Source organism: Cololabis saira, chromosome 17 (assembly GCF_033807715.1).
Source record: "Cololabis saira isolate AMF1-May2022 chromosome 17, fColSai1.1, whole genome shotgun sequence".
NCBI lineage: Eukaryota > Metazoa > Chordata > Actinopteri > Beloniformes > Belonidae > Cololabis > Cololabis saira.
Genome location: NC_084603.1, coordinates 2370547 through 2514725, shown reverse-complemented (window position 1 = coordinate 2514725; position 144179 = coordinate 2370547). Strand labels below are relative to the sequence as shown.

Genomic DNA, 144179 nt, shown 5'->3' with positions numbered 1-144179 from the left:
CATTCGGATTGGGTTTTTTACCATGGTGGGAAAAAAACCTATACGTTAACGTAGCCTGAACCGGAACGTGCACCCATGCATGGCATATATCGTTGGATGCGTCTCCATCGTGCCTAGATGGGCATAACTTTTCTCAGTCAAAAGCGTTACCGTGGTGGGGACGCTAGACGGCAAAAAGCGCGCCCCATTAATAGCTATGGGAGCACAGGAATGAATGCAATGCAACCGTAAACACCTCAAACAGACATAGAAACACCCCGAACACAACCACTACAGCCCCAAACCAAAGCAGTGAGAGGGGACGAATGGGCGGTAGGGCATGCCCATATCAAAATTTCCAGAAATTTTCTAGTTAAATATATAATGCAATATGGTCGACGAATAAAAACCTCCGACTAACTCCGGGCTCATTCATGAGATCATAGGATGGTGTTTACGATGAAGCGGCTGCGAGGAAGAGTAACGATGTCCCTTCATGAGTGACTTTATTTGTCTGCTGAATACAATGAAAACAAACTCTCAGCAAAGCAGAACCAGAACCAGAACCTGGTGACGTAGCAAATAAAGTTGCTTTTGTCAACGAAAATGCCTACACTGTCCTACACTTTCCTACAAAGACGTGGAAAAGAAAACCCAATGCGTCGTGGAAAAAGAAAAAGATGGGAAGAAATGCGGAAAAATAAATATGTTGTAAACTCAAATTAGAATTCTGTTTTTGGAATGAATGTATTCTTGAATGTAACAATAATATAATAATAAGATGAATTGTAAAATGGGTTTGGCTAAATACAATCTTTGACTAAAACGAGACTAAAATGGTCAATTCTGACTAAAATAAGACTAAAATGCTCAGACTTTTAGTCGACTGAAACTTGAAACGACTAAAAGGAAAATGAACGCGTTTAATAAAAACTAAAATGATAGCTTGACCCAAAGACTAGACTAAAACTAAAAAATGGAAACACGTTGACAACAACACTAGTCCCGAGTCGTCCAGACGGCCTGGAGCCGTCTGGCAGCGGTTCTGGTTAAAAATTTAAAAAAAATAAAAACAGAATCAGACACGCATCAATAAGCATCTCCCTAAACGGTTGTTTGGGGGTTCATCGGCAGAGCACCTCATTATTTTAATGAGGTGGAGGATGAACCGTGACGGCGGTCGACCAAAACAAACAAACAAGAGTGGGATCAGGTTTATTTATAACAACCCTGGATGAAGGAGAGAGGATGGACAGTTGGACGTGATCCGACGAGCTGGTCGAACCCTAACCCTAGCTGCTGCTAAACCAGACGTTTTTATGAAATAAAGCCACAGCTGAGCTGGTCGGGTTAGGGTTAGGGTTAGGGTTAGGGTTAGGGTTAGGGTTAGGGCTGGTCTAACCCTAACCCTAACCCTAACCAAAGACAGGTCGTTTAGTCGGTCAGGTTCCCTGGATGGCCTTACCTTGTCCTTAAATTTAGCCATTAGACAAATCAATATAACCACTTTTTCACCTCTGCAATCATTTCAAAATAAGGAACATCTTCCATCCATCATCCACCCATCCGGTTGTACTAACCATCCATTCATCCATCCATCCATATATCATTCATCCATCCATCATCCATCATCCATCCATCCATCCATCCATCCATCCATCATCCATCCATCCATCCATCCATCCATCAATTCATTCATCCATCCATCATCCATCATCCATCCATCCATCCATCCATCCATCCATCCATCCATCCATCAATTCATTCATCCATCCATCATCCATCCATCCATCCATATATCCATCCATTCGTATATATATCCATCCATCCATCCATCCATCCTTCCATTCATCCATCCATCCATCCATCCATCCATCCATCCATCCATCATCCATCCATCCATCCATCCATCCATCCATCCATCCATCCATCCATCCATCCATCCATCCATCCATCCACGACACCAACAGGACCAAACTCACCTGTATGGAAGGACCTGGTACCCCAAACTCCTGCAGGATCCCCAACAGGATCCCCTAAGGAACACACGCCCATAAAGCCCTGGTGGACCGGTTGGGTTGACTCCCATGTTCCCTCCATGACCCTGCGAGGGAACCGAGCCGGTCCAGTGTCCCACTGCCGGGACGCAACCAGCACCGGTCCTCTTGAATCTGAGGCTCAGCCATTGACTGGACCTGGACCTTTCCAGGGATGCTGAGGAGCGGGATTCTTCTGGAACCGGAAACCCACTATGGTCTACCAACTAACATCGTCCTGGCACTTTTCCACCAGCAACTACTCGGCTCTCCTCCACTCGGTTTGGTTCTTTTCCACTAGGGGTCTAACATGCCGAGTAGATACTTTTCTGTAACTACTCTGTAGTGATGTCATCACACTACAGGCCACCGATTGGTTGGTCCAACCTCCTACTTCTGCTCCAGGTGCTGGATTGTAGTGGAAAAGAAACCAGGCCCAGTTGATATGAGTAGAGCCGAGTAGGTGCTGGTGGAAAAGTGCCATAGGTGTCCTTCCAATCCTCTCACAACCGACCAGTGGAGACGGATGGCTGAGTTTTCCCTCTCCTCCGTCGCCTTGCACCTCAAATGGAAACTGAAACATGATGGAAACAGGCCAAACTGGACCATAAATGGACAATAACTGGACTTTACTTTATTAAATGGGTTTACTTAGTGCAGTGTTTCTCAATCCTGGTTGGGGGAAATAAAACTCTCCATCATTGATGGATCAGCTCTGTGAGAGACGGGTCGGTGGTTGAGGTTTCAGGTGTTGGTGTTTGTCGGCACGCTGAAGTCCCAGCTGGGGGAAACAGAGATGGCAACCCGAGTCCGGAGAGGCGGAGGAGGATGTGGGGAGGGAGGAGGAAGGAGCGGGACATGCAGCCGTACAGCAGATAATTACTGGCTTCGTCAGACAACATCTGTTAAGTCAGCATTCCAGCCGTCAGGCTGGAGGAGGACGAGCTGCGAGCTGCCTGGAGCTGCGGGTCGCCGGGACAACGGAGGCCGACGGGTCAACCAGACGGGAAGGGACAGGAAGTGGACGGACGGCCTCGGAGGGTCACAAGTTCAAACCCCTTGTCCTTGACCAGCCCCGCCCCCCCCCCGAGGGCCGACCGTGACCCGGAGACCTTTTCCTGGTCGGATCCAGGAACTTTGTTGTTGTTTTACAAACCAAACGGTCCATGGAGCGTTTAAATGTGCTTTGTAATTTAGCCGCCGCTGGCTCCCTCCGCAGATAACAGAGGTGTCTGAGGTATGAGGAAGCTGCGCTGCTCAGGGCGAAACTGGATTACTGGCAGCCTGAACGCCGAGCAGAGTCAACAACAACACTCACCCCCCCCCCCTCGCAGCCGAGTCATTCACAAAACACACAACAGGTCGCATGGAGGCGACTCGCTAAGTCTGCAGAATATACATTTAATTTTAACTAAAGACCAAGGACCAAAAGGTAGACTGAAGCCTAAGCTTATGACGCCTAACCTTTTTACAAAAAAATACATGAATAAATCCATATGAGAAGTTGCCCGAGTATAAACAAAATAACAAAATAACTGCACACAAACATACAGCATATTCCACACGTCATTACTAAATATCATTCCATACAGTATATATATATATATATATATATATATATATATATATATATATATATATATATATATATATATATATATATATATATATACACACACACAGGACTAATTTGAATATAGTGATAAAGTTCTTTATTTTCTGTAATACAGTTAAAAAAACTAAAATGTCATACATTCTGGATTCATTACAAATCAACTGAAATATTGCAAGCCTTTTATTATTTTAATATTGCTGATTATGGCTTACATTTTAAGATTAAGATTCCCAGAATATTCAAATTTTTTGAGATAGGATATTTGAGTTTTCTTAAGCTGTAAACCATGATCAGCAATATTAAAATAATAAAAGGCTTGCAATATATATATATGTATATATATATATATATATATATATATATGTATATATATATATATATATATATATATATATATATATATATATATATATATATATATAGCACATACCTACACATATACATACATACATACATACATACCTACACATATACATACATACATACATACATACATACATACATACATACATACATACATACATACATACATACATACATACATACATACATACATACATACATACATACATACATACACACACACACACACACACACACACACACACACACACACACACACACACACACACACACACACACACACACACACACACACACACACACACACACACACATACATACATACATACATACATACATGCATACTGTATATACATATATATACAGTATGCGCCCGGCGGCCCCGGCGGCCCCGGCGGCCCCGGCGGCCCCGGCGGCCCCGGCGGCCCCGGCGGCCCCGGCGGCCCCGGCGGCCCCGGCGGCCCCGGCGGCCCCGGCGGCCCCGGCGGCCCCGCCTCGGAGCTCCACCGCGGTTCCTTGAAGTTGTTTGTGGAGCTGGAGGAGCAGCCGCCTGACGGGGCTCCGCTTCCAGGTGGCGGCAGCCGGAGAGGTGATGACAGGTATGAGTTCAGGCCTCCGGCATCATGCCGAGGCGGCGGGGGCCCGAGGTGGCGGCCCGCGGGACGGGGGGGTCCAGGACGCGCTGAGGAATGTCCTCAGACGGGAAGCAGGGATAAAGGAGAATACTTTCTTAGAAAGTTACGTTTGTTTTCAAAGGAAACAGATTCTAAAACACTTTTAAAAGTTTTTATTTTGCTTCTCTGGAGTTAAACTCTCAGATACCCAGCTGATTGAGCAGCGAATAGAGGGTATGCATTGACGTCACTGGACCACGCCGCCGTACTGCACTAGTGGAGAAGACGGGATAACAGCCCATTATGGGCTTAAATTAAAGGCAGTTGGACTTGATAGTGACCCGTACAGTTACCAAGAACCAGTGGTCCATGGACATTAATATTTGGTACAGTTACCAAGAACCAGTGGTCCATAGACATTAATATTTGGTACAGTTACCAAGAACCAGTGGTCCATGGATATTAATATTTGGTACAGTTACCAAGAACCAGTGGTCCATGGACATTAATATTTGGTACAGTTACCAAGAACCAGTGGTCCATGGACATTAATATTTGGTACAGTTACCAAGAACCAGTGGTCCATGGACATTAATATTTGGTACAGTTACCAAGAACCAGTGGTCCATGGACATTAATATTTGGTACAGTTACCAAGAACCAGTGGTCCATGGACATTAATATTTGGTACAGTTACCAAGAACCAGTGGTCCATGGACATTAATATTTGGTACAGTTACCAAGAACCAGTGGTTCATGGACATTAATATCTGGTACAGTTACCAAGAACCAGTGGTCCATGGACATTAATATTTGGCCACAAATCCAGTTTCCTGATATTTATATGTACTTAATTTCTACTCCGGGGAAATACATGAAGCAAAGCTTAAAGGCATACAAAAGTCTTGACGCTTGGTCCTACTTCAAGGCAGGATTTGTTGTAGAAATTAAAGTGATGAGGACACCGAACTTTATGATTTGACCGTTTAACGTTAGCTACCCAAAAATCCAACATTACCTGATACAAAATGGGAACCGCAAATCCACGTTTCGGTGCCTGGAATCCAGTTCTTGTGAATTGCAGCGATCCATTTGTCTCTCTTAAGATTATTTTTCGGCAGTCTGTAAAACGATAACTGATTTCTTGCTAAATCTATGAGTGCGGTCGATCGCACAACAGCTCTTTCCCATTTTAGATGTTTTCCAGTTGCTCAAACTGAAAGTCTAAGCTGCCACTCAGTCTTTTTGCCACTCAGTCTTTCTGACACTCAGTGGGTGTAACCCGCTGTGAAGTGGCATCTGTGACGTCATGCGCATCCCCTCTATAAAAAGTCGTACCAAGAACAAATTTTCTTAAGCGACCCACCCGGCCCGTGACCATATCCTCACCCGGGGTCAAGCCCCACCTCCCCCGATCCAGCTCAGACCGGAAACATCCTCCCTGCTGTAACGGCAGCATGGTGAGCGGTGAGGGGGAAGAGCGATCCGAACACGGTGCTCACTGCAGCCCACATGATCAGGAGATCTCAAACTGGGAAACACGTGAAATTGAAGACCTAAACTGTGTCCGAAATTTCATACTTCCATTCTAATGAGTAGCAAAAACAGTGAGATTTTTTAGTGCGTCCGAAAAATTAGTACGTACACAATAGTATGCACTATGCATACTCATTCTAGAGAGATTTATTAGTATGGATTGATGGACACTAGCTAAGCAGAAACTTCCCACAATGCAATGCAGTGGTGTTTGGTTGCTCTGAGTAGTAGTACGTCAATTAATGCAGACTACAGATATTTATTCAAAAGTGTACCGAACTTAAGTATAATTTTAGAGTATATACTTTTTAGTATGGAATTTCGGACGCACCGCTTGATTTTGTGGGGGCGGAGTCAGTATCTTAACTTCTCCCCCTTTTCTGCAGTGTGTGCCACATTTTTAGACATTTTACACAAAAAACATGACGAACAGAGTCAAGTGGGCGGGGTTAATGATCTTGTTCAGACCTAGCATTAACCTAGCAATATGGATCTTGTAGTCTGAAATAAAGAAAGATTGATTGCAAGGACGGTTCTGATCCAATCTCTCCGGTACACGAGTGCGACCCACATTTTTAGACATATTACACGTAGAGTCAAGTGGGCGGGGTTAATGATCTCGTTCAGACCTAGCATTAACTTAAACACGTTAATTCAAGTTTATTTATGAAGTACTTTAAAAAGCTTTAAAAATTTAATAATGTAAGCATTATTAATAAAGGTTCAGACCTTTATTAATGCCAGGTCTGAACACATTGCAACGGTGGTTCTAGTCCAATCGCATGTGTGACTCCTCCCCTTGTTCGTGATTGGCTGAGGCTTTGTGTTTTTTTTAAAATCTTTTATAATTTTTTTATAAACTTTGTTTATTGATTTTGAATACACAAATTGACAATGATTAAGTGCATGTAAATGACAAAAAACAAAAAAAAACAGACAGTCGGCTTGGCCATATTTCACATATTACAGTGACAATAACCTCACTTTTCAAGTAAAAATAGAAATAAATAAATGAATGACAAAAGGTAAATAAAAATAAAGTGGAATCTTATTCAGGTGTAACTGGGAAGGTGACTTTTATAATGGAACTGTTTATTTATAATGTTTATGTTTATTTATAATGTTTTCTCAAGTTGGGCCTCTGGCAGGTGAGGAGATACTGTTGGTTCGGTGTTGCACAGAACTGCTTACCCTGCCTTTAAAAAGGCTGAGCCATGTGCGAGGTCGTCTGAAATCGACCCTCCGAGCTCTGAAAGCTGCAGGAGGAGGACGGAGGTAACTTCCCGTGGCGGATGTGTCCGACTGGTTCCGCTTCATACCTGTCCTGTTTACAACGCCGGTGCAAGTGCAAGTTTTACGACCCCGATGAGAACTTACGAGCCGAGACACGTCGCTGGAATATTAAAGTTGTTCTACACAATACGACCAGGCCTCCTTCCAGCCTCCGTGCGCCGTGGAAACGGGCCGATGCCAGAAGCCCCGGGGCCAGAGGTGTTTTGCCAGATGTTCCAGCTCATCTCCAGCTTGTGTCCTCCCACCATCCTTCCTCGCCGTTAACACGCCACACCGAGCCGTTCCAGGGGCTCGCTCTGATCAAGCAGGTTCTGAGTCTGAGCCGACCCGGCGCTGGTTGGACCTGTGATCTTTTACTGCCTCCGAGTCACTCTGGGCTCATTCATGAGCTCTTAAGCTGGTGTTTACAATCGAGCTGCTCCAATCGAGGAAGAGTAACCATGTCCCTGACTTTGTTGATCTGCCGAATACAACGAAAACAACCTGTTGACGTAGCAAATAAAGTTGCTTTAGTCAACGAAAATTATGACTAAATATCAACGAACCTTTATCACCAGAGGAAAATGAGACGCCACAGAAATGCTGGTCATGTGACGATAAAGATAATTAAATATATAATGCAATATCGTAGAGGAATAAAAACCAGACTAAAATGTAGATTACAAAATAAAAAAAGGATCCTAATCATGAGAGTTCAACGTAGATCTGGGAATCATCTGCATAAGCTGTGACAAGAGACCCCAGAACTGGTCCCTGTGGGACTACGGTTGTCCTGGAGCCCCAGAACTGGTCCCTGAGGGACTACGGTTGTCCTGGAGCCCCAGAACTGGTCCCTGTGGGACTACGGTTGTCCTGGAGCCCCAGAACTGGTCCCTGAGGGACTACGGTTGTCCTGGAGCCCCAGAACTGGTCCCTGTGGGACTACGGTTGTCCTGGAGCCCCAGAACTGGTCCCTGTGGGACTACGGTTGTCCTGGAGCCCCAGAACTGGTCCCTGAGGGACTACGGTTGTCCTGGAGCCCCAGAACTGGTCCCTGTGGGACTACGGTTGTCCTGGAGCCCCAGAACTTGTCCCTGAGGGACTACGGTTGTCCTGGAGCCCCAGAACTGGTCCCTGTGGGACTACGGTTGTCCTGGAGTCCCAGAACTGGTCCCTGAGGGACTACAGTTGTCCTGGAGCCCCAGAACTGGTCCCTGAGGGACTACGGTTGTCCTGGAGCCCCAGAACTGGTCCCTGTGGGACTACGGTTGTCCTGGAGCCCCAGAACTTGTCCCTGTGGGACTACGGTTGTCCTGGAGCCCCAGAACTGGTCCCTGTGGGACTACGGTTGTCCTGGAGCCCCAGAACTTGTCCCTGTGGGACTACGGTTGTCCTGGAGCCCCAGAACTGGTCCCTGTGGGACTATGGTTGTCTTGGTGTTTCTTAAAGATTCATATTAAAAACTGTTACCACGTAACAGACTCATTAGGATTAAAGTTGCTTTGGTCAACGAACCTTTATCACCTGAGGAAAACAAGACGAGACGCAACGAAAATGCTGGTCATGTGACGATAACGATAATTAAATATATAACGCAATATCGTAGAGGAATAAAAACGAAACTAAAATGTAGATTACAAAATAAAAACTCTGCTAAAGTGTGTCTTCATTTTCGTTGCCCAAAACGAGACGAAATGTTCTAACAAAGACCCTTAATGTGCAGAAGATCCACTTTCCTACATAGACGTGGAAAAGAAAACCCAATGTGTCGTGGAAAAGAAAAAGACGGGGAGAAATGCGGAAAAATAAATATGTTGTAAACTCAAATGAGTCTTCTGTATCTGGAATGAATGTATTGTTGAGTCTATAAGGTAACAATATTATAATAATAAGATAACCTTGTTTGAAATGTAAAATGGGTTCTGCTTAATACAATCTTTGATTAAAACTAGACAAAAATGGACAATTCTGACTAAAATAAGACTAAAATGCTCAGACTTTTAGTCGACTGAAACTTGACACGACTAAAAGGAGAATGAACATGATTAAAACTAATAAAAACTAAAATGATAGCTGACCCAAAGACTAGACTAAAACTAGAATTGAAACAGGCTGATGAAAACAACACTAGTAGCAAATACTGACAAAAGTAGAAAAAGTCTTCCAAAAGCGAAGAATACAAGACTTTCCCCAAGAGGATGAGGCGGAAATGGAGAAAGACGAGGGAACGCCGCTGCCTTTTGCAGCAAAGCTGATCCGGTGGTGATAAAGCGGGTCCTGTATCAGAACTCCATGACCCGTTTGTGTTCGGCCTCATCTGAAACAACCTCCACGGCCGCGACACAGGAAACGCCATCAACGGGGAGGAAAACAGCCAGGAAGACAGAGCTGAGGGACACACGGGGGAACAATCACGTGCAATGGCAACAAGGGAGGTCAAACAAGACAGCCCTTCAAAGTAAAACAGGAAGTGAAGTCAGAGGACAGAACAAGTCAAAAAGCTCCGGATTTTCCTCCTCTGTACAAAGGAAGCCTGATGGTTCGTCGGTAAACATTTAGACGATTCCAGTCCACTTTTATTTTCTTTCATTTCCTCCTCAGTAAAGTTGCTTTCGTCAACGAAAATTATGACTAAATATCGTCGTCAACGAACCTTTATCACCTGAGGAAAACGAGCCCAGGGACCTCTTGGATGAGAGAAAAACAGAGCAGGGACCCCTTTTTTTTAATGTGTCAAGTTTTAAGCCTGGTTTCTAATAACTTTTGAATGTGTTTTATTCTGCTTATATCCCCTTATTAACCAGTTCCTGACTGGGTTATTAGCTACATGTGTTTATGGTTGATGAAACTTTGTCCTCGTCAGACGTGGAAGGAGTAACGTTAGGCCGAGCTGGAACGTTACAATCTCCAGCTTTAGGCTTCGTTATCGTCACTAATTTATCCTTCAGGTCTAACTAGTTAAATATGAAATAGACAAGTCAATTTAGCTACAAATTTTCTTTTCTTAAACAGCTAGCTAGCTTGTTTTTCCGCTCGAAAGTTGACATTAGTCACATGACTCACGTCAGGGGAATCCTTTATGTAGAGTTGGAGACTAAATAGTTATTGTCAAAAGTAGATTATTATCACCTGTTAATGGAGTTTTCTCATTTATATATATTAACTCTCACAAATTATTTTGGTTAAAATTGCCTTTGTTTTTCTTTAAGTCGGAGGACCCCCTGCAGTACCTCTGCGGCCCCCCTAGGGGTCGGGGACCCCCGGTTGAAGACCCCTGTCGTAGACGAATAAAAACCAGACTAAAATGTAGATTACAAAATAAAAACCTCCGAGCCCCGAGTCAGAAACTCCCCAGAGACGTCTCGGGTTCGGAGACGCTGGTCGACGGAGCGAAGACGTCAGATTCACGAATCCGACCTTAAAATGTTGTTGCGCCGGCGTGGAAGAGATGCACTAATGAGGGATTTGTGCATGTGGGACGGCACACCTGTCACGTTACTGGTCGGACCTGGTCCTGGTCCCGGTCCTGAACCGGTTCCAGCACCAGGACCCGGTCCAGGAGCTTGTTCTGGCGTTGCTCCGCTCACGCCACATCCTCCGGAGTCACGGTGAGTTCAACCGTGGCGCTGCCGCGCTAACCCCGGCGGCGTTGCCGTGGAAACGGGCCAACCAGAACCGGCTCGACGGGCGGAATCGAGGGTTTTTCAGATTTGTCTTTTTGTCCATCAATCCATTCACAAGCTACTTCCAACCTGTTTTCATTCTTTATTTCAATTAAATTCCCAAATTCATCACTTGAATACTAGGTCTGCAAACAATCTCCATCCCACCTTTTTCAGGTCTACTTTTTCCCAATTTTCAATTAGTTTCAGAGGTTCCTCTTTATTGGAACACCTTACCACCATATTAGAGAACGCTCGAGTACAAATACTTTCAAAAAACAAATCACAACATTTTTACGAGCCCAAGTTAGCAAAGCTTAACCATTCATTTCCAGTTCTTCTCCGGAACATCCTCAATAGATTCCTGTTTTTGTTTTCTAGTAATTTAGTTTATTTTCCTTCGTTGTCCTATGTTTTACATATTTCCGTAGATATTGTTTGTTTCATTATAGGAGGAACCATCGACAAGCCCTTATGGGTTTTTTTGTTCCTCCCGCACATTTTCTCATATATTGTATTTCTTTTTTATTTCCTTTTTTTCTACATACTTTTCGTCCGTACTTTTTAAAACGGTTGTATATTTGTATGTGCAAATAAACAAAAAAATAAAATAGAGTGTAACCTGCACTCGTTCATGACTTCTCCTGCCGCTCGTCTGGCTGCCTGTCGGCCGCCGCATACCAGAGCGCGGTTCAAGAGTTCAGCTAATTCATGAACTCGTTGGCGGCGCCACACCCAGCCGGCGGCGAGCGCCTGACTGCATCACTCCTCTCACCGTTGGTGTGGAAGCGTTCAGCTGTCTGGACTTGAATGTGAGCTGAAGCTCCTGCACGGTCGCTGCACGCAGGTGTTCCCACTTATTCTGCCTGATCGGACCTTCACCGCGGGCCTGGGCCCGACCGGGGCCGGACCAGGGACCCGGGGGCCCGGCCGACACCCCGGTGCCCGGGGGGGGGGGGGGGGGGCTGGGCTGTAGTACCCGCTCCGGCAACACCGGGGTCACGCTGAGGTTCCCATGAACCCTGGAAGAACCAACGAGGAACCGTTCTTGCAGAGTCATGCTAATTGATTTTTAGAAATAGAAAAACAAAACAACATGAAACAAAACTACACTACATTCATGCTAGCACAGTATTGTCATTGTACAGTTCAGAGTTGGATATACACAGATCCCAATAGGAAAAAATAAAGAAATGAATAACAGTAGTAAATAAATTATAGTAATCCCAACCCATCCCTATCCCAAACATTACACATACATACATACATACATACATACATACATACATACATACATACATACATACATACATACATACATACATACATACATACATACATACATACATACATACATACATACATACACATACACATACACATACACATCCACTCACAATGTATTTAATTACTTGTCAGGTTCCTCATCGATGCTGAGTGAGTGAATGTGGCGAGGCCGGTTTTAGGGGGGGGCAGCCCACCCAAACGTGCGTCCTGCCTACCCAATCAAAGTTATAGGGATCCTTTATTTTTTATAATTTTATTTTTTTATATAGCCTATATAAAAAATTATTTTTTAAATAATTTTATATATATAAAAAATATAACAGAATATCTGTACCGTTTCTGATTGGGTGGGCACTGCGCATCATTTTTAGACAACAATGAACGCATACCGCAAAAGTTGTGTCTCGGCGGAGGGACCGACGTCCCAGCAAAATGAGACAACAGAGAAGAGAAGTGTTCAGAACAGCACACAGAGCACACACTGAAGGCTGATTTATGGTTCTGCGTTACACCAACGCAGAATGGTGCGCGTCGCCGCGTACCCTACGCCGTACCCTACGGCGTAGCCGTGGCAACAGAGCCTGCACGGCAACGCAGCACCGCCACCCGCACCGGCACTCTGCGCCCTCGCCGGGATGGAGACGCCGTGCAGGCTCTGGAGCCACCAGCCTGCCGCGGGACCTTTTAAATCAACGCAGAGCCTACGCCGTAGGCTACGATTGATTGATTAAAAAAAAGCAAACAAAAAAAAGCAAAAAAAAAAAGCAAAAAACATAAAATAAATGCAGCCTCAACACGGCACAAGCCAGTGTCCTATTTGTGCCGGTGTACTGCCATTTTTTGCTGCTTTGCCAAAAATGCTACCCGATGGTTTTCTACCTTTGCAGAGCTACAATTTTTGTGTTTTGTTTTTTCTGTGTTTTACTCCCTAGCCCACTTACTTGTCTCTTGCCAGGCCGTTATTGTAAATAAGAATGTTCTTAATGACCTGCCTGGTTAATAAAGGCCAATGAATGAATGAATATCAAATAAAGCCATAGAATTGTTTTTTTTTTCTCTTTATCGTATAATGTTCACAAAGTGTAATGTAATTCATGTCATGGTTTGTGTATTTTGAGGGATCAAATACTCAACATCCCATATTATCCATTTTACATCGTGCAAGAAACAATTGGCTTGGCAATCAAACTTTGAAAATTGACTGTGCGAATGCGCAGAACCACAAAGTAGCATTTCTCGGCAGGTAGCAAGGATTGGCAGAACACCGGTCCCAAGCCCGGGTAAATGCAGAGGGCAGTGTCAGGAAGGGCAATTGGGTTAGTAACTGTGGAGAAAATAGATAAACTGATATGATGATAGCATAGTTTTCTGTGCATTTCGGGGGTTTGACCCTCCCAAAATTTTTTCAGCAACGCCCAGCCTATATTTCAGTCTGCCCACCTTAGTGGGCCTTGCTAAATCCGAGAGACAAATGGATCGCTGCAATTCGCAGAAACAACTGGATTCCAGGTACCAAAACGTGGATTTGTGGTTCCCGTTTTGTATCAGGTAATGTTAGATTTTTGGGTAGCTAACGTTAAACGGTCAAATCATAAAGTTCGGTGTCCTCATCACTTTAATTTCACCAACAAATCCTGCCTTGAAGTCGGACCAAGCGTCAAGACTTTTGTACTTTGCTTCATGTATTTCCCCGGCATAGAAATTAAGTACATAAATATCAGGAAACTGGATTCGTGGACAAATATTAATGTCCATGGACCATTGGTCCTTGGGGTAACTGTCAAGTCCAATTGCCTTTAATTTAAGCAGATAATCGGCTTCTCCACTAGATGCAGCCATTTGTGCTGATATTTTATCACTCAGTGCGAGTAAGGAGGTGTAAGTGGGGAAGTGATGTCAATGCAGACCCTCTATAGCTCCAACCAAAACAAAGACAGTTTAGGACAGGACCAGAACATATGTATGTAGTCTTCTGGTGATTGTCGGTTAAGATTTTAAAACCACCTGAACAGACACATCCATAATAAATCCAGAGTACCGTCTCGCCTGCGATGATTCATAGTTTGACCTCTAGACTCACAACGATCCCTGAGTCGGTGGTGGTGAACCAGCAGTTTGAGTTACAGCTGCACTTCCTGATTGGGTCCCGGAGCCCGACGGGTCGCCGGGTTTCCTGTTGCACCGCGACCAGGTTTTAACTCAAACTGCCAGGTTTACTGCCTGTTTCTCACCTCACCGCCATAGAAACGCTGTGCCACGACCTCATTAGGGCCAGGCATCCTGAAAGGTGTGAACCTCAGTAGTTCTGAGGAAGAATAATGACCCTGGAACGTCTGCAGCTCGGACCCAGATCCAGAGACAGTGGACCGAAGTCCCTGCTACACAAGGTTCAACCAGCCCTCAACAGCAAGGTAGATTTGTAGTCAAGACCACCAAAACCAAGACCAGAGAATATCAAGAACAAAAACAAACCTAGTAATATCCTGATCCTGCGTGATTGTAGGACATCAGCACCATCCTGGTTCAGCTAGTTTCCATATGAGGTTGTTTTCAACTGCAGCACAACAACACAGAGAAGTGGATGTTTTCATCCATCAGCTGAGATCAGATATGTGTGGTGACTGCACTACCGCTATTTCTACACTATTGGAGGATTGACTCCAGTGCTTTTAAGGATTGAGACGTCCCAAAATTGTATTTCAACATTCTCAACATTTCGACTTTTTTTCTCAAGTGCACAATAAAAAACAATCTTACCCTCTGAAATATTTTTTCTCCTGCATGGCACTAATACTCCTCCGTAGAATTTCAGTTTATTCCTTTTGTTTGCATTTTTTTGTCTTTAATTTCATCAGAAGAGGTTTTTTTTTCATAAACACAACACTTTTATTTTTAATAAAAAATGTATGTAAAGGTACAATTTCATTTTATTTAAAAAAAAAATCAATTAGCCAAGTGTCCTTATCTTTTAGTGTCTAGAGTTTTTACTGTTTTAATTGTTTTTATTGCTTGCTTTGAGCCAGTTGCAACAAAATGTCGTTCCACTTGTACTTGGATTTTGGAATGACAATAAAGTGAAACTTGAACCTTGAACTTGAAGCTTGAGATAACATGGACGACTGGACAGTCGTACGGTACGGAGAAAGCCGGATCTTCCGGAACCAGAGAAACTTACAGGGCTGGGCGCCCATTGAGATGGACCTGTCCCTTTGAGGGGGCAACCTAAACCCTGGTCCCCCAACCCTAACCCCAACCCTAACCTTAACCCTAACCCTTAACCCTTAACCCTACCCCCTACCCTGACCTTAACCCCTAACCCCTACCCTGACCTTAACCCTTAACCCTAACCCTTAACCCTAACCCCTAACCCTTAACCCTAACCCTTAACCCTACCCCGACCTTAACCCCTAACCCCTACCCTGACCTTAACCCTAACACTAACCCTAACCCTTAACCCTTAACCCTTAACCCTACCCCGACCTTAACCCCTAACCCCTACCCTGACCTTAACCCTAACACTAACCCTAACCCTTAACCCTTAACCCTTAACCCTACCCCCTACCCTGACCTTAACCCCTAACCCCTACCCTGACCTTAACCCTAACCCTAACACTAACCATAACCCTTAACCCTTAACCCTACCCCCCACCCTGACCTTAACCCTAACCCCAACCCTAACCTTAACCCTACCCCCTACCCTGACCTTAACCCTTAACCCTAACCCTTAACCCTACCCCCTACCCTGACCTTAACCCTTAACCCTAACCCTTAACCCTCAACCCTTAACCCTTAACCCTTAACCCTACCCCTAACCCGTAACCCTACCCCCTACCCTGACCTTAACCCTTAACCCTTAACCCTAACCCTTAACCCTCAACCCTTAACCCTTAACCCTACCCCTAACCCGTAACCCTATCCCCTACCCTGACCTTAACCCCTAACCCCTACCCTGACCTTAACCCTAACACTAACCTTAACCCTTAACCCTTAACCCTTAACCCTACCCCCTACCCTGACCTTAACCCCTACCCCCTACCCTGACCTTAACCCCTAACCCCTACCCTGACCTTAACCCTAACCCTTAACCCTAATCCTTAACCCAAACCCCTACCCTGACCTCAACCCTTAATCCTAACCCCTTAACCCTTAAACCTTATTCCTTAACCCTACCCCCTACCCTGACCTTAACCCCAAACCCCTACCCTGACCTTAACCCTAACCCTAACACTAACCCTAACCATAACCCTTAACCCTAACCCTTAACCCAAACCCCTACCCTGACCTTAACTCTACCCCAACCCCAGAGGTGTATAATCCAGGTGCCTTGAAGTAAAAATCCAGTCCAGCAGTTGTTCCAACCAATCACTAAACCAGCTCCTCTGCAGGTAGATGTTAGGTTGTTGGTGAAAACCCCTGTTCTGAATGTGCAGGGTGATCGGAAAACATGGCAGCGTTTTTACTTTATGGCACCTGGATTTTACACCTCTGCCCAACCCTACCCCCGACCCTGACCTTAATCCTGACCACTTCGTTCACCTATATCAAGGACCTACTAGACCTTCATCATACCGAGGTTCTGGAACGATCTCCCGCCGTCTTTACGTTCTCTGGACACTCTAACATCGGACGGTTGTTTTATGACCATCATGTTGATTTGATGTACTTTTATTCTAGGAGCTTTGATCCAGGGTCAGTTCCCGGGTCGCAGTCCCAGCGTTCCAGGGTCAGTTCCCGGGTCGTTCCAAGGTCGCGGCCCTGGGCCGAGCCAAACAGCTGCATTCCTGCGCGGTGGCTTGTGTTGATTGGCGCGTTGCGGCGCTGCACGGCCGTCTGGACTCCCGGCCTGTGAATCCAAACACGGAGGTCAGGACCTCGCCGTGTTTGTCTAACAGATAGGTGTCACGGCGGAGGGGCGGCGGCGCGGCAGCGCCAGGCATAACTGGCTACGGAATGACAACAAATACAGCCGGATTGTTGTTCCGGCTAATTTGCTGCTCTTTCCTCAAAGCCGGGGCTTAGCCTGCGACTCAGGCCGTTTAACTCGATCAGCGTTCCGCTTTCTTAGCCGTTCTGTTTTTCACATCACATGCGGCTGTTGCCCTCGCGGTCCCTCGACCCAGAACTGTGCCCCGGTTCTGTTTTATTAGCCGCTCGTCGGCTTTAAAGTGTTGTGATTGCCTCTGAAATGCTAGCGGCCCGTTGAGGAAACACAGACCCGGCATGAAAATGAAAAAACGGGGGACATGAACTGAAAAGTTCACGGACTCCAGTGGAAAGTTTCACCGTGACCTTTGTGGTTCTGCCAGACTTAGGCTCCGTTTACACGTAGCTAAAATGGTGGTGTTTTCATGCGTTTTGGCCGTTGGTTTACACGAAAACAAAGCTCAAAGTCACCAAAAACGATCATTTCTGAAAACTCCGGCCAAAGTGGAGATCTCCTCTTCACGTTTGCTTGTAAACAGAGAGAAACTGACATTTAGCCTTCAGAACATCACATTATGCAACAGAAACGTCACTAGCGTTGTTTGTGACCTGTTTTCACAATTTGTTTGACCACCGTCAATATTTTCTTGTATTTTACCTGTTTTATATTCTAACGTCACACTTAAAAGTAACTCCACTTCTCTGTCACTCCAAACCAAAGACTCTGGTTCATCTTGGAAGTAACTGGAAGTTACTCGTGTCATTTGTTGATGTTTTTTTCCAGGATTCTGATTGGCTAGCATGACTTTATCTTCTCGTTACACTGCCCCCTGTTGGTTTGGCTGCTCATTACACCTTAACAGATATTTATGCGGGTTCGTGTAAATTATAGTTTTTTTCAAAACGTAGAGGGGGAAATATCCGGCTATGTGGAAACGTGGCCTTAAAGAAGGATCATCATGCTGGGATGTCTTCTGATTGCTCGACGATATCAACTGAGGAGTCATGTGAGATCTTCTGTTGCCCCGGGGCATGATCGGAGTCATTTGGCTCTTATTTGATCCTCCTCACCTCCTGGGACGAGGCATCAACTGAAGGATTTAGTCCAAGTCTTTAAATAAAAACCTCAGTCACATCCTTCTCTATGTGGACACTACTACTAGCCCCTAGTGGTCGGTGGAGGAACTGCAGGTCTGGATCCATACCCTGGTGGTCAGTAGAGGAACTGCACGTTTTTGCAGGTCATAAATGGTCAAATACAATTCAATTCAATCCACACTTTATTAGAGACACAAATCGAGAAGAGGTCCATAGTACCATAAAATTATACATACAACATACACGATATAAAAGACCACAACACAATACATATATGTGACTTCTGTCATTACCAGATTTTTTGTTAAACAATAACATGGTGGATAGATAGATAGATAGATAGATGGATAGATAGATAGATAGATAGATAGATAGATAGATAGATAGATAGATAGATAGATAGATAGATAGATAGATAGATAGATAGATAGATAGATAGATAGATAGATAGATAGATAGATAGATAGATAGATAGATAGATAGATAGATAGATAGATAGATAGATAGATAGATAATAATAAACGCAGCGTTTATTAGCATGTTTATCTTTGAAGCTCTTCCGTCTGGATCTTCCAGGAACACGGCAGGAGAACGGATAGGTTGCTGGTTCCACTTCCTCCACCTCCATTCAAACCAGTCTGATGTGTTTTCACTGCTGCTGTTTACAACCAGAACCGACTGAATGACTCACTTTTTATGAGTGAGAAGGAATCTGCAGTCATTAATAATAATACCTTTATTTATAAAGCGCTTTTCAAAACAAGTCACAAAGTGCTTTACATGCAATTAAAAACATTAGAACAGGGAGTGGACGTCTTCCAAGATGGAAGCTTTTATGTACGAGTTTTATTAACGACGAGGAAAAGACCGCCTGGGATGGACGGATGAGATATGAGACGACATCGTTGTTTATTTAATAAAAACTAAATGCAGAATAGCTAACTTTGACTGCTTCACGTTGGGACTGCACTGATTGATAATCAATAAGTGCGATCAGCTCAATACAAGCAGCTGGTTCTTCAGCTGGTTTGGAGCCTCCAGATGTTGACTCAGTGCCAGAGAGGAAAGACATCAGCAACAACCTGGGGAGGGTTAATTCAATTCAATTCAATTTTCAATTCAATTCAAATCAATTTTATTTGTATAGCATCTAATACAACAGATGTTGTCTCTAGACCAGGGGTCGGCAACCCAAAAGGTTGAAAGAGCCATATTGGACCAAAAACACAAAAAACAAATATGTTTGGAGCTGCAAAAAATGAAAATTCTTGTATCAGCCTTAGAATGAAGACAACACATGCTGCATGTTTCTATATTAGTTAGAACTGGGGGAAACTTCGAGAGAAAGGTCGAAATGTCGAAATGTCGAGAAAAAAGTCAAAATTTCGAGAAAAAAGTCGAAATTTTGAGAAAAAAGTCGAATTGTTGAGAAAAAATTTGAAATGTCGACAAAAAAGTCGAAATGTCGAGATTAAAAAGGAAAGGAAAAAGGAAGAAAAAAAGAGAAAATAAAGGAAAAAAGAAGAAAAAAAGGAAAAAAAGAAAAAAAGGAAAAAAGAGATTAAGAGAAAAAGAAAAAAAAGAGAAGAAGAAAAAAAAAGAAAAAAAAGGAAAAAAAAAGGGTCAAACATTTTTGAAAAAGCTCCAGGAGCCACTAGGGCGGCGCTAAAGAGCCGCGGGTTGCCGACCCCTGCTCTAGATGCTAGATTTTTTTATCTTTTTTTTGTCTTGTCTTGTCTTGTCAGGTTTTTGTTTTGTTTTGTTTGTCAGGTTTTGTCATGCCTTGTCTTGTGTTGTCAGGTTTTGTTTTTGTCTTGTCTTGTCTTGTCTTGTTTTGTTTTTGTTTTGTTTTGCTTTGTCAGGTTTTACAGGCTTCACGTAACACTTTTAAACATCTCATGGCGGTAACCAGAAGAATGGAAGAGTCTGGCTCGGCCGGAGCAGTTACCAGGAGAAAACCTCTCCTCTCTAAAAATAAACGGAAAAGCAGCAGTTGGTTTGCAAAGTTGCATTTGAAGAAACCACAGGACTCCTGGAACAATGTCTCGTGTTCCTCGTTCAGTATTTGGTGGAAACCAAACGGAGCATGTCAGCGCAAACATGTCCTCCCAACCGCCAGGCACGGCGGTGGGAGAGTGATGGTTTGGGCTCGTTCTGCAGCCGCAGGACCAGAACACTCGGTTCTGGATCAGACCATCGTGGATTCCTCCGTAGACCAAAATACTCCGGAGTTAAACGGGAGGCCTTTCTTTCTTTTCTTTTTTCTTTTATTCTTTATTTCATTCAGAAAAAGAAAAACAAAACAGTTCAATATAATTACAACAAATCTCTTTCCTTGAATGAAAGGGAACAGAAAGAAGACTAGACTTATTTTATCTGTCCCTTTTTCCTAAGAAATCAAATTTCAATTAATGACAAATTACGCCATTTAAAAAGACACTTTCAAATAAACGTAATTTAAAAAAAAGAACAAACAAAAAACACAAAAAACAAACAAAAATAACACAAAATAGCTGTTGTCAAACACAGATAGTCCTACTCTTTTTTGATTCAAAGAAAAGAAATATGACAATGGTGCTAAAAAGAGAGAGAGAAAAAAAAGAAAACCCACCTAACTTAACAATTATCATGATATTTCTTCATCAAACTGGCTTTTATTATTCTTTTAAATGTAATGTTTGATTTGCATTCTTTGGCTTCTTTATCCAGATTGTTCCATAAACTGATACCTTTTACAGAAACACAACGTTCCATTAATTTTGTTCTGAATTTTGTGTTTTTAAAGATCTCTATTCCTTTTAAGTTATACCTATTTTCTCTTTTTTCAATTTTTTTCTGTATATTGATTGATTGGCAAAATTTTCTTATGAGCTAATTTCCACATAATTTGCAGAATTTTGTGGTCCACTAATTCAAGACATTTCAACCGTTTTCACTGAAGGAATAATGGATTTGAAGTGAAGGAATAATGGATTCCAATGCAACACACACTTTGTGTGTATGTCACAACTTGGATTCTCTCAGTACCATAATATTACCATCGCTGGTATTTCATTAATGTTATATGCATTTTTTGCTCAAGTCACTTTAGACTCAAGTCACTTTAAGATACAATCCATACTGCTTTTAAATGCTGCTAAATATATTTTGCTACTATGTATGTTTTATGTTTGTTCCCTTGTTTGATTGTGTTGTTTGACTGAATAGTTTTTAGGTTTTCTGTGGGGACTGTGGGTGGAAACTAGCATTTCTGCTAAAATCCGGTGTATTTAGATTACACTGCTTAATGTAGTGTCCATTAATATGCATTGTCCCGTCTAAATAAACTTAAACTTAAACTTAAACTTAAACTTAAACTTCACAAAGCGCAGCAGCACATCTGCAGCAGGAGGTTCTGCAAGGCTCCAGTCCAGGTCCGGACTTCAGGCCCGAAGTGATCCGTGTGCAGAATAAAGTCTCCACCACCAAGCGCAGCCGAGCAGCTGACTGGCAGCGAGTCATGCGTGTCGCTGGGCTCGTCGCCGCGGTTACAGGTGGTTTACCTTCGGGCAGCTGCTTCCCACGTCGCCGACGGGCCGGAGCAGCAATCGTGCAGGATTCTTGAGAGTTTTCAGATTAAACTCCGTTTTGCTGTGAACGACGTCTCTGAGCGGAGCTTGGAAAACACCTCTGACCTGCCGGTGACCCGCCGCCGACACAAACACAAGCTTGCATGACCGGTTCGGACTGACATCTTTTACAGTGTATCCGTCTGTCCCTGCTGTAAAAGCAGAGTCTGTGTGTCTTTGTGTCAGTGTTGTTGCAGAGTGCAGTGACCTGGGGTTACACTCTCTCTGTTCCCGTTAGGGCAAATATCCCTCTATTAGCAACAAGTGGTTCTGAAAGCTCTGATCTTCTCAGAGCTGCTGGAAGCTTTTAGAGAGACGGACAATGGAGGAGAGGCGGCTCTGCACGCCGCTCTCATCTTATCATCTGGTCAACAAGCAAAGGCAGCAGCTTTCTTCACGTGTCAGAGCGACCCGTGAAAGCTCAGATTAACTCGTCACCATTTTCTTTCAGTTATTTGTGCAACTTCACCCTCCAGTTGTTCAATAATGATCTCATGTCAAGATGTTAAATGGTGTGAAAAACGAAGGGCAAGATCCGGTTCGACAGGTTGAAAATGAGAAAATGAGAAATGGTTTTGGTCTCTAGAACTGTAAGCAGGGTGTTTTGTTTGTTTGGTTTTTTAATGTACCATATCAGGAAAAAGTGTATAAATCCACAAGCTTCTGCATTGCACTTTAAAGATTGTTTGGCTCGTGTTGTTAAGTTCACTAAAAGACTCTTACCAAAGCAGCTTTCTTCACTCCCGCTTGACCAGATTTGTGACCAATTGACCTGACCCGACCAATTTTCAATTTTATTCAATTACATTTTATTTATATAGAGGGAATGCGCATGACGTCACAGATGCGACTTCACAGAGGGTTACGCTCACTGAGTGTCAGAAAGACTGAGTGACAGAAAGACTGAGTGACAGAAAGACTGAGTGTCAGAAAGACTGAGTGTCAGAAAGACTGAGTGGCAGCGCAAACTTTCAGTTTGAGCAACTGGAAAACATTTAAAATGGGAAAGAGCTGTTGTGTGATCGACTGTACTCATAGATTTAGCAAGAAATCAGAGTTATCGTTTTACAAACTGCCCAAAAATAAGCTTAAGTGAGACATCCTGCCTTGAAGTCGGACCAAGCGTCAAGACTTTTGTAAACCTTCAAGCTTTGCTCCGTGTATTTCCCCGATGTAGAAATTAAGTACATATAAATATCAGGAAACTGGATTCGTGGCCAAATATTAATGTCCATGGACCACTGGTTCTTGGTAACTGTACCAAATATTAATGTCCATGGACCACTGGTTCTTGGTAACTGTACCAAATATTAATGTCCATGGACCACTGGTTCTTGGTAACTGTACCAAATATTAATGTCCATGGACCACTGGTTCTTGGTAACTGTACCAAATATTAATGTCCATGGACCACTGGTTCTTGGGGTAACTGTACCAAATATGAATGTCCATGGACCACTGGTTCTTGGTAACTGTACCAAATATTAATGTCCATGGACCACTGGTTCTTGGGGTAACTGTACCAAATATTAATGTCCATGGACAACTGGGTCTTGGTAACTGTACGGGTCACTGTCAAGTCCAACTGCCTTTAAATTTCAGCCCATAATCGGCTGTTATCCCGTCAGGATTTGTTGTAGAAATTAAAGTGATGAGGACACTGAACTTTATGATTTGACCGTTTAACGTTAGCTACCCAAAAATCCAACATTACCAGATACAAAATGGGAACCGCAAATCCACGTTTCGGTGCCTGGAATCCAGTTGTTTCTGAGAATTGCAGCGATCCATTTGTCTCTCTTAAGCTTATTTTTCGTCAGTCTGTAAAACGATAACTCTGATTTCTTGCTAAATCTATGAGTACAGTCGATCGCACAACAGCTCTTTCCCATTTTAGATGTTTTCCAGTTGCTCAAACTGAAAGTTTACGCTGCCACTCAGTCTTTCTGCCACTCAGTCTTTCTGCCACTCAGTCTTTCTGTCACTCAGTCTTTCTGCCACTCAGTCTTTATTCACTCAGTCTTTCTGACACTCAGTCTTTCTGACACTCAGTCTTTCTGCCACTCAGTGGGCGTAACCTGCTGTGAAGTCGCATCTGTGACGTAAAGCGCATTCCCTCTATAGACTAAGATGGTTTAGCCACAAAGAGGAGGGATGGTGAACACACTGGTGGTGGAAGTGGAGCTTCTAGGGAGGAGAAAATTACCAAAGAGGAGATTTATGGATTCGGTGAAAGAAGATATGCAGGTGGTTGGCGAAGCAGACGAGGACGCAGCTTTTAGGCCAAAGATGGAAACGGGGCGCTACTGTGGCGAGCAGGAAGAAGACGAGGAAGACGCCAGAATGTCGCCCACCTTCTACCCAGGTAACAACACTTCTAAATCTAAGTCTAAATTAGATGTACAGCGGGATATCATCAGCATAGAAGCGATGTCGGACAGTCAAACAAGTGGAACTTATTTGACTGTAACTGCCTTTTACAAATATCTTGGCTTTTCATGTTTTCAGATCAAAGTCTCTGTTCAAAACAAACAAAATAAAAGTCTCTGAAAGCATAAACAGGCAAAGGAAATTATTTCATCTAAAAGCTCTTTCATACTTAAGTCGACATATTTTTATAATTTTTGACAGGTTTGAACGTAGGGGTGGGTTCAGAGGTCAATTCTACAGTGTTTAAGTCGTCTCAGGGACATTAAGATCTTACAGTATTATGGAAACAATCCTAAACCCTGATTTTTGGGGGGCGGGGGGGTCAGGATGTACATGCATGAACAGAATTATGAGGATCTGTTAAACTACTTTGGTGGCATCGAAATTCACTCGAGGTTCAAAAGGGAAACTCTAAAAATATCTCCACAGTCCACAAGTGTTTTGGGAGCCGAGCGCCAACACGGACGATAAAAACTATTAGCTCCAAAACCCATGAACCCCGAAGCCGAGGATAAGATCTAAAGCAAGCATAGCTGCGGCGATAAGACGCTCGCGCACACTTGCTCTCCAGGGTCATTACTCCTGCCAGGTTCAGCTACCAGTCAGCTAATGTTGTTGTTTTTTCTTCTTCCTCTGCACTGCTTCTCTCAGGTCTTTCCCCTTTTTCTTTCCTCTATTTGGCAGCGATGTTGAGAGTAAAACCCCTGCAAATAAACTAAACCTTCAGCCTTAGATTTACAAAATAAGGGATGAGATTCCAGAAGGTCTGCAGGTTTGTGTCTCTGAGGACGAATATATTGGTCTGACTGATCCAGCAAATGAGAGACAGATGGAATGAAATGGAAGATGTCAATAAATGAATGTATTTCATACATTTGCTCAACAAAGAAACAAAAGTCAATTGGACTTTCGCTGGTCTTTCATAGATGTCTTTACTACTTCTGGTTTCTGATGTGTCTTGATTTTATTCCTTTTTTTAATTTTGTTTATTGGTTTCTGTAGCACTTTGAGATTGTTTTATGAAAAGTGCTTTACAAATAAAATGTATTATTATTATTATTAGTTATTTCATCCTCAACTTCAAATTTTGCATTTCTGGCTTCCAAGAAAAAAGAAAAAGACAAAACAAACAAATAAACCTATAAAGGGTCAACAGTACCATTAAAGAGACCTTAAAGTCGAACTAAAACTCTTCATCTCTCGATGTCCCCGGAGGTGAGAGAAGGACCGGTGTTCTGCCAATCCTTGCTACCTGCCGAGAAATGCTACTTTGTGTTTCTGCGCACGCGCACAGTCGATTTTCAAAGTTTGATTGCCACGCCAATCATTTCTTGCACGATGTAAAATTGATAATATGGGATGTTGAGTTTTTGATCCTTCAAAATACACTACCCATGACATTAATTACATTACACTTTGTGAACATTATACGACAAAGAGAGAAAAAAAAAACTATTCTATCGCTTTATTTGATATTCATTCAGTCATTGGCCTTTATTTAGCCAGGCAGGTCATTAAGAACATTCTTATTTACTATAACGACCTGGCAAGCGACAAGGACCACTTGGGGGGAAAGGAAGTGGTTTAGGGAGTAAAACACAGTAAAATTGTAGCTCTGCAAAGGTAGAAAACCATTAGGGAGCATTTTTTGGCAAAGCGGCAGAAATTGGCAGAACACCGGCACCAATATGACCCGTTAAATGCTTTTATCTCGGGTTCAAACTAATTCAGCAACATTTCTTCACTGGATTCAATGAAAGATGTTAATAAATGAATGTATTTCCTGCATTTAATAGAGGTCAGTTTTGTCATGTTTTTCTTCTTGTCGTCCTCATTTCATTCTTTAGTGAACATCAAGTTTTGCATTTCTGGCTTCCAAGAAAAAAATAAAAAGACAAAACAAACAAAAAAAACATGTAAAGAAAGAACAGTTGATGATGTTTTACTGTATATTGGAATGTTTCATGTATGTTTTTTTTTATTGCTTTAAGATAACGATTTACATGTACGGTAAAGTGTAATGTAGGTTTTTTGTGTTATTTCATTTGCTTTCTTTATGTCTTGTTTATATTGTTTTTTAATGTGGACCCCAGTAAGACTAGCTACTGTATGTTTAAGGGCATAGCTAATGGGGATCCTTACAAATAAACAAACAAATAAACAAAACAGTACCATTAAAGAGACCTTAAAGACGAACTAAGGCCACGTTTACACATAGCCGGGTATTTACAAAAACGGATATTTTCCCCTCTATGTTTTCAAAAATATCCTCGTTTACACAAACCAGCATGAAAACGCTGTTAAGGTGCTATGAGCAGCCAAACCTACAGGGGGCAGTGTAACGAGAGAAATAAAGTCATGCTAGCCAATCGGAATCCTGGAAAAAAACATCAACAAATGACACGTGTGGAGCCTGAATAATATGATTCTGCGTTAAATCGACGGCATAGCCTACTGTACGTACGGTGCGCGTCGCCACCTAGCCTACGCCGTAGCTCTGCGTTGGTGTAACGCGGAACCATAAATCAGCCTTGACTGCCAGTTACTTCCAAGACGGAACGAGAGTCTTTGGTTTGAAGTGACAGAGAAGTGGAGTTACTTTTAAGTGTGACTTTAGAATTTAAAACAGGTAAAATAAAAGAAAATATTGACGGTGGCCAAACAAATTGTAAACACAGGTCGCACAAATGATGCTGGTGACGTTTCTGTTGCATAATGTGACGTTCTGAGCCTAAATCTCCATTTTCCTCCGTTTACCTCCGTTTTCCTCTGTTTTCCTCCGTTTAGACGCAAACGTGAAAACGGAGTTTTTGAAAATCTCCACTTTGGCCGGAGTTTTCAGAAAAGATCGTTTTTGGGGGCTTTGAGCTCCGTTTTCGTGTAAACGAACGGCCAAATCGCATGAAAACACCACTGTTTTTGCTCCGTGTAAACGGGGCCTAAGACTCTTCATCTCTCGATGTCCTCGGTGCCGGAGGTGAGAGAAGGACCGGCACCAATGTGGCGTGTTAGATGCTTTTATCTTCGGTTCAAACAAATTCAGCAACATTTCTTCACAGGATTCAAAACCCCCCATCGTCCTCGTGTCATCGGTGATGTGAGTCTCTTTAGGTAAATCAGTTTCCAAAAAATGTAGTTTACACAAACTGTGAATCGGATTTCTCTCCAGCTCCTTCTTAATTACCCAGACATCCTCGCAGGTGAGCCCCGCCCTGCTAGCGGCAGCGCTTTGTTTATGTTAGCGAGACTCCCGCCACAGGCGGAGGCGCTAGTCCTCAGATGAAGCCGCGGCGGCGGGTTCATGCAAGTTCATCTGCAGCACACACACACACGCATGCACACACACACACACTCATACACACACACACATGCACGGGATTTAAGAGCTCATTGATGTCGCTACATGCTAGAACGCGGCGTGCAGCACTCACTCAGCATGAAGGAAAACTACACGTATGAACACAAACAAGCGTCCTCGATTTACAAATACCTACAGGTCAGACATTATATATCTATACAAAAATGAATACTGACTTTCATTTACTGGAAAAGACACTCTTAGATCGTCTTAAACAAGCTGCAACACTTGACTACAGGCAGACTGTCATTCTTACGGAAATCATGGGAGGCTCAGTTGAAAACAACAATAGACAGTGATACATGGAAGGAAATGTTACTCTTACCTTCGAAAATATCCATATGCAACACTCAGAGAAATGCAATATAATATTCTACAAAATGTCTATAGGCTATATCTCCATATATATGTATAGTAAATATATAGCAGGGGCCTCTCCAAACTGTCAAAAATGTAAGACTAGTTTAGGAACAAGATTGCACTGTCTTTGGGAATGTGAACAGATTCAACGTTTCTGGCTAACTGTATGTGATGAGGTTTGTGTGATAATCAAACAACAATTACAGACAAACCCCCTAATATGTTTATTGGGATGTATTCCTGAATCACTAAGACGGCATAAAAACACTACAGTTTTTGCTTATGTTGGGACGAAAGGCTATTATGACTAAATGGGTGGAAGAAGAACCTCAACACATTTGTGGAAGTCATTGATAGCGGACTATATTTCTCTGGAATTAGTGGTCAGAGGAGCCTTTTTACAGCAAAATTTGGCAAAGTGTTTGATTACATGCGAAATGCCTGAAATGTTGTATTCACTAAGGACCTTAGGAATCATTGCTGTGTATGTTTTCTGTATCTGCTACATATTTCTAATTATTTGTATATACTGCACTGGACAAGTATATTTGAAAATGCATAATAAAAAGAATGTTAAAAAAAAAACAAGCCTCCTTGTGCACACACACAAACACACACACACTCACACACAAACACACACACACACACACGCACCAGGTAGCTGTCTCCGCCCCTCAACAGTTGAACCAAAACAGTGATTAGAGTTTCAACTCTTCCCCTCGACGTCAAACCGCCGCCAGACCTGCCAGCAGGCGTAATTACAGGTGAGGAGACGGGCGGCGGTCCAGCGCAGCTAGCTTCCTGCGTCAGAGATGACTCCGCGCTAACCTCGCCGCGCCGCGCGCGCCAACACACACCAACACACAGCGGCGCCTGTGCACCGGCGAGCACGCGCACAAAAACAAAGTGTAAATTAGCAACGGCTGAGGATTAGAGGTGTAAAAACAGCAGCAGGGTTCATGCAGGTGCAGGTATGCGGTCGGTTTTATTGCCTCTCATTGCTCTACTTTTCTCTTCACCCCGACTGGAGCAGGAAGCCAACCGCCCTCCGAAAACCTGCTCCTGCTTCCCACCATCGCCAAGTGCTGCCCGACAGGAATTTATGTGTTTGTCTCCGACGCGCAGGAAGATGTTGATTAGTTTACAGGGACCCAAATCATTAAAAACTAAATCTAAACAACTGAAGTGGATGAAAAGAGGAATGTAAACAGATAACTTATAGTTCCGGTTATTAAGAGTAAAGAGTAAAATCAATAATATATAAACACTATATCCTCATCCCTCCACCTCCGTGCTTTACACTCTGTACAGGGACTTTCTGTTAACGGATGGATGGATGGATGGATGGATGGATGGATGGATGGATGGATGGATGGATGGATGGATGATGGATGATGGATGGATGGACGGACGGACGGACGGACGGACGGACGGACGGACGGACGGACGGACGGACGGACGGACGGATGGACGGATGGATGGATGGACGGACGGATGGACGGGTGGATGGATGGATGGATGGATGGATGGATGGATGGATGGATGGATGGATGGATGGATGGATGGATGGACGGACGGATGGACGGGTGGATGGATGGATGGATGGATGGACGGACGGATGGATGGATGGATGGACGGGTGGACGGATGGATGGACGGACGGATGGATGGATGGATGGACGGACGGATGGATGGATGGATGGATGGACGGATGGACGGGTGGACGGACGGATGGATGGATGGATGGATGGATGGATGGATGGATGGATGGATGGACGGACGGACGGATGGATGGATGGATGGATGGACGGATGGACGGGTGGACGGATGGGTACATGGATGGATGGATGGATGGATGGATGGATGGATGGATGGATGGATGGATGGATGGATGGATGGATGGATGGATGGACGGACGGATGGACGGATGGACGGGTGGACGGATGGATGGATGGATGGATGGACGGATGGATGAATGGATGGATGGATGGGTACATGGATGGATGGTGTCAGGATTTGACATTTTCCTGTTTTATTTTGAAAGCCCATGTCTTTGTGTTTCAGTTCTGTCTTGATGTTCCTGTTTCCCATCTGCCCTGATTGTCTGCACCTGTGTCTCGTTTACCTTTGTGTATATCTAGTCTTGTCTTTCCCCTGCTCCTTGCTGGTCCGTACTGTTTGCTCCTCCTTGTTTTCCATGTCATGTTTTTGATTCTTGTTTCAAGTCCTGGAATCCGTTTCACAAAGCAGGTTTAGTGAAAACTCTGAGTCTGTTAACCCTGAAATGAGGGAAAATCTGAGTTTTCCGTTTCACAAAGGGAGGTAACTCAAACCAGAGAGAGAGGGGTAACTCTAGCCTGTTTCACAAAGAGAGGTAACTTAAGCTCTCGGTCAGTTACCGTAGTAACAGGCTCTCTGAACCTAACCTGGTCAGTTACCGTAGTAACAGACTCTCTGAACCTAACCTGGTCAGTTACCGTAGTAACAGGCTCTCTGAACCTAACCTGTTCGCTAGCAGGTTTTCTTCAATAAACCCTGAGTTTCTCTCCGTCTCCTCCCTCAGTGGCGTCAATTCAGCCAATGGGCCTTTACGCAATACACATCTGTTTTCTGCACCACGGACAGCAAGCGGCAGAGTTAGAGAACAGAAAAGGCGTATCTGACAAACGCAATTTAACTCATTCAGTTCACATTCAGGGGGGCACAGAGTAATTCCATAAATGTATTAAAAAAAACATTTACATTTTCCCCTGAAGCCGAGGTGTGGCAGCTGCCGTACCCAATTGACGGCCCTGATCTAAATGACAATAAAATTTCATTCAATACCATTCCACCTGTAATATTATAAGACAGTGTGCTTAAATGTTAAATGAATGCTGCATTCAAACTTACACATTGACTGCAGCAACCTTCTCCCAAGCCAATTGTCTTTCCTTTGCTGCTGCAGCTGTGTTTTTTTTTCCGAAATATGCTCTCATACTCGCCATACGCACGTATTAACACTTCTAACTCCAGTGGCGTGAATTATGTGGATCTTCAGATGCAAACTAATGTTTCCTCAAAGGGATTTTGTAAATTGAAATGTTAAATAAAGTTTTTAAAAAAAAAGTAGGGGGGCACGGTGGCGCAGCTGGTAGTGCAGCCGTCTCACAGCAAGAAGGTCCTGGGTTCGATTCCCGCCGGGGACGCTGTGGGTGCTGAAGTGCGTGTTAGTTCCCCCATGACTTCAGTGCCCACACCCTGGGTGGGGTTGGCGAAAGGATCTTTCTGTGTGGAGTTTGCATGTTCTCCCCGCGTTCCCCTGGGTAGCTAATGGGAGCTACCCTCACAAAAACATGCAACAGTCCTGGGCTACGCATGCCCCCTCTGGCCAACCGGGGCGCCAGATGGGATGGGGTGGGGAGGATCCGGCCGGAATAACGTGATCCTTCCACGCGCTACGTTCGGCCGGAGAAGCCCCACCCTGTCTGGTGAAAAGAAGCGGTCCATCTCTCCTCAGGTTAAGGAGGAGACCTGAGCCCAGTGTAGGGCCCTCCCTGGGTTGGCAGAGGAGAGCAATGCCCAGGACTGTCTAGGTATGAGCACTGGGTGATGAAAAAAAAAAAAAAAAAAAAAAAAAAAAAAAAAGTATGTGGATCTTTTGTTGTCGCCGGTTGCCATGGTGAATCGTTGAATCGGGGCTCAATTGATGATGACTTTTTATAGTTGTGGTGCACGCGCTTAACTCCAGGTGAAACTACTTAGAGTTGAGTAAATTAACTCTAAACTGCTGTTCTGGAACCGAAGATTTCTGGAACCGAAATCTCTGAGTTTCTGATCTCAGAGTAGATCCACTGAGAGTTCAGGATTAGACTCAGAGTTTGTTGAACCTGCTTTGTGAAACGGACCCCTGGTTTTGTATCCTGCTTAGCAGTGTTTTTGGTTAAGGTTTTGTGAATAAATCCGTTTTTTGGGAACTCCTGCATCTGGGTCCTCACTAAAACCTTCCTGACGGATGGATGGATGATGGGTGGATGGATGGATGTTTTAATGTAGATGGATGTATGGTTTAATGGATGGAAGGATTGGTGGTGGATGGATGCATGGTTTAATGGATGGAAGGATGGATGGTTTAATGGATGGATGGATGGATGGATGGATGGATGGATGGATGGATGGATGGATGGATGGATGGATGGATGGCCATCAGTGATGTCACAGTCTCCTAACACTCACCAGCATCAACATCAGCCGCAATGCTATTGATCTTAAGGAGACGTTGAACCTGTTTAAAATTTTAAACCTGTGATTTTAAGTCCAGTTTCTACAAGAAAAGAGACGCCACCGAAAAGGCTGAAAACATTGCTGAAAAGTCAGCTGAAGCCGCGAGCAGCTATGAAGTGACAGAGCTCCTGGTAGTTCTCTAGTTCCTGGTCGTTCCTTATCTCCGTCTAGATCCCTTTTTAATTCTCTCCTCAGCCACCAGGTTTATGAACATCTGACCCTCAGAGTTGGATCACCAAACAGACTTCTGCTGCCGTTGCTGGTGGAATAAAATGAGTCTTTCTTTCTCTGATGTCACATCCTGACTCAGACGTCTGATTCCAACCCCCGACCAATCGGTGGCCTGTAGTGTGATGATGTCAGATACAGCCGACTCAGCCGCTTAGAAATTCGGCACAATAGTTACAGAACAGTATCTACTCGGCACGTTAGACCCCTAGTGGGAAAGAACCAAACCGAGTGGAGGAGCCATAAGTTAGTTAACTTAGTTATGTTTAAAGTCCCTGGATCCCCTGAAGAAGACATGCCTTCCTGCAGACACACTCGTCTGGATCAGAACTTTATCAGAGCTCTGATTAAAGCGAAGCGTGAAGTAACTGGAGAGGTCACTCATGTCTATGCCGGACGGGTTCCCCGCTGAGGCGGCTGCCACAAAACAATCTAATACCAACGAGCACGGAAGGATGAGAAAAGGCACTGACTCTGCTCAGTTGTCACTTTCTCCACCTGAGGATGTTTGTATTTCCTCCCTGTAAACGTTCCTGACCTCCGGATTCACAGGAAGTCAACCAGCATCCATCAGTCAGAACTGAAGCCTGGAACCCGGTCCTCTGCCGCCATCTGGTGGACAGTACTGCACACTGCACCATGTTTTATAAAGAAATAATGAGTTGGAACTGATACTGAAGTTGGCAAAACATTTCATTAAAACTTATTTTTTTATTTTCATGAATATGACCTGATATGTTCAAGCTTGGAACTAAAAGAAAAATTGCAACTAGCAACTATTTAAGTAGTTTGCGTCGTTATTTGAGCTGATAATGTTAATAATAAATAAATAATAATAATAATAATAATAATAACACTAGGAATAATACTAATAATACCAATAGAAATAATAATGAAATAATAACAATTATAAAAAATAAATACTGATAATAATAATAATAATAATAAGAAGAAGAAGAAGAAGAAGAAGAAGAAGAAGATAATAATAATAATAATAATAATAATAATAATAATAATAATAATAATAATAATAATAATAATAACAATAATCATGACCATAATAAAAGTAATAATAACACTAGGAATAATACTAATAATAACATTGAAATAAAATAAAATAATAACAATTAATAAATAACTAATAATAATAATAATAATAATAATAATAATAATAATAATAATAATAATAATAATAATAATAATAAGAAAAATAAACAAGAAAAGAAGATTCTTTTTTTTATTTTTACAAACACACTATTCACATTTTTACAGGATACAGTTCACATCATATACCATAAAGTGCTAAAGTGCCTAAACAAAAACAAAACAAAACCCCAATAAATAAATAAATGACTACATCAGCATGACATTCACTCTCGAAGAAAAAGTTCAGTTTGCAGTTCATCATTAACAACATTACAAAGGACATCATTGTAACACCAGAGATTCTTAAAACAATCCACACATTCATCATTTTATAAAAACTGAATTCTAGTCTCATACATCTGGTGTTGCAGCACCACACTGAGGCCGCCTCCTGAACTGCTCGGTCCTCCATTCTGTTCTTTCTGGTAACGTAAATTGCCATCTTAGCTTCACCAGAAATAAAATTCAGGAGCTGCCACTTTCTTTGATTTCTTCTTCTGTATCCTGCACCATAAATAAACTTTGCATTGCAAAAGGTTTCATGCATTTCAATGCATTAATTTATGTGTCCACTAGTGGCCAAATAAATGCATTAAATGTGGTAATTTGTGTGTCCACTAGAGGGCACATAAATGCATTAAATGCGATAATTTATGTGTCCACTAGAGGGCAAATAAGTAATTTCAATGCAGTAACGTATATGTCCACTAGAGGGCAAATAAGTCATTTCAATGCTATAACTTATATGTCCACTAGAGGGCAAATAAATGCATTTGATGCGGTAATTTTATGTGTCCACTAGGGGGCAAATAAGTAATTTTAATGCAGTAACTTAAATGTCCACTAGAGGGCAAATAAGTAATTTCAATGCAGTAACTTATATGTCCACTAGAGGGCAAATAAATGCATTAGATGCGGTCATTTATGTGTCCACTAGAGGGCAAATAAGTAATTTCAATGCAGTAACTTATATGTCCACTAAGGGGCAAATAAATGCACTAGATGCGGTAATTTATGTGTCCACTAGAAGGCAAATAAGTAATTTCAATGAAGTAACTTATATGTCCACTAGAGGGCACATAAATGCATTAAATGCGGTAATTTATCTGTCCACTAGAAGGCAAATAAATGCATTAGATGTGGTAATTTATGTGTCCACTAGAGGGCAAATAAGTAATTTCAATGCAGTAACTTATATGTCCACTAGAGGGCAAATAAGTAATTTCAATGCAATAACTTATATGTCCACTAGAGGGCAAATAAATTAATTTGATGCGGTAATTTATGTGTCCACTAGAGGGCAAATAAGTTATTTTAATGCAGTAACTTAAATGTCCACTAGAGGACAAATAAGTAATTTTAATGCAGTAACTTATATGTCCACTAGAGGGCAAATAAATGCATTAGATGCGGTCATTTATGTGTCCACTAGAGGGCAAATAAGTAATTTCAATGCTATAACTTATATGTCCACTAGAGGGCAAATAAATGCATTTGATGCGGTCATTTATGTGTCCACTAGAGGGCAAATAAGTAATTTTAATGCAGTAACTTAAATGTCCACTAGAGGGCAAATAAGTAATTTTAATTCAGTAACTTAAATGTCCACTAGAGGACAAATAAGTAATTTTAATGCAGTAACTTATATGTCCACTAGAGGGCAAATAAATGCATTAGATGCGGTCATTTATGTGTCCACTAGAGGGCAAATAAGTAATTTCAATGCTATAACTTATATGTCCACTAGAGGGCAAATAAATGCATTTGATGCGGTCATTTATGTGTCCACTAGAGGGCAAATAAGTAATTTTAATGCAGTAACTTAAATGTCCACTAGAGGGCAAGTAAGTAATTTTAATGCCAATTGTGGTACCAGTAGTACCAGTTGTAGTAGGGTCCTGATGGAGCTAGTACTACTACTACAGCCCGGGACAGAGCTGGTACTACTACTACAGTACAGGACAGAGGTAGTACTACTACTATAGTACAAGACATAGCTAGTACTACTACTACAGTACAGAACAGAGCTAGTACTACTACTACAATACAGGACAGAGCTAGTACTACTACTACAGTACAGGACAGAGCTAGTACTACTACAAGACAGAACAGAGCTAGTACTACTACTACAGTACGGTTCAGAGCTAGTACTACTACTACAGTACAGGACAGAGCTAGTACTACTACTACAGTACAGGACAGAGCTAGTACTACTACTACAGTACAGGACAGAGCTAGTACTACTACTACAGTACAGGACAGAGCTAGTACTACTACTACAGTACGGTTCAGAGCTAGTACTACTACTACAGTACGGTTCAGAGCTTGTACTACTACTACAGCCCAGGACAGAGCTAGTACTACTACTACAGTACAGAACAGAGCTAGTAGTACTACTACAGCCCAGGACAGAGCTACTACTACTACAGTACAGGAGAAAGCTAGTACTACTACTACACTACAGGACAGAGCTAGTACCAGTAGTACCAGTTATAGTACCAGTTATAGTACCAGTCGTACCAGTTATAGTACCAGTAATACCACTTGTAGTACCAGTTACAGAGCTAGTACCAGTAGTACCAGTTATAGTACCAGTTATAGTACCAGTCGTACCAGTTATAGTACCAATAGTACCAGTTGTAGTACCAGTAGAACCAGTTACAGTACCAGTAGTACCAGTTATAGTACCAGTTATAGTACCAGTAGTACCAGTTGTAGTACCAGTAGTACCAGTTGTAGTAGGTAGGATGTGTGTGAGGTAGACAGACATATATTGCACATATGGTTATTGCACATGTTGTTATTGCACATGAGCAAGTATTACTACTGCAGCCCAGGACAGAGCTACTACTACTACTACAGTACAGGACAGAGCTAGTACTAATATTACAGCCCAGGACAGAGCTAGTACTACTACTGCTACAGTACAGGACAGAGCTAGTACAGTAGTACCAGTTGTAGTACCAGTTATAGTACCAGTTATAGTACCAGATGTAGTACCAGTTATAGTACCAGTTATAGCACCAGTTGTAGTACCAGTTATAGTACCAGATGTAGTACCAGTTATAGTACCAGTTATAGCACCAGTTGTAGTACCAGTAGTACCAGTTGTAGTACCAGTTATAGTTTCAGTAGTACCAGTTATAGTACCAGTCATAGTACCAGTTATAGTATCAGTAGTACCAGTTGTAGTACCAGTATTACTAGTTATTGTACCAGTTATAGTATATATATATATATATATATATATATATATATATATATATATATATATATATATATATATATATATATATATATATATATATTGTTCAGGTACTTGTAAGAGTCCGCCACCTCTATGTCCGTTCCCTGAATGTTCACCAGAGAGAAGGGACTTTGCAACGGCGGAAATCCGCTAGCAGCTCCTTCGTTTTCCCGCATTAATCTGGAGGCGGTTCCGCTGGCACCGGTTCACAAATCTGTGGTTCACTTCTCGGTTCTCCCTCTCCTCTCCGTTGTTGATGAGACCGACGATGGCGGAGTCATCCGAGAACGTCTGCACTGAAAAAAATAAATCTAAGTGCATGTAAATATAACATATTTATTGTGCATTGTGCATTTCCTTATCAAGCAGTATTTATGTAAGATCAAGTAAGACTAGTCTTTGTATAAGCTACTTAATTTTTTGTATGTACATGTAAATTCTTTTGCAAGTAAAGTCAACTTAATTTTTTTTTTTTTTTAAACTTTGTTTTTTATTGATTTTTCACATTTTGCACAATACAAAAACCAAACAGCCACACAAGAAAACAAAAAAAACAAAAAACAAATTAAAGTCCTGTTGGGAGTAGCAATCCTACATGGTCATTTGTCGGTTCCCTGTTTCGTCCTCTGTATCTGGTGATCCTTCAACAGTCTGTGTCGCTGTACCAGGTCTTGAAAGATGTCCACTTCAGCCATTTGTCCTCCAGCTGCGTTTCTTGCAGTCTTAAACGATGTGTCAGTTTTTCCATAACATAGATTTCCTCTATTATCTCCATCCATTGTTCCTGATTTGGAGAGTCCACTCTACCCCATTTCCTTGTGATAGCTTTTTTACCCGCTATTAACAATATTTTTACTAGGTACCTATCCCCTGCATGCACACTTTCGTCTGTAAAATGACACAAATAGAGTACCTTACTGCACATAGGGATCTCATACCTTAACACCTCTTGCAGAGTTTTATGTACCATCTTCCAAAACAGTTGTACCTTATCACATTTCCAAAATACATGAGCATGATCTGGACTTACTGCTCCACATTTTCTCCAGCAGGGAAGAGTCGCATTTAAATATTTACCCTTGACCTTGGGTGTTATGAAGTATCTGATCAAGTTTTTCCAAGAAAACTCCCTCCATATCCGCGAATTGGTGGATGTTTGATGTATTTTCCACATATTTAGCCAATCTTGGTTGGAAATGTTTATATTAAGCTCTGACTCCCACTTTTCTTTTACATAGTCAGTGGTATTCTTGTTCATTGTCAGTTTTTGGTACATTGTTGATATTATTCTACATTTGGTGTCCTTGTAAATATTAATCACTGCTTGTATCACACCATTCACTTCCATAGAGGGATCCATCTTGATTTCCTTCCTGTAGTAATCTCTTAGCTGTAAGTATCTGTAGAATTCGTGTACCTCTAGATCATATTTGATTCTCATGTTCTGAAAACTCTCCAGCTCCCCATCTTTCTCTAGAGTGCACCAAGCTGTAATTCCCTTAATTTCCCACTGTTTGAATCCCCTGTCATACATGGCAGGCTTGAAATTACTGTCAGATGCAACCCACTTTAACAGATGAATATCCTTGTTTATGCCATACCGTTTAATTATTCTGTACCATAATTCCAGAGTGAAAAGTGTAATTGAGTCAATTTTATTTTTAATTTTATGATATGTTTCCTTATCTCCTATCACATTCTGAATTGGGTATCCTCCGAATTCTTTTTCCATTTCTTTCCACTTTGCTGTGTAGTCTGGTTTACACCAACATAGTAAATATCTCAGCTGGGCTGCAAAGTAGTATTCCTTCAGCCTTGGTAGACCCATTCCCCCTCTTTCTTTTGGCAGCTGGAGAGTTTCAAATCTAATTCTAGGTGTTTTACCTACCCAAATAAACCTTGATATTGTTCTGTTCCAGGTCACAAACTGGGTTTGAGGGACCTCTATAGGTAGAGAATGGAATAAATAGAGGAGTGTAGGCAGCACGTTCATTTTGATTATTTCAATCCTCGAGTTAAAATCCAGTGGTAAAGTGGCCCATCTTCCAATATCTTTTTGTATCTCCTGGCTTATTTTGTCATAATTTTCCTCATATAATTTAGACAATCCTTTGGGGATGCTGACCCCCAGATATTTTATTTTCTTAAGGTCCCAATTAAGTTGATATGTATCCCGGATTTCTTTTGATGGAGTGTAATTAAGTGACAATATCTGAGTTTTAGAAATATTTATTTTATATCCTGAGAGGTGCCTATAAGTTTCCAAAAGTGTCATCAATACTGGGAGTGATCTATCCGGCTGCCCTAAGAAGGCTATGAAATCATCAGCAAAAAGTCCTATTTTATGTTCTGTACCGTTCACCATTACACCCTCCAGTTCTTCGTTCTGACGAACTGCTTGTGCCAACGGTTCCACAAAAAGCGCGAACAGAGTGGGTGACAGGCAACAGCCTTGTCTAGTAGATCTCTGCAACTTAATTTTATCAGTCAGACTTCCATTTATTTTAATTCTGGCATTGGGTTGTTGATATAGAGTCTTTATGCATTGTACTGATGCACTGTTAAATCCAAATCGTTCTAGAACTTGATATAAAAATCTCCAATTTACGCAATCAAACGCTTTCTCCGCATCAATAGCTACTAATATAGTGCTTTGTTTTTTCTGTTGTGCTTCGTCTACTATATGCAAAGTTCTTCTGATATTATCCTGCGTTTGCCGTCCACTTATAAATCCAGTCTGATCTTCTTCTATGATTTCTGTTATAAAAGTATTCAACCGTTTTGAAATAATTGTTGTGTATATTTTATAATCCACATTTAGTAATGAGATTGGTCGGTAATTTGTACAGAGCTCTTTATCTCTCCCTTGTTTGTGGATGACTGTAATAATTGCTTCAGCCCAGGATGGTGGTATTTTGTTATTTTTAAGTGTCCAATTAAAAGAAGCCAGGAGCAGTGGTGTGAGCTCATCCTTAAACATTTTGTACCACTCTGCAGGGTAACCATCACTGCCCGGTGATTTATTATTTTTTAACGCTCGTATTGCATCAATTACTTCTTCCTTGGTGATATCTGCCGTTATTCTATCGTTTTGAGTCTTACCGATCGATGGCATATCCAATGAATCTAGAAACACTCTCATTTCCTCTTCATCCGCAGAGTCGGGCTGTATATATAGTTCCTCATAATATCTGTGAAAGATCTTCTCTATCTCCTCTGGGTTGTGGGTTAACTCATTTGTATATGGATCTCTAATTTTACATATGTTGCTCAGCGCTTGTTGTTTTCGTATTCGTTTGGCTAATAATTTAGTGGCCTTCGAGCCTGCTTCATAATACTTCTGCTTCAGAAACTTATTATTTTTTTCAACTTCCTCCAATAGCAAGTCATTTATCTTTGTTTTCAGTGTCTTGATCTGTTGATACGTCTTCACATCATTTGTATTCTGGTATTCCTGTTCCAATTCCCTCAGACTATCTGTATATTTCTTGTATGCCTCTAATTTAACCCTTTTTACGTGTGCTGTTTCAGCTATAAGTTGCCCCCTAATGACAGCCTTCATAGCATCCCACAATATCGTCGGATCCACCTCACCATTGTTATTTTCCTCAATGTATCTTTTCAATTCTGTTTTTACTTTCTCTTTTCTTTGTTCGTTATTCAATATTCCTACATTGAGTCTCCACACTGTGTGTCTTTTCCTGTTGTTTATGTTGATTTTCAAGTAGAGAGGGTTATGGTCTGATACATCTGCCCCCCCGATCTCACATTCTTTCACTCTGTATTGGTCACTCTGATTCACCAGGAAGTAATCTATCCGTGAGTGAACTTTATGTGCAGCTGAATAATGTGTAAAATCCTTATCCAGAGGATGGAGACTTCTCCATACATCTACCATCCCCATCTCTTCCATTGATATGTTTATAAATCTTGTTAACTGCCCTTTATTCCTTTTTAGACTTGTCGTGTCCATATTATGATCCATTACAACATTCAAATCTCCTCCACATATTAAGATTCCCTCTGCTTCAACAGCTATGACATCAAACAAGGATTTGAAGAATTTTTTATCGCTCTCTGGAGGAGCATATATATTTATCAGTGTTATTGGTATGTTTTCTACTCTACCCTTTACTATAATATACCTTCCCTCCCCATCTTTCAGCTCCTTCTCAAAATCAAATTGAACCATGTTTGATATTAAAGTTACAACCCCTCTTCTGCATCCCCCTTTGTATGAACTGTAATATAGATTCCTGTATCCATATCTTTTTAGTTTATCATGTTCTGACCGTGTTAAATGGGTCTCCTGTAAAAATATGATTTGAGCTTTTTCCTTCTTCAGTTTTGTCATAACCCTCTCTTTTTTATTTGGATTGTTCAGACCATTTACGTTCAGCGACATTATTTTGACATTGTTAGACATTATATTTTGCTACTATCAGAAAATGCACTCCCAAACAGTTATAAACTACACAAACAAGAACAATTAACATAACGGTAATAGAAATCCGGAAAAACAACTTAAAACAGTGGGGATATCGCTCCTCCATCCCCAAGCCCCCGTTGGTGGGTGAAGGGGAAATTCAATTCAATTTCAATTCAATTCAATTTTATTTATATAGCGTCTAATACAACAGATGTTGTCTCTAGACGCTTTCCAGAGATCCAGAACATGAACATAAACATAAACATAAACATAAACATAAACATAAACCCCCGAGCAATTATTATATAAACAATGGCAGGTAAAAACTCCCCTAGTGGGAGAAAAGCCTTAAGCCAAACAGTGGCAAGGAAAAACTCCCCTTTAGGAGGGAAGAAACCTTGAGCAGGACCAGGCTCATAAGGGGGGACCCTCCTGCCGAAGGCCAGACTGGGGGAGTCAGGGACGTCGACAGCACACAGCAGGCAGGTGGAAGCAGCAGCGGGATGACCAGAGGTGGGGGGGGGGAGGGGGCGTCAGCAGCACACAACAGTCATGTGGAAGCAGCAGCGGGATGACCAGAGGGGGGGGGGGGCATCAGCAGCACACAACAGTCATGTGGAAGCAGCAGCGGGATGACCAGAGGGGGGGGGGTGCAGGCAGGCGGAAGCAGCAACAGCAGACATCCACGTAGGCAGGTGGAAGAAGCAATGGGATGACCAGAGGGGGGGGGAGGGCCGGGAACACAGGCCAGAACGCAGCTCCTGAGGCTCCGGCCTGCAAACATACACAAAAGAGAAAAAAGGGGGGCCGGCACAAGAAACTACAGGAACAATGGACAAAAATGATAGCTATGAGATATTTATAATAAATAAAAATGGTAATGGAGAAGAGAGGCAGGGAAAAGGAGAGGAGAAGAAGGGTGAGAGGCACCGCCCAGCGGATCATGTCGGTGCCCCCCTGCAGCATAAGCCTATAGCAGCATATCTACCGCGAAGCTATATTTGAGACTAACTATTATAGTTTTGTTCTATAGCTGCGACAATGACTACTGACTCTAACACACTAAAGTTTACACTACCTAGAGATTTACCAACACCATCTAGAGGTTTACTTAACACTAACTATAAGCTTTACTAAACAGAAAGGTTTTAAGTTTAGTTTTAAAGGTGGAGGTGGTGTCAGCCTCCTTAACCCAGATTGGAAGTTGGTTCCAAAGTAATGGTGCCTGATAGCAGAACGCCCGCCCTCCAAATCTACATTTAGATACTCTAGGAACTACGAGTAAACCTGCACCCTGGGAGCGGAGAGCTCGGCCAGGAACATAAGGTACTATCAAATCTTGTAAATACTGCGGAGCTAAGCCGTTTTGGGCTTTATATGCAAGTAATAAAATTTTAAATTGAATTCTGAATTTTACAGGTAGCCAATGGAGCGACGCTAACACTGGAGAGACGTGGTCTCTCCTGCGAATTCCTGTCAGTACTCGTGCTGCTGCATTTTGGATCAGCTGGAGCCTATTCAGCAAATTACTTGGACATCCTGCTAACAACACATTACAGTAATCCAGTCTAGAAGATACAAACGCATGAACTAGTTTTTCTGCATCCCTCTGCGAGAGGATTTTCCTAATTTTTGCAATATTACGGAGATGGAAAAACGCTATTTTACAAACCTGATTAACATATGGTTTAAACGACAAATCCTGATCGAAAACAACACCAAGGTTTCTCACAGTTGCACTGGAAGCCATCGCAACACCATCTAATCCCTTCCTAAGATGCTCTGGACCAAGAATGATAACCTCTGTTTTATCTGAATTTAGAAGCAAGAAATTTCTGGACATCCAGTCCTTGATGTCCCTAAGACATGCCTGAAGTTTAACTAACGGTTCTGTTTCATCCGGCTTCATAGACAAGTAGAGCTGCGTATCATCAGCATAACAATGAAAGTGTATGCCGTGATTCTGGATTATACTTCCCAACGGCTGCATGTATAAACTGAACAAGACTGGCCCTAGCACTGAACCCTGCGGAACACCATAACAGACCCTCGACTGTTCTGAAGAAACCTCATGTACATGAACAAACTGGAACCTGTCAGATAGATATGATTTAAACCAACGCAGAGCTGTCCCTTTAATCCCAACAACATGCTCTAACCTGTGCAGTAAAATGCCATGATCTATAGTGAAATCCTCATCCCTGAGTGAGGGCCCCTTCCTAGACTTAAAACTGAACCCGGCACACGGTGTTCCTTATTGTCTAGATAAGTCCAACTCAAAATTACCTGACCACTCCCAGTCGGTTCTTAATAACTTTAAATAAAATGAAATAAAGAGGGCTGATCCCTCTGTTGATCCATTTTTCTGAGTCAACCATTTAAATCCAAGCATAGACAGAGTCCCATTCAATGATCAACAATACTGTTTACTGGATTAAAGTCCTTCATCATCTTTTTCCCTCTGTCTAATCACGTTGTTTGTTATTGTCCATACCTGTAATGTTTCAAGCCCTCAATGTTGCGCTTTCCCTCCAATAAAGCCTCTTTAATATTTCCTCTGGAAATCTTGCAGCTTTTCTCTCGCCCGCTGCTGCGCTGCATCCCGGCTCCGCCTCCGCCCCGTCACTCACTGCCACTCCGTCTCTCCTCGCATCCTCCCGCCCGCCGCGGGCCCCGCGTCCTCGCCTGGCACATCCACGGTGAAGCCTCTTTCCTCCATGTCTCGTGCGGCTTCTCTGGCGCTCCCATACGTTCTCACCCCGTTGTTCCAGTGAATCCGGATTTTTGTGAGTGGTGTTTGGAAACGGATTCCTTTTTCTTTTAAGACTTTCTTAATCCCCGCATATGTCTTCCGTTTCTGGACAATTTCAGTGGGGTAATCATGATCAAAGAAAACTTGTTTTCCGCCCACCTGTATCTTCTTTTGCCACGCTGTCTTCAAAACCATTTCTTTAACTTCAAATTGTAAAAAGTTGGCCACGATTGACCGGGGAGCAGCGTCGGGTCCCGGTTTAGGAGTGAGAGCCCTATGCGCTCTTTGAATCTGGAGAGCGGTGTCATCAGGCAGCTGGAGTTCAGTCTTTAGCAAGTGTCCCAGGTATTTGGCAACCCCGGAGCTCCCTTCAGCACCCTCCGGTATGCCGAAAACCCGAATATTGTTTCTTCGTGATCTCCCTTCGAGATCTGTCACTTTCTCCCTCAACCGCTCCGTCTGCTCCCACATCCCCGCCAGTACGTCTTTCGCGTCCGCCTTCCAGTCTTCCAGCTCCGATATGCGCGTCTGGGCTTCGGCGATGTCCGTCTTCTGTGTCTGTAAGTCACTGCTAATCTCATTTAGCTTACGGTCAACGTCCTGGCGGAAGCTACTGAATTCTTCCTTCACCTCTTGTTTTAGTTCGACTCCAAGTGCAGTTAGCTCCTGTCTTAGCTCTTGTTTAAGCTCTCGTATTATTTCTTTACTGATTGTGGCGAGTCCCGCCCGGAGCGTGTCTGTCTGGCCTTGTCCGTCGTTTTTTTCCCCCGCACCTGCCTCGTGTTCACTAACAGCGCACTCGGAGATTTCTTCCATTTCGGCTTGTTTTCCAGTTTTGTTTGGCTTTTCAGTGATTCTCTGGTTTCTTCGTATGCTTGCTCTTCTCATGTCTTGCTTTCGTCTCTCGAGTTACATTTATTTGCGAATTTCTTAACCGACCTGGGAGAGCTCGTTAACTATGCGACTACACTCTCCGCCATGTTTCCGGAAGCCTCAAGTCAACTTAATTTTTGCAAGTTAATTTTGATAAATAAATAAACTTAACACAATTCAATTGACTGTACTTGCAAAGTGTATTATTTACATACAAAAAATTAAGTAGTTTAAGCAAAGACTAGTCTTTCTTGATCTACATAATAATCTCATGCCAAAAGTTGACTTATTTTTTTTAAGTAGATCAAGCACAATATTTGTATCAGTGTGGAGGTGGCAGTTTGTTGTGTGGTGGGTGAAGTCGGCCGTGTACACGGTGAAGAGGAGGGGGGCCAGGACGGTCCCCTGTGGCGCTCCATGTTAGCATGTGTCCATGTTAAAATGTTGTGTCCATGTTAGCATGTTGGTGGTGGAGGACTAGCCTCTCCAGGTGGTGGAGGACCAGCCTCTCCAGGTGGTGGAGGACCAGCCTCTCCAGGTGGTGGAGGACCAGCCTCTCCAGGTGGTGGAGGACCGGCCTCTCCAGGTGGTGGAAGACCGGCCTCTCCAGGTGGTGGAGGATCGGCCTCTCCAGGTGGTGGAGGACCAGCCTCTCCAGGTGGTGGGGGACCAGCCTCTCCAGGTGGTGGAGGACCAGCCTTTCCAGGGTCTTTCCCAGGTGGGATGTCAGGGCCACCGGCCGGCAGTGGTTGAAGTCGCTGTGTGGAGGTGACTTGGGCACCGGTACCACACAGGACGTCTTCCACAGCTGTGGTACCTTGTGCAACCTCAGGCTCAGGTTGCTCCACAATCATGCACAGTTTCCTGGAGCAGGTGATGTATAAAAAAGGCATAAAAAAGGTCCAGTGTTTTATTTCCTCTGGTGCTGCAGGTGACATTCTGGCTAGAGATTGGCAGTGTGGATGAAGGAGAGGCATGATTGAAGTCCCCGGTAATTAGGAGGACGGCATGTGGATGCTGTGTTTGCAGCCTGATTACGCTGGAGTGTAGTACATCGCGGGCTCCGTCAGCATTAGCAGAAGGAGGGACGTACGCAGCTATCGCGATAACATGCGAGAGTTCCCTCACCAGGTAATATGGCTTCATGCTAACAGCTAGCAACTCAATGTCCCCACTGCAGAGTTCCTCTTTGATAGTGATGTGCCCAGGGTTACACCACCTATCGTTCACAAACACAGCAAGTTCCCCTCCTTTTTTCTTAATGCTCTCTTGTCCTGTCTGCCCTTATCAAGTAAAATCCGTCCAGGGTGATGTTGGAATCCGGTTTTTGCTCCTTTATCCAGGTTTCACATCATGCTACATTCCCGGTATTCCCTTTGGTGCCGTGCTAGCGGCATTAGCTCTTCCATCTTATCACCAATGGATCTCACATTCCCAGTGATGATGGTGGCGAGTGTCGGCATGAAGCGCTTCTTCTTATTCCGGCACATAACACCCGAGCGACGTCCTCTTTTCCTCCTCTTCAGTTTGGGGGGGAACGTCGGGCTTGTAGTTGGTTAGCTTCCCTTGTTTACAACCATGAACAGCTGTTCATGGTTGTAAACAATGGAGCGCTTGCTTCCTGTTGCTTCGGTGGTTGCTGGGATGATGAACCAGGTGAAAAATAGCAGAAATAATAGGGCCAGGCTCACAGATTTAGCAAACATGATGCCACCCGGTAAACAAAAAACACTTCCACAGAAAACAGGACCAAAAAATAATCCACAGCAAAATGGAATGACAAAAGGAAATAAGTCAGTCAAAAGAGTACCCTACATCCTACTTGCCTCACACGAGATAACAGCTAAGCTGAGCGGTGCAACTGTGTTTTCTTCCCTTGATGCTGCCAGCGGATTTTGGCAGATCCCTCTGCTTTCAGACCGCTGCAAGCTGACAACTTTCATTACACCGTTTACCAGATACCGTTTCAAAAGATGACCTTTTGGCATAACAAGTGCACCGGAGATCTTCCAGCGGGAGATACTGGAGACTCTGGAAGGACTGGAAGGCTTGGCAGTCCTCATGGATGACATCTTCATCTACGGGAGCTGGATGGAGCAACATGAAGGCCGACTGGAGAAGGTGCTGCAGCGTGTTGAGTTGGCAGGGTTGAAACTAGAGGAGAAATGCTCCCTCAGACGTCTCATCAACCAGTCAGGGCTCAGACGGGACCCTGACCAAGTGGAGACCATTTTCAGCTGCCACTGCCTGAAAACTTTCAGGAGCTAAAAAGACTTCTCAGCATGTAGAATTACATGGGCAGGTTCGTCCCAGCCCTTGCAACAATGGGACAGCCGTTGATGAGCTGCTACAGAGCAAGAACTTCTGGAACTGGGGACTCGGAGCAGTCAGCTTTTGAGGACATTAAAATAATTTAATTATTTCCTTTTATGACGTCACGAGGCCCACAGCTGTATCTGCAGATGCCAGTAGTTATGGACAGGGAGCTGCACTGCTCCAGCTCCACAGAGAAGAGTGGAAGCCAGTAGGCTACTGCTCCAGATGTATCTCTGAAGCTGAAAAATGCTATGAAAAATGTGTCTGGCTGGCGTTTGGGCTTGTGAAAGGTTTGATAAGTATCTGTGTGGCTTAGATGAATTCAGGCTCAAGCCGTTACTGTCACTCATCGACAGCCAGAGCCTCGGTAAAGTTCCTTTAAGACGTCAACGTCTCTTAATGTGACTTATGCGGTACACTCCAGTGGCTGTTTATATGTCAGGAAAAACCCTCGTCATTGCTGATGCTTTGCCCCGAAGCCCACAGACTTACATGAAGAGACTGAGACACACAGTGGGGTGGAGTGTCTTGTAGCTTCGGGGGTATAAGGCATCCCAGCATCTCCAAACAGGATGGTAAGCATCAAAATGGCCTCTGCAGCTGACAACAAGCTGCAGTCTGTCATCAAATTCATGACAAGCGATTGGCCAGAATACATGAAGGTGAAAAATGAGCTATCAGAGGCTGATGGTTTGCTCATACGTGGAAGCAGGATCAAGGAGCAGCGTTGAGGCGGAACCGCCACCATCTCCAGGCAGATCTTTCTGCAAAACCTGCCCAAGACTTCCTACTTTCATCAGCTGGGAGGACAAGAGGGATTTTCCAGCCAGCAATAGTCATCACTCTAGAGACTGTGTTTTCTAGTCAGAAGGAAGTCACAAGCCTCACACGTGCACATCAGGACAGGTAGTTTCTTCTCATTGGTATGTGTTTGTGCCACTTTAGGCAGAAAAGATGACATTTTCATCTTTGTTGTTACAGAAATGAAACTTTTTCTGTTCAGATTTTTTTATTCAGACCTTTGACAGCAGACCAATACCCAGTAGTATACATGTTACATTCTGATATTTGCCAAGTACTTGCAACATAAAAGGTCATTTACAATTATTTAGACATGTTTTGCACAGAAATATACACATATTTTTTTCTCCTATTGGTACGACAATACTGGACACGATCAACTTATCCCTAAACTTAGGATACGTACCTCATGTTTTTAAAGTTGCAGTAAATAAACCTTTCTTTAAAAAAAACTGATTATAGACGGACTGTGCAGCCCCGCCGTGCTTCTTCTTTTCATTTATGTGGCAAAAGAACACGGTGTTGTCAGTAAAACCAAATCTAAGCACTGACGATTTTGCCGACATTTTGTGCCCTCATCCGTGGATCCGTGAAAGGGATTGAAGGGGGGACTGAGGGCGGGAGAGGACGAGCGCCGACGCCGTCTGTGTCACAAAATTAATGTGATTGATTGGTACCACTCGAAGGGGGCGTATAATGAGATTTAAATAAAAACAAAACTGTGCCTGCCTGGATTTTATACCAGTGGCGTAGTCTACGTGATACGCAGGTAAACGCTGCATACCCAATAGAAAATGTCAGTGATTTGCGTAAACCCAGTGGTCCGTGACACTATTCTAAGAATCTAAACGTGAAGTCAAACATAAAAACATTTAGAGACAGAATCAAGAATAAAACAAGAATAATGAGATACAAATCTAATTATGATCAATCATCAACAATACAGTAAATGATTTAATGTTTAAATGTGACAAAGATCCAATAAAAACACAACAAACCAAAAAACTAAAGAAAAATGGTGATCAACTTCTTCATCATCATCATCATCATCATCATCATCATCATCATCATCGAAACACTGAGGAACCAGAGCCAGAGTCCAAGTCCAGGATCCAACAGAGACAGTTTCTCTGACAGGACTCTTGAGACTAAACTGGACACAGAGACACTGAGCCACCAGACAAGGACCCTAACCAGGAGGAGAGTCCAAATCCAGGACAGAGAGGTTCAGTGAAGGCGGTGTTGAAGGTGTGGAGGTGGACCAGTCTGTCAGAGACGACTTCATAAAAGGACAGAGTTCCAGCAGGAACGTCCATGTACACTGCTAATCTATCAGAGACTGGAGATGAAGATGAGGAGTTGATGGATGTGCATCTGTTATTGTGCCAGACACGGTACTGACCACCTGGATAACAGTTCAGATTCCAGGAATGATCGTTTCCTCCAAACCTATAGTCATCAGAGTTTCCTCTTCTCCTGATTCTTCTGTAACTCACTGATACAGAAACAGGTCCGCTCCACTGGACCTCCCAGTAACAGCGACCCGTCAGAACTTCTCTACACAGCAACTGAGGAGGAATATCAAACCTGTCTGGATGATCAGGATATGACCTATCCACCCCCACACGTGTCATCTTCCTGTTGTCATCAGACAGTTTGATGCGTTTGTTGACTGTGTTTGTGTCGATGGTGAGTTGACAGGAATCTGATGGAAAGAACAAACAAGCAGCTGCAGTTATTATTGATCAGTTATTGATCACTGATGGACTCATGAACGAGTGAAGATGATTGAATAAAAACACACTTACACTTCCTCAGACCTGGTGTCAACCATCGTTGTCCAGCAGGCTCCACCCTGAAAGGAGGAGGAGGGTCACACCAGCTTAGTCTCTTTCAGAGGAAGCAGAGATGAGCCTACCCCCCTCCCCCATCCCCATTACCTGTTGGGCACTCCCGTATCTGCTAAATGACATCCCATCACACCCCTGAGCAATCACCTGAGCTGCAGGAAAAACCCCACACCTGTGCCATCATAACCACCCCAATATAACCCCCCACCCAGCAGTGTGTCCTACCTGAGAGTGTCCAGTCTCCCGGTTGGATCCTCCAGTCCAGCAGACAGTAGCTGCCCTGCGGACTCCCCTGGATGGTTGTAGCTCAGGTCCAGCTCTCTCAGGTGGGAGGGGTTGGATGTCAGAGCTGAGACCAGAGAAGCACTCCCTTCCTCTGAGATCAGACAGCCTGACAGCCTGCAGACACACAACACAGGTCCGCTGCATGTTCTCTGCTCAAGTGTCCTGCTGCAGACATGTTTAGCAGCATGTTCACTGGAACTGGAAAAGACTTGAATGAATCCTGACCTGAGAGACTCCAGTTTACAGTGTGGACTCTCCAGTCCAGGACACAGCTTCTTCAGTCCAGAATCCTGCAGGTCGTTGTTGCTCAGGTCCAGTTCTTTCAGACTGGAGGACTGAGAGCTGAGAACTGAGGACAGAACTGGACAGGTGTCCTCTGAGAGATTACAGCCACTCAGTCTGCAGATGGAGGAAAAGAACAACAACCAGGTTATTTCACTGTTTTGGAAGAAAATGTAGTTGTGTCTGCAACTGTTCTGCTGGTCTTCAGTAAAGTTTGTGTTAAATCACATTTCAGCAACAAACAATTCAAGCTGCTTTACATGATAAAAACACGAAAAGTAAAGGAGTCAAAGATAAAAATCATGATGTTTAGCAGTGCAGGTGGCAGAATAAATACAAGTTAGACTTAAACTAGAGTTACAATTAAGTACTAATATTATCATTGTTTAAAGTTAAAGGAGTTGTATGTAAGAGCAATAATAAAACTAATCATAAAATGACCCCGATATGTCAATAGACATTTAAAAATCATGTTCATTTCAAATACTTATCTCACTGAAAACAGCCCTCAAGCCAGGATATTCCAGTTTAAAAAGAGGAGTTGCAGCCCTCAACTGATGTTTATGTTGTCATTTTTTGTTTTGGCCTGAAGCTCCACCCTCCACCTATCTCCCATTCACAAAGTCAGTATTGTTTCGGCATCCGGGTTGCCAGCTCGGTTCTAATTATCGCAGCCATGGCAGCCTACGTTCCTGCTGCATTCTGCAGCCTACCTGGCAACCTCTGGTCGGGGGGAGGAGGGGGAGGGTACACGCCGCTCAACAATATTTTGAAAGTGACTGCAGTACCAGTTTTGGCCATTTCTTACAGACGGCTCCTTTAAATTCAGAAGAATTTCAATAAACTATCAAAGGCTGTAAACTAACGAGTTTTAACTTGATTCAAAGGAGCTGGGGGTTTCAGTTCCTGCAGGTTTGGAGATTTGTTCCAGATCTGTGGAGCATAGAAGCTGAATGCTGCTTCTCCATGTTTGGTTCTGGGGACACAGAGCAGACCTGAACCAGGACACCAGAGAATCTGGGTGGTTGCTATGGTAACAAGTCTTTGATGTATTTTGTTCCTGAACCATTCAGTGATTTATAAACTACCAGAAGTAGTTTAAAGTCTATTCTCTAAGGGGCAGGGAGCCCGTGTAAAGACCTCAGAACTGGACTGATGTGTCCACCTTCTTGGTTCTGGTGAGAACCAGCAGCGTTCTGGATCAGTTGTCTGATTGACAGCTAGTCAGACCTGTGAAGACGCCGTTGCAGTAATCAAGTCCACTAAAGATAAACATGGATGAGTTCTTCAAGGTCCTGCAGAGACATCAGTCCTTGATCCTGGAGATGATCTTCAGGTGATAGGACAACTTTGTACGTGTTTTAATGTCTCTAAAGGTCCAGGTCTGAGTCCTGACTACACCCAGATTTCAGGGGCCTTATGTACTAAGAGTGCGGCGCACAAAAAACGTGCGTACGCCACTTTCAACGCTCACGGTCGGATGTACAAAGAATGACGTGAACGTAGAAAGCTGCGGTCCTTCACGCACACACCAAGGCTGGTTCACGCACCTTTCTGAGGTTTTGTCCGTTGGCGACACTCACTGGTGATGCAGTGAAGTGCAGAATATGAGGAAACGTGACGTCAACAATAAGTTCACGACCACGTGAAGGACACGACTTCAAGTGGCGGATCAGGAGCGAGTCTTCAGGGGCCAGACTGATCTGCTGGTCCAGGACTAAGACTGGACCATCAGCTGGTTTAGTCTGGACCTGCTGGTCCAGGACTAAGACTGAACCATCAGCTGGTTTAGTCTGGACCTGCTGGTCCAGGACTAAGACTGGACCATCAGCTGGTTCAGGTACCAAGAGGATCTTCTGGATCTCTGTCCTGAACTGGACCAGCTGCTCCGGTTCAGACCAACATGATGCTTCAGCTGGAGCTGCAGGTCGGACATCTGTCTGTCGTCATGACGACCGTATGGGAGGACTACTGGAGATAAAAGCCAGACCCTAAACATCCCATAACTGTGTCTGGACAGAAATACATTAAAATTAATTTTGCAGCAAAAACCGGTGTTGTGCCAAAAAGTGATTTCCTGCCAGAATGTGATTTCTTCTGATTTGTGGCCGCGGGAGCGCGCACAGCAGCCCGCTGAGCGAGAGCGCTAAACCGTCAGATTTCAGATTATGAAGCTAAAGAATGAGATCAAGTCAGATTTAGGCAGAAACAACTTTTCATTAACTGTATTTGGCCTTCAATCAATTTTTGGCACGACACCTGTCTCTCCTCCTGCGGATGCAACACTCCGAGTTACAGCAACTTTGCTCTTTATTTCTCACGTTTGCACCTCGATAATCCCGTCGGCACAAATTGTCTTTATTTCTGCAGCAGAGGAATCAGATCGTGATGCTTCATGTTTTAAATATAAATGTATTTTGTTCACATTGTTATCCTTATGAGAGAGGTGATCGCGGACATCCATGTAAGACTCAATAAACGTGTACATTGGTCTTAATCCGTTATTATAATATGCATGACAATAAAGCAGAACGAGGAGCCGTTTTTCATCCACCAAAAATTCTGGTGTCGGTTGTTAAAACACAAACAAGAAAAGCAGAGTGTAATGATGCACTAACGCTGCCCATAAACATTCACAAACCCATACGATCATAATAAAACCACAACTCTTCACGGAACGCAACGCAAAGCAAAGAACACCATAATGTAGGTGTCAAACTGAATCCCAGAAGGGCCGGTGTCCTGCATGTTTTAGATGTTTCACTGCTTTAACACACCTGATTCTAATTAATCATCGTCACCAACTTGTCATCAAAGTCTGGATAGTTCTGTTGATGACACAGTCACTTGTATCATGGTGCAATGAAGCAGGGAAACATCTAAAACCTGCAGGGACACCGGCCCTCGAGGACTGGAGTCCGACACCCCTAAATGCCCCAAAATGAATTATTTATTCCAGCTCAGAGCATTTTCTTGTTAGGATGAGCGGTTTTTAATGGATAATTATCTTAATATCATATTCAAACATATATTTGAGGGAGGAGACAAGGCGGAGTGTTGTGCTCCCGCATGTGCGCTCAAATCCACGCTGATTGGGATGTACAGAGAAACCTGCGTGGATTTGGGCGCACGCACAGCTTTGTACATATGAATTGTTGCGGTTTTGTTAATTCCATGCACGGATTCACGTTGAAATCCACGCACTCTTAGTACATGAGGCCCCTGGTCTCTGGTTTGTAGCTTTAATAGCTGAAGCTGTGTGCCGACTCTTAAACGCTCTTCTTCTGGTCCAAAAACAACTAGTTCAGTTTTGTTTGTGTTCACCTGAAGAACATTATCCCACATCCACTTATTGATCTGTTCTCTGCATCTACTCAACACTTGTATAGGCTCATTATCTCCTGGTCACATTGAAATGTACAGCTGTGTGTCATCTAACTTATCTTGTTATGTATTATTATCTGAGCTACTGGAAGTATGTAGAACCTTTCCAGCCTTTTCATTCTTGTTGATTCTGATGTAAAGTTACATGTTGACACTAAGTAGTCTCTGTCCTTTAAGTGAGACTCAAACCAGTCAAGTATTTGTCCAGAAAGTCCGTCCCAGTTCCCCAGTCGCTGTAGTAAAATACTATAACAATGGTAGCAGATGCTTTGCTGAGGTCCAATAGTACCGGCACTGTGGTTCTTCCACAGTCTGCATTTATGTGGATGTCATTGAACACCTTGACAAGGACGGTCTCAGTACTGTGGTGAGCACGAAAACCGGACTGGAAGACGTCGGCTCATCCTGGTCCAAAAAGGAAATGTTCACCTGGATGGACGGATATGCAGACACACAGCTGTACAGATGGAGGTTCCCACCTCCAAGGTGTGTGGATGTGGGATGAAGAACCCCTGGTTCCTACTCCAGCGTCTCTGGATGATTCTTCACGTTCTTCTTTTGACCAGAGGATAAAAACTGAAGGTCACGTTGATGCAGTTGACAAATACCACGTCCTCATGACGCTGCAGGGGCGTTCTGCATCACTTCCTGTTGCGTTCTGTGTGTTGTAGCGTGTCTTTCCTGTCTGCATCACTGATTAGCACGCTATTTCTGGGTTTGGCCACGTTTACCGCCGTGAACTCGGGGTACGCATCTGGCCACTAAAAAAATTAAGTTAGTGTGGTACCGCTGTGTAAATCTACCAAAACAATGTGGTACTCGAGAGTTTCTCTGTACCTCAAATCTGACCAGTGACATGTTTGACGTCATGTCGTCCTTCACCGCTGGCTGTCCAGGTGGAGATCAAGCGCCGACCATCTCACTTCTGGGTCTCATGAGGAACTCTGACTCGCTGCAGTTCCTCGACTGGCCGCTAGAGGCTGCAAAAACCAGCTCATGGTTGATTTCACATCCACGACAACTCTGAGGACGGTGAATGTGTCTGTACCACGTCAGGAGAGTTTGAATAAAACATTACATCTAATTGTAACATGACTGTTGGACAGTCGACTCAGCTGATGGTCATCCAGCACCACTCCCTCATCCCTCATCGTCATGGTAACAGTCATCAGTGGGTTGTAGTGACCCAGCATCGCTAAAAGCAGTAATCCTGGATTTCTCCGGTGAACCAAAATGTGGAAGGAGATATTCTGCTGGAATCCTGAATCCTGCTGCTGCACAGCTGGATGATGTTGTTGACAGAAGTAGTAGTAGTAGTAGTAGTAAACCTTTATTTTACCAGGCAAGAATTGCTAAGAATACATTCTTATTTAAGGCAATGGCCTGGTAGGAGGTGAAAGATCTCCTAAGGGGAAGGGAGAAGGGGAGTAACATTAAGATATACAGTAGACAATAAAAGCACATACAACAACAGTGACACAACAGAAAAGGAATAAATGAGACTGTAACAAAACAACAGCAGTTAGTCAGGTTAGTCAGGTGACAGGATCAGAGAGAGCTTTGGCTGGGACAGCTGCAGGTATACTTTATGGATTTAGTTATGACATGTTTGAAGGAGTTGACAGAGGTAAGAGTTTGTAACTGTAAGGATTTTTGGAGTTGATTCCAGCTGTCGGCAGCAGCAACCTGGAAGGAGGAACGGCCCAGGGAAGAGTGCGACCGTGGGGCATTTAACAGGATGAGAGGGGCAGAACGGGTGTTGTGTATAGGGGGAGGGCGCAGATGCAGAAGCTGTGTTAGGTAGGGAGGAGACCTAGGAGGGTTTTGAATACCAGCATCAGCCAGTGCATGTTGCACCTGGTTTCCAGGGGGGGCCAGTTTACCAGGGTGTAGAGGTCACAGTGATGGGTCCTGTATGGGGCGTTGGTAGCAAATCGAATGGCGGAGTGGTAGAGAACGTTGAGCCGTTCAAGTGCTCCTTTGCAGGCAGATTTATATATGACGTCACCGCAATCAAAAAGTGGAAGCACAGTGAGCTGGACCAAGGAGCGTTTGGCAGTGGCAGTGAACGAGGAGCGGTTACGGTAAAGAAAGCTGAGCCTGGCCTTCACTTTTGACTGCAGAGAGGATAAGTGCTCAGTGAATGACAGGCTGCTATCTATCCAGACTCCCAGATATTTATAAGAGGATACCAGGTCAAGTTTATGGTCGTCAGCAGCCAGAATGGTACCATCTTGGACAGCGTGCTTACGACCAAACCACATGACCTTGGTTTTGCTGGAGTTTATGGATAGGCAGAGGGCAGAGAAACCAGACTGTACGGCTTGGAAGCTCTGTTGGAGTGTTTCCAGGGCGATTGCATGGGACAGAACTACAGCTTCAATGTCAACAACGTTGGACGGTGTCGTTCCTCAGGATCAGAAGGTCACAGGTCAGAATGGGTCGGCCCCGTGGTTTAATTCACAACTGCAGGTTTTAAAGCAGACCTCCAGAAAGATGGAGAGAAAGTGTCGTTCCCATAACTTTAATCAAGATTACATAAATCAAGAAATCAATAATATCGTACTGATTAAAACCGCATTGAGGTTTAAAGGGGACCTATTATGAAAAACAGGTTTTTTCTTGCTTTAACATATATAAAGTGGTCCTTAGCCTGCCAACTCAGAGAAGGAGGAAAGCAACCAAATTCAGCAGGGTCTGTACAGCGCCCCGGATGATCCTTCCAGTGTCATGTGACTTTTACGAGCCGTTCAGATTCTGCTCCCGTCGTTACGTAACGACGGGAGCGGTTTCCATAGGTCGGCCTCCGCTGCTGAAACCACGCCCACAACTAACTCCGCCGGGACAAAGCTCCGCCATTGTTTCGTAGCGGTGTATCGTGTGGCTGTTCCAACAAAGAGGGACAGTATTAATTAGGTTTTGCATCGACACTTACCCTCATAAAAGGATCAGTACCAACAGTACGGACCCGGCAACTGCACACGAGTCAGTGGTAAGTGACGTTAATTTTTTATGTTGTTTATATTTGTTTACAAGTATGATCTTTGCATGGGCTAAGTATTTAGCTTAGCTCTATTAGTAATACATTTTTTTCTGTCTGGTTTCAGATCTTCCAAGCAATGCACCTGAAGCTGTTCAACGACACCTTCAGAAGATGCACGGTCCTTCCTTGAGCCAGCAATAGTGCATACATGTTATTTATATAGAACTTGGTGTATATAAACAGTGTATGGTGTATATAAGTAGTGTATTTGGTGTATATAATGTGTACAAATGTGATTTTATTTTTTTTTAACAATAAAGATGCCATTTGTGAACATTCAGTGTTGTGATTTCTTTACAGTTAACATGATTCATTCGTCTTGTAACATAAGAAATTAAATGATGAGGAATCGGAGTAAAGAACTGTGGTGTACCTGTTTAGAATTCAATTAAATCTTCCTTTGTGAATTAGTGTGAAGACGAGGTGACCCGTTCCCCCCTTCTGGTAACTAAAGGCTGATTTATGGTTCCGCGTTACACCAACGCAGAGCCTACGGCGTAGGGTACGTGTCGATTTAACACAGAACCGTAATTCAGTCTTTAAGATCCCAGGCAGTCGTTTACACCGTGTCATAACTGCATGCCGACTATCCGACTATCGCATCGAGCTGCGTGACATCGGACGCTCTCTGTCCACACTGAAAATCGTGGCCAATTAGGACAGTCCAACAGAAAATAAAGCAATGGAATTGATTTTGTCGCTGAAGCTCGCTCGCATCGCATGGGACACGCTTTAATACACTGTTAAAATTTACCAGCATTTCACAATAATTAATAGTATTATTTCACAGTAACTTGTTGTAATTAGGTTTCCCTGTAATATCCCAATGAATACCTGTAAAAAGTACAGTATCCTTGGATTTTACAGTATTTAACTCTTGTTTTACAGTAAAATCCTGCAATCTAAAACCTGCTGTTATATCACAACAAGGTCTGTAATATCACAGCAACACAGTAAAAAATGCAAGGATTTCACAGCATTAAACAGTATTATTACAGTGAAATATTGTGTTGAAATGCACCCTGGGAAGTCACATGACCTAACCGAACTACTATTTTGAACTGAAGGCGCCATATCCCACATTTCTCTTCTGGGCTGAATGGAGAAGGTAAGCAGCATGCATGTTTGCAGCACTTACACCCATGCCATGTTATTTTAATATGATAATAATATTTACTTTCAAATGAACGTTTATTGCATGACACAGTTCATATTTTGTTACCAAGGGCCCGAAATTGTTTAAAGTTCTTTTACAGCATTTGCTAATAGTAGTAAGGTTAGTAATGACGAGAGTTTCGGTATAATTTTTCATGTCCCTATCACCGTTTAGACAAATGTAGTGTTTGTAAAGTTTATAAAACCAATGATGGGACAAAAATTACTAGTTATGTGTGCACATTTTTGTAATTAGTCAAGGTTATCATAGATTAGCCGGGCTAACAGTTAGCTGTTTAACTTTAATGACTTAGTGATTCAAACGGTCCATGAAAAAATATTTTTCCAGCGGATATCTTAGTTACAACGTTGTACGTTGTACTAACGTTGTACTAACGTTGTTAGTTACCCTGTGATGCACACTTCTCGGTGTGTCAGGTGGGGCCCAGCAGATTTGCCAGAGGGGGAGACCGAGGCAACGTTGGAGAATATGAAGAGGGATATGCTGAACATCTACTCAGGCATGCCATCTACTGTCTTTTTGGGTCATTTTGTTTAGACTTTAGTAATTGGTCAAGATCTGAACATTGTGTGTGTTGGGTGGCTACAAGACCAAATTGTTACTTGGGTACTAACAATGCATTCGTATGTCTGTAAACACAGAGGAAGGAATGAATGGGGCAGAGAGAGCAGAACCAATGATGGAAAAGACATACATCATCCTGTGGAAATACCTTAACAAAGAGCCTGCTGCAGCAATGTCTGAGATCAAACAGGAGTGGCCATTTCTCTTCTCTCAGAAATGCCTATTCTCACACTTTGGCCTCCTGACGGACGTCGATGTCCTTCAGAAGCTACAGGAGAAAATTAGTCGACGAGGACAGACCATCCTGGATTACTGTGCAACACTGGACAACCCCAAGATCCATGATGTCCTGGCCTGCTATGATCCAGACTCTGACAAGGCTGCCTGCATTCTGCTGCTCCTAATGTTGTACTTCAAAGAACCGAAAGAGAGTTTGATGCTTGAAGTTGATGTAAGATATTGTATTCAAATATTTAAAATGCAAAATGAGTGATTACATTATCAACATTTACCTTGTATGATATGCTACCTCTGACCAATGAACAATATTTATCCTTTATCCTAAATCCATGCCATTGTGTGTTACTATGTTACAGCCATGTGCCACTTCTGTGGACGTCAATACTTCAGAGCTCCCCAGCATACCCCCTGCTTGATCATTCAAGGTAATGTTAATTTCATGTAGTATCGACATTTCTAACAAATTATTTTGTTTTCATTCTAGAAATCTACCCGATCACAATAAATAATAATTATTATAAGAATTACATTTGTATAGCCCTTTTTATCTGAAGCAGATCGCAAAGTGCTCATAACACATAATGTTGTATCTGTTCATTTCAGGTGACACGATGAAGCCCTCTGGATGGCTTATATCCATCGAGGGACATGTCGTGATGGGCCCACACCCTTTCTTTTTGCACGGAGTAGCTGCTTTCTTCAGCAGCTATTACGTCTTCAACCTTGAGTATCCTGCCACTGGATCATCGACACTGGAGTTCATTCAAAGGTATTTTATAAAGATCACATTTAATCTTCTAATTCACATTATAGTACAGGCTTCCAACTTAATGATTGTCTTGAGGTCTAAAATGCTGACAAACGAGGTACCTGAGGCTAGCCTGGTGAGACTATCCTGATCTCGCAAACTCATATTCAGTTTCGCTCTGCAGATCAGTATGGGTATCTACACGTTATGCTGACAAATACCTGCTGGTCCAATCACAGCTGTTTATTCTGTTTTGGGGCAGGCTATGTGATTTCGAAACGTCTATTGCAAAATGTGAATGTATTGAATGAAGTAGAGGAAATTTTCTTTAAAAGCAGAACAAAATCCTCTCAGACCCTTAATTGACAAGGATGTATTTGTCATACTTTGAACAGGGTTTAGTTTAATTTACTAACTGGTCAATTGCGTGAAGACGCATTTCAGTGGCGGCGCACGTTGATATGGCCTCTCATCAACCACTTGGCTACAACAAATTATGGTGACAGGAAGGTCTAACAAGTTTGGATTATAAATCTACCAGGGTTTGATGTGGGAAAAGGCACAGGTGAACACCTTGATAAATGTTGCCTGCAATACATATTGTAAGTCTGTTTTAAAACTGAAACTATCTTTGCTTATTAACAGGTGGTTCCCGGGCATCAATCCTGAAAGAGGCTCAAAGACCAAGAAGCGGACAACAATGAACCCTCATGTGAGCACCCTTTGGAGGAAACTTGTTGACTTTGAGTGGGCATCATAGTATTTTTTGCAGCAGTAGTTGTCAGGCTCAGTTTTGAGTAGCCTCGTTCTTTATGTAATTTTTTTTAAAGACAACTTTGTACTACAAGATTTTTACACAATGCTGTTGCGTGTGGACTCATTATAATGTTTGAGACTGAGAAGAGCGCCTGACTCCTTTACGACATCCCTTCATCGCTCTCCCTTCCTCTCTTATCTTGCCATGAAGGCCTCATGCCCATCCTGTCCATTACTGTTTTTGTGACACAGCTAGTTAAATAGTTGAGTTGTGAGACAGGTAGTTGAATTGCAAGTTTGCACAATTTCTCTGCATTTTCTGCATTTTAAGGTGGCTTTTATGACTAGAAATTCAACTTTCTAGTCATAAAAGCCATCTTAAAATGCAGAAAATAAAGTTCTTGGCATCTGCTGTATTCATATTGTACATATTGTTCTGTAGTGCTGTACAATATTATTAAATATGCCATTGGGCTAACATTGACTTTACCTCAGAGTTGTTTGTTTACAATGTTTGTAAATTCACAGTAAATGGAAGCTTCTGCATTACTTTTACAGTAAATTACTGAACAATTTTAGCATGACTTCCACAGTATACATTGTAAATTCACAGTAAATTATTGTCAACTTGTACATTACTTTCACAGTACACAATGTAAAAGTACAGGGCCTTGTTGTAATGATGTACAGCAAAAGGTTGTAATTCTCCAGTAATGTACTGTAATATCACAGTAATTGCTTTGTCATTGAAGCTGTAAAGTTACAGTATTCAGTTGTGTTATTACAACAATGCATTGTAATCTCACAGATATAAATTACAGTAAATTTCTGTGATATATTTCACAGTATATTGCTGTAATGCTTACTGTGAAAGTAATGCAAAATTTATCCAATTATTTACTGTAAGTTCACAACAAAAAAAATTACAGTGTAGTGTACGCAGCCGCTGCTCTTCTGCCCGGAGCGAGGCTTTGTTCCCTCCCCTGCTACATGTCATTCAGGCAGCCAATCAGCGCAGAGCCTCATTATCATAGCCCCGCCCACTCAGAATTCCTCATAGAGAATAAGGTTAGAAACGGTAAAAATAAAGACATGGCCCAGAGGCTGAATCTCTGATTTGTGTCGAAAAAAACAATCAAAAGCTTGTTTTTAAGACATTCAAGGCCTGTTTAAAATATACATTAAATGCCATAATACAGGGGTGGCCAACCCTGGTCCTCGAGAGCCACACTCCTGCATGTTTTAGATGTTACCCTGCTTCAACACACCATGATACAAGTACCTGTGTCGTCAACAGAATTGTGCAGACCTTGATGACAACCTAATTAGGACCATTAATTAGAATCAGGTGTGCTGAAGCAGGGTAACATCTAAAACATGTAGGAGGGTGGCTCTCAAGGACCAGGGTTGGCCACCCCTGCCATAATAGGTCCCCTTCAAACCTTTGATTTCTGTGTGGAGTGTTGAGGTGAGTTTGTAGTGAAGTGGGTTCTACCAGTAAAACTGGTCTGAAGTGAATTATCTGCTGCAAGAGATTCAGCAGGAAAAGACTTGAATGAATCCTGACCTGAGAGACTCCAGTTTACAGTGTGGACTCTCCAGTCCAGGACACAGCTGCTCCAGTCCAGAATTCTGCAGGTCATTGTTGCTCAGGTCCAGTTCTGTCAGACTGGAGGACTGAGAACTGACAACTGAGGACAGAAGTGGACAGATGTCCTCTGAGAGGTTACAGCGACTCAGTCTGCAGACGGAAGAAAAGAACAACAACCAGGTTATTTCACTGTTATAGAAGAAAATGTAGTTGCGTCTCCAAATGTTCTGCTGGTCTTTAGTAAAGTTTGTGTTAAATCACATTTCAGCAACAAACAATTCAAGCTGCTTTACATGATAAAAAACATGAACAGTAAAGAGGAAACAATAAAAATCATGACTTTTAGCAGTGCAGTTGGCAGAATAAATAAAAGTTAGACTTAAACCAGAGTTACAATTAAGTACTAATATTATCATTGTTTAAAGTTAAATTCAAAAGAATTTCAATAATCCATCAAAGGCTGTAAACTAACGAGTTTTAACTTGATTCAAAGGAACTGAGGGTTTCAGTTCCTGCAGGTTTGGAGATTTGTTCCAGATCTGTGGAGCATAGGAGCTGAATGCTGCTTCTCCATTTTTGGTTCTGGTTCTGGGGACACAGAGCAGACCTGAACCAGGACACCTGAGAGTCCTGGTGGTTGCTATGGTAACAAGTCTGATGTATTTTGGTGCTGCTCTCCATGTTTGGTTCTGGGGACAGAGAGCAGACCTGAACCAGGACACCTGAGAGTCTTGGTATTCTCTGAAGTGCAGGGAGCCCGTGTAAAGATCTCAGTACTGGACTGATGTGGTCCACTTTCTTGGTTCTGGTGAGAACCAGCTCTGGATCATCTGTGTGATTGACAGCTAGTCAGTTCTGTGAAGATGCCGTTGCAGTAATCAAGTCCACTGAAGATAAACATGGATGAGTTCTTCAAGGTCCTGCAGAGACATCAGTCCTTGATCCTGGAGATGTTCTTCAGGTGATAGAAGGGCGACTTTGTACGTGTTTTAATGTCTCTAAAGGTCCAGGTCTGAGTCCTGACTACACCCAGATTTCAGGTCTCTGGTTTGTAGCTTTAATAGCTGAAGCTGTGTGCCGACTCTTAAACGCTCTTCTTCTGGTCCAAAAACAACTAGTTCAGTTTTGTTTGTGTTCACCAGAAGAACATTATCCCACATCCACTTATTGATCTGTTCTCTGCATCTACTCAACACTTGTATAGGCTCATTGTCTCCTGGTGACATTTGAATGTAAAGCTGTGTGTCATCTGCGTAGTGTTGCAGAGCTTTTTATTAACCATGCGTGCGCACACATCAACAGGGTACGCAATAAAAAAAACAGGAAGCACTGTAAACTTTTCTTTCTTCTCTAAAACAGTCACTAACGCAGTCAGTAGAGGCAGTATCAATAAAATAGTCAAACGGTGCCATCTAGTGGAGAAAACTATTGAAAACTACTGCATCACAACACTCCCACTTAGTTTTTCAATAACATTATCAATAACATTAAGTTACTTTAAATAAAATTACAGAGCCTTGCTCTCATTCACAAAATAATGTCAAACAACAAAAAACATTTCTCTCACATTGTGTTCACTGAAACTATTTGGTTTGTTTACAATGTTTTATCTGGAACTCTTTTTCACAATGTTTTTACTGGAACTCTTTTTACTTTTCTTTTTTAGATTTTTCATTGATCATGCAGCGTTCGGCGTACACCTGTCAAGCACACATATGCACTCAAAAGTTAAACAGGGAAAAGTCCAATCTCTCCCCTGAGGTATTCAAACTTCTGTTTAGGCAGTGGTTTGGTAAAGATATCCGCTTTCATGTCATTTGTTGGACAATACTGCAGTTCTATTTGTCCATTCTGTACACATTCACGGATGTAGTGGTAGCGAATGTCTATGTGTTTGGTCCTGGAGTGGTTCACAGGATTCTTTGCGATTGCGATTGCTCCTTGGTTGTCTTCCAGGATCAATGTGGACATAGCTTCCACCCCGAGATCACTCAGTAATCTTTTCAGCCAGATTCCTTCTTGTGCTGCTTGACTGAGTGCGATGTACTCCGCTTCTGCAGTTGAAAGTGCAACTGTTGCTTGCTTCTTGCTGAGCCAGCTCACTGCTCCTCCACTCAGTAGAAAGACGTTGCCTGTTGTTGAGCGGCGGTCATCCTGATCTCCAGCCCAGTCAGCATCTGAGAATCCAATCAGTGCTCCAGTGTCAGATTTGTCATACTTGAGAGCAAAGTTCACTGTCCCTTTCAAGTATCTAAGTATCCTCTTCACAGCGGTTAGATGTGCAGCATCTGGATTCGCGTTGAACTTTGACACAGCACTCACTGCTTGAGCTATGTCTGGTCGAGTGGCCATTGCAGCATACAGCAGACTTCCCACCATTGACTGATAGGTATGCTGGTCCACTGGCTTGCTGACACCATCACTTTTCTTCAGCTTGACATTGCCATCAGCAGGAGTTGCCACAGGATTTGCATTATCCATTCCAAATTTCTTCAGTATGGCTTCGATGTAATGTTTCTGATGAAGAATGACACGGTTCTTCTCTTTGTCTTGGATTACAGAGATGCCCAGGATATAGGACAACTCTCCCATGTCTTTCATCTTGTAGCGCTCCTTGAGAGCTACTTTGAGCTCGTTCATGCTTTCAGTTGACTCTGTTATCAGGATTAAATCATCAACGTAGACTGCGAGTATTTCAAGCTCTTTTCTTGATCTCACAAACACGCAGGGGTCTGATGTACTTTGCTTGAATCCGATTTCCATCATGAACTCTGTGAAAGCCTTGCTCCAACAGCGAGGAGACTGTTTCAGTCCATAGATTGATTTTTTCAATTTGCATACCAGGTGTTCCTGCCCTGGTTTAATGTAGCCCTCCGGCTGTTCCATGTAGATTTCCTCTTCCAGGTGTCCGTTAAGGAATGCAGTTACAACATCCATCTGGTGTACATGTAGATTGTTTTGAATGGCGAAGGACAGTAATGTACGAATCGAGCTGAAACGTACTACTGGTGAAAACGTTTCATCATAGTCAGCACCATACAACTGTGAGTAGCCCTTGGCAACGAGCCTGCACTTGTATCGCTCCACTCTTCCATCACTGTGATGCTTGACTCTGAACACCCATCTCGATCCTACTGCCTTTCTTTCTCTTGGTAAGTCCACTAAGTCCCACGTTTCATTTTCCAGCAGTGACTCATACTCCAAGTCAGCCGCCTCCTGCCATTCTTTTGCATTAGGACTCATCAGCGCTTCTTTCAGTGTAACCGGCTCTGTCACACGACACATATTTGCATGATGATCAACAGTCACTGTATCAGCAAACTCATCATATCCAAATCTTCTTGGAGCGTTTCTGATTCTGCCACTTGTTCTCACAGTACTGTCAGCTGTGACCTCATCATGTCGCGTTTCACTCTCATCTTCTTTTATGATTATCTCGTTCTCTGTGCAGGGTACTTTCACTTCCTGCGTCCAGTTGAAGTTTGATTCATCGAAGATGACATCACGGCGGATTAGAATCCTCCTTTTCTCTTCATCATACAGACGATATCCCTTGGCATTGTTTGCATATCCAACGAAACGAAGCTTCACAGCTTTCTTGTCAAGTTTCTTTCTTTGTTCATCTGGGATATGAGCATAAGCAATACAGCCAAATACCTTCATGTGACTCATGTCAGGTTTCTTTCCACACCATCTCTCATAGGGTGTCTCTTCCTTCAGAACAGCTGTGGGGAGCCTGTTCTGTATGTAAGCTGCGGTGGCTACAGCCTCTGCCCAGTACATTTTTGGCAACTTCGCATGTGACAGCATGCTCCTGGCTGCTTCAACTAATGTCCTGTTTTTGCGTTCTGACACGCCATTCTGCTGTGGCGTATGAGGTACAGTCATTTCATGGTGGATGCCTTGAGACTTCAAATATTCTTGAAACTCCTTCGATGTGTACTCACCACCACCATCTGTCCTCAGCTTTGTGACGCTCAGTCCAGACTCATTTGAGAATGTTCTCTCAAATTCCTTGAATTTGCTTAGCACCTCATTCTTCCGTTTCATGAAGTATACTTTGCAGCATCTTGTGTAGTCATCAATGAAAGTCACAAAATATTTTGATCCACTTATAGATTCAGTCTGCATGGGACCACAGACATCACTGTGAATCAGCTGCATCTTTCGTTTAGAACGGATTCCTCCAATCGACTTGAATGGCTTTTTAGCCAATTTGCCTTCCACACATCCTTCACAGAAGGGAATCTCCTTTTCTGCAGATAAGTTCACTCCGTTCACCCGATCTTTGAGTTCCTTCAGCTTAGTAGTGTGACCTAGGCGCTGGTGCCACAGACTGGCCGCTACTGATGCACTGTGACATGCAGTGTCACTTCCTTCAATGTCCAACTGATATAGTCCATCAGCTCTTTGTGTTCCCATGCCTTGAAGTGTTCCATTTCTTCCACGTATGTAGCAACGCGACTTTTTGAACTGCACTGAATTCCCATTCTTGGTAGCAGCTCCCACTGAGAATAAATTCCCAGACAGCTTTGGAACATACAGCACGTCATACATTGTGACATTTTTTACATCACTTGATTTGAAAGTCATTTTCATGTTGACACGTCCAATTCCTAGGGCGTCGACCACCCTTCCGTCACCCAGTTTCACTGACTGATTTTTTGTGAATGGCTGGTAGTCGTGAAGAATGTCCTCATTACATGTCATGTGTTTTGATGCTCCAGAATCAATTAACCATTCAACTTGCTGTGGTTTCTCACCGTTTGCCTCTCTGATCACAAAGGCACTCTCAGAGGAGTCTTCATCATCCTCACATGTCACGTGTTTCGCTTTGTGAATTTTCTTTTTCGTTTTATTTTTCCAGCTCGGGCAGTCACGTTTTAAGTGGCCTTCTTTTCCACATTTGTAACATCTCCACGTGCTTCTGTCTACCGCTCCCACTGTCTTAGAGCTATCCTGCACATTTCCTCGAAATTGTGATGACATGGCTGATGCACCTCCTGACGTAGCACCACTTGAATCATTAGCATTCACTCGCTTTTGTTCTTCATTTATTAAAGCTTGCTGAACAAACTTCAGTGTCAGGTTGTCAATCTTAGTTTCCAGTGCAGTGACAATTGTAGCATAACTTGGTGGCAAACTACCCAGCAGTGTTACGATTTGATCTTCCTCCTCAATTACAGATCCAATTGCTGTGAGCTGATCAGTCAATTCCTTCATTTGTTTTAAATGATCAGTTAAAGCACCTCCTTCCTTCATTTCACATCTGAAATATCTTTTCTTCAGGAACAGTTTATTTGCCAAAGTGTCTCTCTCAAAATGGGCTTTCAGCGTATCCCACGCCTCTTTGGGAGTTGTACAGCTTGTTATCAGGTACAGCTGGGGTGTACTTACATTCAGCACTAACATGGAGAATGACTTCTCTCTCCGTCGAGTGAATTCAGCCTGTGCTGCTGCATTAGCACCTGCAGCTAGCGTCTCCGTCTCCATTAGCATGCCCCATAGTCCTTTAGCCTTTAGCAGGTGCTCCATCTGAAACTTCCATGTTGCCCAATTCTCCGGTCCGCTCAGCCTGTCAAGAAACAGCTTATCCTCCATTGTGAAATCCCACAATACTGTTTATATCTTCACACAAAGTCCGTGTACAACAGCTTTTTTAGCGACGATCTGGGCCCATAACCTGTTGCAGAGCTTTTTATTAACCATGCGTGCGCACACATCAACAGGGTACGCAATAAAAAAAACAGGAAGCACTGTAAACTTTTCTTTCTTCTCTAAAACAGTCACTAACGCAGTCAGTAGAGGCAGTATCAATAAAATAGTCAAACGGTGCCATCTAGTGGAGAAAACTATTGAAAACTACTGCATCACAACACGTAGTTATAGTAACTTATCTTGTTGTGTGTCATTACCTGAGCTACTGGAAGCATGTAGATGTTAAATACGAGGGTCCTAGATGGAACCTTTCCACGCTTTTCATTATTGTTGATTCTGATGTAAAGTTACATGTTGACGCAAAGTAGTCCCAGTCCTTTAAGTGAGACTCAAACCAGTCAAGTATTGGTCCAGAAGTCCGTCCCAGTTCTGCAGTGGCTCTCTAGTAAAATACTATAACAACGGTAGCAGATGCTGTGCTGAGGTCCAATAGCACCGGCAACTCCGCCCGGCTACTTTAATCATCACATTCCTAGAAGCACGGGCCGAGGCGGAGGAGTCGCAGTCATTTATAACTCCAGTCTCCAAACAAAAACTGAACCTAAGTGCAATTATAATACATTTGAAAGCCTCACGCTTAGTCTGAAATTTCGGAGCTGGAAATCAAAGAAGCCAGTTTTGTTAGTGGTAGTGTATCGGCCCCCTGCTGGTGCTTATCGAGAGTTTCTGCCTGAATTTTCAGATTTCCTATCTGGATTATTGATTAGTACATATAAATTTATCATAGTGGGTGACTTTATTATTAATATGGATGTTGAAAGCGATAATCTTAAATTAGCTTTCAATTCTCTTCTAGAATCAATGGGTATCTCCAACCCAGTCTCACATAAAAACGTACCCTGCCTACGTTGGTCCAAAGTGCAAAAACGTAGAGGGGTTACAATATTAGCCCTTGAAATGTAAAACTGGTCAGAAACTGCGGCGTAGGGTACGCGGCGATGCATGCCGTACGGTGTGCGTCGCCGCGTACCCTACACCGTAGGCTCTGCGTTGGTGTAACGCGGAACCATAAATCAGCCTTAACTGGGAGTTACACGTGTCATTTGTTGATGTTTTTTCCAGGATTCTGATTGGCTGCCATGATCCTCTCAGCGGCTTAGCTGAAACTAAAGGTTGATGTCTTTAGACACCGATTTAATTATCAATCACTTTTAATTAACACTTGCTCACATTCACATTCTGTTTAATTTTGGAATAAATAGTTAAAACGATTTTGTCAAGCAAAGCCGACTGGCGTCGTCTCTATTGCAACAGTAGCTGAGGATTATGGGTAGTGTATTGCCTACAGTGATAAAACAACTCTTTCTTTATCAGAATCGAAGGGAAAAACATGAAAATTGATGTGCAGGAAATTAACCCACTAATGTTGTGTAATTAACAAGGATACAGTGGTGTTTCTGCCTTAAGAAATGTTGCAGATATCATTGTGAAAATCGCCGTTAACGTCAAAACGGACAGTAATTAGAATACTTCCGTGTGTCCGATCCTCCGTTATCCAATGGGACTGATGCTCTCAGCGGCTTGAAATGACGCGGCCGGTCCTCACTTATCCAATGGGACTGATGCTCTCAGCGGCTTAAAACGACGCTGCCGGGTTACATTAGAATCTGTTGAGAGCCCGCTGCGTCGGCGCTTGACGCTGAGGGCGACCTTGTGCTTCAGAAACTGACCAAAAATCCCGAGAAAAAATGCGACAAAAGATTACACAAGATCTGACATTGCTGATGGGATGGTGGACAGCAGCATCTCCCCGGCTGAGGAGAGCTCCCATGTTTTCTATTAAACTGATATCGAGAAAGAATTAAAAAAATATAAATTTTGTTTATTTATTTTTATTTGGCACATTTAAAAACAATATTAGGAGAAAATATTTCTGTAAATGCAGTGGTTCAGTTCATGTTCAAAATAGGCCTACCGCTTACGTTATGTAGCTTAAGTGTAAGGTTTACGCAAGAAACAAGTTTTCATATAGCCTATACTGTTGGACCGCTGTTGTGTGGTAATTTTTCTGAAAAAAAATGTTTCCCAAAATTATCCCCCCCTCTGGTTTTTTCACAAATCGCACCTTGTATATATGTATTGCTAGAAATGCAATCAAAACACATTTCTATGCAGAAACTAACTCGAAATATTGATTTTTTTTCACAGCACTGTCAAGCAACCAAAAATGTAACGATTTCACGTTATTAAAACGTTCCCGTTTAACATTATTCTGACGAGATCTGAAAAAAATGTTGCAACCACGAGCAAGCAAGAGATTATGTACATTTACTGAGTGAATATTATGAAAGTAAAATATGTATTGCTATAAATGTAATCAAAACGCATTTCTATGCAGAAACTAACTCAAAATATTGATTTTTTTCACAGCCCTGTCCAGCAACCAAAAATGTAACGATTTCACGTTATTAAAACGTTCCAGTTTTACATAATTCTGACGAGATCTGAAAAAACGTTGCAACCACGAGCAAGCAAGAGATTATGTACATTTACTGAGTGAATATTATGAAAGTAAAATATGTATTGCTATAAATGTAATCAAAACGCATTTCTATGCAGAAACTAACTCAAAATATTGTTTTTTTTTCACAGCACTGTCCAGCAACCAAAAATGTAATGATTTCACGTTATTAAAACGTTCCAGTTTTACATTATTCTGACGAGATCTGAAAAAACGTTGCAACCACGAGCAAGCAAGAGATTATGTACATTTACTGAGTGAATATTATGAAAGTAAAATATGTATTGCTAGAAATGTAATCAAAACGCATTTCTATGCACAAACTAACTCAAAATATGGATTTTTCTTCACAGCACTGTCCAGCAACCAAAAATGTAACGATTTCACGTTATTAAAACGTTCCAGTTTTACATTATTCTGACGAGATCTGAAAAAACGTTGCAACCACGAGCAAGCAAGAGATTATGTACATTTACTGAGTGAATATTATGAAAGTAAAATATGTATTGCTAGAAATTTAATCAAAACGCATTTCTATGCACAAACTAACTCAAAATATAGATTTTTTTCACTCAAAAATGAAAAATGTCCACCGTGTTTGTTGGTATCACGGCCAGAATCTTAAAAGTCACGTGACTTGGACGCAAAACGAATAGGCAGAAAAATGTAACAGTTATACATTTCAAGGGCTAATATTGTAACCCCTCTACGTTTTTGCACTTTGGACCAACGTAGGCAGGGTACGTTTTTATGTGAGACTGGGTTGGCTGCTGACGTCCCCGACTCCCCCAGTCTGGCCTTCGGCAGGAGGGTCCCCCCTTATGAGCCTGGTCCTGCTCAAGGTTTCTTCCCTCCTAAAGGGTAGTTTTTCTTGCCACTGTTTGTCTTAAGGCTTTTTTCCCACTATGGGAGTTTTTACCTGCCATTGTTTATGTAATAATTGCTCGGGGGTTTATGTTTATGTTTATGTTCATGTTCTGGATCTCTGGAAAGCGTCTAGAGACAACATCTGTTGTATTAGACGCTATATAAATAAAATTGAATTGAATTGAATTGAAAATCCCAATATTTTAATTTTCTGAGACAGTCCTGTATGTTATATGTTTTTGTTTTACAGTCTATGGTATTTTACAGCTCTAATAAAAAGTGGAAGTGAAAGTTTCATGTCCACGACAACTCTGAGGACGGTGAATGTGTATGTACCACGTCAGAAGAGTTTATAGAAAACATTACATCTATTTGTAACATGACTGTTGGACAGTCGGCTCAGCTGATGGTCATCCAGCACCACTTCCTCATCCCTCATCGTCATGGTAACAGTCATCTGTGGGTTGTAGTGACCCAGCGTCACTAAAAGCAATCCTGGATTTCTCCGGTGAACAAACATGTGGAAGGAGATCTTCTGCTGGAATCCTGAATCCTGCTGCAGCACAGCTGGATGATGTTGTTGACAGAACTACAGCTTCAATGTCAACAACGTTGGACGGTGTCGTCCCTCAGGAACAGAAGGTCAAAGGTCAGAACAGGTTGGCCCCGTGGTTTAATTCACAACTGCAGGTTTTAAACCAGACCTCCAGAAAGATGGAGAGAAAGTGTCGTTCGCACAACTTAATCAAGATTAATCAAAAATCAATAATATCGTACTGATTAGACCGCACTGAGGTTTAAACCTTTGATTTCTGTGTGGAATGTTGAGGTGAGTTTGTAGTGAAGTGGGTTCTACCAGTAAAACTGGACTGAATGGAATTATCTGCTGCAAGGGAGTCAGCAGGAAAAGACTTGAATGAATCCTGACCTGAGAGACTCCAGTTTACAGTGTGGACTCTCCAGTCCAGGACACAGCTGCTCCAGTCCAGAATCCTGCAGGTCGTTGTTACTCAGGTCCAGTTCTGACAGACTGGAGGACTGAGAGCTGAGAACTGAGGACAGAAGTTCACAGATGTCCTCTGAGAGGTTACAGCCACTCAGTCTGCAGACGGAAGAAAAGAACCACAACCAGGTTATTTCACTGTTATGGAAGAAAATGTAGCTGTGTCTCCAACTGTTCTGCTGGTCTTTAGTAAAGTTTATGTTAAATCACATTTCAGAAACAAACAATTCAAACTGCTTTACATGATAAAAACATGAAAAGTGAAGAGGAAAAAATAAAAATCATGAGTTTTAGTGCAGTTGGCAGAATAAATAAAAGGTGGACGTTTCTACTCAACTTTATTCCTGAAATTAACAGTTTAAATCTGAATCCAAATGGTTTCAATAATCCATTAAAGGCAGCTGTAAATAGAGGTGTAATCTGGATTTAAAGGAACTGAGGGTTGAACCTCCAGAGTTACAGCAGGTTTCTGGAACTTTGTCACAGATCTGTGGAGAATAGAAGCTGAGTGCTGCCAAACACACCTCCACACGCATACACACCCACAACTCCCCCCATCGACCGAGTGACAGATGTGTAAATAAAAAAACTCCTTGCTCCCACATCACTCATGTGAGGTTGTGCTAAGAAAAAGGCCCCAAACAAGTGAAGAAAAAATGAAATCTAAAACTACCCTGCACTCCAGAGGTCCAACATGTGTCTGTTGGTACTTACAGAACTTTCTTGGAGGCTTGGACCACCGGCAGCAGCCTCCGTAGAGCCTTCTCTGAAGCTGAGAACTTCTTCAGGTCAAACACCTCCAGATCTCCTGATGACAGTAAGATGAAGGCCAGAGCCGACCACTGAGCAGGAGACAGTTTATCTGTGGAGAGACGTCCAGACCTCAGGTACAGTTGGACCTCCTCCACCAGAGACCGATCGTTCAGTTCATTCAGACAGTGGAACAGGTTGATGCTTCTCTCTGCAGACATGTCCCCACTGATTTTCTTCTTGATGTATTTGATGGTTTTCTGATTGTTCTGTGAACTTCTTTGGTTTGATGTCGTCAGACCTCGTAGGAGAGTCTGATTAGTCTCCACTGAAAGACCCAGGAGGAAACGCAGGAACAAGTCCAGGTGTCCGTTTGGACTCTGTAAGGTCTTGTCCACAGCTGTCTGATAGAAACCGGTTGAAGAACGGTGACCATGGCGAGTCTCTTCATCTTCATCATCACCATCATCCTCATCCTCATCCTCATCCTCAATTTCATCTTCATCATCTTCATCTTCATCCTCCTCCTGAACTTCTTCTCGTGTTTCAGATGTGAGAGAGGTTGTCTGATCTTCGAGCAGGTTGACTCCAGAGTTGATGAAGGTCTGATGGACATGAAGAGCAGCCAGAAACTCCTGGACACTCAGATGGATGAAGCAGAAGACCTGGTTCTGGTACAGGCTGCCCTCCTCTCTAGCGATCTGGGTGAACACTCCTGAGAACACTGGAGCCTCTCTGATATTGATGCCACACTTTCTCAGGTCTGGTTCATAGAAGATCAGGTTTCCTTTCTGCAGCTGCTCAAAAGCCAGTTTTCCCAGAGACTCCATCATCTTCCTGCTCTCTGGACTCCAGTGTGGATCCGTCTCAGCTCCTCCGTCATACTTGACCTTCTTCAGTTTGGCCTGGAACACAAGGAAGTGGATGTACATCTCAGTCAGGGTCTTGGGCAGCCTCCCTCCCTCTATGGTTTCCAGGACGTTCTCCAGGACATTCTCCAGGACCGTAGCAGTGATCCAGCAGAAGACTGGGATGTGGCACATGATGTGGAGGGTCCGTGATTTCTTGATGTGGGAGATGATCCTGCTGGTCTTTTTCTTATCTCTGAACCTCTTCCTGAAGTATTCCTCCTTCTGTGGGTCAGTGAACCCTCTGACTTCTGTCACCATGTCAACACAGTAAGGAGGGATCTGATTGGCTGTTGCAGGTCGTGTGGTGATCCAGAGACGAGCAGAAGGAAGCAGGTTCCCCCTGATGAGGTTTGTCAGCAGCACATCCACTGAGGTGGACCTTCTGGGGTCACTGACGATTGTAGAGTTGTGGAAGTCCAGAGGAAGTCGACACTCATCCAGACCGTCAAAGATGAACGCGACCTGGAACTCGTCAAAGCTGCAGATTCCTTTGGTTTCAGAGAAGAATCGATGAACTAGTTCCACCAAGCTGAACTTCTTCTCTCTCAGCACATTCAGCTCTCTGAAGGTGAATGGAAGCAGGAACTGGATGTCCTGGTTGGTTCTGCCTTCAGCCCAGTCCAGACTGAACTTCTGTGTTAACACTGTTTTCCCGATGCCGGCCACTCCCTTCGTCATCACCTTTCTGATTGGTCCTCCTCTTCCAGGTGGGGGTTTAAAGATGTCTTCCTGTCTGATGGCTGTTTCTGCTCCGTCTGGTTTCTTGGAAGCTGCTTCAATCTGTCTGACTTCATGTTCATCGTTGACCTCTCCAGTCCCTCCCTCTGTGATGTAGAGCTCCGTGTAGATGTGCTCCAGAAGGGTTGTCTTTCCTGCTTTAGTGATCCCCTCAGACACATGCTGGTGCTTCTTCTGCAGCTGACGTCTGAGTTTGGATTGACAAACGGCAGCGACGGTATCTAAATAAAGAAAACCACTTAGTGATTAAAACCAGCCCACGACAAGTTCTACTTATTCTACAGAATCAACATTTCAACATTCACTGATCAGCAGTTCAATGAGGAGTATTGAAGCGTTTTCCTCCCAAAAAACCCTCCGATCAATCAGAGGAACAAGAACAGTGTTTCCTCTACGATTCACTTCAGACAAAAAAGTTTTCTTTGTTGTGTTTGCTGGAACTGAATATTGAATCCACACGGTTCAACACTTTAGAATAAAACTTTTATTTACTGGGATGTTAATGACCCTATTAATGAGATGTTCCTAACAGAAGATTAGCTGAGTTCCTCCACCTTCCAGTGAGTTTAATGTTGTGTCTGATCTGTGAATGTTGGTCATCTACTGAGACATTCTGTGTCGTTCATCCAGCAGCTCAGATGTTCAGAGAAACGTCTTACTGCTCTGCAGGAGGTCAGCCAGCTTCTCCTGCTTCCTCCTCCTCAAGAACTTCACTGTGATCTGCATGAATGTCTCTCTGATGCTCTTCTGCTCTTCATCTCTATCCTCCTCCAGACTCTCTGAGGATTCTTGGCAATCTGGACTCAGAACCTTCTGGATCTTCTTCAGCTCGTCCTTCACAAACATGACGATGTCGTCCTCCAGCAGCTGGAACAGAAGACAACATGAAGGACACAACCAGACTGAAATCATGGGGACAAACATCAGGTCCATGATGGACAGACTGACAGTCCACTGGTCTCCAGAGACCAGCATGGAGACAAACATCAGGTCCATGATGGACAGACTGACAGTCCACTAGTTTACAAAGACCAGCATGGAGACAAACATCAGGTCCATGATGGACAGACTGACAGTCCACTGGTCTACAAAGACCAGCATGGAGACAAACATCAGGTCCATGATGGACAGACTGACAGTCCACTAGTTTACAAAGACCAGCACGGAGACAAACATCAGGTCCATGATGGACAGACTGACAGTCCACTAGTCTACAAAGACCAGCATGGAGACAAATATCAGGTCCATGATGGACAGACTGACAGTCCCCTGGTCTACAAAGACCAGCATGGAGATGGACATCAGGACAACAGATGGAGAAGCAGTTGTTGTTCATGTACAGACCTGAAAGATGGAGTCCAGCTGGGTCTGATGCTGCTGGACAGACGGACCACTGGGGGACTCTGAGATCTTCTGGTCCACTCTGTGGAGGAATCACGAAGAACTAGGTCACAAAATGTCTGAAGGTCCATTGAGTCATATTTGGATGAGAACAGTCCACCAGAGGACTTCCTGTCACGTTAAAGGTTCGCTGGTCCTACTGAGACTGAGAACGTCCACGTCTTACTCCCAGTACAAGCTCTCAATCTGGAGGTACAAGAAGGTCCAGCAAGTGTCCACAAAGACCAGCTTCTCAACAGATCAATTTTCACATGGTTCCAGGAACTATCTTTCCTCCTGCATCCAGCAACACCTGCCACCTGAGGAGAACTTCCTCCCTAAATGATGTAGCAACCACAGCAGAAAGATGCCCCCTGCTGTACAAACCAGTGAACTACAGTCACTCAGAAGAGACTCCAACACCCCCTTTATAGTCTGCTGTGTTTCTGGAAACATCAACAACCATCTAAAAATGGCAGCAAAACAGAAAGATGTTCACTTTAAACATGTTACGATGCAAACGTTTCAGTCTCAGTTACATTTTTTCAGAAACAATGTTTACAAACAACTCACTTCTCTGAAGGACAACCAGGAGCATCTTTAAAATTAATAATTAAATCATTTGATCTGTCACTCTTTAAGGACACACAGCTGGGTACAGGTCCAGGTCAGAAGAAACTTTAGTCATTAAATGGCTGTTTTGATGCCTTCCAGTCAGGTTTCCGTCCACATCACAGCACTGAGACAGCTCTAGTAAAGGCTCTAAATGACATCCGCTTTAATATGGATCGTGGCAACATCTCCGTCTTGGTCTTACTGGATGTCAGTGCTGCATTCGACCCGGTCGACCAGAACATCTTGATAGACAGGTTGAAAAACTGGGTGAGACGTTCAGGCACAGCACTACCCTGGTTGAAGTCCTGTCTAAAAGATTTGTGTCTTTAAGTAACTTCAAATTGGAGCTAAAATAAAAACATGTGGAGTTCCTCATGGTTCAATTCTGGGGCCTCTGTTGTTTAACATCTATGTGATCCCACTCGCTCAAATCATGAGAAAAAAAAAGTTTACTGGTGACACAAACCTGTTGTTGGGCCACAGATCTGTGTTGGACATGGAAGTACGTGATTTCTTTTTTTTTTTAATAATTTTTTTTTTATCCCCGATTTTTTACCCATATCATCACCCAGTGCTCATACCTAAGTAACAGTCCTGGGGCCTCATTTAAAATGGAGTGCGTAGGATTCATACTAAAAGTGCACGTACACCCAAAAGCCGAAAATGGCGGGCGCAAAAAAAATTCCGGATCTATAAAACTGCGTGCACGCAGACTTGCACGCAATTTTCTCTTTATAAATCACAGTCCAGCTGGAAGGCTGCGCAGGTGAATCCGCCTCATATCCCGCCCTCGACAGGCCCACTTTTTACCATAAATGGTATGTTCTTGCATATGAATGAGCCTGCTGAGCATGCGCAGTGGCTTCCTGCAGCCTGTTTGGCGTCAGAATGAATGAGACTGTCCAGCCACCGTGACACTGACTTTCACGGAGACTTAGATCTAGATGTTGTAGATGATGTGGAGGACGAGAAAACCACATTATTTGGTGGTCACAGTAAAAGTTAGAATAAGTATATAAATAGTATACAATAAAATAAAGCGAGTGAGTGGCAACACGCCGTTGCTGCCCGTTAGTGCCACGACGCAATTACCACTGGGGACAGGGGGGACATGTCCCCCCCCACTTTTCAAAATGATGTATTTGTCCCCCCCATTTTACAGTTTAAAAACTAACGGTAGGCTCAGCCTGTGATTGCAAATCCAGACTGTCTGTGCGAAAGCGATGCGAAGACGGGACGGGAGCCGCCAACGCAGAGCCTACGGCGTAGGTGCGCGTCACCGCGTACCCTATGCCGTAGGCTCTGCGTCGTTTTAACGCGGGACCCTAATTTAGGCTTACACCCGCACGTAAAGGTTTCACGCGCGCGTAAAACTCATTATATATATGAAAAAAAATCTGAGTCCCTTTAGGGGCTCCGTGGGGCTCCCTAAACGCAGCCCCTCATTTGTTCTGTCCTAAAGCGGTGGAGGAGGTTCCCGGCATGTCACCGCGGCTGCAGCAGCAGCAGCAGAGTCCTGACTGACTGAGCTTCACACACAGAGGGACATGATCAGCGCTATTTTATTTTATTTTATTATTTTATTATTTTAAGTCTGATATATGTTGTGATATGTGATGACATTATTAAGAGTATGACATGAATCTGGCTTCATTTCACCACCTCACACTGCCTCGCAGTTCCCGTGTCTTAAGTAAATTCTTACGGGAGGGTGAGGGTTGCCGTAGGGATCGGTGGTTAGTTTTTTCTTTTTAGATCCGAGGTTTTGCGTAGATGGCGGCTTCCGCAACTTTCAGGCATTAATTTGAGCCCATACATGCTTGCTCTTTAGTTTTTGGGGTTAGTTAGCGGTAGCTTAACTCAGACTGTGATCAGATCTCGAGATTTGGGTCGATTGCTGCTCGTGTTTTGGTTGGCTCCGTGTCAGTTTTGTGTTTCGTTTGTGGTTTTTGTTGCAGATTTCCAGTGCTTGACGTGTGCCTTTGTGTGTTCCTGCTTCCTGGATTAGCAGTGGATGTCACCCCTCAAAAAAAAAATAAAAAAAATCACTGGGTTTGTATGTGTATATATTTGCATGTGTATGCGTATGTATGCGTATATATATCTATATAGTAATAATGCACATATATATGCCTTAGGTTTGTACCGGCATGGTATCAATCATTAATATGTGTTCAGACAAGAGAAAAAAAAAAAAGAAAAAAAAAACTAGAGGTTTGCTGAACACTAACTAGAGGCTTTACTAAACAGTAACTGGAGGCTTTACTAAACAATATCGTTTGAAGTTTGCTTTTAAAGGTGGTGTATAATCTCTGATTTTTATAACCTAGTGATACCCCATTTTTCTTATGTTCCATTGACAGCCGTAGAGCGTTCCAATAGAGCTTGGAGGGATGACCTATCATTAGATCTGAGGGAGGAAGATAGGCAGGAAGCTGACTCGTACCCCATTGGTCAATACACGCCTTCAATTAATAGTTTAAATGGTTGATGCACATGTTTACAACACCAGCAGATATGAACATATGTAATGTACCTTCAGTGAGGTGAGTTTGATGTAGGCCTGAAATGTATAACGCAGAGAGGTAGATTATAACATTTATGTGGTACTTTTGAAAAAAATGTTTTTTTCAAAGTGGTGATGGAATAAATAATTAGTAAACGTATTATCATGGACCCTAGGCTGTTTCTGCCTGGTCTCTACACCGAGAGACACAATTATACAAAGAATGAGTAGATTCTCCTGGATGTAGGGCCGTGAACATAGAATATCACAATACTGGAAAAAGTCCTGCAGACCAGCTGTAGATCAACGGCTACGTCAAATGACCTCGGCTCTCCCACTGGAAAGGATTAGCTATAAACTGACGGGCAAGATGGACAAATTCAAAACTACTTGGAGGCTCTTCAGTTCATGTATCAGGAAGAAGGAGACAGAAGGAGGTCCGACTTTGAGAAATCTTTAAGGCACTTGTCCTTTTGTTTCTGTGTTTGTTTTTGTTTATACTGTATGTCATATTCAAGTTTTACATTCAAATGTGCTTTCTGAATTGTTTCTGTCATAAATAATTAAAATAAAATCAAATAAGTGCAGGTCTTAGATCTTTTACCGGCTTCCTGTATGTCCCAAATCAGATGTTAAATCCAGCTGCAGGTTTATAAATCTCTAAATGGTCTCGGACCAAAATACATCTCTGATCTCCTGGTCCATGATGAACCAACCAGGACCCTCGGGTCGTCGGGGCCACGCCCACTTTCTGTACCCAGAGTTAGAACCAAACACGGGGAGGCGGCGTTCAGCATTTATGCTCGTCGCCTGAGGAACAAACTCCCAGACACGACGAATTGGGACAGGATTAAAGTCCCAGACCGCCTTCGTGATTATCACACATCACCGCAGGTCCCAGGGTCATTTTAATCCGGAGTAAAAGAAGCATCAGTGACATGTTTTAAAACTCACCTCTCTGAAGCAGAACGTCTGCATCTTTTAGAAGGAATGGAACAACCCTCTGATTGGTCACTCTTTGAAGATGCACTGGGTCCAGGTCCAGGTCCAGGTCCAGGTCCAGGTCCAGGTCCAGGTCCAGGTCCAGGACCAGGACCAGGTCCAGGTCCAGGTCCATGTTGTCTCCTGTAATAAAGGTGTTTGGTGACATGAGGTTATGTTCTGGTCTCTGGAAAAATCCTAGACACAACTTGTATTGTAATAGATGCTTTATAGATAAAACTGAACTGGAAATTATCAAGACACATATTTCTAAAACTAAAATAATCATGTTACGATAAAAACGATTCAGTCTCTGTTATGTTTTTCATAAACATTTATGTAAAACTCACCTCACTGAGGGACAACTTTGGGTATCTTTAAAATTAGAAAAGATATCCAATGATTTTTCACTCTTCAAGGACACACAGCTGGATCCAGATCCAGGTCCAGGTCCAGGTCCAGGTTCAGGTCCAGGTGCAGGTTCAGATCCAGGTCCAGGTCCAGGTCCAGGTCCAGGTCCAGGTCCAGGTCCAGGTCCAGGTCTCCTGTAATAAAGGTGTTGTGAGGGCTGAACTCTGACGTGCAGAAGAGTCATGGACAGTTAGAGTTGATCATCTCACCTCTCTTCTTCTCTCCGACTCTCAGGTTTTCCCCTCGGGGAGGTTTTGGAGGGAAGGACTCCCTCCTCTCTGTCCTCACACTGATCCATGCTGCTGGATTCACATCAGCTCACACACACCTTCTACCTTCATCTGCAGAGGAAACACACGTCATTGTAGATGTACAACTAGCTGCTCCATCTTCATTTTTTGATGCAGGTATAAGTAGTTTATTTCATAAATAAATGATGTAGTGATGAAACGGCAGCAGCTTCTCTCTAAAGTCTGAGCTCAGTCCTGGATGACACATCTCTAAATATAAATGTGTATTTGGTGTAAAGAGTTTTAGTGTTTAATTGTTGTGTTTTAATAACTTAAAGCTCAGTGTGACTGGTGAAATATGTCTAAAACCTAAACCTAAAATAAAAGTAACATTTATGCAGCACGTTTCTAAGCGACCTTGAAAAAGTGTTTAAAAAGCAGCAAAGAATTAAAGCCAGTGAAACAAGTGTTAAAGCATGTAAAAGTTGGCCACACACGAACGCACGTTTTTGAATCTGATTGTTTTACTTTCTATTATTTCAGAGGAGTTTTCACAAGTGTGTCCTTCTTGCTTCACTTTCTTGTAGAAAAAAGGAGAGGGGCAGAAAAGTAGCTCATTTGTATTTTTTTTTTAAAGGCACAAATGTATATATAGATAGGTGTGTGCATGTACATAAGTATGTATGTATATTTATTTATCTTTTTTTTATCCTTTATTTATCCAGGAAAGTCCCATTGAGATACAATATCTCTTCTGCCAGGGAGTCCTGGTCAAAATGGCAGCAGAAAAATAAATTCAGTTTCATATAAAAGAAAATACATACAAGGACAAGTAACTTTACAAAAAAATAAAAACATAGCAAAACAAGAAACAAACAAACATAAAACATACAAGGATCAGAAAGCTAAAAAGAATTCATGACAAATAATGACACTGGATTAAAAACAATGACATTGTTCTGTGAAAACTGATTTTAACATGTTTGAACATGTTAAGAGAGGGTAAATATTTCAAGTTGAGTTTGTGTTGTAGCTCATTCCAAGCTTGCAGTGCATAAAAGGAAAAGGCTGATTTACCAACTCTGTTCCAGTGCTTGGAACCATGAGGAGAATGTTCTCTGATGATCTAGTGTTATAGCTATTAGAGTAATATTTTAATAAATCGGATATGTACAGTGGTAGTTTACCCAGTAATGCTTTTGCAATAAATTTTAACATATGTGATTTTCTCCTTAGACTCAGTGAAGTCCATTCAACCATTTGATACAAATTACAATGATGTGTCCGTGCACTTGAACCAGTTACAAACCACAGCAGCATGATAGACTACATCCAGTTTTCAAAAGAAATGAAGATGCATGCATGTAAATGACATCACCATAGTCTAATACTGACAAAAAGGTACTTTGTACCAATCTTTTTCTAGCAGCAAAAGGAAAACATTTTTTTGCACGAAAATAAAAACCTAACTTTGGTCTGAGCTTTTTTAGGAGGCTATCAATATAAACATCAAAGGTCAACTTATCATCCAGCCAGATCCCAAGGTATTTATACGAGGTAACCCTCTCAAGGTGAGTGCCATCTAGTATTAAGATCTCACAGTCAGAATCTAATGACCGGGAACGCGTAAAAATCATGTTCTCATGTATGAAAATATAACGCGGTTTAGTTTTTGATAGTTTGCAGTTTCTAACACAGGCAACTGTACAGTGATCACTCACATTATTACTAAATATTCCAACTGCAGAGTATTTTTGTGGAGCATTTATAAGAATAATATAAGAATATAAGTATAGATAGGTGTGTAGACATTTGGTAAATATTTATTTCTATAGATTTATTTATTTTGTGTACATTCAGAACCTGTTTTTGTGCTCAGTTTTATTGGCATAAATCAAATTTCAATGATCGTCGTCAGAACCACTCTATAAACCATGTCTTTTATCTGTGTCTTTTTCTATCAAAGGCTTTGACTTCCTTTTTCTTGTCCTCAAAGACGTGTCACCGTCCATCCAGGAGGCATCTTCAGTTGAACCTGAACTCAGGTGAAGCGTCTTTGTAGGAGCCAAAAAGCATTTATGTTTTTGTTAAAGGAATATTTATGATTTCACCACTTCCCATATTTTTGGTTCTAGTCCATTGATTTGTTTTGGCAGTTTGGCCACTGAGTGACAGTTTGGCCACACCCATGGTAATTGTGGGTGTGGTGCCAATTAACAAAGGGAAGTGAACAAAGGAAAAAAGGGATCTCCCGCACACTGTCAAGTCACTTCAAAAGACTTTAATAAAGCAAACAAACAACGTTTCGGTCCACAGGACCTTTCTCAAGCAGAGATTTTTTTAAAAACAACATTTCAGGCAAATATATGGCCTACTATAGCTGGGACAGCCAATCACCGGCTGAGTCAGTGGGGGGTCGCAGGAGGACCTGCAGCTGTAGTCAACTAGTGGTGATTTTTTTGCAGCTCCGCCCAGGGGTTGTGCCGACAGACTCAGGCCGTTTCCGAATTCGGACACTACCGCACTACATGCTACATACTGCAAAGTATGCACTGTATACTGCCTACTAAATGAACGATTCAGTACGCTGCTCCAGCAGACCGTTCACACAGCAGTGTGCTACAGTGTATCCCAGAATGCATCTCGCACCAAAACGTCAGCGAAAGATGAGATTTAAAAGCAGACTAGAACAGTGTTTCTCAATCCTGGTCCTCGTGGGCCCCTGTCCTGCATGTTTTAGATGTTTCCTTGCATCAACACACCTGATTCTAATTAAAGGTCCTAATTAGCTTGTCACCAAGGTCTGCACAACTCTGTTGATGACACAGGTACTTTTATCACGGTGCGCTGAAGCAGGGAAACATCTAAAACATGCAGGACAGGGAGCCACGGGGACCAGGATTGAGAAACACTGGACTAGAAGCTGTTGTAATTCCAGCTGTAGCGCTGTTAATATGCCACTTTATTACGTTTTAACATCTTTTCAGGCGTAAAAGTAACCGTTTAGTTTAGTAGCAAGTTTCTCCAAATAATGCCTGTTAATAAATTTGATCCGATGTTCCGGGGATCAAAAGAGCCGCCGGTCCGGCTGCATCAGCAGCTCACGGCCGGAGAACAGACGCGATCGCCGGGTCAAACTACGGCGTCGTCCCGGGGAGAAACCTGCAGCTCTGGAGCATCACCGCTGGCTGAAATAAATCATTTAGGAAAATAAATGTTGGTTTAATAGATGAAATCTAACAGTCGTAGCTGTCACGTTAGTTTGTCTGAATATAAAGTGAAGCTTCATGTTTTTACTAGATAGATGCAAATTTCTCCGATGTGGGACTAATAAAGGATTATCTTATCTTAAATGTTGAAATAGCAGTAAAACCACATTCATTGATGAAATGACATAAGGGATGGAAAGGGATTTTAATAAATGTATTGAAATTAACATATCAGTCTATTGAAGTTCATTTTATTTTATTTATCTTCTCCTCTCTGTCGAGTAGCTCTCTCTCCATCTTCTCCTCCTTGTCCAAACCCTCTCTCTGCATCTATTTATTTCAGCTCCCGGACAAATTCTCTGTCAAAACACAGCACAGGTGATACAAGTAAAGGAGAAGTTCTTACTCTTCTTTTTTCCGGCGCTAAGAATTTCCGAGCGAGGTTTGTGAAGTGCTGCATTATATGCCTGCTCGACCCAGGTGATCGGAAAACTCCTTTCCAGAAATCTGCTTTTCATATCCATAGCTTTTTCTGTAAAGTCTTCAATTGAGTGGCAAATTCTTCTTAATCTATAGAATTGACTTTTGGGGAGGCCTTTTTTAAGGGGGACAGGGTGTGAGCTTTAGCTATCAGGAGAGTGTTTCTATCTGTATCCTTTCTGTATAGAGTAGTATACAGCCCGTTCTCCCCTTTAAACACCCACATATCCAGGAAGTGCACTCTTTTATCGCTTTACTCCATAGTGAACTTAAGGTTACAATTGAAACTGTTAAGTAATGTGAGGAAATGATTTAAATCTTTGATCTTGCCCTGATAGATACAAAACACATCATCTATGTAGCGATACCACTTCAATATTTTGTTGAAGTGGTGGTTTTTTTCGGGATTTAATACAACCATTTTTTCAAAAAAGCCCATGTACAGATTTGCATAATTGGGGGCACAAATTGTGCCCATACTTGTGCCAGATGTCTGGAGATAAAACACATTGTCCAAAGAGAAATAGTTAAATTTCATTACAAAGTTTCCAGGTCTAAAATCAGGTCATTTGGAGGGTTGTTAATGTCTTCTCGATTTTGTAAAAAGAATTTAAGAGCCTCCAGGCCACCTTCATGTGGTATGTTCGTGTACAGACTTGTTACATCTAGAGTTATCAAGAAGATGTCATCTGGGAGAGCATGTAGGCTAGAGATCTTATTGATGAAATCAGTGGAATCTTTTATGTAGGAAGGCAAAGACTGTGCAATGAGTTTAATATGGTAGTCTACAAATTCAGATAAAGGAGATAGTAAAGAATTGATTTGGGACACTATAGGTCGTCCTGGAGGATTTTGTAACGATTTATGTATTTTAGGAAGGGTATAAAAAACCGGTCGGATGGGGGACTGTACAGGAATTCAAATTCTGGTGTTGAGATCCAACCCTTTAGGGTTGCCTCCTCCAGATATGATAAGATCTCTTTCTGAAAGGAGTCTGTAGGGTCAGACTTCAATTCCTTATAAAAATTGACATCTGACAGCTGCAAGAGAATTTCGGCTTTATATTTGTCAGCGTCCTGAATAACAATGGCTCCTCCCTTATCAGCCGGTTTGATAACAATCGCTTTTGATGCCACAAGTTCTGACAAGGCTGTTTTTTCTTTTCTAGATAAGTTTTGGGGTACATGAGCAGGAAGGACATTAGTACTCTTCAATATATCTTGCTCCACCTCTCGCTTCTAGCCTTAATTTTTTTTAAAACATACAATAACAGTGCATGGAAAGGAGGAGAATAGTCATGGTAAGACCATGCCTGGCATAAGGTTAAAGTACATATATTTATATAGTTTTAAACACAAAACACATAACCGTGCAACAAAGGGAAGTGGAAAAAGTTTGTGGGACAATGGAGTCTGAGCCTTAGTTGGGAAGCAAACACAGTTTTTTAACTCACCGTAGAATCTCACCATAGCATTCTCATACATTTTATTTCTTTCACATAAACTAGAACATACTGTTTGTGCTGGCTTATGAAGTTTTGTAGGATATTTTTTGAGTTTATTTTCACACAATGACTGGCTGCATGGTGACTGGATCTGTATCTACAACCAAGGTGTGTTAAAACCTACTCTTCTAAGGCTGGGGCTGTGGCTATATTGAACAAAATAGCCAGAACAGTCTTCAAGAACAACAGAAATGGAAGTCGCGTTTGTTTCAGCCTTTGAGAGTTTCTCTAACCTGGATGATAGTCTTTTATTTCATATTTACGCTGTTCAAAAGCTTTAAATAAAGAGTCAAGTTTACAGAAAACTTGAAAGTTTCTGGAGACAAAGTTCAAACATGAATCAAACTTACAGTTTGTTGGATCGCTCCACAGCTCTCCTGATGACTCGATTCCACGGCCTGAAAAACCAAATCTGAGTCTCAAAAAGGTTCACAGGTGAGAGTCCAGACTCCGCCCCCTTGTCTCCAGGTGAGAGTCCAGACTCCGCCCCCTTTTCTCCAGGTGTAATTCAGTCTTGTTAACTCTTTGTAGACTGGATCCAGTGAATGGATCCATGGAATGAGTAAAGTTCAGAAACTGTCAGAGGCAGCAGTGATGTTGGTTCTGATGACAGATATTCATTTCTGCTGTGGTTTTATTGAGGAGAGTCGGCTCTCTGACCCGACCGGAACTACTGTAGTGTTGTTCCTGTCAGTGGTTCCGACCAACCAGAGGCTGTTTTTTTTTGTTTCGTTGACAAGGAAGTACATACCTGACACGCCTCAGCTGCGTCTCAAACATCCAAACACATTTAGTTCTGCTGTATCTACCTGAGATTCCCAGATGAAAGAACGTGCCCTGATCTGTCAACACTCCTCCTCACGTCCCAGCAGCAGGTTCTCCAGCAAAACCAGACGGACCAGTTCTTTTTTTTTTTACCCTGTCTGCACACATATTAATGATTGATACAATGCCGGTAAAAACCTAAGGCATATATATGTGCATTATTACTATATTGGGGGGGGGGTGGTGGTGGGTGGGGGCGGGGGAGGGGGTAACATCCACTGCCAATCCAGGAAGCAGGAACACATGGAGGCACATGTCAAGCACTGGAAATCTGCAAAAAAAACACAAACGAAACATAAAACCGACACGGAGCCGACCAAAACACGAGCAGCAATCGACCCAAATCTCGAGATCCGATCACAGTCTAAGCTAAGCTACCGCTAACTAACCCCAAAAACTACAGAGCAAGCATGCAGGTGAACAAGCCAGTGTATATATCTATGTGTGTGTGTGCGTGTGTGTGTGTGTGTATGTGTGTGTGTGTGTGTGTGTGTGTGTGTGTGTGTGTGTGTGTGTGTGTGTGTGTGTGTGTGTGTGTGTGTGTGTGTGTGTGTGTGTGTGTGTATGTTTGTGTGGCTGTGTATGTGTGTGTGTGTGGCTATGTGTGTGTGTGTGTGTGTGTGAGTGAGTGTGTGTGTGTATATGTCTATGACTAAGTTGCTGTATGTGTGTGATTATGTAAGCATGTATATGTATGTGTGGCTAAGTGTGTGTGTGTGTGTGAGTGAGTGTGTGTGTATATGTCTATGTGGCTATGTGTATGTGTGTGTGTGTGTGTGTGTGTGTGTGTGTGTGTGTGTGTGTGTGTGTGTGTGTGTGTGTGTGTGTGTGTGTGTGTGTGTGTGTGTGTGTGTGTGTGTGTGTGTGTGTGTGTGTAATAATCCTATCAAAGCTCCACCTGAAGTGTATCTATAGTGGGGGAGGAGGGGGAGCAACTCCGCCACCCGCGAGACCAGGGGCCGACGAGGAAGAACCCGGAACCCAGGCCACCAGCAACCCCACAGAGGGCGAGAAGAGGGTGGGAGTGAACCCACCGCCAGCGAGCCCCCCCGACTGCCTCTTCCTACAGGAAGAGGCAGCCAGGGATCCCGCGGCGGCAGACCGCGACCCAGGCAATCCCCGGCCACCCGGTCCGGGCCGGACACATGGCCAGGAGGCCCTCACCCTCCAGGCCAACGACCCCCAACCGGCGAGGGGCCAGCCTTCCCGGAGAGACAGAGCCGCCCCGGCCATGCAATTTTCACCAATTATGGTCAAGGAGTCAAAACCAAGACTGATGACATGACCCATGACTCTCTATGTCAAACCATTCAAAAGTTATAGCAGAAAATAGGGACAACGAATCAGAAGAAGGGGCGGGGCTAGTTTTCACCAATTAAGGTCAAGGACTCAATACCAAGTCCGATGACAACACCCACGACTCTCTATGTCAAAGCATTCAAAAGTTATAGAAGAAAATAGGGACAACCAATCAGGAGAAGGGTCGGGGCTAATTCAGACCAATGAAGGTAAAGGACTCAATACCAAGTCCGATGACACCACCCACGACTCTCTATGTCAAACCATTCAAAAGTTATAGCAGAAAATAGGGACATCCAATCAGAAGAAGGGGCGTGGCTAATTTGCACCAATTATGGTCAAGGACTCAACACCGAGTCCGATGACACCACCCACGAGTCTCTATGTCAAACCATTCAAAAGTTATGGCAGAATCACATATCGGCCAATCAGCTACTAGGTTCACTTCCTGTTTAGCGCTGAAGTTCGACGCGGCGCCGCGTCACACAACCCACAACAGAATGATGAAGATGATTAAAGATGTTCGTTTTAGAGTTGATTTTAAACTTTTAATGTTTGTTTTTAAAGCTCTTAACGGCCTTGCCCCTCCTTATTTATCGGAGATTTTAACGGTGCGTGAGCCTGGTAGAGTTCTGAGGTCCTCCAACCAACGTTTGTTGGAAGTGCCCAGGTCAAAGCAGAAGCGCTGGGGTGACCGAGCTTTTTCAGTTTCCGGCCCCAAGCTTTGGAATAAGCTCCCCTGTGAGTTACGCACCATCTCTGACCTTGGCCTTTTTAAATCTAAAATTAAAACTTATTTATTCAGGGTGGCTTTTAATACCCAGTAGTGTGGCAACACTTTTTATACTTGATGTTTTTATATGTTCATATGTTTTATTCTTGTTTTATTTTGTTGTTATGTGAACCACTTTGGTTCACCTTGAGGTTGATGTAAGGTGCTATACAAATAAAGTACATTTACATTTACATTTACATTAAAATGAAGATGAAGAAGATGAAGGTGATGATGATGGTGATGATGATGATGATGATGATGATGATGATGATGATGATGATGATGATGATGATGATCACATATCGGATGATGATGATGATCACATATGGGCCAATCAGCTACTAGTATCACTTCCTGTTTAGCGTTGAAGTTTTCCGATTTCAAGAGGGCTTCGCACAAGCCTTGCTGGTGCTCGGTCCCTAATAATATGATATACTAAACACAATAATGATGATAACAAAAATAATGATGATAATAATTATGATAATAATATAATAATAATATTAATAACCATCTTTGTATAGTATAATATTAATAAATTATTACATTTAGTTGTCCTGCCAATGGAGGCCCAAATCCTCCATGGCAGGATCCTTTCATACCGCATTCTCACCGACAAAGACGCACAATCACGCACCGTTTCCCCCTCCCCGGGGGGTCCGGCACCGCCAGAAGGCACCCCAGGCTGCGCGGCGAGCCCCGCCAGGCCCGGGCATCGCGACCCACCTATCCCAGGCCGGCGAGGGAACGCGGGTGATGTGGGCCCCCCTCCCGACCCTGGTGTTGAGTGCATGTGATTAATGCCATAAAAACAGGGAGGGGGAGGACAGGGTATCAAGCTGACAATGATCCCCCCTGCATAATGAACATAATTACATTTTATTAACCCTGACAGCCTAGGGGAAATATTTATGCCTAAATATCTAATGTTCCCTGATTGTAATTTAGTACTGGCTATATTCCTAAAATTGCAGTTAACACACAAAACAAAACAGTGGATTTAGACCAATTAACAGAATAGTCAGACAAAGATGAAAATCCCTCTATAAGTGCAATTTTCTGTGATAGTGAAGTTTGTGAATTCAGGAGGAAGAGAAGTACGTCATCTGCATTAAGACTTATTTTGTGCTCTAATGTTTTGCATTGTATACCTTTAATATTTTGATTTTGTCTAATAGCTGCAGCTAAAGGTTCAATAAATATTGCAAATAGTGAGGGAGAGAGAGGGCAACCTTGTCTAGTGCCTCTTTGCAAGTTAAAGCTTGAGGAGATTTGATCATCTGTCTTTACACGTGCCTTGGGCGAGCTGTATAATATTTGTATCCAGTCAATAAAAGATTCGCCAAATCCAAATTTATGTAAAGTTGCCAATAGAAACTTTCATTTTACCCGATCGAATGCTTTTTCAGCGTCTAAAGATATAATAGTAGTTTCCAGTTTATTGATATTCGAATAATCTATAATATTAAGTAATCTACGAGTATTAGTAGAAGAATGTCTACCTTTAATGAAACCTGTTTGATCTGGATGTATAATAGAAGGGGTGACTCTTTTCAGACGCTCTTTAAGAGCCTTGCTGATTATTTTAAGGTCTACATTTATCAATGATATTGGGCGGTAGCTCGATGGGAGCAAGGGATCCTTATTCGGTTTTAATAAAAGACTAATATTAGCAGAATTCATATTTAAGGGTAAGCTTTTTTTCTCCCTAACATTTAAGATCATTTTATAAAATGTTGGTGCTAATATGCTCCAGAAATTATAGAATTCGGCTGGAAAGCCATCTGGGCCCGGAGCTTTATTATTAGGCATATGTTGGAGAGCTTCATGAAGTTCTCCTATTGAGAGCGGTGAATCTAAATTCGTAACCTGTTCCTGATGTAACTTCGGCAGATTAATTTCTCCAAGAAACACATTGATGGATTGGTCAGATGGCTAAATTTGTGATGAATATAGTTTATAGTAAAAGTCTCTGAAAACTGAGTTTATTAAACAGGGATCATGTGTAACTTCCCCTGATTGGTCCTTAATAGATGTTATGTTTGCTTTTTCCCTATTTACTTTTAATTGATTGGCTAAATTCTCAACATGGCTATAGAGTTGGACATTCAACATGTACAGCACTAGTCAGAATGACTGATGATTGGCTAATGGGAATTGACAAGATCTTCCTATCAGGTGCAATTTTATTGGTTTTACTTCTGCTTTTGATCTTATAGATCATGAATTGTTGATTGAAAAACTGAGATGTTATGGTTTTGGTTCTATGGCTATGGAGCTAGAACAGTCTCATAATTCACAAATGCACAGGACAAGTTTTACAAATGCACAGACCGATTTGCAAATACACACACCGTTTCACACATGCACAGAACAATTCACACGTGCGTAGGACAAGATATACAAATGTGTTTTTGATGCACACACAAATATAACCTGATTTACAAAAGTTTTTTTTGTCTGTGAGCTGCGCTGGATTTGTGTGTGACTTTTGAGACTCCCTTGACGTGACTCGATCCACAAATATGTTTTTTTTAACACTTTTTTAACTTATTTGTGGATCGAGTCACGTCAAGGGAGTCTCAAAAGTCACACACAAATCCAGCGCAGCTCACAGACAAAAAAATGTTTGTAAATCAGGTTATATTTGTGTGTGCATCAAAAATACATTTGTATATCTTGTCCTACGCACGTGTGAATTGTTCTGTGCATGTGTGAAACGGTGTGTGTATTTGCAAATCGGTCTGTGCATTTGTAAAACTTGTCCTGTGCACGTTAGAAACGGTGTGTGTATTTGCAAATCGGTCTGTGCATTTGTAAAACTTGTCCTGTGCACGTGTGAAACGGTGTGTGTATTTGCAAATCGGTCTCTGCATTTGTAAAACTTGTCCTGTGCATTTGTGAATTATGAGACTGTTCTAGCTCCATATATGGCTGTCTCATGGTTTAAGAGCTATTTAGGCAATAGAGCTCAATGTGTATATTTAAATGGTACACTATCTAACAGCAAAACATTAAGCTGTGGGGTGCCGCAAGGCAGTTGCTTGGGACCACTTGTATTTTCTATTTTTACAAATGATCTTCCTCTTGTAACAAACAAATCTGTCAAGGTTGACATTCCCCCAGCCTCCAGTTTGCCTTCAGTTTCTGTCTTGCCCCGCCTGTGTCCCATCTGCCCTGATTGTGTCCGCACCTGTGTCTCGTCTTGTCTCGTTATCCCTTCAGTATATCTTGTCTTGTCATTCCTTGGTTCCCTGTCGGTCCGTACTGTTCTCTCCTCCATGTCTCCTTGTAGTTTTTGTCTTGATCCTGGTTTTTGTGTTTTTTGATCCTGCTCTGCAGCGCCTTGTTTTTGCCTTTTTATGGATTAAATCCTTTTTGTTTTTGAGAACTCCTGACTCCAGCCTCCCTCTGTCTCCTGCACTTGGGTCCTAAATAACCAAACCATGACAGAACGGACCGACCAGGTGGACCCAGCGGGAGAGTACCTCACCATGTGGGACTTCCTTTGCCGTGAAGCGGCTAAAAACGTGCGTGAGTGTTGGGACCCCTTTTGGGGAACACGCCTGGCTCTGGGTGGACCCAGGAGCCTGCAGATGCAACGGCGACGGCGTCAGCGCCAGCGCCAGCCCCAGCCTGTTCCGGCTCCAGCTCCTGCACCTGTCCCTGTTCCTGTGGTGGTCCCAGACGCACCTCCCCATGTTCCTGTGGTGGTCTCGGATGCACCTCCCCACGTTCCTGTGGTGGTCCCGGACGCACCAGCCCCTACTCCGGTGATGGTTTCGGACCCCCCTCAGCCGGCTCCGAGGACTCGTGTCGCCCCGCAGCCGGCTCCGAGGACTCGTGTCCCCCCCCAGCCGGCTCCGAGGACTCATGTCCCCCCTCAGCCGGCTCCGAGGACTCGTGTCCCCCCCCAGCCGGCTCCGAGGACTCGTGTCCCCCCCCAGCCAGCTCCGAGGACCCGTGTCCCCCCCCAGCCCGCCCTGGATGTGGACTCTGGGGACATCTGGGATCTGTCCCTTGAGGGGGGGCCGGCGCCCCTCGAGGGGGGGCCAGCGCCCCTCGAGGGGGGGCCAGCGCCCCTCGAGGGGGGGCCAGCGCCCCTCGAGGGGGGGCCAGCGCCACGGACCCGGGTACCCCCGCAGCCGGCGCCCAGGACCCGGGTACCCCCGCAGCCGGCGCCCAGGACCCGGGTACCCCCGCAGCCGGCGCCTCGGACCCGGGCTCCCCCGCAGCCAGCGCTTCGGACCCGGGCACCCCCGCAGCCATGTCACGTTCCTGAGCCATGTCCCGTTCCTGAGCCGTGTCCTGTTCCTGAGGCGGCCCCGCAGCCCTCTGTTCCTGAGGCGGCCCCGCAGCCCTCTGTTCCTGAGGCGGCCCCGCAGCCCTCTGTTCCTGAGGCGGCCCCGCAGCCCTCTGTTCCTGAGGCGGCCCCGCAGCCCTCTGTTCCTGAGGCGGCCCCGCAGCCCTCTGTTCCTGAGGCGGTCCCGCAGCCCTCTGTTCCTGAGGCGGTCCCGCAGCCCTCTGTTCCTGAGACGGCCCCGCAGCCCTCTGTTCCTGAGGCGGTCCCGCAGCCCTCTGTTCCTGAGGCGGTCCCGCAGCCCTCTGTTCCTGAGACGGTCCCGCAGCCCTCTGTTCCTGAGGCGGTCCCGCAGCCCTCTGTTCCTGAGGCGGTCCCGCAGCCCTCTGTTCCTGAGGCGGTCCCGCAGCCCTCTGTTCCTGAGGCGGTCCCGCAGCCCTCTGTTCCTGAGGCGGTCCCGCAGCCCCGTCAGGTTCCCGAGTCCCGTCAGGTTCCCGAGTCCCGTCAGGTTCCCGAGTCCCGCCAGGAATCCCTGTCACGTCCCCCGCCAAGACCGCCAAGCCCCACGCCGAGACCGCCAAGCCCCACGCCGAGACCGCCAAGCCCCACGCCAAGACCGCCAAGCCCCACGCCAAGACCGCCAAGCCCCACGCCAAGACCCACGCCGAGCCCCACGCCAAGACCGCCAAGCCCCACGCTGAGCCCCACGCCGAGACCCGCGCCAAGCCCAACGCCGGGACCCACGTCAAGACCCAGGCCTAGGCCTCGTGGGCGGCCCCTGGAGCGTTCTCGCCGGTCTGGTCGGCCTCGTGGACGTCCCCCCGAGCGTTCTCGCCGGTCTGCCCGGCTTCGTGGGCGACCCCCGGAGCTGTCTCGCAGGTCTGCACAGTCCCCAGGATGGCCCCCGGAACGTTGGCCGTGTGTTGGCCTGGGCCCTCCTCCAGGCCCCCTCCGCCCGCCCTGGGTGGTAGGCCGAATGGGACATCTGGGATCTGTCCCTTGAGGGGGGGGTTCTGTCAAGGTTGACATTCCCCCAGCCTCCAGTTTGCCTTCAGTTTCTGTCTTGCCCCGCCTGTGTCCCATCTGCCCTGATTGTGTCCGCACCTGTGTCTCGTCTTGTCTCGTTATCCCTTCAGTATATCTTGTCTTGTCATTCCTTGGTTCCCTGTCGGTCCGTACTGTTCTCTCCTCCATGTCTCCTTGTAGTTTTTGTCTTGATCCTGGTTTTTGTGTTTTTTGATCCTGCTCTGCAGCGCCTTGTTTTTGCCTTTTTATGGATTAAATCCTTTTTGTTTTTGAGAACTCCTGACTCCAGCCTCCCTCTGTCTCCTGCACTTGGGTCCTAAGAAAACAACCTAACCATGACAAAATCCAGTTTGGTATTATATGCTGATGACACTACATTATATTTCTCATCACCTACAATAGGAGAACTTAACTCTGTCCTCTCAAAGGACTTGAATGCAGTGTCTGATTGGGTTACAAGTAATAGACTGGTTTTGAATATTTTAAAAACTAAAAGTATTGTCTTTGGCCCACGGCACAGTCTAGCTAAAAATCCTACACTTGACTTACAGTTTTTAGGACAATCAATCAAACAAGATGATAAAGTAAGACTTTTGGGCATTACCATTAGTTACACATTTTCGTGGTCTGAACACATTAATCAGATTGTCACCAAGATGGATAGAAGCATTGCTGCTGTTAGGAAATGTGCTATCTAACTCCGGAAATTCGCAGACAGGTAGTACAAACATTGGTGTTATGTCATCTTGATTATTGTTCAGTTATCTGGGCGTCTGCACCTAAGTCTGAGCTTACAAAGTTACAAACAGCTCAAAATAGGGCAGCTAGACTTACCGGTACTCTTAATTGTTCTTATAGATCTAGTGTTGACCAAATGCATTCTTGTCTCAGTTGGCTGAAGGTGAATCATAGGTTATCTACCAGTTTATTATTATTTATTCGAAACATTATTCATAGCAGGCATCCCACTGCCTTCTCAAATCAGATTAGTTATAGTGCTGTTCATCATTACAGTACCAGAGCTTCAACTCAGCGTCAACTTACATTACCAAGACCAAGAACTAATTCAATGAAAAACACTGTTGTATATAGAGCAATTTCATCATGGAACACTCTTCCTTTAAATATTAGGAGCATTCCAAACAAGAAATCATTCAAAAAACATGTTAAGTCATTTTTTAGATTGGAGAGTTAATAGTGTTATGTTATCATTTTGGGAACTGTGATTTATTTTTTTATTTTTCTTCTTTTTCTTCTCTTTTTAAATTGCAATTGGATCTGTGTATGTTTTGTAAGTGGAATTGTATGTTATTGTGTATTGTTGTTTATATTGTACTTTTTAAATAGGACCCCAGGAAGACTAGCCTGGCGTTTGAGCGTCCGCTAATGGGGATCCTTAATAAACATAAACATAAACATAAATATTTCCCCGATCTGTCAGCGTGTGCAAAGTTTTCCAGGCGAAGCCTTTGTACTAGAAACTGCGTCAATTATTTTATTTCATTCTATTTTAGTTTTCCTTATTCTATTCAGGATATGTTCATCTGCAGAGGTCCGGAAGGCCTCCTCTAACATTTTAATTTCGTATACAAATGTTTTGGTTTTTAAGTTATCTTTCCTTTTTCTTATTTTCTTATTTTAACTCGCATTACTGCTTTTCCTGCTTCCCATAGGACACTCGCTGATGTTTCCGGCTGATCGATATTTTGCAAAAATATATCCCATTCTTTCTTAAAAAAATGTATAAAGTCGGGTTCTTTAAGCAGGATGTGCTTAAAGATGTGTTAAAGATGTGTTAAATCTCCAATTTTTAGAGGATGGTACGCTCCCCCTCTTCCCCAGAGTGAAAGTAACTGGTGCGTGATCACTGATAATAATTGGGTGGATTCGAGATTCCGAGATATCCTTCATCAAAGAGCTACTGACTAAAAAATAATCTAACCTAGAATGTGAGTGATGCACAGCTGAGAAAAAGGTGTAGTCCCTTAGAGTTAGGTGGAGAGAACGCCATGTATCGCAAAGAACCAAATCATTCATATATTGCTTAACAATACTTGTTGACTGTCAACTCCTGTGACCGCCTGCCTTACTGAGCCTGTCCACTCCAGGGTCCAGTACCATGTTGAGGTCTCCTCCGATGATGACTGTGCTGTCTAAGTGAACAGAAAGTGAGGTGAAAAGAGAGTGAAAAAACGAGGAGTCATCAACATTTGGACCATATACATTAGAAATACATAAATTAAAGCTTTGAATTTGCAAAACTAATATTAAATATCTCCCCTCTGAGTCAATGTGTGTATCCTTTACAGTGAAATTTACTCTCGTATTAATAAGAATTGCTACCCCTCTTTGTCTGTAGTTGTAACAGGCTGAGAAAACATGCAGAAACTGTGCCGTGGCCAGTGTATCTGCTGAAGCTTTAACTGAGTGCGTTTCTTAGGACAATGTCTGCCTGCAGGGTTTTTATCTGATTAAAGAGTTTTAGTCTTTTCACTCTGTTTCCGGCTCTGTTTACATTCCAGGTTATGAACTTTAATTTATCCATAATCCAATCGTTGGAAGTAATATTATATGTAAATGGTAATGTTGCATGAGATCGTGTAAATTACTAATGATATATTGTTGCATATGTGTGTGCCATATTATTCTATATGTATGACGTGTATTTATACCAATTTACCAAACAGAAAGTGCAGCAGAGTGGGACATAGAGGAAAAAAAAGAGAAAAGGGAAAATTTAAAAAAGGAATGGGAAAAGGGGGTGAGGTGGGGGGAAGGAAATAATTCTAAACATAATAGAAAATTAAAGCTGCAAGCAGCGATGAACGGGCCCTCGCACTCACGGCCACCGCCCCCCATAAGCATATCAGAAACGACACCACCCACGACTTCCTATGTTAAACCATTCAAAAGTTATAGCAGAAAAAAGGGACAACCAATCAGAAGAATGGGCGGGGCTAATTCAGGCCAACGAAGGTCAGGGACTCCATACAGAATCTGATGACACCACCCACGACTCTCTATGTCAAACCATTCAAAAGTTATAGTATAAAATCTGGACAACCAATCAGAAGAAGAGTGGGGCTAATTCAGGCCAAAGAAGGTCAAGGACTCAGTACAGCGTCCAATGACACCACCCACGACTCTCTATGTCAAACCATTGACCCTCCCATCGACATATATACGTAGACGCCTCATGACATGCTGGAACGTAATTCAGCGTCGCCGCCATATTGGATGGGTCTCCTCACTCCAGGCTAAATGAACTACACTGGAGTTATAGAGTTACAGTTACAGCCAGCACATGCAAGAGGCCGCAGAGAACGTTTATATTTTTAAAAAGAGGCTCAAGACACACCTTTTAAGGTTGGCTTTTATCTGATCTCATTTACCTAGTCTTTTCATCTATTTATTGTGTTTATTTATTTAGCTCTTTTATTATCTTTAAACCTTGAATCCATTTTAATGACTTTCATTTTATTTTATGTCTTGTATAGATTTCTCTAAACATTTTATACTTTTAGACATTTTTTACTTTCTTTTAATCTTTTAGTTTTTAGCTCCAGTGATTCCTCAGGGGGGTCGTCCACACTGGGAGGTGTGCTTGCTCTGCCCATGGGGGTCTCTCAAGCCTGGGTGGCTGGGGGGGGGGGGGCTCCACCTTCTGTGCGCGGTCTGCCCTGGTCTGTCCGGGTCACCAGTCCACTTACTATGTGTGTGTGTGTGTGTGTGTGTGTGTGTGTGTGTGTGTGTGTGTGTGTGTGTGTGTGTGTGTGTGTGTGTGTGTGTGTGTGCGCACATGTGTATGAGCGTGAGTGAGTGTGTGTGTACGCGTGGGGGGTGGGGGGTGGGGTCCTATGGGATGTTTTAAATTGTGTTTTATGATTGTCATTTTATCCTGCATGTAAAGCACCATGTGTTGCAATTTTTAAATGTATGATATGGTGCTATATAAATAAATAAAGTTTAAGTTTAAGTTTAAGAAGCTGCAAAACATTTCTTTTTCAAGGGTTTTAGCTCCCCAGCCCCAGTTCAAGTCTAACAGGGTCGTATAAGACCCGGGAATAACCTGGATTTATTTTTATAGATATATTTATTGAGAGTAATAAGGGAGAAAAAAAAGATTTACAATGACAATATAAATATCAATATTTTGCCCTGTAACTTTTCAAAACAATAATTAAATAAAATAAATAAATAATATTAATAAGAAAGAAAAAAAAAGAAATATAAATAATTCCAAATACCATATGTCTTTGTTAAAGAGCATAATACAAAGTCTTTCAGCATAAAGGTACGTATTTTTAACGTGTGACAGCATCCTGTATCATAACTAAATCTCTGCCGTTTGTAACAAACCAAACCGTGTTAAAATCGGGTAAAAAGTCTGGAAGTTATGGATGATTGTAGTCCGGGAAAAACCTTGCTCAGTAAAAACTATGTACTAAGGCGCAAATGATGCCCTGTCCAAGATGGCGGGCGCATCGATCGGCGCCCGGTCCAAGATGGCGGCCGCGAAGTTGTTCAAAAACAATATGTTACAGTGTATGATTTTTTAGTCCTGTTGTAAGCTATCTGAAACTGTCATTTAATTTTCCTTACACAAAATCTTTTTTTACTTTACTTTTGTAAATCCTACAACCAACAAGATTTAGCAGGAACCAACAAGATTTAGCAGGGCCACAAACTGCTTGGGCAGATCAGCTGAGGAAAACCAAACATTTGGCCCCAAAGCTCTCACAACAGACAGAATGGACAGCACGTCTTCACACATGAGGTGGTGCACGCAAGTTTGGTTCCTGCTAAATCTTGTTGGTTGTATCACTTGTGAATGGAAGCAGTAAGGTAAATATTAGATGGCTCCAACGCCTGACTGATGTAAAAGCCTAATTTGTTGAGGATTGATTTAGAATAGTTAGTTTAGTATAGTAAATTTTGTAACACTTTACAATAAGGGTCCCTTAGTTAACGTTAGTTAATGCATTATTAAGCATTAATTAACAGTTTAATAATAGTTAAATAACCATTATTATGTATTACTTAACATTAATTAGCATATTAGTTAATGCATTAATAAACAGTTAGTTAATGCATTATTAAGCATTAATTAACAGTGTAATAATAGTTAAATAACCATTATTATGTATTACTTAACATTAATTAGCATATTAGTTAATGCATTAATAAACAGTTAATGAATGCCTACTGCTCAGAGTTAATTAATACATTAGTAAGCATTAATAAACGTTACATGATGTAATTATTTATCCTTATGTATGCATTACTTAGTATTAAGTAATACATTAGTTAATACATAAGTAAAACGTTAATAAGTTCCCTAGTAATCATTTACTAATGGTGTTTATTTGGAGTGAATATGCATTAAGTAACAGCTACCTAATACATCTACTAATCATTCGCTAATGGTGTACATGTTTACTGGATGGGCATTATTAAACAACTATTTAGAGTCTTAAGTAATCATTTCCTAATGGTGCTGTGTATGTTATCAGGTAGCTTACCTGACCTTATGAACGGTAACCTGACATAAACCTTAATAAATGTATAGGAGTGGCTCATAACCATTACTTAACCATTAGTAAAGGCTTGCTGGACCCTTATTGTAAAGTGTAACACATTTATCCCTTAGGTAACACATTATTAATGCTTAACTGCCTCATAAGCATTACTTAACCATAATTAACCATTAGTAAATACTATTCTGGACCCTTATTGTAAAGTGTAACACATTTATCCCTTAGGTAACACATTATTAATGCTTAACTGCCTCATAAGCATTACTTAACCATAATTAACCATTAGTAAATACTATTCTGGACCCTTATTGTAAAGTGTAACACATTTATCCCTTAGGTAACACATTATTAATGCTTAACTGCCTCATAAGCATTACTTAACCATAATTAACCATTAGTAAAGGCTTGCTGGACCCTTATTGTAAAGTGTAACACATTTATCCCTTAGGTAACACATTATTAATGCTTAACTGCCTCATAAGCATTACTTAACCATAATTAACCATTAGTAAATACTATTCTGGACCCTTATTGTAAAGTGTAACACATTTATCCCTTAGGTAACACATTATTAATGCTTAACTGCCTCATAAGCATTACTTAACCATAATTAACCATTAGTAAAGGCTTGCTGGACCCTTATTGTAAAGTGTAACACATTTATCCCTTAGGTAACACATTATTAATGCTTAACTGCCTCATAAGCATTACTTAACCATAATTAACCATTAGTAAAGGCTTGCTGGACCCTTATTGTAAAGTGTAACACATGTATCCCTTTGGTAACACATTATTAATGCTTAACTGCCTCATAAGCATTACTTGACCATAGTTAACCATTAGTAAATTAAGCAATCACATATAAAGAAGTTTACACTTTTTATTTAAAACAAAATAAAACAGATAACAGATAACAGATAACATTTGTTATATGTATACATCTTATACATATATATATATATATATACATATATTTATATATATATTAGGGCTGTCAAACGATTATTTTTTTTAATCGCGATTAATCGCAGAATTTCAAAAGTTAATCGCGATTAATCGCATTTTGAATTGCATGTTTAAAATTCTGTTATTTCGCATTTCAAGGCAGTTTTAAGCCCATAATGTAAATCATTTCTTACCATTGTGTCTTAATTGGGAATCAAATGAACACAAAGAAAGAATTTCCTTTTTGACCTTTTGTATTTTCTTTCAAAAAAGTGCCATGTAGACCAACTTAAAACACTGTCTACTTCAAATACAGTTTTTCAAATTAAAAAAGTGCCATATAGACAGGGCTGCACATAATTATTTTGGTCTGGTGCTCAGAGGAGCCCCTGGATATGTGACTTGGGCCTCCAAAAACGCGGTGACCCGTCTCGCCGGATTGATAAAAGAGGGATGCAGGAATAAGTTATAGGCAAAACGATATTTATTTACTTATAAAGATGAATGGCTCAATATGGTCCTTTACAAAGTTAATTTATTTCAATAATTCAACTAGAATATGGTGTAACAGTTAATTTATTTCAATAATTCAACTAGAAAATGGTGTAAAAGTTAATTTATTTCAATAATTCAACTAGAATATGGTGTAACAGTTAATTTATTTCAATAATTCAACTAGAAAATGGTGTAAAAGTTAATTTATTTCAATAATTCAACTAGAATATGGTGTAAAAGTTAATTTATTTCAATAATTCAACTAGAATATGGTGTAACAGTTAATTTATTTCAATAATTCAACTAGAATATGGTGTAAAAGTTAATTTATTTCAATAATTCAACTAGAATATGGTGTAAAAGTTAATTTATTTCAATAATTCAACTAGAATATGGTGTAAAAGTTAATTTATTTCAATAATTCAACTAGAATATGGTGTAAAAGTTAATCTATTTCAATAATTCAACTTAAAAGGTGAAACTAATATATTACCTAGTCTTATTACATTCAAAGCAAGATATGTTAAACCTTTATTTGTTATAATTTTGATGATGGAATTGTTTATTGATTTCATAAAATATTCTCTAATTTATTTTTTATTTGGGGTTTTCATAAACTTTGAGCCATAATCAGAGCAGCGTCTTGCTGGCGCAGGTAACTGCTGCACGCAGTGACGGACACTGGCTGATTTATGGTTCCGCGTTGCACCAACGCAGAGCTTACGGGGTAGGATACGCGGGAGCGCGAACGTACGGTGCGCGTCGCCACGTAACATCATGCAGCCACTTCTCGGCAAACACACGTTTTCTGTTTCTATCCACGGGTAGTGGTTCAGTTTGGCGTCTCTTTGTAGTTGGTGGTGGTGGAAGTTTACTTTAGGAAACAGCAAACATGGCGCTACAGAGGAGTCTTCTTCTTCTTGAGGTTTATTGGCGGTTGGCATCCAGTTTTTTCCGGTGCATTACCGCCCTCTTCTGGATCATTACAGAAGAGTCGACTACGGGTGAGTAGAAGGGACAAAAAGGTTTGCGATTAAAATGCGATTAAAAAAAAATAACGCATTATGGATTGCATTAATCTAATCGCGATTAACGCGTTAACGCTGACAGCCCTAATATATATATATATATACACACACACATCTGTGATAACAGATACGTAACAACAATTCGCACAGAGGAGATCTTTGAACAAACATTATTTAGTAACATAATACAATAACACAGTATGATAGGCTACCCTCTGTTTATCCTCCCTGGAAATGTCTGCTCCCTTTTGACATGATGAGCTATGAGTGGCACCAGTTCTCTCCTCCCCCTCTTCTCCACCAAGCGAAGGACCGGCTTCCCTGGATGTCTTCGCCCTGGCCGCCTCCGCGTGCTTTGCACCCCCAGCATCCCGAACACCCACTTCCTCCGCTTCCAGCCCCCAGCCATCCTGCCCCTTCCATACTGTGTTTTGGGGAAAATTACAGAACAAGAAACAAGATTATTAACCTTGTGTCAGATGCATTTATAATGTTAGCAGGAATAAAGTTGACAAATCTGATTAGACAAAGTAGAATGCAAGATTTCCATGGAATGGATGATTACTATAGCCAAATTTAAGAGTTTCTATATTTCACTATAATCATGAACATTATAAATGATGGGCTGCTGTCGATCGGCAATCCAATCGTTTCACTGCGATTGAGAAGACAATCAACAATGTTTTTTTTTCTTGCCGATGTTATAAAACATACACACATGCTGCTACAGCTGTGTAGTGCCCCACCCATTGTGCTCTGGCTCAGCTGATCGAGCTCAGACAGCAGTTAGATCTTGCAGTTTTTAACTCTTTTTATACACACAAAGTACAGCCAAATACCAGGCTAAAAAATACAGTATAGGTCTCTACATGTGGATGGTGGACCAGCATGTGAGGGAAACAGAGCAGGTGAGAATTTTCTTGCTCCTTGCTCACAGACCTGTCCAAAAAAGCAGCGTTGTACACTTAAACCCAAACCTGGCATTGTCAGATTCCAGTATGAGTTCTGTGTCAGATCTCTTCCCTCCCACAGTTTGAATAATAATTTAATCAATACCATACTTTTCGATAACAAACAGATCCAGCTAGAAAACAAGCTGGTTGTGGGTCAGGTATGGGTGGCCCTGGAGCTAAATTGGAGCGGGATGGAGCAGGAGCGCTGGTACAACTTTTAAAATAAAAATCCGCACCCTGCTCCCTGTTGGAGGCCGCATATTTGCACTTCGCCACCAACTTTTACTGTTGCGCTTGTATTTGGTGCCTTTTGCATCTTCAATTGGTAAATGTCTTTGACATAACATTTAAACTCTTCTTTCTAAACATATTTCTGATAATTGCACATGATTTTGTAATGTTTTACCTCAAAATTCTGATCAAAATTTACATATTGAATCTTTGAATATACTAATTAATTTTTCCACATTGGTGATGTGGTTATAACTAGTCTCGTTTCCAAACTCTAATATTTCAAAATGATTGTCTGGGGAAGTTCCACCACAATTTTGTAAAAATAAGCGGGTGTCTGGGTGGAAACGTTTTGTGAGTTTAAAAAAAAACAGTGTTGCAAAACCAACCAACAGTCTTTTAGGGTGGGCCTTTCGTTGCTAACATTGCTGACGTTTCTGGTAAGGTGTGTGCAAAGCAGAGCTAACCAATCATTGGTTGAGGATGAAAGACTAACACAGATTTTCATTTAATTTCATTTACTTGTTCTGCCCATGGAAACATTCAAATTGTACCAAAGGAAATAGCAAACAGTTGCATCTTTATCCATGTTCAGAAAGGAGCAGGAAAAAGAAAACTCTTATTTAACCTGCCTATTTTACCTATTTTACCTTTTCAAGGAAGCTGGTTGCAACCAGCGGTAGCACTATTACAAAATCCTGCACTAACTTCCCCAGACATTCAAGTCTCGTCCAGTCTCGACCTGAACGTTGGGCATCACAAGACTAAGTCATAATTAGCAGCCTAACAATTTGTAGCAGTTAATATAAAAAGTTACCTTTCTTTTATGTCTGAAGTGACTCATCTATCACCACGAAATGCTCCTTCCCCCAATTCTCTGTCCTCTATGATGCAGCCTCTCCATCGCTGTCACGCAGACCTCCCGTTGCTTTGCCATTCTTGAAAGGTTTATTGAGGATGCAGCAATGTTGTCCATCATGAAATCAAGCTGGCGAATAATAATAATAATAATAATAATAATAATAATAATAATAATAATAATAATAATAATAATAATAATAATAACAATAATAATACTGACCAAAAAAGTTATCCCACAATGTTAGCCAAAGTTACTTACCATTCAAATCGGTCCACAGATCCACCATCTTTTTCTTCAGCTTCCTTTTGTGATGACACTGGTTGCACTTGACTTTCCATCTCAGTATTTTTTTCTTTTGGAGCCATTCAATTAGTTTGAGGTGTTTGTGGGTTTTTTTTTGCCTTCTGTCAGCTCACTCAACCTGTTTGCTAACTTTAACCCACGCATGCCGTGTGCTCCTAAAATGAAACGTGCAGCTTGGTAAATGGCTATCCTGTTAAAATTACTGTCCGTCCTGCCAGAACATTCTGCTCCTCTTTAAATCAGAGGAGTTCTGGTGCGCGCCAATGCTGCGTTCATGACACCTCAGAACTCTGGGTTTCCCCATTTAAAACTCCCATTTCTGTCTTCAAAGCGTTCCAGACATTGACATTAGACATTGTTGTGTGATGTTAGAAAACTTATTCTCCAAGAAGACTCTGAATTTCCCGATTAGGAGCACCAATATTAGGCCTTAGTTAAAAGCCTTAGTTCCGAATTGGCCTGAACGCCGCACGCCGCACTTTTTTCTTTGCGCGCACTGACCGCGGCCCCAGCTACAGAAGAGTCTCAAGATGGATGAGCTCGGAGTCTCACCTCGCAGGACCAGGATAACCACACAGAAGGAAAAAGCGGAAAAGGGAAATTCATCTGGAAAACATGGTAAGATTAATCTAACTACGTTAAACTGTTAGCTCTTAATGTTAACTTTATGACACTTTTTTTGAAAAGTTCACAATTCGAGTTGTCATAACAAATACATCATTCTGACAAAATGTAAACTTTTCAAAAAGATGCTGCATATTTGACTCAGTAACACTTGAATAATGGAGAAGAAGAAGTTTACGTCGGTAAATTTGAAAGACTGACTTCTCAGTCATGTAACTGGGTGTGTGTAGAAGCTAATACACCTCGTGAAGGCTGACACTTTTTTAAACGAAAGACCCCAACTAAACACGGGAGCGGGATGGATGAGACGTCACTGAAACTTGATGTGATGAAGCTCTGCTGCCCCTGCTAGTTTTGGGGGGGTCACCAGACATAAAACCTGTTTTCTCTGTATTTTGAAGGTAGAGGCTTAGATTTATTAGGAATTCGTGTGAAAAAAATTATAATAGGTAAGAATTACAGTACATAAAAAATATGTGGTTATAATGGGAGTCAATGGGGCAAATTTGGACATGAAGGTAAAGAGTGTAAGTTTTTTTAAATGAACAATCATTGTTCCAAAAATAATAATGCATCAAAATAAATGTTATCAATTATTGACATAGTCAATGCTGTAATATATTTCACTTTGAACCTAATTTTTGAAAATATTGCATATTTTGTGATTTTTCTATTGAAAAAATCAGGAGTTGTAAAAATAATGTTTAAAGATTATAATTAACTTTATATCTATGGCCAGGTCTGAAGTTGTTGAAAAGATTTTATTTGGTGAAAGTGAAAATAAATATGTATTACATTTTTATTGCACTTTTATGAGATAGTAGTCAATGAGGCAAATTTGGACTATGGGTAAAAAGTGTATATTAATTTTAAGGGATGCTCGAGGGTTAAAGAATGATGGGTGTGTACGCTGTGGGTGCGAAAGTTGTGTCATAGCTGTGTTTGTTGTTGTAGGTGTTTGTATACAATAAGCAATCAAACTGATGTAATCAACTATCAATCCTTGCATCCATAGCTTTGACATGTCTCAAGGAGGCTCAACAGTCCAGAAGAGAAGACAGTGATGATGAAGCGATGAGGGGATCTGAGATGCAGCATGACAGTGAAGACGACAGTGAGGATGACTCTGAATCCAGCTCTGAATCCAGCTCTGACAGGATAAGGAGAAAAAGGCGAAGAAAAGCAAACATCGCTCTCGCCTGCGGGGTATGTGAAACGTATTTCTTGGCTGGCTTGAGCTGTATGTGTCTGTTGTCCCTTCAAGTAGATCAATCTCTCATGACAAGCTGACAGGGCTTGAAATTAACTTTTTGACTTAAGGCTGAATTATACTTCTGCGTCAAAACGACGCCGTGTCTACGGCGTGTGGTTTTTGGACACGCAGAGGACACGCCGTCACATGCGCCGTCAGTGACGTGCACCTCCCGAAAATTGTAACTACGCGTCGAGGAGACGCCGTCCACACGCAGACCGAGAGGGCTGTGATTGGTTCGTTTGAAAGCGAAGCATTTCCGGTTTCCGGTTTGAATCAGTAGTGAACTTCCAGGGCTTTTTTCTTCGTTTATATGTGATTTTTTTTGTTTTTGTTTTTTGCACAATAGTTGTCCTTATTTCTTTGATTTACTGTGACCGGAAAAAGTCGGATAAACCATTCAGAAAAAGATCGCTAACTAGTGGCCGCGGGGGGTACTGCACCGCGACCAAATGGAGAGACGGAGAACTCTGAACGATTCGTGACGGCACCACGGGTGCGCCGTGTGCTCTGCGTGTGTGTGACGCAGAAGTATACTCAGCCCTTTACTAGCCAAGTGGCTAGTAGATGAAAAAAGTTATTAGCCAACCAGATTTTTTACTAGCCAAAACCAAAACGTTGCTTTACTTTTGTATTTCAACATCATTTGTATATAGCAGTCATCGTAGTACCATATTACATCAATCCTGTTTTTCTATACGCTACAATTATCATTCAGTAGTGTACTACTATACTATTGGTGGAAAATGAGATTGCATGATGTGTTCTTGTATAATTTAATTTCAGTAGTTGCCTACTTAATTGTAAATCTAACATTTATGGAAGAATATATAGCATTACACCTTCAAAGTAACACTTTGATCCTGTCCTGTCTGTATATTCTATGATGCAGCAGGTATATTGTATAAATAATGTGTTTATTCTGGGCTGGATAAAAATGTCCAAATGAGAACGAACAAGTGAATTTAAAAACAAGCAGCCTTTTTATTATTAGCTCGAAAGTGTCTTATAAAGACTACAACAACCCACCTAGCCTGTCTTAAGACAACCACAAGACACCAGCTAAACCATTTAAGGAACTATACAGTGTGTCCCCTGCTGGTCAAACTGAGACATTGCATTGGTCCATTTTCTCCAGTTGTTCTTCAGAGTGTTTACTATTCATTCTTCAGAGTCAGACTCAGACGGTTCACCCGGAGTTGACATCAAGAATAAAAAATAAAAAGGTGCAATGGTGCGCACAGTATTGGGAATCTCAATTTGATTTATAAATGGCACAAAAGTTGGGAATCTCGATTTTTCTAACTAGCCAAGTGGCAAGAAAATCTGTCTCGCCACTTGAGGAATTTGGGTCGCGTGTGTTACCTAAGGGATACATGTGTTACACTTTACAATAAGGGTCCAGAATAGTATTTACTAATGGTTAATTATGGTTAAGTAATGCTTATGAGGCAGTTAAGCATTAATAATGTGTTACCTAAGGGATAAATGTGTTACACTTTACAATAAGGGTCCAGCAAGCCTTTACTAATGGATAAGTAATGGTTATGAGCCACTCCTATACATTTATTAAGGTTTATGTCAGGTTACCGTTCATAAGGTCAGGTAAGCTACCTGATAACATACACAGCACCATTAGGAAATGATTACTTAAGACTCTAAATAGTTGTTTAATAATGCCCATCCAGTAAACATGTACACCATTAGCGAATGATTAGTAGATGTATTAGGTAGCTGTTACTTAATGCATATTAACTCCAAATAAACACCATTAGTAAATGATTACTAGGGACATTATTAACGTTTTACTTATGTATTAACTAATGTATTACTTTATACTAAGTGTAGTGGCTAAATGTCGTATTTTGATTCTTTGACATTTCTTCCTTGAGATCCATGCAAATAACCACTCAGTCAGACGGAATAAACGAGTCTACACGTGTTAAAGTTTTAACGACGGTAGAAAACAGTGTGTTCGCCCCGTCTTTTAATAAAGATCTCTCCATTAGACAAACACACAGTCGTTTTTCATTGCTCAGCCTCGGTTCCTATTGGCTATTCATTTTAACAAATTCCAAGCAGTAAACTGAATGCATATTAAACTAAAAGGAAATAAAAATGCAATTATAATGCAATCATAGATATTCTATAATAAAGAAATACTAAATATATCCAAAAATAATAACTAAATATGATCATAAATTATTGAACAGAAAATGGCACCAACATTTCCGGCCCCTAATTGCTCATCATGGGGATGACAATTACACTAAACTAAATAACCTGAAGAGTCATTTTCTATACTCAAATCCCCATTACATAGTGTACTAAGGTCTAAAATAACATAAACCTAGCTTAAATCACACTAGTCAGCAAAACTGAGTATTCAGTAACTGAATAAAAATGTCTTTCATTGTCCATGAGATTCTTCCATCTCCAGCAAGAGACACAACTTGTCAATGGGTCTCTCAATGGTGTTGGTCTTCGTTTTCACGCGGACCCGACGAACAAATCCTTGGGCGTCGGGAATGGTCTTCTCCACTTTTCCCATCAACCAGGATCCTCTTGGAGCCCTTTCATCCACGATGAGTACGACGTCCCCCTCTTTCACGTTCCTCTTCTTTTCCAGCCACTTCTGCCGTTCTTGTAGGAGGGGCAAGTATTCTTTTGACCAGCGTTTCCAAAAGATGTCGGAGATATACTGCACCTGCCTCCATCTTCGTTTGCAGTACAGATCTTCTTTCTGAAACACGCCCGGAGGCAGCGCTGGCTTCCCCTTGAGCAGAAGAAGATGATTTGGCGTCAGTGGCTCGAGGTCATCAACATCATCCGATGACTTGGTAAGGGGTCTGCTGTTGATCACTGCTTCCACTTCACACATCACAGTGTGTAGACATTCGTCGTCGAGGGACTGGAGCTTCAGAACACTGGTAAGTACCTTGCGCACTGTCCTTATTTGGCGCTCCCAGATCCCTCCATGGTGCGACCCAGCAGGCGGGTTGAAGATCCAGGTAACTCCTCTTTGCAGCAGAGCTTCAGAGATCTGGGACTGATTCCATTCCTTCAAGGCCTTGCGGAGCTCGTGTTCTGCAGCTACCAGGTTAGTACCATTGTCGGATCTCATAACTTTCACTTGTCCTCGTCTTGCGATGAAACGTCTCACTGCGTTTACACAAGAGTCTGTGTCCAGTGAGTGTGCAATTTCAATGTGGACGGCTCTGACTGTAAGGCAAGTAAACAAGACTCCATAGCGCTTGACTCGCGCTCGTCCACGCTTGGCTTCAAAAGGCCCGAAATAGTCCACGCCGACATTGGTGAACGGTGGGTGGTCTGGCTGAAGACGATCTGGTGGTAGATTCGCCATCTTCTGTTCACCAACAGCAGCTTGACGTCTTCGGCATTTCACACACTTTGAAAGCACACTTCTCACCGCTGCATTCCCTTTGCATATCCAGACTCTTTGTCTCAGGCGAGCGAGGGTGTGGTTCCTCCCTCCATGTCCGGTCTCCTCATGTGCATTCCTTATGATGAGAGTTGTGACATGGTGGTTCTTGGCTAGAATAGCCGGATGCTTTGTGTGTTCTGGCAAGGCTGCCCGGTGCAGTCTTCCACCAACCCGAAGGACATTATCTTGGAGGAAAGGATCCAATCTCACAATGAAACTGCTTCTTCTGATCTTGTCACCCTTCTGCAGCGCACAAAGCTCCTCATGGAAGGTTTGCCTTTGGCCGAACTGAATGATAGCAGTTTCTGCTCTCCTGATATCCTTGACAGTAAGATCGGTTCCTTTCATGTCGGATTTCCACTTCTGCATGTGGTCTTCAACGATCTTGGGTTTCATATTTTGACTGTGTAGAGACTGTGTTTGAGACTCAAAGATCTTCCTTCTTTCGCATAGATTTTTAAGCAGCTCCTTCAGCCTCAACATCCAGGCGATGGCCTTCCTCAAACTGTGCCAGTTGGAGTAATGATGTATCAGCTTGAATAGAGGATCTGTGCTTGAGTTGACAGCATTGATGATGTTCACAGTGATCTTGCGCTTCACCTCAGCATCCTCATCACTTATCTCTCTTGAGAACTCTGAGAGAACTGACCAGTGAGACCCATCCTTGGCAAGGAAGTCAGGCCCTTCAATCCAACTCTGACACTTCATGAAGTGCTCTGCCTTCATTCCTCGTGATGCATGGTCAGCTGGATTTAAAGACGTGCTGACATATCTCCACTGTGCTGGCCTTGTGTTCTCTCTGATAGTCGACACTCTATTTGCTACAAAAGTTTTAAAGCGAGCGCCGTCATTGTCTATGTATCGGAGGACAGTGGTGCTATCTGTCCATAGCACAGAGTCTTTGAGGTCCATCCGAAGTTCTCGCTTCATGAGCTTGTCCATTTTCACCGCTAAGGTAGCCGCTGTCAACTCGAGACGTGGCACAGTGACTGGCTTGAGCGGTGTCACTCTTGATTTTCCATGAAGAAACGAGCAATGGACTTGACGGTGGCTGTTCTCGATCCGTATGTAGCTGACAACACCGTAGCCCTTCTCGCTGGCGTCAGAGAAATGGTGCAGCTGTGCTGACGCTACTGGACCAAATCCATCAGGTTTGATGCACCTCTTTACAGAGAAGCTGGCAAACCTGCTCAAGTCAGACAGCCAGGCAAACCATCTGTTTGCAATGTCTTCAGGAATCTCATCGTCCCATGCCAGTTTTATTTGACAGAGATTTTGCACAATGGTCTTGGCGAGAAGAATGAACGGCGACAGGAAGCCAAGGGGGTCGTAAATTGAGCTTACGACTGATAGGATACCCCTTCTGGTGACAGGCATGTTCTTCACACGGATGCGGAACTTGAAGGAATCCGATTCTATGCACCAGTCCACTCCGAGTGCCCTCTCCATGGGTAACTCATCCCTGTCCAGATCTAGATTTTTGATCTCCTTCGCACGCTCATGTTCGGGAAGTGATGACAGTACTTCACGGCTATTGCTAGACCATTTAGCCAAATGGAATCCTCCACTCGCACAGAGTGCAATAAGGTCTTTCGTCAAGGAAGTAGCCCTCTTCTCGTCAGACGCTGAGACAAGACAGTCGTCTACATAGAAGTGCTCGAGAACTGTGGTTACTGCCTCAGGTGAAGACCTATCTTTCCCATCCTCTGCAGTCCGCCGCAACGCATAGTTGGCACAGCTAGGGCTGGACTTGGCCCCGAACAGGTGCACGACCATCTTGTACTCACGCAGAGGCTGGTTCAGATCTCCCTCTGGCCACCAGAGGAATCGTAAAAAATCAGAATCTTCATCAGGAACTCTCACCTGGTGGTACATTGCCTCAATGTCTGAGATGAGTGCGATGTAGTCATGGCGAAATCTTGTCAGGACTCCAACCAGACTATTTGTGAGGTCTGGCCCCTGTAACAATTCCTCGTTCAACGACTTCCCTTGGAACGAAGAGGCGCAATCAAAAACAACCCGCAACTTCATCTTCTGCGGATGGATCACACCATGATGGGGAATATACCATACTCGGCCATCATTATGGTTGCTCTCGTTAGCAGGGACTTCCATTGCATAGCCTTTGCTGAGCAGGTCTGACATGAAGGCTGTGTAGTCGTCATGGAAGCTGGAGTTCTTAGCGAGTTTCCTTTTCAGGCTTGATGCTCGTTGTTCAGCAACACACTTGTTGTTCGGCATCACAACATCTTTGTTTCTCAGAGGCAATCCAACGCAGTAGTGTCCATCAATTTTCTTGGTTGTTTCAGCCACACGCTGCATGAATTGGATGTCTTCTCGTGACATTTCTAACTTCTCTTCGCAAGCTTGCTCTGGAAAGTCGTGATTGTACTGCCACAACAGCATGCTGTCCACACTGCTGACTGAAACTCTGTTGACTGAAGCACCAGGACTGAAGTGACTTGGCTTGTGGTCATTGTCTTTCTTCAGAGGGCCATTTACTACCCAGCCAAGGGTTGTCTTTATGGCATAAGGCCCGTCATTTTGACTGTGGATTATCTTCCACGGCTCCATTGCAGAGTAAGCATTCATACCGATGAGCATCTCCACATCTGCATCAATCTGTGGTAGCCGCACTTCTTTCCGCAGATACGGCCATCTTTCCAGGTCTTTCTCGACCGGAACATTCTCCTTTGTTACAGGTATGTCCGTGTGGGTGTAAACATCTGGCAGGCTGATGTACTTGCGCTCTGTCAGACCGCACACCTCTAGGTCAGAGAGGACGAAGCAGGACACAGGCTTCTCCTGGCCCATGGTGCGTAGTAGCACTTGAGTCCTCTTTCCATTAACACCAAGTCGTCTCATCAATCGTTCAGAGCAAAACGTTGCTGAACTTCCTGAGTCCATGAACGCATACGTTTCTATGGTGTTATTGCTCTTCTTGGATTTGATGCGCACTGGCACAATGGACAGGATACAGTCGCTGCCTCCGGCCCCGGTGACTGCTGAGAGTTCACTCTTCGATGCTACTTGCTCTCGTGGAGTTGAGCGTTCACTGGTGGAGCCTCCGCTTGACTTCTCAGACTTGGCAGTTGCTTGGTTGCCAAAGTCATCTTCCTCTCTCTTCATGTGGAGCAGAGTAGGGTGTTTCTTGCTGCAAATTTCACATGTTGCTTTCTTTTTGCAATCTTTTCCCATGTGCCCTTGAGTCAGACACCCGAAACAAAGACCTTTCCCTTTAAGGAACTCGATTCTTTCTTTATTTGGCAGACCTCTGATTTTGTTGCATGCACTCAGAGCGTGTCCCTTGTTGCAGTACAGACATGGCTCTTGAAATGCGTTGCTAGTCTGCATAAACTTTCTTGATTCAGAGGAATCATTTGCTGGCGTTACGCTTGTTGCCAGGCCGGTGGTTCTTTTCAGTCGACCCATTGCAGGTTTAGCGCTGAACTTACTCCTTTCTTTGGCATCAGCAGGGTCTTTGACATCACCGAAAAGTGGGTCAGAAGCTATCTTAGCTTGTCTGTTGATGTACCGTACAAGATCAGCGAAGCCTGCTCTTCTTCTTTCTTTCTCTTGGATGTCGAAAGCTATGACTCTCCATCTTTCACGAAGCCTGAAGGGCAACTTGCAGACAATGGTTCGAAGGTTGCTCGGGCTGTTCATTTCCTCTAGGTACTCCAAGTCATTTATAACATTGTTGCACCCAGTGAGAAAGATGGAGAAGCTGTGAAGGGACTTTGAATCTTCTGCTTTGATTTGAGGCCATTTGACAGCCTTATCAACGTAAGCCACAGCTATTCTCTGTTCATTGCCATAGTGATAAGTCAAGAGCTTTCTTGCCTCCGTGTAACCTTGTTGTGCACTCATGTATTGGCAACTTCTCACCAATTCTCTTGGCTCGCCTGTGGTGAATTGCTCTAAATAGTACAAACGATCTCCATCGTTGTCTGTCCGACTGTGAATGATGTGCTCAAAAGCCCTCAGGAATGGCAGGAACTCAAGAGGATCGCCACCGAATTCAGGGACTTTTCGTTGAGGTAAGTTGGCTAGTCTTTGTTGTGTGACTAACATTTCAGTGATATCCTTCTGTTTCAATATCACTTCATCGAGTTCAACTTGCCTAGCACCAGGATGTGTGCCTGCAACATAGTCATTTTCTTTCTTCACTTGCACATGAGGCGTTTGCTTAGCTGGAACATGAGATGCACTGTTATCTGGGATAGCTCGTGGATAGCTAGTCGATTTTGGTCTGACATCTGGACCGTGACGTGGGATGGTTGTAGCTGCATGCGTGTTTTTGTTCAGGTATGAATTCATCCCATCTTCCATGTTCTCATATTCTTCCAGAACCTGTAGCTTTGCTGTGGACTCTGCGAGAGCAGTCTCGAAATCTAGTTTCTCCATTTGAGTCTTCATCTGAATTTTCTGAAACTTCAGCTGTGCAGCTAGCTGTGCTTCCATTTGAGCCTCTTGCAACTGCAGTGCTTCTTTTTTGTCAAGTGCGGCTGCACGCGCCAGTAAAGCTGCTCGGTGAGCTTCCTCTTTCTTACGCAAAGATGAAGCATGAGATGACACGTTGGATACCCTTGAAGCATGAGATGACACATTGGATACCCTTGAGCGTCTACTGCATACACTTCGCGCTGGGATTGAAGCATGCTTCTGTTGCACCATAGACATACTGTCATCTGGATGCACTTCTTCAGCAGCAGGCTCTTTAGCAGCAGGCTCACTCTGCTGTGTTGTTACACCATCCTCTGGAGCCTCAGATTCAGTTGCAGCCTGTTCATGAGTGTCTTTGAATTGCTGCTTTGCATCTATTATCCACTGCTCCAACGTGGTCAAAAAGTTCTCATACTTGGTAAGATTAGGCTCACTCCAGTACTGCTGGTCAGCTTTTCTTTCCTCTTCTGACAACAGTTCACTTACTGTTTCGTTCACTTCAATAAACTCATTCAATAATTTTGAGTATTCTCGAAGATAATCCTTTTCGACTACAAATGCATTGGAATCATTTGTCATAAGCCTTTCAATTTCCTCTGCTTTGGAAACAAGGCGTGCTAAAACACGTTTTCTTACAGTCATTTGCTTATCAAGCTTCTCTTCCAATGCTTTTGAAGTTAACTTGGTCCTTCTTTTAGTGTCTAGCGCGACGTTGCCCTCCATCTTGTTTTCATCCTTAGACATTTTGAATGGCTATTTATATTAGACAAGTCTCAGCAAACTCTAGCACGCTTCAGAAATCCTACTTAGCTGTCCTTTAATCTTAAAACATGTAGTTTTCCAAAGTAAGATTCAAGGCTTTATTTCCAAAGGCAAACTTGAGCTTCTTCTGAGCTGATATGACTTGCTAAAAATAGCACGTTTCATAAACCGTCTTGTATGGCTTCTTATTGTGGCTGCGCAGCAGGCTTGAAACTTTTTTCTTTTTTTTTTTTTTTCCAAAACTCAGCCACGTTACTTGGCGTCGGCAATTACAGTGAACAATCATCCATTTTCTTCATTACTTGCAAGTCCGAAGCATTACTTAATTGTTCATTCATAATATGAGATTTTTGTACTCATCCATCATCGTTTGAAGTCGTCTGGAGGTCCGACCATGTGCGCCGAGCCTTTTTTCCTCCGTTGCGCAGCGGACTTTTTTTCCTTTCTCCCGCAGCGGCTTCTCGGTCTTTTTTCTCGCCCTCGGCGACTGTTTTCTACTTAATGTAGTGGCTAAATGTCGTATTTTGATTCTTTGACATTTCTTCCTTGAGATCCATGCAAATAACCACTCAGTCAGACGGAATAAACGAGTCTACACGTGTTAAAGTTTTAACGACGGTAGAAAACAGTGTGTTCGCCCCGTCTTTTAATAAAGATCTCTCCATTAGACAAACACACAGTCGTTTTTCATTGCTCAGCCTCGGTTCCTATTGGCTATTCATTTTAACAAATTCCAAGCAGTAAACTGAATGCATATTAAACTAAAAGGAAATAAAAATGCAATTATAATGCAATCATAGATATTCTATAATAAAGAAATACTAAATATATCCAAAAATAATAACTAAATATGATCATAAATTATTGAACAGAAAATGGCACCAACACTAAGTAATGCATACATAAGGATACTTAATTACATCATGTAACGTTTATTAATGCTTACTAATGTATTAATTAACTCTGAGCAGTAGGCATTAATTAACTGTTTATTAATGCATTAACTAATATGCTAATTAATGTTAAGTAATACATAATAATGGTTATTTAACTATTATTACACTGTTAATTAATGCTTAATAATGCATTAACTAACTGTTTATTAATGCATTAACTAATATGCTAATTAATGTTAAGTAATACATAATAATGGTTATTTAACTATTATTAAACTGTTAATTAATGCTTAATAATGCATTAACTAACGTTAATTAAGGGACCCTTATTGTAAAGTGTTACCCAGGACAGAGCTATTACTACTACTACTACAGAACAGGACAGAGCTAGTACTACTACAATAGTACCGGAAAGAGGTAGTACTACTACTACAACCCAGGACAGAGCTAGTACTACTACTACAGTACAGGACAGATCTAGTACTACTACTATAGTACAAGACAGAGCTAGTACTACTACTACAGTACAGGACAGAGCTAGTACTACTACTACAGTACAGGACAGATCTAGTACTACTACTATACTACAAGACAGAGCTAGTACTACTACTCTTAATGCTAAGAAGAGCATGGTCTTAATCTGTAGAACAAAGGGTGATCTGGAACTCACGTTTCCTTCTTTTTACCTGTCTGGTCAGCCTATGTGTGTCTCTAAAAATACAAAATATCTTGGGCATATTATTACTGATACCCTAGAGGACGACGAAGATATGTCAAGACAGAGGAGACTGCTTTACGTTCAAGCAAATATGCTTGTTCGTAAATTCCACCATTGCACTCCGGATGTCAAGGTGAATCTGTTTAGAAGCTACTGCACCCCTCTATACACAGCCCCACTGTGGGTGAAGTTCAAGAAAGAAAGCCTACGTAAACTGCAAGTAGCGTACAATGACTGTCTTCGCATACTGCTAAACAAGCCGAGGAGCACCAGAGCCAGCCAGCTCTTTGTGACTCTGGGTCTCACCACCTTCATGGCTCTGTTAAGGAACCTCACATACAAGTTCATGTGCAGACTGGACCGCTCATTGAACTGCCTAATCAATCAAATGACAGACCCTGGGCTGAGTGCAATAAGGTTCACATCCACCATCAGAGGACACTGGCTGGAGTGCCTCTCATGAGACTGTGTTTCTTTGTTTTTTTTTTGTTTTTTTTTGCCTTTTTCTCTTACCTTTTATACATGTTTTTATATTTGATGTAGTGTATGTTGTTGTCTTTATACCCTGTGGGACATTTGAGCCTGTAATAAAGTTTATATATATATATATATACAGTACAGAACCAAGCTAGTACTACTACCACTACAGTACAGGACAGAGCTAGTACTACTACAATAGTACAGGACAGAGCTAGTACTACTACTACAGTACAGGACAGAGCTAGTACTACTACAATAGTACAGGACAGAGCTAGTACTACTACTACAGCCCAGGACAGAGCTAGTACTACTAGAGCCCAGGACAGAGCTAGTACTACTACTACAGTACAGGACAGAGCTAGCACTACTACGACAGTACAGGGCAGAGCTAGCACTACTACAGCCCAGGACAGAGCTATTACTACTACTACAGTAGAAGACAGAGCTAGTACTACTACTACAGCCCAGGACAGAGCTAGTACTACTACTACAGTACAGAACCAAGCTAGTACTACTACTACAGTACAGGACAGAGCTAGCACTACTACGACAGTACAGGGCAGAGCTAGTACTACTACAGCCCAGGACAGAGCTAGTACTACTACTACAGCCCAGGACAGAGCTAGTACTACTACTACAGCCCAGGACAGAGCTAGTACTACTACTACAGCCCAGGACAGAGCTAGTACTACTACTACAGTACAGGGCAGAGCTTTTGAGGACATTAAAAGAATGCTGACAAACACGCCTGTTCTTTCCTTTTATGACGTCACCAGGCCCACAGGCGTATCTGCAGATGCCAGTAGTTATGGACAGGGAGCTGCGCTGCTCCAGCTCCACAGAGAAGAGTGGAAGCCAGTAGGCTACTGCTCAAGATGTTTCTCTGAAGCTGAAAAATGCTACGCCCAGATAGAGGAGTATATGGCTGGCGTGTGGGCTTGTGAAAGGTTTGACAAGTATCTGTGTGGCCTAGATGTATTCAGACTCAAGCCGTTACTGTCACTCATCGACAGCCAGAGCCTCGGTAAAGTTCCTTTAAGATGTCAACGTCTCTTAATGCGAGTTATGAGGTACACTCCAGTGGCTGTGTATATGTCAGGAAAAACCCTCGTCATTGCTGATGCTTTGCCCCGAATCCCACAGACTTACATGAAGAGACTGAGACACACAGCGGGGTGGAGTGTCTTGTAGCTTCGGGGGTACAAGGCATCCCAGCATCTTCAAACAGGATGGAAAGCATCAAAATGGCCTCTGCAGCTGACAACGAGCTGCTGTCTGTCATAAAATTCATGAGAAGCGATTGGCCAGAATACAGCAGAGCATACATGAAGGTGAAAAATGAGCAATCAGAGGCTGATGGTTTCTTCATACGTGGAAGCAGGATCATCATTCCACCGTTACTGAGAGCCGACATCTTACAGAAAATACATGATGGACATCAGGGGCTAACAAAGTTTAGAGTGTAGAGACAGAGCAAAGTCTTTGGTTTGGTGGCCAGGACTCAACACATGTCATGCCAAGAGCAAAAGCCGGCCCAACAAGAAGAGCTACTCATCTCTACACCTCTGCCTGCCCGTCCATGGAACAGAATAGCTCTTGACCTCTGTGAGCACAACAAGAACAGTTACCTAGTAACATGAGATTATTACTCAGGCTCCTCCAGGTGCTGCACCTAACATCCACAACAAGCGGTCAAGTCATTCAGAGACTTAAAGCAACATTTGCAAGGTTTAGGATCCCGGATGAGGTGGTGAGCAACAATGGTCCTCACTTCTCCAATGCAGAGTTCCAGGCCCTGGCGAGACAGCAAGGCTTTAAGCACACCACATCTAGTCCTCACCATCATCAAGGAAACAGTGATGCGGAGAGAGCAGTACAGACTGCGAAGAGAATTCTCCAAAAAGAAGACCCAGTAATAGACCCTCATGTCCTACAGATCTACTCCCTCTCCTTTCAGGAGAAAGATCAGAACAACTCTCCCCACATTAGAGAATAGTCTTTGACCTAAGTGGCCCAACAGAAAGACTGTTCAACAGAAAGATGCTGGTGAGAAGGCAAAACAAGCTTTCTACTATAATTGCAGACATGGAGCCAGACCTCTTCCACCGCTACGACCCGCAGACACAGTCCTCATCAAGCTGGATCAGGAAAAGGCCCGAGTGACACCAGCAGTGGTTTTAGAAGAGTGTGTGACTCCATTGTCATCCACCATCAAGGATCAGCGTTGAGGTGGAACGGGCACCATCTCAAGGCACATCTTTCTGCACAACCTGCCCAAGACTTCCTACTTTCATCAGCTGGGAGGACAGGAGGGATTTTCCAGCCAGCAATAGTCATCACTCTAGAGACTGTGTTTTCTAGTCAGAAGGAAGTCACAAGCCTCACACCTGCACATCAAGAGAGGTAGTTTCTTCTCATTAGTATGTCTGTGTGCCACTTTAGGCAGATGTGACATTTTCATCTTTGTTGTTACAGAAATGAAACCTTTTCTGTTCAGATTTTTTTATTCAGATCTTTGACAACAGACCAATACCCAGTAGTATACATGTTACATTCTGATGTTTTGACAAGTACATGCAACATAAAAGGTCATTTACATTTATCTAAACATGTTTTGCACAGAAATATGTACAGGACTGTCTCAGAAAATTAGAATATTGTGATTTTCTGTAATGCAATTACGAAAACAAAAATGTCATACATTCGGGATTCATTACAAATCAACTGAAATATTGCAAGCCTTTTATTATTTTAATATTGCTGATCATGGCTTAGAGCTTAAGAAAATTCAAATATCCTATCTCAAAAAATTAGAATATTCCGATTTGTTTTTGATTTGATTTTTACTTGTCTCAAACATGCAGGTACATATAATATAAAAAAGAGCACATTACGATGCAGTGCAAGTTTGAGAAGGAGCTGAAGGAAGCGAAGCTTATCAAGTTTAGCCCCCCCTTACATCGCCACACAGCATACAATACAACTATATATAAAATACAATTACATAATATATAAACATATATATATATATATATATATATATATATACACACACACACATATATACATACATACACACACATACACCTATACATATACACATCCATTTACACACACATATATATTCACACATTCATACATACACGCACACACACAGATACAGACACCCATACAAATTTCAATTCCAAAAGAATAGTCATAATCTATGAATCAATGCAATCTAAAAAATACAACATTTAACTTTAATATGAATGAATATAAATAAAACCCATATTACAAACATGATAACTAAATAAAATCCTGTCTAAAAAAATAAAATAAAATTAGCTGTCCAGTCCTTTGTAGCTGGCCAAGAGTGTCTGTTTATACTTATTTTGAAATTGTTTTGAGTTAATGCACATTTTCATGTCCTCATCAAGTTTGTTCCACAATTTTACACCACAAACAGATATGCACATACTTTTTAGAGTTGAATTGATGGTAAGCTGTTTAAAATTACGATTCCCTCTTAAATTGTATGTTCCTTTCTAACCACGAACATTATTTGGATGTTGTTTGGTAACAATTTATTCCAGACTTTAAACATAATCTGACCCGTTATGATTTTAAACGGGTCAGTCCCAGAATTTTAAAATATCCGATTTTAAAAACAAGGGATTTGTATGAGCAAGGTACCCAGCATGATGAACAATCCTTATAACTCTTTTTTGTAATGTGCAAATCTTTTGTAAAGTGCTTTTATATGTTTTCCCCCATACTTCAACAGAATAGGACAGATATGGATCAATAAGTGCATAGTAATATATTTGAAGTGATTTCTGATCTAAAACATGTTTAGCTTTGCCCAGTATTCCAATACTTCTGGATAATTTAGAGCACACATATTTTACATGAGGCTTCCAGCAGAGTTTATGATCAATTAAAACACCAAGAAACTTAATTTCATAAACTCTTTCAATTTCCACATTTTCAATTTCCAGACATACCTTTTGCTTAATTTGATGATTTCCAAATATCATGAACTTAGTTTTATTCAGGTTTAATGATAATTTGTTTTCATCAAACCAACACTTTAGTTTTAGCAATTCACTTTTGACCACCGATAACAGTTGCTGCAAATCTCCCCCCGAGCATAAAATATTTGTGTCATCTGCAAAAATCACCATTTTTAAAATATTAGACACTTTCCATATATCATTAATGTATAAAATAAATAATTTGGGTCCCAAGATAGATCCCTGTGGGACACCGCAGGCGATGTTCAAGCACATTGATTTGTAATTACCTAATTGGACAAACTGCTTCCTATTACTGATGTAGCTTTGTAACCAAGTGAGTGCTACCCCTCTGACACCATACCGCTCCATTTTTTTGAGCAATATTCCATGATCAATCGTGTCAAAAGCCTTTTTTAGGTCAATGAAAACACCCACTGCATATATTCTTTTATCAATGCATCCTGTTATCTCTTCTACTAGCTCCATTAGAGCCATGGAAGTTGATCTAGATCAGTGATTCTTAACCATAGGGCCGCGGCCCACACTTGGGCCGCGAGCGCCATCTAGTGGGCCGCGAAAAAAATTCAGTTTTGTACGTGTTGGCCGCGAGGGCCGCGGGACTGCATAGCAACTCCCAACCAAATGAGGAGAAGAAGACACTCAGCTAGCTGTACGTGTAATAGTAAGAGAAATGGTGTGTATTTATAGAGAAAATCCTTCATTTTGCACAGAGTATGTTTAGATCCGCCAGGATCAGGGATCGATTACTTGGGTCTGCGCCCAGAGCAAGCGAGCGCGGCGTGATCATTTATCCCGACGCGTCCCCGCGGCCGGGGAGGTCGGTGCCGCTCGGGCGGCGGGCTCCGTCGTTACTGCTGAAGGATGGTAGATGCGTGGGCTGACGTGTCTGCTGGACTGGACTGTTGTTCGGGCTCGCAAAAGCATCGGAAATTGACTCGGCTGCAGCGGCCAGAGAGCTGCGGTGCTGGCTCTGCCCGCTCAGGCTCGGATGAAACTCGACACGCGCAGTCCTGACAACTTATTAATGTAAATAAAACTTAGTAAGTTACTTAGTAAGTAATTAGCTTGACTCTTACAGAGATGAGAAACGTAACAGGTGGAAAGGAAAGTTCAACCCGGAATGGACAGATTCATCCTGGTTCAGTCTTCCCACTGGGACAAAACCAGTGTCTCATACGTTCAGAGACCGTGGCGTTCAAAGTGCGAAAGTGAAACGCCACTGAAACAAAACACAACGTTTTTCATCAAACATATCCACTCAAGTCTGAACTGAAGTCACAGAAAATAAGCTGACCATCTTAAAACATGTTTGGGTCCACATACAGCTGTGAAGCAGCTTTGTCCACAATGAACAGAATTAAAACTAAATATCGTTCCAGGCTCATCAATGAGCACCTTCACATGTGCATGAGAACCTGACACCATCCAGCCCAGATTTAAGTTCTGGCAGGAGAAAGCTCAGTTCTCTCACTGAACGACAGAAAGTGGGGGCATAAGATTAAGGGGAAGAAAGAAAAACTGCAAAACTGTTCAATTATTAAGATGTGTTTATATTAATTTATTATACAAATGTGTTGAGACAATTAACAAAGAAAAGGGGAAATTCAAACTGCTGGTAAAGAAATAGAATAAGATAGCATTTGAAAAATAAAATAAAATCTATTTTATTTTTAAGAGAAAGAAATATGTGTAATTGAAGTTACACATGTTAATGGGTAAATATGTACTTTTTTAATATAACAGTCAGATGCAGATGTTGATACAACTATGAGGCTACTTGAATATATATATATATATATATATATATATATATATATATATATATATATATATATATATATATATATATATATATATATATATATATATATATATATATATATATTATGATGTTCTGGACCTTCGCTTGAGTACATTTTCTCTAAATGGACCTCTTAAAGTTTTAGTTGAATACCCCTGCTATACAGTGTTAATATTTAACGGGCCCCGGGCCACTCTGTACTGAAAAAATTGGGCCCCGAGGTCAGAAAGGTTAAGAACCCCTGATCTAGATGATCTAAAACCGTACTGACTGTCATTTAGTAAGTTATGTTTGTCAATAAAATCATCCAATCTTTGCACAAATAACTTCTCCAGTATCTTTGAGAACTGTGACAGTAAGGAAACAGGTCTATAATTTGTGAATAAATGTTTATTGCCAGCTTTGTATAATGGAATCACTTTGGCCAGTTTCATTTTTTCTGGGAAGGTGCCTGTTTTAAATGATAGATTATACACATATGAGTAAGTGGATCAGCTATTCCCTCAATTATTTTCTTTATGAGTGACATGTCGATGTCATTCCAATCTGTGGAAGTTTTGTTGGCACTTCTATTTACAATAGCAATACTTTCCATTTTATCAACAATTCCCAAAGATATTGAATCTGCAATACTCTCGCCACATTCCATTTCAGCTAGTTTCTTTCCAGTATCTTTTATATCTTTAGCAAGATTAGGACCAACATCAATAAAAAAGCTATTAAAACCATCAACCACCTCCTTCATTGTAACAATTTCCCTTCCCTTATCTGTAAAGTGATCAGGCCATGTTTGATTTATTTGTTTATTTCTAATAATACTATTTAATATACTCCATATACCTTTAATTTTATTTTTATTCTTTTCTAATAATTTGGTATAATAATCCTTTTTGCATGTTCTCATAATAGTTAATAATTTATTCTTATATTTCTTATATTTGAACTCTGCCTCTTTCGTTTTATTTTTTATAAACAGTCTATACAAGCTATTCTTTTTTTTACATGCATTTTGAAGCCCCTTGGTCATCCATGGGTTTTCTGCATATTGGTTCTTGGTGCTATAATGTTTCAGAGGGCAGTGCTTATCATATCGATCTGTGAATGTATCTAAAAATAAGTCATAAGCCTTATCTACCTCTGTTTCATTATATACATTGGTCCAATTGCAATTGATTAGATCATTTTTTAAAGCATCTATAGATTCTTCAGTACTTATTCTCTTATATTTAATTTCCTTTAATTCCCTCTTTTTTATATAATTACATTCATAGATAAGAAAGACAGGCAGGTGATCACTAATGTCATTCATTAAAATTCCACTTATAACTTTACTTTCCATATTATTTGTAAAAATATTATCAATTAGGGAGGCTTCTGGGAATCTTCAATTCAATTCAATTCAGTTTATTTGGGAAGGGACAGTGTACATTCATATACATTTAGAATTAAAAATGCAAATGCACCCAATTTTAGCTACAGAGGTAGTTTCCAATGGCAGTCCCCCGGCTAAAAATATAAAAGAAAGACAAGTTAAACAACAAGTTAGAACAAATACAAATAAAGCGTGCAAAAAGTTTCTGTTCTTGTTATTTTGCTTCTATTTAAGATAGAAGGAACAGGAGAACAACCTGACACATCAATCTTCATACTAACACGATCTTAGACATTTACATATATTGCAATAGTGAATACATTACACACATTTCACATTTAGCAGTTCAAGTTTAGGCGGTAAAGTGCCAGAGCAAGTTAAAGTGCTGGGGCCTCATTTAAAATGGACTGCGTAGGAGCCATACTAAAAGTGCACGTACGCTCAAAAGCCGAAAATGACGGGCGCAAAAAAAAATCCGGATCAATAAAACCATGTGCACGCAGATTTGCACGCAACGTTCCTTTATGAATCACAGACCTGCGCAGCTGAATCCGCCTCTAATCCCGCCCTCTACACGCCCATAAATGCATATGGATGAGCCTACTGAGCATGCGCAGTGGCTTCCTCCAGCCTGTTTGGCGTCAGAATGAATTAGAAGTAGCAGCCACCGTGACACTGACTTTCACTGAGACCTAGATGTTTTAGATGATGTGGTGTGGAGGACAGGAAAACCACATTATTTGGTGGTCACAGTAAAAGTTAGAATAAGTATATAAATAGTATACAATAAAATAAAGCGAGTGAGTGGCAGCACGCCGTTGCTGCGCTAAACGCCGTGAGTTCCCCGGCGCAACAGGGGGACACACGTCCCCCCGTCTTTTCAAAATCATGTTTTTTTTCCCCCCACTTTTTACAGTTTAAAAACTAATGGTAGGCTCAGCCTTAAATTGCAAATTATCAAGACACTGTATGAAAGCGATACGAAAACGGCCCCGCAGCCCCGCTTCACCCCCCGCTCCCCCTCCTCCCTCCCGTCTCCCCTCAGAGCTGCTCAGGGCGGGTTTATGGTTCTGCGTCACCAACGCAGAGCCTACGGCGTAGGTGTGCGTCGCCGCGTACCCTACGCCGTAGGCTCTGCGTCGTTTTAACGCGGGACCCTAATTTAGGCACCATACACCTGCACGTAAAGGTTTCACGCGCGCGTAAAACTCATATATATGAAAAAAAATCGGAGTCCCTTTAGGGGCTCCGTGGGGCTCCCTAAACGCAGCCCCTCATTTGTTCTGTCCTAAAGCGGGTGAAGAAGAGGCTGCAGCTCCAGCAGCACCAGAGTCCTGACTGACTGAGCTTCACACAGAGGAACACGATCAGCGCTATTTTATTTTATTTTATTATTTTATTATTTTAAGTCTGATATATGTTGTGATGTGTGATGACATTATAAAGAGTATGACATGAATCTGGCTTCATTTCACCACCTCAATCCCTGCGTCGCCAGTTCCCCGTGTCTTAAGTAAATTCTTACGGGAGGGTCCGAGTTGCCGTAAAGATACGCAGATTTTTCGGTTAGTTTTTTCTTTTTAGATCCGAGGATTTGCGTAGAAGGTGGCTTCCGCAACTTTCAGGCGCTTTTTCTGCGCAAGCAAGCTTTATAGATGAGGCCCCTGGTTACGATTAAAGTGCTGAGGGTTTAAAGTTAAAGTGCTATAATGGGGGAAAGACAAGGAGGATGGAAGGGGAGGGGAGAGTGAAGATGGAATGGGCTGCAGCAATGCAAAACCAGATCTTAATCTTAAACTGTAAGCCATCATCAGCAATATTTAAATAATAAAAGGCTGGCAATATTTCAGTTGATTAGTAATGAATCCAGAATGTATTTATTTTTGTTTTTTTTAATTGCATTACAGAAAATAAAGAAATTTATCACAATAGTCTAATTTTCTGAGACAGTCCTGTACATATTTTTTTCTCCTATTGGTACGACAATACTGGACCAGATCCATTTATCCCTAAACTTAGGATATGTACCTCATGTTTTTAAGCAGTAAATAAACCTTTCCTTAAGAAACTGATTATAGACTGAGCAGCCACGCCGTGCTTCTTCTTTTTATTTATGTGGCAAAAGAACTCTGTGCTGTCCGTAAAACCAAATCTAAGCACTGTGCCCATTGTGCCCTCATCCGTGGATCCGTGAAAGGGATTAATGGGGAGAGTGAGGGCGGGAGAGGACGAGCACCGACGCCGTCTGTGTCACAAATTTCATGTGATTGATTGGTACCACTTGAAGGGGGCGTATAATGAGATATAAACAAAAACAAAACTGTGCCTGCCTGGATTTTATACCAGTGGCGTAGTCTACGTGATACGCAGGTATACGCCGCATACTCAATAGAAAATGTCAATGATTTGCGTAAACCCAGTGGTCCGTGAAAGTATTCTAAGAATTTAAACGTGAAGTCAAAAATAAAAACATTTAGAGACAGAATCAAGAATAAAACAAGAATAATGAGATAAAAATCTAATTATGATCAATCATCAACAATCCAGTAAATTATTTAATGTTTAAATGTGACAAAGATCCAATAAAAACACAACAAACCAAAAAACTAAAGAAAAACGGTGATCAACGTCTTCTTCATCATCATCATCATCATCATCATCATCATCATCATCATCATCGAGACACTGAGGAACCAGAACCAGAGTCCAAGTCCGGGATCCAACAGAGACAGTTTCTCTGACAGGACACTTGAGACTAAACTGGACACAGAGACACTGAGGAACCTAACCAGGACGAGAGTCCAAATCCAGGACAGAGAGGTTCAGTGAAGGTGGTGTTGAAGGTGTGGAGGTGGATCAGTCTGTCAGAGACGACTTCATAGAAAGACAGAGTTCCAGCAGGAACGTCCACGTACACTGCTGCTCTGCCAGAGGCTGAACATGAAGATGAGGAGGGGATGGATGTGTATCTGTCATTGTGATAGACACGGTACTGACCACCTGGATAACAGTCCAGACTCCAGGAATGATCGTTTCTTCCAAACCTACAGTCATCAGAGTTTCCTCTCCTCCTGATTCTTCTGTAACTCACTGATACAGAAACAGCTCCGCTCCACTGGACCTCCCAGTAACAGCGACCCGTCAGAACTTCTCTACACAGCAGCTGAGGAATCTCATCAAACCTGTCTGGATGATCAAGATATGACTGATCCTCCTCCACATGTATCATCTTCCTTTTGTCATCAAACAGTTCGATTTCGTTGTTGACTGTGTTTGTGTCAATGGTGAGTTGACAGGAATCTGATGGAGAAAACAAACAAGCAGCTGCAGTTATTATTGATCAGTTATTGATCACTGATGGACTCATGAAAGAGTGAAGATGGTTGAATGAAAACACACTTACACTTCCTCAGACCTGGTGTCAACCATCGTTGTCCAGAAGGCTCAACCCTTAAAGGAGAAGGGGGGTCAGACCAGATCATTCTCTTTCAGAGGAAGCAGATATGTCAGAGCCCGCCAACCCCCATTACCTGTTGGGCACTCCTGTATCCGCTACATCCCAACACAGCCCTGAGCAATCACCCGAGGTGGAGGAAAAACCCCACACCTGTGCCACCATAACTACCACAATATACCCCCCGCCTCCCCCAGCAGTGTGTCCTACCTGAGAGTGTCCAGCCTCCAGTGTGGATCCTCCAGTCCAGAAGACAGAAGCTCCCCTGCTGACTCCCCTGGATGGTTGTAGCTCAGGTCCAGCTCTCTCAGGTGGGAGGGGTTGGAGGTCAGAGCTGAGACCAGAGAAGCACTTCCTTTCTCTGAGATCATACAGCCTGACAGCCTGCAGACACACAACACAGGTCTGCTGCATGGTCTCTGCACAAGTGTCCTGCTGCAGACATATTTAGCAGCATGTTCACTGGAACTGGAAAAGACTTGAATGAATCCTGACCTGAGAGACTCCAGTTTACAGTGTGGACTCTCCAGTCCAGGACACAGCTTCTCCAGTCCAGAATCCTGCAGGTCGTTGTTGCTCAGGTCCAGTTCTGTCAGACTGGAGGACGGAGAGCTGAGAACTGAGGACAGAACTGGACAGATGTCCCCTGAGAGGTTGCAGCCACTCAGTCTGTAGACAGATGAAAAGAGCAACAACCAGGTTATTTCACTGTTATGGAAGAAAATGTATTTGTGTATCCAACTGTTCTGCTGGTCTTCAGTAAAGTTTGTGTTAAATCACATTTCAGCAACAATTCAAAACTGCTTTACATGATAAAAACATGAAAAGTAAAGAGGAAAAAAATAGAAATCATGAGTTTTAGTACAGTTGGCAGAATAAATAAAAGGTGGATGTTTCTACTAAAATTTAGTCCTGAAATTAACAGTTTAAATCTGAATCCAAATGGTTTCAATAATCCATTAAAGGCAGCTGTAAATAGAGCTGTAATCTGGATTAAAAGGCACTGAGGGTTGAACCTCCAGCGTTACTGCAGGTTTCTGCAGTAACAACCTCCCCCTTCCCCGTTAAAAACAGAAATGAAAGTGTTTCCTTGTCAGAGTTCATGCTTGTGTGTGATTTTAGGTCCTATATTGACGTCTCTGGAAATGAAAGGACAAGCTGAATTTGAATCCAAAAACCCACGTGAAACAGTAGATACTTTTTCTTTGGTTATTTAATTTTTGGCCCGCAGTTAATACTTCACTCCATGATGACAGGTGGATACTTGCATTCAGTGGATGTATAAACTATATTGCATATGCATATAGTGTGTATAGTGCTGTCAACAGAAATGATCAGCTCCTTTCTCTCTGACAAACAAAACCGAACACACCTCCACACGCATACACACCCACAACTCCCTCCATTGACCGAGTGACAGATGTGTAGACAAAAAAACTCCATGCTCCCACATCACTCATGTGAGGTTGTGCTGAGAAAAAGACCCCAAACAAGTGAAGAAAAAATGAAATCTGGAGGTAAAACCAGAAGTAGTCAGAAACTACCCTGCACTCCATAGGTCCAACATTTGTCTGTTGGTACTTACAGAACTTTCTTGGAGGCTTGGACCACCGGCAGAAGCCTCCGTAGAGCCTTCTCTGAAGCTGAGAACTTCTTCAGGTCAAACACCTCCAGATCTCCTGATGACAGTAAGATGAAGACCAGAGCCGACCACTGAGCAGGAGACAGTTCATCTGTGGAGAGACTTCCAGACATAAGGGACCGTTGAACTTCCTCCACCAGAGAACGATCGTTCAGTTCATTCAGACAGTGGAACAGGTTGATGCTTCTCTCTGCAGACAGGTCCCCACTGATCTTCTTCTTGATGTATTTGATGATTTTCTGATTGTTCTGTGAACTTCTTTGGTTTGATGTCGCCAGACCTCGTAGGAGAGTCTGATTGGTCTCCACTGAAAGACCCAGGAGGAAGCGCAGGAACAAGTCCAGGTGTCCGTTGGGACACGGTAAGGCCTTGTCCACAGCTGTCTGATAGAAATAAGTTAAAGAACGGTGATAGAGGCGAGTCTCTGCATCTTCATCATCTTCATCATCATCACATCCATCATAATAATCCTCATCATATTCATAATAATAATCATCATTATCATCATCATCATCTTCTTCATCATCATCTTCTTCATCTTCAGAATTTTTAAATTCATCTTCACATTCTTCTACTTCACCCTCATCCTCAATTTCATCTTCATCATCTTCATCCTCATCTTCCTCTTCATCTTCATCTTCATCCTCATCTTCATCCTCATCCTCATCTTCATCTTCATCTTCATCTTCATCCTCCTCCTGAACTTCTTTACGTGTTTTAGATGTGTGAGAGGTTGTCTGATCTTCCAGCAGGTTGACTCCAGAGTTCATGAAGGTTTGATGGACATGAAGAGCAGCCAGAAACTCCTGAACACTCAGATGGATGAAGCAGAAGACCTGGTCCTGGTACAGGCTGCTCTCCTCTCTAAAGATCTGGGTGAACACTCCTGAGTACACTGAAGCCTCTCTGACATTGATGCCACACTCTCTCAGGTCTGGTTCATAGAAGATCAGGTTTCCTTTCTTCAGCTGCTCAAAAGCCAGTTTTCCCAGAGACTCCACCATCTTCCTGCTCTCTGGACTCCAGTGTGGATCCGTCTCAGTTCCTCCGTCATACTTGATCTTCTTCAGTTTGGCCTGGACCACCAGGAAGTGGATGTACATCTCAGTCAGGGTCTTGGGTAGCTTTCTCCCGTCTCTGGTTTTCAGGACTTTCTCCAGGACCGTAGCAGTGATCCAGCAGAAGACTGGGATGTGGCACATGATGTGGAGGCTGCGTGATTTCTTGATGTGGGAGATGATCCTGCTGGTCTGCCTCTCTTCTCTGAACCTCTTCCTGAAGTATTCCTCCTTCTGTGGGTCAGTGAACCCTCTGACTTCTGTCACCATGTCAACACAGTAAGGAGGGATCTGATTGGCTGCTGCGGGTCGTGTGGTGATCCAGAGACGAGCAGAAGGAAGCAGCTTCCCCCTGATGAGGTTTGTCAGCAGCACGTCCACTGAGGTGGACCTTCTGGGGTCACTGACGATTGTAGGGTTGTGGAAGTCCAGAGGAAGTCGACACTCATCCAGACCGTCAAAGATGAACGCGACCTGGAACTCTTCAAAGCTGCAGATTCCTTTGGTTTCAGAGAAGAATCCATGAACTAGTTCCATCAAGCTGAACTTCTCCTCTCTCAGCACATTCAGCTCTCTGAAGGTGAATGGAAGCAGGAACTGGATGTCCTGGTTGGTTCTGCCTTCAGCCCAGTCCAGACTGAACTTCTGTGTTAACACTGTTTTCCCGATGCCGGCCACTCCCTTCGTCATCACCGTTCTGATTGGTCCTCCTCTTCCAGTTGGGGGTTTAAAGATGTCTTCCTGTCTGATGGCTGTTTCTGCTCCGTCTGGTTTCCTGGAAGCTGCTTCAATCTGTCTGACTTCATGTTCCTTATTGACCTCTCCGGTCCCTCCCTCTGTGATGTAGAGCTCCGTGTAGATCTGCTCCAGAAGAGTTGTCTTTCCTGCTTTAATGATCCCCTCCGACACATGCTGGTACTTCTTCTGCAGCTGACTTTTAAGTTTGGATTGACAAACGGCAGCAACGGTATCTAAATAAAGATGAAATAAAGAAAACCACTTAGTGATTAAAACCAGCCCACAACAATTTCTACTTCCTCTACAGAATCAACATTTCAACATTTACTGAGTATTGAAGCGTTTTCCTCCCAAAAACCCCTCTGATCAATCAGAGGAACAACAAGAACAGTGTTTCCTCTACAATTCACTTCAGACAAAAAAGTTTTTTTCTTTTTGTGTTTGCTGGAACTCAATAATGAATCCACACGGATCAACACTTCAAAAATTTTATTTACGGGGATATTAATTACCCTATTAATGAGATGTTCCTAACAGAAGATGAGCTGAGTTCCTCCACCTTCCAGTGGGTTTAATGTTGTGTTTTATCTGTGAATGTTGGTCATCTACTGAAACAATCGGTGTTGTTTATCCAGCAGCTCAGATGTTCAGAGAAACGTCTTACTGCTCTGCAGGAGGTCAGCCAGCTTTTCCTGCTTCCTCCTCCTCAAGAACTTCACTGTAATCTTCATAAATGTCTCTCTGATGCTCTTCTGCTCTTCATCTTCATCCTCCTCCAGACTCTCTGAGGATTCTGGGCAATCTGAACTCAGAACCTTCTGGATCTTCTTCAGCTCGTCCTTCACAAACATGACGATGTCGTCCTCCAGCAGCTGGAACAGAAGACCACATGAAGGACACAACCAGACTGAAATCATGGAGACAAACATCAGGTCCATGATGGACATACTGACAGTCCACTGGTCTACAGAGACCAGCATGGAGACAAACATCAGGTCCATGATGGACAGACTGACAGTCCACTGGTGTCCAGAGACCAGCATGGAGACAAACATCAGGTCCATGATGGACAGACTGACAGTCCACTGGTCTCCAGAGACCAGCATGGAGACAAACATCAGGTCCATGTTGGACAGACTGACAGTCCACTGGTCTCCAGAGACCAGAATGGAGACAAACATCAGGTCCATGATGGACAGACTGACGGTACACTGGTCTACAAAGACCAGCATGCAGATGGACATCAGGACAACAGATGGAGAAGCAGTTGTTGTTCATGTACAGACCTGAAAGATGGAGTCCAGCTGGGTCTGATGCTGCTGGACAGACGTACCACTGGGGGACTCTGAGAACTGCTGGTCCACTCTGTGGAGGAATCATGAAGAACTAGGTCACATCATGTCTGAAGGTCCATGGAGTCATTTTTGGATGAGAACAGTCCACCAGAGGACTTCCTGTCATGTTAAAGGTTCGCTGGTCCTCCTGAGACTGAGAACATCCACGTCTTACTCCCAGTACAAGCTCTCAATTTGGTGGTACAAGAATATCCAGCAAGTGTCCACAAAGACCACCTTATCAACAGATCAATGTTCACATGGTTCCAGGAACCATCTGTCCTCCTGCATCCAGCAACACCGTCCACCTGAGGAGAACTTCCTCCCTAAATGATGTTGCAACCACAGCAGAAAGATGCCCCCAGCTGTACAAACCGGTGAACTACAGTCACTCAGAAGAGACTCAAACACCCCCTTCATAGTCTGCTGTGTTTCTGGAAACATCCAAAACCATCTAAGAATAGCAGCAAAACAGAAAGATGTTCACTTTAAACATGTTACGATGCAAACGTTTCAGTTTCAGTTACATTTTTCAGAAACAACGTTTACAAACAACTCACCTCTCTGAAGGAGAACCAGGAGCATCTTTAAAATTAATAATTAAAATATTTGATCTGTCACTCTTTAAGGACACACAGCTGGGTCCAGGTCCAGGTCCAGGTCCAGGTCCAGGTCCAGGTCCAGGTCCAGGTCCAAAATGCTGCATTCGACCCGGTCGATCAGAACATCTTGATTGACAGGTTGAAAAACGGGGGGAGACGTTCAGGCACAGCACTACCCTGGTTGCACTCATGTCTAAAAGACAGAACCTATTTGTGTCTTTAGGTAACTTCAAATTGGAGCTAACAAAAACATGTGGAGTTCCTCATGGTTCAATTCTGGGGCCTCTGTTGTTTAACATCTATGTGATCCCACTCGCTCAAATCATGAAAAAAAAAAAAAGTTTACTGGTGACACAAACCTATTGTTGGGCCACAGTCCTGTGTTGGACATGGAAATACGTGATTTAAATTCCGAGGCCTAGTTCTAAGGCCTAACTCTGAAGTCAGCCTTGATTTCTTACAGCCAACCGCATGGTTCGAAACAAAAGAACCTCCATAATGACTCGAAGCTCCAGCAGGCTTTGCATTCACGGCCCTTCGGTGATAAGGAATAGCCTCCTCATTGGGCATGAACCCCAAATCGAAAGGAGGGGCTGCTGTCATGCTGTCAACGCTGTTATGGCAGCCCGGGCTCGGCTATAAAGAGCAGGCTCCCTCCTTTCTCGCTCTCTTTGCTCCCAAGATCTCTTCTACCTCAGACCTGTCCACGGTCCCATGGAGTTTTCTGTGAGCTATGAAGAAGGCCACAGCTCCTATTTCAGCATAAAGAGCTACTAACTATAGGCCGGCCTTCTCCATTATCGTGCCCGAAGAAGCATCTGGTAACCAACTAGCCACTAACTAGACGCTTTACTAAACACAAACTAGAGGCGTTGCTAAGCACTAACTAGAGGTTTACTGAACACTAACTAGAGGCTTTACTAAACAATAACGTTTGAAGTTTTTTTTTTTTTTTTACCTTGTCTGCACACATTAATGGTTGATACCATACCAAGACATATATGTGCATTATTACTATATTTAATATATATACATATATATATATACTTATATATATACGCATACATATATATATACCCATACAAACAGTGAGTTGGGGTTTTTTTTGGGGGGCGGGGGGGTGACATCCACTGCCAATCCAGGAAGCAAGAACACACGGAGGCACACGTCGAGCAGTTGAAATCTGCAAGAAAACCCACAAACGAAACACAAAACCGCCACGGAGCCGACCAAAACACGAGCAGCAATCAACCCAAATCTCGAGATCCGATCACAGTCTGAGCTAAGCTAACTAACCTCAAAACTACAGAGCAAGCATGCAGGTGAACAAGCCAATGTGTGTGTCTATGTGTGTGTGTGCGTGTATGTATATGTCTGTGTGGTTGTGTGTGTGTGTGTGTGTGTGTGCGTGCGTGCGTGCGTGCGTGTGTGTGTGTGTGTGGCTATGTATGTGTATGTGTGTGTGTGGCTATGTGTGTGTATGTGGGTGTGCACGCCCGCCGATAGGGGGGGAAAAACGGGTCTGTTGTCCCGGGCCCAGGGTAGGGGGGGGGCCCAGAACTGAAAACAAATTTTAAAAATAAATAAATTAAAAAAAATATATAAATATATATATATATTTTTTAATTATGTTTTTTTATTCTCATTAAATTATGGAATCATTTTTCAAAATGTTTCAAAATATGCCTATTTGTGGAAAAAATATGTAGTATTTGAGTTACATCAAAGCCCAGGCGGAGGGGGAAACGGTCCAACATCCCCCCATTCATACTGACAACATAAGACATAGACACCTGGAAATGGTGCCACCCCGCCGCCGCGCCCGCAGCGCACCCCCCGGCCAGGGGAGGCCCGATCCCCAGACCCGGCCCCACCCCCCCCCCCCCGGGGCCACCCTGGCGGACACCCCAAAGATCACGGGGACCCCACAGACGCAGGGGCATGCGGCCCCCGCCCAGCGACGGAGGAGCAAGGCAGCAATGCCCCCCAGCGCAGACAGCCACCCCCCCCCCAGGCAGGGCCGGGCCCGTCGAGAGGGACCCCCACGCCCACAGCCCAGCCCCACCCAGGAAAACCGGAGACGCCTTAACCACAGCCCCCCACCCGAGCCCCCCCCCCCCCCCCCCCCTAGCCACACCGCCATGAGGTAACCCCCCCCATAGGCCCCTAAGGCCCCCACCGGCCAGGTGCAGGGCCCCACAGCCCCACCCACCGCCCCCCAGGGGCCACCAGAGGCCCGCACCCCAGCCCCCCAAGCCGACCCCTAACCCCAAGGGCTACGAGATCACCACCCCCCCGCCCCCACTAGGTAACGAAGCCAATAATCGGGGACCACAGAGAGTGCAATTCAGCCGAATGTTGTTCAGTGGAGGCAGACAGGCAGGTTTGAAGTTTGCTTTTAAAGGTGGAGGTGGTGTATAATCTCAGATTTTTATAACCTAGTGATACCTCAAGTTTCTGCAGGTTCCAATGACAGCCTTAGAGCTTGGAGGGATGACCTATTATTAGATCTGAAGGAGGAAGATAGGCAGGAAGCTCGCTCTTCGGCTCAATGAATAGTTTAAATGGTTGATGCACATGTTTATAACACCAGGAGATATTAACAGATGGAACGTACCTTCAGTGAGGTGAGTTTGATGTAGGCCTGAAATGTATAATACAGAGAGGTACATAATCAGGGCTGCACATAATTATTTTGGTCTGGTGCTCAGAGGAGCCCCTGGATATGTGACTTGGGGCTCCAAAAACGCGGCGACCCGTCTCGTCCAATCGATAAAAGAGGGATGCAGGGATAAGTTATAGGCAAAACGATATTTATTCACATGAATTAACAAATTATGGTGCGTGTTAGTCTGTAGAGTCAGTATAAAAGTTACAGTTTTTATCGGCCAGATTGGGATGCTCACGGCATATTTTGCACCTAGGGTTGCCAACTTTCAGAAATAGAAATAAAGGACGCCCCGATTTCAGCAGCGCAGGAGCCAAAAAAAAGCCCCAAAACTTCTAAACTGCATAAAAATGTGTTTATTTTATATGAAAAAACGTGTTCTTTAATAGCATTGAACTTGCATGACTGTACAGACAGCCAACCATATAGCAGAAATAGCCTCCTATGCTCTGTATGTCCACATCAGCCAAGGTGTAGAATATTGCTTCAGGTGAAGAATATGGTGTAAAAGTAAAAGTAAAGGTTAACTTATTTCAATAATTCAACTAGAATATTGTGTAAAAGTTAACTTATTTCAATAATTCAACTAGAATTTGGTGTAAAAGTTAACTTATTTCAATAATTCAACTAGAATATGGTGTAAAAGTTAACTTATTTCAATAATTCAACTAGAATATGGTGTAAAAGTTAACTTATTTCAATAATTCAACTAGAATATGGTGTAAAAGTTAACTTATTTCAATAATTCAACTAGAATATGGTGTAAAAGTTAATTTATTTCAATAATCAACTAGAATATGGTGTAAAAGTTAATCTATTTCAATAATTCAACTTAAAAGGTGACACTAATATATTACCTAGTCTTATTACATGCAAAGCAAGATATGTTGAACCTTTATTTGTTATAATTTTGATGATGGAATTGTTTATTGATTTCATAAAATATTCTCGAATTTATTTTTTATTTGGGGTTTTCATAAACTGTGAGCCATAATCAGAGAGAAGCGTCTTGCTGTTGCAGGCACGCTGCTGCTGCACGCAGTGACGGACACTGGCTGATTTATGGTTCCGCGTTGCACCAACGCAGAGCTTACGGGGAAGGATACGCGGGAACGCGAACGTAAGGTATGCGTCGCCGCGTAACATCATGCAGCCACTTCTCGGCGAACACATGTTTTCGGTTCGATTCGGGTAGTGGTTCAGTTTGGCGTCTCTTTGTAGTTGGTGGTGGTGGAACGCCAAAATAATTACTTAATGGCGCTTGCTTCTTGGACATTTTGACGAGACGTGTCGGGGTTTGTTCAGTAAAGCTGATCCTTACCTCTCTTCCTGCCCAACCCACCGCCGCCACGAGTATGGAGGGGGAGTAAGGACGCGCTGTGATTGGCCATTACCAACTTTGAGTAGCAGTTCTGGGGAAAAGCTCTCGCAATAGATTTTTTAATATTAGTATTCTGGTCTGGCCACAACCAATAATATGAGCCCCAGCTGTTGGTACGCAAAAGCGCTTCGCAGCACAAGATTGACAGCGCACTGTGGATTTTGACGGCGCATGCGCTCTGGCGGCCCACTTATGTGCAGCCCTGTACATAATAACATTTTATGTGGTACTTTTGAAAAAACTCTTTTGGTCAAAGTGGTGATGAAAAAAATAATTAGTATATGTATTATCATGGACCCTAGGCTGTTTCTGCCTGGTCTCTACACCGAGAGACACAATTATACAAAGAATAAGCAGATTCTCCTGGATGTAGGGCCGTTGATTGCTGAACATAGAATATCACAATACTGGAAAAAGTCCTGCAGACCAGCTGTAGATCAACGGCTACGTCAAATGACCTCGGCTCTCCCACTGGAAAGGATTAGCTATAAACTGACAGGCAAGATGGACAAATTCAAAACTACTTGGACGCTCTTCATTTCATGTATCAGGAAGATGGAGACAGAAGAAGGTCTGACTTTGAGAGATTGTTAAGGCACTTGTCCTTTTGTTTCTATGTTTTGGTTTATACTGTATGTCATATTCAAGTTTTACATTCAAATGTGCTTTCTGAATTTTTTCTGTCATAAATATCACTGATCTCCTGGTCCATGATGAACCAACCAGGACCCTCGGGTCGTCGGGGCCACGCCCACTTTCTGTACCCAGAGTTAGAACCAAACACGGGGAGGTGGAGTTCAGCATTTATGCTCCTCGCCTGAGGAACAAACTCCCGGACACAACGAATTGGGACAGGATTAAAGTCCAAGACCGCCTTCGTGATTATCACACATCACCGCAGGTCCCAGGGTCATTCTAATCCCGAGTGAAAGAAGCATCAGTGACATGTTTTAGTGGCATTTACTTAAAACTCACCTCTCTGAAGCAGAACGTCTGCATATTTTAGAGGGAATTAAACAACCCTCTGATTGGTCACTCTTTGAAGACGAACTGGGTCCAGGTCCATGTCGTCTCCTGTAATAAAGGTGTTTGGTGACGTGAGGTTATGTTCTGGTCTCTGGAAAGATCCTAGACACAACTTGTATTGGAATACATGCTTTATAGATAAAACTGAACTGAAAATTATCAAGACACATATTTCTAAAACTAAAATAATCATGTTGCGATAAAAACATTTCAGTCTGTGTTACGTTTTTCTTTTTTGTGATCAACTTTTTATTATCCCCACACCCTCCCACTCCCACCAACCCACTCCACCCCCACCCCCCCAAATAATGGATCCAATGCACAGCCAAAAAAAAAAAAGTACTTATACATATCTTACAACAAAAACAACACAAAACAGAACACACAAAACAAAAACAACAGCAGCAACAAAACACAAAGCACGTACACCACTCCCAACCCCCTCCCCTTACCATCCAGGAATCCCATGACATTCCCATTCACTAAATAAGCCATTCTAAACATAAAACCAAACAGACAAAGATCATGTAAACCATGGACAAGTTGGACCACAAACATTCATAACCTATCAGAAATTTTCTCTAATAGATTTGACCAGCAATTGATATTGGATGATTTGGCATGATGTAGGCGAGCTGTAGAAAGCTCAAGCTGTGCAATATCCCGGTAAGCAAAAAGCCATTCCCTCACTGACAGTGCATGTGGTGGTTTCCAGCGACAGGCTATCATTCTTTTAGCGGCTGTAACACCAGCCAACAATAGACGCTTGTTGTTTACAGTTAGTTTTAGAGATGAGGTGTCAATAAGTAAAAGCAAAGCTTATGAGTGAGGAATGGCCTTTCCAGTTATATTAGACATGATACACGAGACATTATTCCAAAAACTATTTACCTCCGGACACTGCCAAACCATATGGTAGAAAGTAGCAATGGTATTGTCTGAACAAAAATCACAGTATGGATTATCTCTGAGTTTCATTTGTTGTAGTCTCCGAGGAGTTAAGTAAGATCTATGAATACATTTATAGTGTATCATTTGATGATCAGGATTTCTGGAAGATAAGGATACATTTGACCATATAGTGTGCCAATCTAGATCTGAGGGAATATTAATATCAGTCTTCCAGAGTCTATTAAGAAATAGAGGTTTGTATGATGCCTTGGTTATGAATTTATATAAACTAGAGACAATACCATTGTTTTTGCCTTTAGTGTCAAAAATATAATGAAGAGGATGGTTTTCCAACTCAGTGCCCCACGGAACACCTTGAGCGCGCATTGCTGCACGTAACTGTAGATAAAAGTAAAAAGTACCTGGTAGGTTGTAAGACCTATCTAAGTCATGGAATTCACGAAGCCCACCTCTCCCTATGATGTCTTTAAAAACCCAGACTCCTTTATCCCTCCATTTTGGAAAAACAATTGGTTTTTTCTCAATTAGAAGAGAGTAGTTAAGAAAAATAGGGGATTGTGCAAAGAATTTATTGTGAATTTTGGCAAATCGCTGGACTTTATGCCATACTATAAAAAGATGTGAAATTATTGGCCGAAAATTGCGTTTTACTGTCCTCTGGGGTATATTGGAGTATATCAGATAAGACAGTTTGTGTGGATATATTAGATGCTCTTCAATAGGGCGCCATGACACTAGAGTCTCTGAGTTCAGCCAAGTAGTAAGTGGACGCAAAATAAAATACCATGAATACCATTCAAAATTGGGCAAATTAACACCTCCTGAGGATCTATACCTTTGCAAAGTAGCAGCTTTGATTCTGGGTTTCTTTTTGTTCCATAAGAATGCACTAATAATGGAATGGAGCTTCTTCCAGTAACCACCTGGTGGAGCTAGAGGGATCATGGAACTGATAAAATTAATGCGAGGCAGTATATTCATCTTGATGACTGAAAGTCTGGATTGAAAAGAGGTTGGGAGCAAACACCATCTTTTCAGGTCACCATCAATATCACTTAGGACTTTATTATAGTTAGCAGAGGTTAGTGAGTTAAGGGAAGGATGGATGGACACTCCTAAATATTTAAATTCACAAACAACTGGAATATTAAAGAGAGGAGTCTGATCACCCGGTCTTCCCAATAGCATTAAGGCTGATTTTGTCCAATTTATTTTATAGCCTGATATACCGCTAAAGACATCAAAAATTTTAAAGAGATGTGGAAGGGATTTAGATGGATTTTTTGTAAAAATCAAAGTATCATCTGCGTACAGAGAGATATAATGTGGTGTATTGTGAACAATCATTGGTTCAAAGACCTCTGACTGTCGTATCGCCTGAGCAACAGGTTCCAGAGATAGAGAAAATAGAAGTGGAGATAAAGGGCAGCCCTGACGAGAGGATCTGGAGACTGAAAACCTTGGATGAGCAAGTGTTCAAATCAAATCAAATACAACTTTATTTATAAAGCACCTTTCATACAAAAAAAATGTAACACAAAGTGCTTTCCATAAAACATAAACATAAAATGTATTAATGCCCCCCCGCCCTCCCCCTCCCCCCTCCCCGCACACACACAGACAGACACACACAGACACACGGTGCAGACATGGCTAGGCACAGAGGATCCAGGTGAGGAAACGGTAACGGGGAGCCGTCCAGGCCAGGAGGTCTCATAGCCCGCAGCTACAAGGGGGGGGGCCCACAGAGACCATCCCGGCCCGGATGGATAGAGGAGTCCACACCACAGCGGTGAAGCCGTGGTGCAGAGCTCTACAACCATCCAGGCCAGAACCACCCCCAGGACGACCCCCCTGCAGGCCAGAGTCACTCCCAGCATGGAGGCTCCCCATGAGGAAACACTGGAGATGAAAGCTACAAGAAAGCAGGATAAAATACACTAAAGGAGTTTAAAAAAGTATAACATAACATAAAATCCTAAAAGTATGTCTAAAAAGCAAGACATTAAAAACTATAGGAATAAGAAGTAAAATGTATAAAATAGACCATAAATAATGACTAAAATATTTAGATAGAACATTAAGATAAAACAATGAAAATAAAATATGATAAAAAAGGATAAACTAAATATAAAACAGAGCAGTAAGATCCAATAAAAATAAGGGTGAGCATAAGAAATTTAAAAGAGTTAAATGAGTCAGTTAAAAGCCTGATTAAAGAGATGGGTCTTGAGCCTCTTTTTAAAAACATCAACAGTCTCTGCGGCCCTGAGGTTCTCCGGGAGGTTGTTCCACAATCGGGGACCATAAAAACTGAATGCCGCCTCCCCGTGTGTCCTGGTTCTAACTTTTGGTATGGTTAAAAGGCACCGGAGGACCTCAGGGTCCGTGAGGGTTGATAGGGTAAAAGTAGTGCAGACAAATAAGAAGGCCCAAGACCATTAAGACACTTAAAAACCAGTAAAAGAACCTTAAAATCAACCCTGAAGCGCACGGGGAGCCAATGCAGCGATTTTAAAACAGGTGTAATGTGCTCCCGCCCTCTGGTCCTCGTCAGCACGCGTGCGGCTGAATTCTGTAATAATTGTAGATTGTACATGTTCTTTTTGGGAAGACCAGAGAGCAGGGCGTTACAATAATCTAAACAACATGAGATAAAAGCATGCATCAGCACCTCCGTACTAGCCTGAGAGAGAAACGGGCGGACTCTGGCTATGTTCTTAAGATGGTAAAAACCTATCTTTGTTATGTTTTTAATATGTGGAATAAAAGTGAGCTCAGAGTCAAAAATCACGCCCAGAATTTTAACTGATTTTGAGGGTTTAAAATTCTGTAACTTTGGTAAAAGTTTCTCTCTCTGGCCTTCAGGACCGATGAGTAAAATCTCTGTTTTGCCCTGGTTGAGCTGTAGGAAGTTTGCTGCCATCCATGACTTGATGTCTAAAATACAGTTAAAAAGGGCATCAATTGGCCCAGTGTCATCAGGAGACACGGCGATGTACAGTTGCGTATCGTCAGCGTAGCTGTGGAAGCTGATGCCGTGTCTCCTGATGACGTCCCCAAGGGGCAGCATGTACAGATTAAAAAGAGTTGGACCTAAAATTGACCCTTGGGGAACCCCACACCTTATTTTATAGATTCCTGAGGAACATGTATCCAAACTTACAAAGAAACTTCGATCAGTGAGGTAGGACGTGAACCATTTAAGAACAGTACCAGAGAGGCCGACCAGGTGCTTCAGTCTGTTTAATAAAATGTGATGGTCTACTGTATCGAAGGCGGCGGTTAGATCCAGCAGAACCAAGACTGTGAGTTTTTGGTTATCTAAATTGCACCTGATGTCATTTAAAATCTTTAAAAGTGCTGTCTCTGTACTGTGGTTCATCCTAAAACCGGACTGATGACTCTCTAAAATGTGTGTTGAGTTTAAAAATTCATTCACTTGGTTAAAAACAAGTTTTTCTAAAATTTTACTTAAAAACGGTAAGTTGGATACAGGCCGGTAGTTATTTAAAACATTGGGGTCCAACCCACTCTTCTTCAGAAGGGGCTTCACCACCGCCGTTTTAAAGGCGGTGGGGAAGACTCCCGTCTGAAGAGAACAGTTGACCAAGTACAAAAGCTGTTCCTCAAAGAATTCATAGAGTGTTTTAAAAAACAGTGTGGGCATGGGGTCTAAAAGGCAGGTTGTGGGCTTTACCTTGGAGAAAACTCTACAAAGTGTCCCCGCATCAACCAAGGCAAAAGTCTCCAGTGTTTCCTCAGGTAAAAGCACTGATCCAGGTGTGTTAAGAGTTAAAATCTGTTGAGATAAAAGACTGGATCTAATGTCATCAATTTTACCCCTGAAGTGGTCTGCAAAATCCTCACAGTAACGGTCTGTTGCTGTTTTATGGGATCTGTCAGGGTTTCCATTTGTTAAAAAAATCTATTGTGGAGAATAGGAATTTGGAATTGTTTTTGTTATTTAAAATTAAGTTTTTGAAATGTGAAGTTCTTGCTTTTTTAATAGTATTATTGTAGTTTTTAAGGAGTTGGCATAAAATTTCATAGTGTATGGTTCATTTTGATTTCCTCCATCTCCTTTCAGCACTCCTGCAGTTTCTTTTTAGTTTCTTTATTTCCTCAGTTCTCCATGGGGGTGTAGGTTTTCTGCTAATTCTTTTGGTTAAAATCGGAGCCACTGAGTCCAACGTTGTTTTGAGTATTTTGTTAAAATTGTCAACGATAAAATCACAGGGTGCTGGTAAAATCTCTGCAGGAGTGTTCTGTAAAATCTGGATAAAATTTGCAGCCACTTCAGGAGTTAGGTTACGTTTCCTCACCGTTCTCACCGGGGCCTCCCGCTGGTTAAAACTGGTGATGTTAAAAAACACGCAGAAATGGTCAGACACAGCCAGGTCCACAACAGAGCACGCACCCAGGGACAGGCCGTAGGTTATGACCAGGTCCAAGTGTTGCCCGTTATAACAACTGCAGAAGGGTTGACGTACAATAATTTAATCATAGAAATAAAGCTATCACTGAAGCCCATGTGTTGGAGTACAGACCATAAATAACACCATTCCAACCGGTCAAAAGCCTTCTCGGCATCTAATGAGAGAATGCCACTTTGATTTTCTGAATCTGAGGCTGAGTCTATAATATGGAGTAAGCGACGGACGGATGTGTTACATTTTTCATAAATATTTATGTAAAACTCACCTCACTGAGGGAGAACGTCGGGTATCTTTAAAATTCCACAAGAAATCCAATGATTTGTCACTTTTCAAGGACACACAGCTGGGTTCAGGTCCAGGTCCTGGTCCAGGTCCAGGTCCAGGTCCAGGTCCAGGTTCAGGTCCAGGTCCAGGACCAGGTTCAGATCCAGGTCCAGGTCCAGGTCTAGGTCCAGGTCGTCTCCTGTAATAAAGGTGTTTGGTTACGTGAGGGCTGAACTCTGACATGCAGAAGAGTCATGGACAGTTAGAGTTAGATCATCTCACCTCTCTTCTTCTCTCCGACTCTCAGGTTTTCCCCTCGGGGAGGTTTTAGAGGGAAGGACTCCCTCCTCTCTGTCCTCACACTGATCCATGCTGCTGGATTCACAGC

The 144179-nt window shown here is 42.6% G+C and overlaps 2 protein-coding genes across 7 annotated transcripts in view; both read right to left on the bottom strand.

Annotated features, from left to right (window-relative positions):
* Positions 1 to 48396: 48396 nt before the first annotated feature.
* Positions 48397 to 86494, bottom strand: LOC133463898 (NACHT, LRR and PYD domains-containing protein 5-like). 2 transcript variants are annotated; one of them, XM_061745660.1, is made up of 13 exons: positions 86230 to 86494; positions 80666 to 80797; positions 80396 to 80590; positions 80019 to 80189; positions 75908 to 75986; positions 75223 to 75430; positions 72879 to 74784; positions 72090 to 72263; positions 62092 to 62265; positions 50556 to 50729; positions 50271 to 50444; positions 50004 to 50050; positions 48397 to 49900 (listed from the first exon to the last, which is right to left on the bottom strand). In XM_061745660.1, the coding sequence occupies exons 2-13, from the start codon at positions 80752 to 80754 to the stop codon at positions 49344 to 49346; spliced, it is 3948 nt and encodes a 1315-aa protein (XP_061601644.1). In that variant the 5' UTR covers positions 80755 to 80797; positions 86230 to 86494; the 3' UTR covers positions 48397 to 49343. The 2 variants fall into 2 exon arrangements, with proteins under 2 accessions (XP_061601644.1, XP_061601645.1); XM_061745661.1 differs by lacking the exons at positions 48397 to 49900; positions 50004 to 50050; positions 50271 to 50444; positions 50556 to 50729 and adding an exon at positions 55149 to 55401.
* Positions 86495 to 125446: 38952 nt separating this feature from the next.
* The window catches only part of LOC133463278 (NACHT, LRR and PYD domains-containing protein 3-like), a 21015-nt gene continuing 2282 nt past the window's right edge, over positions 125447 to 144179 (bottom strand). For 2 of the 5 annotated variants that reach the window (XM_061744728.1, XM_061744729.1), the window contains exons 3-13: positions 144074 to 144179; positions 143793 to 143990; positions 138126 to 138224; positions 133060 to 133227; positions 132452 to 132530; positions 131830 to 132037; positions 129313 to 131398; positions 128223 to 128396; positions 127938 to 128162; positions 127677 to 127723; positions 125447 to 127573 (exon numbers count right to left, since the gene is read on the bottom strand). The exon at positions 144074 to 144179 is cut by the window's right edge and continues 23 nt beyond it. In XM_061744728.1, the coding sequence (XP_061600712.1) occupies positions 127029 to 127573; positions 127677 to 127723; positions 127938 to 128162; positions 128223 to 128396; positions 129313 to 131398; positions 131830 to 132037; positions 132452 to 132530; positions 133060 to 133227; positions 138126 to 138224; positions 143793 to 143990; positions 144074 to 144162 (3918 nt within the window). In that variant the 5' untranslated portion in view covers positions 144163 to 144179 and the 3' untranslated portion in view covers positions 125447 to 127028. Of the gene's footprint in view, positions 127574 to 127676; positions 127724 to 127937; positions 128163 to 128222; positions 128397 to 129312; positions 131399 to 131829; positions 132038 to 132451; positions 132531 to 133059; positions 133228 to 138125; positions 138225 to 143413; positions 143445 to 143792; positions 143991 to 144073 lie in introns of those variants that run through there. The other 3 variants (XM_061744730.1, XM_061744733.1, XM_061744732.1) reach the window with 3 other exon arrangements.

What these genes read in the sequence shown, in the direction of transcription:
- LOC133463898 (XM_061745660.1), bottom strand. Translation starts at nt 80,754, where the DNA reads ATGGATCAGTGTGAGGACAGAGAGGAGGGAGTCCTTCCCTCCAAAACC. An exon ending in AGACGTTCTGCTTCAGAGAG is followed by an intron (nt 75,987 to 80,018) that starts GTGAGTTTTAAA and finishes ATTCCTCCACAG; the next exon opens with AGTGGACCAGAAGATCTCAG. An exon ending in CAAGCCTCCAAGAAAGTTCT is followed by an intron (nt 72,264 to 72,878) that starts GTAAGTACCAAC and finishes TTCCGTCTGCAG; the next exon opens with ACTGAGTGGCTGTAACCTCT.